The sequence below is a fragment of the Calypte anna genome, chromosome 1 (genome assembly GCF_003957555.1).
Source record: "Calypte anna isolate BGI_N300 chromosome 1, bCalAnn1_v1.p, whole genome shotgun sequence".
NCBI lineage: Eukaryota > Metazoa > Chordata > Aves > Apodiformes > Trochilidae > Calypte > Calypte anna.
In genome coordinates this window covers 35,508,330-35,616,958 of record NC_044244.1, presented here as the reverse complement: position 1 = coordinate 35,616,958, position 108,629 = coordinate 35,508,330, and the positions used below count along the sequence as shown (strand labels likewise).

The 108,629-nt window shown below is 40.8% G+C and overlaps 2 protein-coding genes across 2 annotated transcripts; both read right to left on the bottom strand.

Annotated features, from left to right (window-relative positions):
* Nucleotides 1–39,158: 39,158 nt before the first annotated feature.
* Nucleotides 39,159–56,839, bottom strand: GALNT8 (polypeptide N-acetylgalactosaminyltransferase 8). Its single transcript, XM_030469427.1, has 11 exons — nucleotides 56,638–56,839; nucleotides 53,045–53,333; nucleotides 50,426–50,592; nucleotides 49,168–49,351; nucleotides 47,891–48,088; nucleotides 45,055–45,169; nucleotides 43,277–43,462; nucleotides 41,761–41,898; nucleotides 40,824–40,919; nucleotides 40,090–40,257; nucleotides 39,159–39,299 (listed from the first exon to the last, which is right to left on the bottom strand). The coding sequence occupies exons 1-11, from the start codon at nucleotides 56,837–56,839 to the stop codon at nucleotides 39,159–39,161; spliced, it is 1,884 nt and encodes a 627-aa protein (XP_030325287.1).
* A 7,258-nt stretch (nucleotides 56,840–64,097) lies between these two features.
* On the bottom strand, nucleotides 64,098–83,305 carry NDUFA9 (NADH:ubiquinone oxidoreductase subunit A9). Its single transcript, XM_008504444.2, has 11 exons — nucleotides 83,199–83,305; nucleotides 79,086–79,256; nucleotides 78,202–78,299; nucleotides 77,919–78,010; nucleotides 75,593–75,734; nucleotides 74,380–74,482; nucleotides 73,542–73,609; nucleotides 73,325–73,401; nucleotides 68,920–69,015; nucleotides 66,873–66,939; nucleotides 64,098–64,377 (listed from the first exon to the last, which is right to left on the bottom strand). Exons 1-11 carry the CDS (start codon nucleotides 83,254–83,256, stop codon nucleotides 64,207–64,209), a joined length of 1,143 nt encoding a protein of 380 aa, XP_008502666.2. The 5' UTR covers nucleotides 83,257–83,305; the 3' UTR covers nucleotides 64,098–64,206.
* Between the last annotated feature and the right edge of the window lie 25,324 nt (nucleotides 83,306–108,629).

Below are 108,629 nucleotides of genomic sequence, written 5' to 3'. Positions count from 1 at the left end.
GACACACCCGCACCCCTGCGCGGAGGCTGGTACTCGCCCCCCGATGCAGCAGCCCCAGCTCAAGAGCGCCCAGTTTCGGGGGAGGGAGGGGCGGGTGGTACCCTCGGGAGGACCCCGCTGGCCAGGAGCTTCGCAGCTGCCCCCCCCAAGGGGTGGCACCGCCCCTGCCCGGCTTCTCCCCCCACTCCTGCACCGTGAAAATCTGCCCCTGCACCGACAGTCAAAAAAACCCTATAGGGGACTGCCCAGAACCGGGCAGTGCGTAGAGCTCAGCGCTGGGACCCGGGAGACCTCGGTGTTTTTCCTGTCCCTGCCGCAGGCTGTAGTTTGACCTTGAGCCAGTCAGTCCGTCCTGTGGTTCGCGGACCTCCATTTATAAATGTCATTGCCATGATGCAAGCACGACAGTGGCATCGGACCATTCCCAGATGGAAACAACCTGTCACAGGGTGAACAGTGCAACTGGAGGAAGACACAGGTAAATACCGTTTCTCTCCTCCCATTTGGATGGAGTTTGCCCGTTATCCCAGGTACCAAACAGGTGAGCTTGCTCAGTTTTTTGTTTACCACCACACAGTCAACCCTTGGTCTCCCTGGAATCCACAGGCAATCAGACTTCCAGTTCTCTTGCCTTTAGAAACCTGTGGCTTGCCCCATCTATGTCACCCTTGGCATCTGAAAGCATTGAAAAACTCTTGACCGTGTGATTTCTTCCTCCAAAAACGGGAATATCAGGTGAGGCTGCTTCCACCCATCCCAGGATGAAAGCCTGTTTTTCCCTAGAAAGCCCCTTGTCTGGGATAAATATTACTAACTAGGATTTATCATCGTAGTATCTGATGCTTTTGCTGACTGTGAGGCATATGCTCAGCTACACTCTCTCTTAGCAGCACAGACCTAGAAGAAGATATTCCCCTCTTCAGCCCTCCTCGTAATTCCTCTGTAACGAGCTGGCAGTATTCAGTTACTTCAAGCTCTGGATATTTTGACCAGCTGACTGTGGCTGCCTCGTTTGGCTTTGTCCTCAGGAAGAAAGTGAATATAATTTCAGTGTTGCTTAATCATTTTTCCTTTCTCACTCATTAGCATTGAAGATGGCTGTTGCAAAAGGAAGCACGTTTTTTCATTTATATGAAGATGGCTGTCACACAAGGAAGCATATTTTTCCTTCCTATTATACATAATTAGGGTATGGCAACCAGATGAAAAATGCTTTGCTGGAGAATATACCTTTTCTTGTATAAATATGAGTCAATGTTTACCTTTGTAATAGTAAAATGCTTCTTGCTGAGATTCCTTTTTTGATTATGACAATGAATTATTCATTCACAGGGTTATTTGAATCATAATTATGATTTGATGATTCACGTGGTTAACTATTGAGAAATCCTTAAAAACAGCATTTGGGAGGGATGGAAAAAAGCTCCTGATGTTTCTAAGAGGATACAGGACTTGTCTACATCACAATCACTGCTGTGATTGCGCTCATCCTGTACTGGGTTTAAATGGGCAAGCTTCAAGCAACATTAGCAGAGACAGCGTGGAGCTCTGCAGCGGTTTGCAGGATGGTTTTCCAGCCCACGCAGACATTTCATGCTGCCACAGCTCCAGTCTTCATTTTACCTGAGCCAGCAGTGTTAGAGATAGCTGAGGTGCCCCCACTGAGCTGCAGTCCCATCAGTCCATGGATACCCTGCTCACTTCCTACCCCAGTCCATCTGAGTAGGTGTCCAGGCTGCTGTAGACTGCCTGTGCTTGCTCCAGAAAGCCCTTAGGAAGTCACTCTGTTTCTCTCTGTGTACTTAACACTGTACCTCAGCCTTAGTACCAACCACATAAGCCTTTGCAACCTGCAACTACACTCTTTTTAGCACACAGCCTGTTCCCAAGCTGATCTGCACCAGGCTGCCTTGTGCAGCCACACCCCTCACTTCTATATTAAGAGGGATGCCAGCTGCCACTGTTCAGCCTCCGTGCAGAGCTTGCTGGGCCAGCATCTTGTGATGGTACACACTTTGCAAAACTGGAGAGAAATGGCAAGGGGGATCCAGAGATGTCGGGAAGAGGCAAGGGGTGAATCCTGAAGGAGCACTCCAGAAAGCCTCACTAGGTCTGAAGCACACCCATTTGTGGGGTTGCTTTCGCTCAAGGGCCTGGACACACTTGGTGGGTGATGATGGAAGATGGAGAAGTGCAATGTGTACCACAAGGGAATCTAACACTCGGTGAGAATACCTAATTTTTGCTTGTCTAGCTTAATCAGTATAGCATGGAATATTTGGGAGTCTTGAATTTGTGAGAGAAATGGCAAGGGAGGTCCAGAGATGTCCAGAAGGGGCAGGGGGTAAATCCTGAAGGAACACTCCAGAAAGCCACACTAGGTCTGAAGCCAACACCACAAGACCAATGTCACCTGAAGGTGCCATTAAGCTTCTTTTTGAGGTGGTGGCTGTGTTCACACCTCCAAGCTTGGATATGACACATTGCTATGGTTCAAGAGTTTAGAATGACCACATCCTCGTCCAGCCTATATCGTTTACTAATTCTAAGTTGCATAAAAAACCCTTCATAGATCCAGGGGGGAAAAGCATTGCTGACTCTAGCACAGCAGCACATCTGATTTGAGGCTCTCATCCTACTCCAGAAGCTGGAGGGCCATCACTCCCAGGGTTGTGCCCTGGCAGGCACTTGTCAATCTGCAGCATGGAAGTACAGCTTCAAGATGTCAAAGAGTTTCTTGGGTGTCCTGTGCACCCCTGAACATGGGTCAGCATTTGCTGCAGCTACCACAAAAGTGTGGCTGTGTAGCATTTTCTCAGGAAAGCCAAACTCAGGATAAGCACTCCAAAACTGAGACACCCCAAGTGGGTATCTAGATTTGTGTCTAGCACATGCGGATCTTCTTACCCACTTCTTGCTTTTCTTGGTCTCCCAGTAACTCAACCTTCTTCTGACCTTCCCAGTTCTCTCCTCCTTTGCTCCTGTGCTAGCTTTATCTTCTGCTTTCCGCATTCAGATACTTTTCCCAGTTATTGGGCATTTTCCTCCATGCCCCCACTAGTTGGTTGGTTTTTTTTTTTCACTTACTTGCAGGTCAGTGGTCCTCAGTATCAAAGTTAATATACTTTTCATATCTTTTTTGCAGAAGTCCTACTGGGACTGCATCCTGCCCAGTAAGCACTGAAGGTGGGGGCTAACTTCCCAACTCACTGAAAGGACACACAGGGCAACCAGGAGAACAGATGGACATGTTTGGCTTCTGTGACCTCTTGTAATACTCACCCATTTCAAATGAAGAGACTGGAAGAAAACCAAACAATACCTGTGGTAACTTTAGTTATCTGTGGACCTCTGAAATCATGCATCAACACCTTAACATGCAGCCTAGAAGGTGCAGCATAACCTCCCACAGGCTTGAGACCCTGAAGTAGAATTCATCTCCCAGGGAGATGAAATACTCCACATATAAAAAAAAAAAAGAAAAAATCCTCACAGTATAAAAAGAGCAATTGCCAGGCAAATTAGAAAAATGTAATAGCTGGCAGAGCATCCACAGTTAAAATGGTCATTTACATTTATGCACTGTACCTATTACAGCCAACTTCATACCTCTCTGCTTACTCAGAGGCATAAATCCATAAACGAACGTGCTAAACAGGATAGAAGCAGAATGATCTTATGCTCTGAAGTTGTCAGCCATGCTACTCATAAATTCTCCTGGCTTTCTATCCTACCAGAAACCAGGAACAAATCTACCTGTTAATTAACAGGCTTCCAGGCATCAGAGGATGATGGTATCAAATGTTAATGGCCAATCCTTCAGTGCCTTCAGCCTCAGTATCCTAGTCCAAGTGAATGCGTAGTTCTGAAACATTATTCTCTTCATCTGGCAGAATGCTGGGTGCACTTAATGCTTGGAAAGAGAAGTGACTTCACTGAATATGGGTAATGAAACATTTGCTTTCGTATTGGCCTTACACTGTAAGAAGGAAGAAAATATAAAAGGAATTTTCAATTTGTGTAACTTCAGATCTCAAAGCATCAGATGGCAACAGGATGAGTAAGGTTCAGACATCCAGCAATACCCATGTATCCAGTACACTTCAGTTTCCACTGCTGCCACAAAGGGCAGTGAGAAATCTTCCCACTTTTCCCAAGATAGAAACAACCATGGCTATTCTGATAGGAAAGCATCCATCCCACTTCACTTAGCTGCTCTCTACTTTCATTCTGCCATATAAAGTTCCCTTCTTTTCCCATTAGCTACACATATAAAGAAAAGCCAGCAAACTCAGAGCAGGTGTTTTAAGACAACATCAGCCATAGCACAGTGAATTCACGTGTGTGCACATACACAGATGTATTCACACATGCACACTTGAATCAGCTGCCTTTCTGTATCATTAAGATTGGAGTTATAATTTAATTTAAAAACCAGTGCATAGCTTCAAGTGCTTTCAAATTTAAAAAATACTGCACAGGATCTCTCTACACAATGCTTTGAATAATATGTTTGTGGCACCATTAACTGATGGAGAAGAATTACACTTGCACACTAAGCTGAAGATGAGAGTCTCATTCCCTCTATCCTGCAGGACTGCTCCTGGAGCACTGTCTTTTCTGTGCATGGAATGAGGATATGTTCTTGTACTGGCAAAAATATACCAATCTTTAACTAAAAAATATGTCACAATATTGGAGTAAAGAGAGAAGGCGAAGGCAAAGCAGGTTGTACCAGAAACTTTTATGCAGGCATTTCCCAGCTTTGAAGAACTTAGCTCTGTATATCTAAAATTCCTTTAATGCTGTGTTTGAGCTTTCAAAAAAAAAACAAAATTGAAAAGAAAATCTCCAAACTTTTATCCTACATGTTACTTTTAAACCTCTTTTAAACCTCTATTTCCAACCCCCTTAAGTATTTTCCATGTAAGCCTTTTTTTCTTTTTTTTTTTTTTATTATTTCTTAGATGCTTTTTATAGAGAGAACCCCTGTAAGTATTCCAAGGACTCCAGGGCTTATTTATTACTGGATAAAAAATATGCTAGCCTCCCAGATGGTCACAATTTCTAGGCACATAACACAGCCCTATGCTGTATGATCAAATGAGTGATTGGAGCAGAAGATAACAGTATGCAGACCCATCACCACAAAAAGGTGGAGGGTTTCACAGCTATTTGCTAGGCATCTTAGATATACTGAAGTGTACAAACACTATGTCCAGCTTCAGGTTCTACACTATCAAATGCAAGTCCTTTGAGATGCCTGTCCACCCCTCAGCTGAATTTTGTCCTCTCTTGGTTCCATTCAACTCCTTCTGCTCTTGCCCTCCATCATTCAGTTTCTATCCCTTAATTTCTATCCTGCAGTCCCTGTGCTGGTCCCAGATGTTTATCCTTACACCGTGTGCCTCCATTCCTGCCCATGTCTGTTCCTCCTTTTCCTATCTTCTACCCTCTCCAAGTCCTTTCCGTTCACTGTTCTTATCCTTCCTCATTCCCTAGTCCTAATCTATCTATGTTTGGCTCACTTTTCCAAATTCCAAGTATTTCAATAATAACCCTAACCCTAACCCTCTCCTATGCAAGAGAAGGGCATTATTTCCAAAAATTACAACCAGTTCTTTAAAATCCTACTGTGGCATTTGCTACATCTGCACTTGGGTAAAAGTGACATTTATTGCCCTCCTATTTCTTCCAAATGCACAGTGAATGAAGTGATTTTATGTAGTGGAACAGAGCGACCAGGTGCCTCTGATCATCAAGAAGTGGGTGTGAGCCGCTATCAACCCCACCTGTGCCCAGTCAGGGCAGGGCCCCTATGGAGCATGTGCAAGACCAAGGTCTATGCCCGCATTCTCCACCAGATGTAGCCGGAAAGGAGTCTCTTGTCCGGGATTGACGCGTTGATACGGTGATATAGACTCATAGGATGTGATCTGAGTCTATTGCCCACAGTGTGGAACTAGCAAAGATGGTCTGCTGCTATGGAAGCAACCAGCCACTCTCTCAGCTAGCTCTAGAATGAGCTGCCTCGGTGGGTGTGAGCCTCACTATTTATTGGCCCCATGGTCTTGCACATGCTCCATAGGGGCCATGCTCTGACTGGGCACAGGTGGGGTTGATAGCGGCTCACACCCACTTCTTGATGATCAGAGGCACCTGGTCGCTCTGTTCCACTACAATTTTAGCCTCCATAGAGAAGCCTTTGCTAGTTGTCCTGGCTAATATTACACGTTTCCAGTGGCACCTCTTAAGCTTTTAGAAACAGAAAATTTTATGGTAAACTTGTGCTGGCACACACATAATGCACTGGAGTTTGTATCACACAAACCACCAACGCTGTTCACTGCTGAGCTAGTATTGACAACGTGAGAATATGTAGCTATATGTTGGAAAAGCAAAATAAGTGGCATTACCTTGTAAAGGATGCTGTAGCTTTCTTTCATGTCCTCCTGTTAATGATCACCTTGGTGCCGTGTACTCAGCATAAGGGTGTGTGGAAGGAAAAAGAACCAGCTTCCTTGAAGTAATCCAATCTAGAATCCTTTCAATGCAAAAGTAGTAATAAAGAGAGCAAGAAAACCACACAGAGATGCAAATCTGATTGATAAAGGTTAATGGAGGCAATGAGAAATCTGAAAGTCTTCAGGCTATTAAGAAACTCCACAAATCTCTTTGGAGAGCACCAGCCTGGGTGTTGTAGCTGATAAGAGAGAGGCAACAAGAAGAACAGAAAAAAAAAAAAGGGATATTTGAAGTGGAGCTGTGGTATTGAGGTTCATCCTGCAAATGGAAAAGGACAGTCATGTCCATTGGCCTGGGATGAAGACCGCTGGGTCCCTGGGCACACGTGGCTGGGCTGGTTAGATGTTTCATGTGTGGCAATATGTCACCTCCTTTATTTTATGCCATCACTGATTAATATTGTTGAGAGAGAAAAATAAAGAAATATTTCAATGAGATTTGAATAGTTTTCATGTGAAGGGTACTCACTGTCCCCAGTGTAAGGCCCTGTCCCTTGTCCCCACACAAACATATCCACAGTGCTGTGAGGAGTATCTCATCTGCCCATAGAATCATAGAATCATAGAATTGGCTGGGTTGGAAGGGACCTCAGAGATCATCAAGTCCAACCCTTGAACCACCATACTCCATTCCATAAAACTCATTTGTTCCCCAAACACTACATCTGTCTGTCCTCATCTTATTGACTGACAATCCCTCTGTACATGTAAATACTGTGTTTCTCAGGCCTCCATCTGTCCTAACCACTAAGGCATCTTCACTGTCCACTCTTTGAGTGGAGGGTCTCTCTAAAGGCCATATTTCCATATTTCTCACTGGACCTTTCTAGGGTGAATGTAGGCAGTAAACTGACCAGTTGCACACAAGAGGGAAAGAAGAAGGAAATACTGCTCTCTGGAGGCAGAGGGAAAGAATCTGGCTTTTCTGCAACTTTTCACTGCTCTTTACAGGCATTCCTGTTCACCCTTGGAATTGTAATGATGAAACTTCTAAAGCTCATCTGGCCAAAACCAGGTTGTGTCACTACCTATGAAGCCCAAGCTGCCAGCATTGTGTTCCTTCTCTCATCTCAGGCTGTTTCTCTCTTCATTCAACTCCATACACTTCCACACCTGACACACACACCTCCCCACTTCTCTGATGTCCTGTCTGTGGGCATGGAGAGCCCTGGAGAAACAGCCCTTAGGTGGGCTGATTCTTACCCCATCCATCCTGCACAGGACCAGCAAGGTCTTGTTTAAACCAGTGCAGCTCCTCCCACCAAATGGAAATATCTGGTCCTGTCAGTGCAAAGAAATCCTCAGGGATTTTGGTAGTAAATCCCTAACAAATCTCTAAGGCAATGCATATTAAAGTCATATATCTGAGCAAATTTCATCAAGGATGGTAAAAAGCACATCATGGCATCAGAACAACCTCTCTGCCAAATATTCTGTCTCTATTCAAAAAGTAGTGGAGCTTTGCAGAAAAATGAGTGTAATAATTTTTGACAAGCAAAGCAAACATTTTCCATCAACTTTGTTTCAGAGGCAGCCAAATAATTTTTTTCCTTTATTTGTTTTAGCAGAAGCTTTCCAAATAAAAACAAGCAAATTAGCTCTGGGGTAGACAACCAAACACGAAAAAATGTGATTTGAACCTTCTTAAGATTAACAAGAAAGCTTCCAGCTACAGTGGAAAGGATTTCACCAGTCTCTCCTAAGATAACAGCAGTATCATCATTGTGATTGGACAAAATATTTCAGCACTTTTTTGCTGAATATAGACCAAATAGACACTAAGGCCAGATAAAAACCCGAGAGAGGAATCTGATATACAAAAAGCCAGTATACAGACTAATTCTGTTCACAAAATCTTCCAGCCCTTCCAGCTGTAAAGAATAGAAATAACTTCACCTCTTCTTGAGCACTGGAACAATCAGATGATGTCTGAACATGAAGTGCTAAGAAACAGATGCAAACATCAGCCTTGTAACCATAGTCCCCTCTTCTTCTGGATGGAAACTGCTGAAGATCAGTGAGGTGCCACAGAGAAGCTGAATTAAAAAGGGACACTAATAAGGTGAGGATGAAATGTCTGATAGGAGTTACCCATGAAAAATCATCTCCATTCACTCCTGGGCTTTCTGCAAACCACTGGAGGACCACAGGCTTTCAGTATGAATCAAATCTGAGGAAAATGGGAATGGGGTCTGTATGTAAAAAGGCAGAAAAGATGGAGTCTAATAGATAAATGATCCCATTGCTCAATGAGGCAGGGGATGTTGTGACAGAGGACAGGAAAAACACTGATGTATTCCTTGCTTTTTTAATTTTATTTTTGCATTAGTTTTTACCAGTAAAGTTAGACCTCAGGCCTCTGAGGACAGTCAACCTAATAGCAAAATCTGTGGGAGTGGAGCAGGATCTACAAGCAAGGAAGATGGAGTTAGTGAGCACTTAAGCCAAATAGACATAGACAAGTACAAGGGATCAGTCAGGATGCTTTTTATGGTGCTGATGGAGCGTGCCAGTGCCATTCAAAGACCAGTTTCTATCATCCTCAAAGGTCACGGTGACCAGGGGGAAGTCATGCATGAATTTATGAAAGGTAAATCATGTCTTATGAATTATATTTCCTTTTATGATTAAACGACTGGTTCACTGGAGGAGTAGAAAGCTGTGGATGTTGCCTACGTTTTCTTGTCAGCAATATAGTATTCCCTCATGTTTAAGTGTACATTGTATAGGAAACACCACTACTACGCTTTGCTTGCTTTATATACCACCACTGTGCTACAGCTTAATGAATCAAAAAATATGTGTTAAACAGGAATAGAAATAGATAGTTATACTGCAGGTATTTCTGATACAGATCCTCTAATTTTAGGATTTTTCAAGATTTGGAGCTTGGCAGAATCACAACTTTAAGCATTAGATGCAATTTAAAGCCTTGTGTGTTAATCTGGGAAGCAGATCTGGGATATCTTTTTATAAAACTTCCTAGAGAGTAAGCACAGAGTTCTATGGAAAGGATATATTTTCCATTTTTCTATCTATTTATTGCAGAGCTTCTCTACAGCACTGATACTTAATTATCTAACTGGGGTGTGATCAACCTGAGACATTCAGGAAAGGCTCCTCAAAAGGTGAGGAGAGTTTTGGAATCAGCAAAAAGCAAAAGGAAAAAAAAATGACCTCTCCCAGTCCTGGTGTCAAACTATAGATAGGTACTTTGGCACCTAGCACCAAATTAAACCAAGTATTTGAGCTCTGTGCACAGCTTGGGGCAATGAATCACGCTCTTTCCATGACATCTCTCCTATTAGAGCTGTCTTATCCACTTCTATCCACGAGTTTCCTAATGACTGCCAAACCAAGCTTCAGCTCTTGTGAGGAGGAGGAGGAGCAACAGCAGCACCACTCTGGCTTTAAAAAACCTGGAACAGACAAAAGCTGCCCACAAAAATAAAACAGGGACCTTCCTGAACCACCCTTCCGAGTGAGTTTAATGAGATACCCATACAGTTAACCTTGTTTGTCCTCGCTGGGTCACAGCTTGCTGTGCAGATGTCAACACCCAATGGATTATGATTGTAAGGAACAAATATTACACAATCTTGTGCTCACGAGAAGCCTTATATAGTAACTTAGGTACTGCTGCAGGGACAGGCACGGGAGCAACTTTCCCTTGGCTGCTGGAATCCCACTAACTGCTTTGGGATTGCTCAAAGGGAACCCATCACGTCAGTGGTTGTGGAGCGAGGCTCTGACTCTGCTGAGGGGTTTTCTGATGAGCAGTCTTGTAAAATGCTGTTGCAGCACAGGGGATGTGCCTATAAATGTGTCAAAGAAAATTCCTTAATTATAATGCTGATGCTTGCTTCTTTGGAAGGCAGGGGAAAGAAAGGAAGTAGAAGATCTTACTGCCTCTATTCTCTCTCCCAAGGCTTAATGGGTTTCAATTTTTTACTCTAATAACCGGAACTATAAAATTCTTTCACTTCTAAAAATATCAAGCAACTTTTTAATAACTTGTAATGAAGAGACTGTGGTTAAATAATGCAGTTCTTTTGCTCCAGTTCTGATACTTTTTTAATAGTGCTCATCTAAGTCACTGGAAGGAATGAATATTTTATTGTTTTCTATGAAAAATGCATAATGCCCCTCCCATAGCTTTTTAGTAAGATTTCAAACTCCAGTCACTGATGTTCAGAATGGAAATTCTTTCTGATTTTGTTCTCACTGGAGTCAGTTAAGCCCTGTGGGAAAATCCTTAAATTATTTGTTAAAAAATTAAGAGGAGCTTTAAATCTGACATGGAAGCTGGTTTCGAACTTGCACGATTAAGCTGCTGTCAGTTTTTAATTACACAGCCCTGAAAACCCCAGACATTTCAGTTTCTGCTTGTACACATCATCATATACTGACTCTTCCTAAAATTCTGGGTTGATTAGTCACTGATTTTTAGGAAGGAAGCTCTCATTACAAAAATATAGTCTGCTATCCCTTTTCTGTTATATCGTGCCTGTGCAATGGGCCACCCAAGCCCTGAGAGCTCAGCATTTGCAAACAAGTCTTCATCAGACTAACACTGTCAATGAAAAAAACATAACAGAACTGACAGGTCCATGTAATCAAAACTGTTGTTGACATCTTGACACTGGATGAAAATTAAGCAACCTCACTTGATTATACGAAAAGCGTAAGCATCACTGAAGCAGCCAAATTAACTGCCAGGAGTCTAAAAATAAAGTATTCCAGGCTTTAAAAAAAAAAAAAAAACAAACAAAGATTTTCTTATTTTCAGTAGTTTCTCAGGAGCAGATTCTCTAGGATTTTTCCCAAGGGAACCATTTCATGTAACGATATTGACCCTAATTCTGTCCCTTAGCCTTTTTCACATAAAAGATGTGTAACGTGAGGTTTGACTAAATGATTGGTAAATGAGGAATTCTAGACTTTAGAACTTCTGTAGAGAAGTTGCTATTAATATTTAAGAATCATAATTATAAAAAAACCAACCACCCACAGATTAGCTCAGGACAGAAATAGCATGAACAAGATTTCATTTTGTAAAGGATTTTGAGATGTCATCAGAGCCAGCTATTGGAATAGAGCCTGAAGGATCCAATCTATTTTCGTGAACTCAAAGTGACCAATAATTCTGCAAAGGCTGTAGGGACCATTGTAGCCCAGTAAAATGCTTGTTGTATGCTGCCCAAACAATGTTCAAGGAAGGTTAAACAAGAAAATGATCTCCTGAGCCCTCTGAGGAAGTTTCTTGAGCAGATTTGTTTTTCTATATCCAACCAGTGCCCTCTACCAAGCAGGAGTTCCCACATCCCAGGTGAACACTGAGGATCAGAATACCTTCCACTCCAGTGGGATTCCTTGAAAGATGGTTCTGCAAGGTAAAGCAAGTACATGTTCTGAAACAGGAGTCCTCCTCTTCCAGTCTTCTATGGACAATAACCTGAGATTCATTCCTCAGCCTGTATTATTAGAAGAACATCAGTGCTACTGAAAAGCCATTAAATGGATTTGAGTGTTCCTTCAATTACATGTAAGCCTATCCAGCTTAAACTGATAGATTCAGATATATCTATGGCCATACTTTATACTGCTATAAGGAGATGTCTCATCTGCTGTTTATTTCTGAGGTATGTGGAAAAATGCAGCTGGATCTAGCTGAGGCAGAACACTGAAGCATCAAAGCAGTATCAAGCTGCAGAGAATACCCCCATCTCATGTCAGGTGAATTCACCTGACCCCTTACACCCAACCAAATGACAACCTGAAGCAACACTGTTTGCCTCTCTTCCACTTTTTCTTATCTGCATCAGAATACAAGGGTGGAAATTGTGACTTGGTAGATGCATATGCAAGGGGTTCAGTGCCTTATCTATGCATTTATTTCTTCATTTATTTTCCCTGGCTGGTTCTAAGAAGAAAGAGAATTTGGCATTACTTCTTTGTAGGAACCACAAGGCTAGGCAACAAAGTCCTGTGTCTTTCTGCTTCTCCCCTTTTCCAGAGCCTGGCTCCCAGGGATGCTGCTGGGTGGAGCAGGCAGGGAGGTGTATGCAGTGCGTGCATCCCCACCTGACAAGTGTTCCTGAGTTTCACTCTTCCTCTGAAACTGGAACCTTGTGAGCAGGCAGCCAAGGGCCCTCCTTCCCTCCAGTCATCCCAGAAAAGAGGGGGAAATAAAGAGCTTTCTCCCCATAAAATCTTGGTGTCTGATACACACATATTCTATGGAAAAACTGTACACAGAAGAATCCCAGTCGGTCCTGCTAAAAATCTGATGTCCAGATCCTCACAAATAAAGAAAGATTTCCCACTTCATTGTTTGAACAAAGAGATATCTGATCCCCATTTTTTAATTCACAGGAAGACAAGTGAAGGAGGGTCCAGTACGTAATTCTTAAGTTTCTGAGCCCAGAGAGTTCCTGATTATCCCTGGATAAACATGCAGGAGTTTGACTGCTGCCATCAAGATTACTGTGAGGCAACATGAGGGTAACTGAGGTCCAGGAGACCCCTAGAGCAGTGGGGAAAACTTCTTAGTCCCCAGATAATACCCAGATGCAGAATTCAATCCTACATCAGAAGTGTATATGAATAGACTATGTCTTTTAACAGACTCAAATTTAAACAAAAAATATAAACTCAATAGTTATTTTAAGCCTGGCAGGGGTCTTTATGCCGAGGCCAGAGACAGCAATTCTTCCTTCCAAGGGTATTGTTACATGTAAAATTAATGAGAAGGTTACTGAAAACATAAACACTTCTGAAAGTCAGCATTTATATGCTCCAAAATCTTAGCAGTGGCTGTTCTCCACATAAAAGCAAAGGCACAGGCCAACGTTACAATTCAGATAAATGAGTGTGGAAGAAAAAGTAGGGATCATTATGAAATGCTTTTCTTTCTCTGCTGTTCCCAAGAGACTGCAATCAACTGCAGAAGCAGAATCACACCAGATAATTCCATAAGGATTTCCAAGCACTACATACTGTAAAAACATGTCATTGATTTCTTAGGAAGCACTCTGATGTCTTTGCAGGAAAAAAAAACAACAAAACACCCCACAGTACAACAAACAAACAAACAAAAAACAAACAAAAAATACACAAACAAACAAAACCAACCAACTCCTCCCAAAAGAACCAACAACAACAAAAAATAACCCCGTCATCAAAAAAAAAAAAAAAAATCCACCACACCAGAGACTTTATTTTTTCCTTCTATGCTTAATATAGAGGCACTACACTTGGTTTCAAGTTCTTACCCCAGACACAAAGAATGTTGCTTCCAGAGAAGGCTGAACTGATGTCTGAGCTCATTAGTACATTTCCACAAGGAACTGCTGTGTCTGTGTATTCTTGGTACATGCTGGAAAAAAAAAGAAGTCTGCTTTTTCAAAACAGGTTCTTGCCACTTGTCAGGAACACTTCAAGGTGCCTGACTTTAGACATTCAAAATCAATGCACCTCTGAATCATTAGTCCTTTTTTACAAAACCAAGATGCAGAAATCATCCCAACCTGACTGGCATTAAAAGGAACATTCTGGCAAGTACAAAGATCTTCTGATCAAGTTATAAAAGAGGTAAAACACTTTACCAGTAAAGTGACAGCAGGTGAATACCTCAGGCTTCATGTAAAACAAAAGGTGTATTGAGCCTCAATGCTTCAGATGAAAGAATCCTTTCATACTGGGGTAGTTTGGGAAGAAATTAAGTGAGTAGGCTTTTTCTCAGAGCATAAAGATCTCTATTAAGATTCAGTCAGGTCAGATTCAGTATTGAAAGGTTGCTGGAGTTGTCTGCAAGTCCTTATTTTTGAAGAGTCTTTTTAGCAATAATTATTCCACATTTCAGGAATGTTTTCCACCCAAACTTCTTCACTTCCCTTCAGAATTGCTGTCGGATACACCTTTACTGGGTTCATGAATGCAGGTAGTTATTAAACCCAAGTAACTGTAGGATTTGTTCAAATCTTTAGGTGTATGTATGTATGCATGTTTTCATGAACAGGTTTGGTTACAGGGCGGTGTCTATGACCTTGTCCAAAGGTCACAGAAATAAGTATCCTTGAAAATCTATGCAATAAAAGAGTTTTGAATCTTTTTAGATATGTTTTGCATAATATATCTGAAAATCTGACATTGGAAAGTGTTGCATTCACTATTCTGTTTTAATGGATTTCTTTCCTGCTTTAGTGATTCCAGACACTGGAGAGCAAATTGACCAATACACAGCAAGAACAATGGAGGGTGGAAGGCTTGCCTCAAAACAAGTGGTTCGGAGGCAGCCTGTAGAATAACATGGCTTCACATCTGCTTTTCACTGCAAAGTTTCAAATATTTATTACATGAGAAATCAGAACGAGATGGCTCTAGAGTATGAGATAATTTTGTTCTATAATTTACTCCCAGAAAACAGCTCTGTGGGCTTGAAATCAAAGCTTTAGAAGATGAGAAGTCATATTTTTGGTGCAGGGATATTCAGCACTATCTTTTAGCTAGCCCCATTGCTGTCTTCTCCAGACAAAATAAGGGAAACCAAATGTTTCCCTAACAAGCATATGGCTTTGGAAAATGCCAACTTTAGTGATGTCCCCCTTTTTGTAGATGAGGAAAAGGCCCAAGAAGCTCAGGGCCCGAGGACACAAAGCACTTGAGTGGCAGAGGGAACCCCAGAGCTGAGATTATCTTCTCCTCAGTCCAATTCTCTAATAAATCCCTATCTATGTGAGGCAATGTTCCATCATTCTTTTGTCACATAGAGGGCATCTCAGCTATTCCTGGATGCAGGATTCAGATAAGGGACCTTTAGCTACAGGGGCAGATAGATATTTTTGCCTTCAAAATGGATTTGGTTCAGAGATGTGCCTATCTCAAAAAGACTGTCCCTCTGACCCCTACCAAGCCCCATTCTCCTCCTCGATGTTTCCCAACTTGCAAGTGTCTTTCTGACAGTCAGAATGGTAAAATACTCTAAAACTACAGAAGTTTTTGCCATCCATTAATGCAATCAGAGGGAAGGTCAAGAAATCAGATAATAGGAGCAAGGTCTTGCCTTCAGGGAAAGGTGCAACTTTTTTCCCTGTGTGACAGAGGACACTTTCTCACATTTAAACCAGCATCCCTCAGAATTAATTCCCTTGAAATGAGCAGCCTCAGTGCTGAATCCAGCAAAAACAGGATCAGGCCCACAGGGTTTTTAAAGGACAAAGGCAACAATATATTCCAAGACTCAGCTCCCATTTCACAACAGCCGGATGGAAAGAAAGCAAAGCCTCTGAGTCTGCCACCACTTCTCAGAGCTTCAGAGACACTGAAGAGAGTGTGAGAGTACCAAGTATAGGTTTGTAATTTAATTTATGTTTATTTTGGTCCAAGGTTGAGGTCAATGCACAATGAGGAGGTTATCAGATGACTCATATTAGCCCGAGTGCTGTGCTGGGATAAAGTTAGTATTGTGCCTACTGGGAAGATGTACGATTGTCAGATGGCCAGGGTACAGCCTTATATAATCCATTTCTATTCCTGAAGTAATTTTCTTGACCAAATCTGAGGGGGAATGGAACATATTTTTGGAGTGATGTGGGAGAAGGAAATCTGGGCTTCACACATAGTGTGCTCAGCTGTGTTGACAAGGAAAGCTGACTCAATTGCATTATTAATGTTAATTACAAACTACTTCTTCTGTTTAATACTTATGGTGACAACAAGACATATACAACAATACCCAGATTTTTCTTCTACCTGGCAAAACTCAGATATACATTTCTAAGCAGCAATTCCTTGCTGTTTTGTAACAGCTTGTTTAGTAAAACAAGCACTGGAAGTAGTAAAACAAAGAGTAGGACAAAAAAAAGTTAAAGAACCCAGGGGTTTTGATTCATTTAAATCCAAAGCAAAACCTCTGTGTTTTCTTCCTGGAAACAGACTAGGACTCCGGGGTATCATGGGGGAGATGGAAAAATAAAAAGATGACCTAGAGACGATGTCAAGGTAATGTGAAACAAATGCCATATGAGAACATAAGCCTATAGGAAATCCACTTAAAATGTTGTAGCCATGATTATCCATCCTTTTAGATGAAGCATAAAAATCACCTAAAGAATAAATAGCAATTTCAGGGAGTCTTTTAAAAGTAGATTAATGTTCACAAGGAATCAATACCTGCAAATTCTACTTTTTTTCTTTCTTTCTTTCTTTTTTTTAATCAATTGACCAGAAAGTTGCTCTGATGCACTGTAGACAAGCTCATCCAACTGCACAGACTCTCTTTTTGCTACCAGGTATTATGCCAGACTCAGAGGAGCAAAAGATTGAAATCCACCTCCACAAACACATAGGAGCACAGAGGAACAACAGGAGTCAGGGAAACCCCAGAACCTGGGCACAGCCTCTGGAGCACCCTGACCTGATTCCCCCAGGGATGTCACTGGACAGTGCAGCACTGAACTGCTCTCTAATCTGTGCAAGCACATGGAAACTAATAACAAAGAGTATATGGCTCACCTGCTTTCAAGGCTTCTCAAAACCAACACCTGGAAAAACAAGAGGAGACCAAGGCCACAAGGAGAGTGCATCCATAGTGGAATGTTTATGTTTTCAGGAAAACCAGATAGATTTAGGGCTTTCAAAAGAGAGGAAAAAGTTTGAGCCGCTCACTTTCTATCCCTGACCAATTCTACATTTCTTGATCTCCACTCTGAGTCCTGATTATCCTAAGGGATCAGTGGAACAAAAGCTTTTTAATCCTTTTTGGAAGTATAGGTGCCAAATATAGATTTGGCTTAAACTATTAAAGTATAATATGCTAATTCATTTTAAAAGCAACAAACCAGTTAATCTTTATTTCTGCAGTTGTAGGCACATTCTCATCTTTAGTCGTGGATTCCTGCAGAGCCACTTCATGCTACCTAGTGTGGGATGAAGTCTTATCACAGATGACAGGGTGCAATTTTCAAGGGCTCTCATGTCACAGAAATTCCCTCTTTGGAGGTCTTTGAGATTCAGACAGGCAAAGCCATGACTGATGTGAGCTAGTGTTGGCTGGAAGCTTGCCCTTGCAGGGGGACAGACTAGAGATTTCCAGAGGCACCCTCCATTTAACACTTCTATGATTTTTCAAAAGCCTCTCACCATAACTCTGGTCTCATATAAGAAGTCATGGAATGGACCATTTAAATTCTGCAACTGCTCCACTTACCATCCTAATAACAAAAGTCCTTTTCTCCATGCATGGAATCAAATCTGCATGGACAAAAGAGTCCATGGGATGGTCTAAAGTCAAGGGTCTGATACCTTCCCATGCATTTGTTGTTAAAAGAGTCAGAGTCAGAAAAATTAGTGTGCATGTCAGCTTGAAAAAAAAAATAAAAAAGGTCTTTTTTTGCTAAGTTTCCTTGCCTCCAACTAAAAAACAAAAAAACCCCAAAAAACCTCAAAACACCACAAGTTAAAAAAAATGATATTTGAAAAGTCTCCTTGGTACATATATATAAACCAGATTATGTTTCTTTTCCATTACTTTCAGATCAAAGATCTTTATTTTTTAAGTAGGGAATCAAAGGGATCAGGTAGAGTAAATATTCCCTTCTCTCCAATTACATGTGCAAACACTTGAGTTTTCAGGCTGGGAAGACACGAATTAGTAGTTTTGCAGCAAAAGAAAAATCTGCATTTATATCTCCTTCTTCACATGGATTACTTTGCTCTTTCTCAATATTATTTTATTGTGATTATTATTATTTCTAACTGGAAATGGGCTGGCTGACATTGTCACATTCCCAGAAACCACTACCAGAGGCAGACTAAAGAGGAAAGAGGAGGATAATCCTGTCCTGTTGGAGCAGGTTTCATGGGATGCACTGCACTGGTCACCACTAAAGGGGGCATAAAGTCCCATCCTCACATATAGGACATACCTACATCCCCTCCCATGTGGTCACATGGATAATGCCTCATTATTTTCATTCCTGGTTCTACATTTCTATCTATAGTTCAGTATCTTACCTTTTACTTTCTGTTTTGTCTACTCCCTCATTTCGTCTTGTAGAAGGCAACTTCACATGGTTGATCAAAGCAAGTAATGTTGCAGGGGTTAGGAAATACACAGCCATTTTGTACTGAGAAGCTGTTATGGCCAGCCCAGAGGGCAATATATTGTGCTGTGTGGCAGTTGCCTAAAAACTGTTTCCTCATGTCCTAGGAGGCCAAGCCACAGCCTCTGCCAGAGCTCTACCACGGCGCTGGAACTCCACGTTAATGTCCCAAGCTGTTCATGCATTAACTTCTTCCAGGTTCTAAGTAACTTCCTAAGTACTCAATTATCCCAACTGAAATCCAGAAAGATTTAAGTTGGAAAGGACCTTTAGAAGTCTCTGTTCCAATCCGCTGCTAACAGTAGAATCAATTTCAAAAGTAGTCCTGTGTGCAGCTGAATTTTGATTTTTTTCCCAGAATGGAGATCCCAGGGAGCCTCTGGTTACCAGTTCCAGTGCTGCACCACTCCTGGGTAAGGATAGAGGTGGAAAGAGGGTCATTCTCTATGGTGAGGATTTCCTTTCCCATTGCTTGTTTCCTTTTCACTGTCCACCTCTGTGGAACCTGTCTGTCTTCTCTATAACTCCTCTCTCTTTTCTGGTAGAAAGGAAGAGCAATTAGATCTCCCACAAACCTTCTCTACTTGAGGCTGAACAAGCCCAGCACTCTCACCCTCTCCCAGAACACCATGTGCTCCAGCCTCCACTATTTTATGCTCTCCATTGGACTCATTTCAGTTGATACTTCTCTTGCACAGAAATGGCCAAAGCAACAGGACACAGCACTCCAGGGGTGTGAAACACTCCAGAAGTGTTCAGCTGGCTTTCCTCTTCCCTGCAGAGCTGCTTACAAGGCAGTCAGTCCCCAGCCTGTACAGGTACGTGGGGTCATTCCATCCCAGAGCTTCACATTTGTCTTTCTTGAGCTTAATGAGATTGTGGTTGACCCAATCCATCAGCTCACGAAAGTCTAAATTACGTTCATGGTTCACTAAGTTCCTGAGCTTAATGCAGGAAGGACTAGATGAAGTGTCATACCCACTATCATTAAGCATGTTAGACTGAACGTACTGTTCTATGATGTTTGTAAAAATGAAGCAAGTTGATACTCCAAGTCTATATTGCTCAAAGATCTGAGGAAAAAAACTGACTATATGATGCTCCACAGCTGTATCAACACTGGGAGAGAGTGTTCCAGTCTAAAGAATTCATTCAGATTTAAATCCCAGGCTCCTGTGGTCTCTCATACTCCTATTTTGATTTTTTTCTGCTTATGAGAAGTACACAACCAGTCATGTTTTGCTGCCACCAGTTCCATCAAAAATAGAAGTTTGATCATTAGGTCAGACCAACATTTTTGTAACAGCTGCCAATCTTGAATGAACTGTCCTAACCAAAGCAGAAAACCTTAAGACCAATGATTTATAGTAGGAAAGCTATTGTGAAATTTTATTCCTCAAAAGCCTGGAGCTCTCCCCATCTAGAAGAAGGGAACTGCACAAGTGTATGTTCACAGACTAATAGCTTCAAATTGAGCACTATCATTATGGTGATGGATTTTGATAATATGTTGATAATAATCTGCTAATGCTTTTTTTTTTTTTTTGCTTGTTTTTTTTAATGTTGGCTTCTGAACTTGTCAAAAACTACTGTTTAAGGCACAGATAAGATTATAGCCTTGTACACAAAGTCATGTATTCCACTGAGAGGCCTTCTGATTTATTTGGTAACTGAAATATGGTAAACCAGAAAGATTAAAGTGAAGATGATTCAATAAAACACAGATTTTTCAAGTTCATTCTAAATAGCATAGCTTTAGAAAAAGATAGGTCCAGCTTTCAGTCTGACATACTTTATATTAGTATAAACTGTATTTTACAATAATTGGGCCTGTCTACATTGATATTTTTAGTCTAGTTTCCCAAACTTAATAGGAGCATATGTGAAGCTACCATTTCTCCTAGATCTTGTGGCACCAACCACTTGCAGCCAGCTCCAACAAAATTTCTTATCTTTGAGATGAGAATGACACCCCAGGAGCACTGATTCTCCCACATGGGATAGGAGAGGTTTCTGTAAGGCTATGAACAGCATCTGAACAAAATCAGCCTTAGAAACTCTCATCCACTCCTTCCTGGGGGTTCTCATGCCAACATGTTTGTAACAGGTCATAAAATATGGCCTCAGGGCAGGACCCATGTTAAAAATATCCAAGAGTTGCTGAGAATTTGCTCAAGTGCCACCTGATTTCTCTCAGGCAGATGCCCTTATGTCTCTAGCAGCCACCACTGTCCAATTTCAACAGAACCCATGAGAAAGGTATAAATCTCTGATGTAGCAAGTTTCCACATTTCCCACAGAAGAACACAGATGAATCTTTACATAATTTCTTCTTAAATGCATCCATAGGAAAGAAGTTTTGGTCAAGGTCAGTGCTCAGATTATCCCGGTGTGTTGGGGGGGGTGTTTGTATGTGTGTTCTTTAGAAAAATGTGAGGTTTTCATGGTTAGACAAGTGGCTACTCAGCATGTAAAGCAACACAGAACCTGCATTTCCATCTGTATTTAAGAAATTCAGTAAAGGTCTGTCCTGCTGTGTGGCCACATTTTAACCTGCTGTGAGCTTGTGAAAGTTCTCTGCTAGTATTTTGAAAGATAGGGAGGCAGAGCTGGGGCTAAATCCCTGGCTGCCTATTTCACTCCGTGGACCTGGATTTAGTCAGTGGATGAATAAGACACAGAACTGAGGGCTAGGGGGAAGGTACAACCAAACTATTTAGAAAACAGAATTATTTTTCAGGTTAATTATGTAGCATTCCTAACCCTAGTTCTCAAAGTTCTCAAAAAGTACTTGCAAGGAGTGTGTAAGAGTTGCATTTCTCGACCTGAGAAGCCCTAACACCTTGTCTCAAAGGGAAAGACTAAGTGAAATCCCCTTCCACATCCATTAGACATGGATTTCTAAGTTGTAGGAATGATTCTTGAAGCACACAGATAATTTAATTTTTATATGGTAGTAAGCTCATGTTTTTTCATCTAAAGAATTGTGTAAGAGGAGGAGGGGGAAAAGAAAATGCAAACTGTAAATCAACAAGTCACTTCAATTTAAAATTGTCCAAGTGAGAGCTGGAAAATTTGAACAAACAAACAAAAATGCAAAAAACCACTGAAAACCCCATGAAACTTCAGGGAAATAAATCAAGACACTTCTTCATAAAAAGACAAGCAAGCAAACAAACAACAAACCACAAAACAAACCCAAAAAAACACAAACCCATAAAAGCAATTTGTCCATTAATAAATTCTGGAATTTATCTGGAATTTCTGGAGCAAGTGCATTGTTGGTATCTATAGTAAACCATAGTGCTTATAGAGTAAGGAGATTTGTCAGCAAGCTCAGCCAGGTGTTCTAAACCACAGGGATAAAAAAGCACTTGAACACTGAGCACTTGAACACCCATCTGATCCAAAATCTGAAGATAAAGCAGCAGCTGAGGCAGAGCAGTCCCAGGGTGCTTTGAAGTTATTACACAGGAGAACAAACAGCTAGGGAGAAAAGAAAAATCTCTGAAATCAAAAGGATGGCTGGTGAGCTCCTCCTGCTCTTCACCTAACTGTTTTCCCTGGGAGGATGCTGCTGGGCTTTGTGAGATGCCTGTCCCGGCCTCAGGGTGGCACAGAAGGGACAGAAACTCCATCTCCTGGGTCAGGTTCACCTCTCCATTCCCCAAAGCCAGGTCCTTGGGGTTGTCACCTGGCTGGGTGGTACACACTATTAACCTGAGCTGGCCCTACCACTGGGGCACAGACCTAGCACCAGCAAAAGCACCAACCGAGGCAGGAGAACAAACCAGCTTCTCAACTTGCACTGTGAGAACTCATAACTAGCTGAGGAAGAGGAATTCACTGGGAAGGGGAATTTTTATCAGTTTCAGATCTTTGGGACAAGTTAGGTTTTGCTCTTATGAAGAAGGGTATTGCTTCTGACAGGTGCTTTGGCATCCAGTAGGAGCCTCTATGTGCAGAGTTTAAGACAAAAAGTGGGTTCACAGAGCCCAGTTTCCTCTCTCAGGCAGCACCAGTCAAGAATGCTATTGAAACATGTCATATTTCAAGCCTACATCAGGTCCTGCCCACAGTTGTTTGGGCATCAGGATGTTTCACAGGTGAAAACATGCAAAAGCTGTCTGCATTGTAGTTAAAAATATCTTCAGGCTCTGTTTAAGCTGTTCAGAGCTCTGGATGACTACCAACCACTGCAAACACAGATGTGGATTGTTTGGTACCTAACTCCTTGGTTTCCCAGCAATCACAGTAACCACCCCATTACTCAGTACATCACAGGAATTTGATTTAAATTAAACTATTTCAAAGATGAATGTAAGCAGGGTGGTACCTTCCTGTAAGAGCACACCCTGAGAGGCAGATCACTGTGCAGCTCACTATGCCATCCAGAGACACACCTGGGCAAGAGCCAGCAGCTTCATTAAGAAAATCACTCCCTACTTCCATGGGAGTTAAGGTAGGAAGAGATTTCTTGAGGTCATCTAGGTCAGTTACCTAGGCCATAACTTTGAAGTTAGAAGGGACTTTAAAGATCATCTAGTTCCAAGCCCCCTGCATGTTCAGGGACACCTTTCACTAGACCAGGTTGCTCAAGGTTCCATCCAACCTGGCCTTGAAGAGTTTAGTTCAAGTTAGATCAGGTTGCTTAAAACTTACTAGTCCTGAAACTCTCCAGGAGTGGATATTGCACTGCCTCTTGGAGCCTTGCCAACATCAAATCACTTGCATGGTGAATTTTTTTTTTCTCCATCATGTCAGAGAAGATACAGGAGTCATCATCAGAAATCTGAAATTGCAGCCTCAGAACTTTTTACTTCCCACACCAGATTTGCACTAGAGTTATGCACAGCCACATACCGGGGCAGAAATCTAAAATTAGTCCTATCTCTGATTTTAAGACCCTCTCCTGCTTCAAGTGTCTAAAATACACAAGTTTCTGCCTGAAGACAGCATTCTAGGATTTGCATATAAAAAAAAATTTGAAAAACAAAATAATCAAAACTTCCTGGTCACAATACACACATAAGAGAGAAAGTGAAGTTGCACATATAGTTCCTTTTACTGACTACCTCTTGACATCCAGTTCAGACCAAATAAAATTCCATCAGCTGCACTTGGCTATTAAGATAGACATGTTGCAATATTTCTAGTTTCCTGTAATTTAAAAGTCACGAGTAAAAAAATTATCAGAATTGATACATTTTTGTTTCAACTCTGTATAATGCTGACAATAGTCTCAGGAGATGAGGTTTTGCACATTTCTAAGCAAGGAATACAAGTATTTACACTGCAAACCTAGATTGCAGGGAACTGTCAATTTCCCTCTCCAGCCTTCAGATCCAGAAGGTTAGGGGTTCCTCTAGCAAGAAGAAACAGGAAAATACATGTCTGATTTCAACTGATTGTTAAGACAACAACAAAGTTCCCCCAGTCAGGTCTGCCTGCTTGTCTATTAAATAAGACTGGGGTGTGTATGGTTTTACCACAGCTGCAGCCTAGGCATATTCACCTGCCATTTCTGCTGGTTGTTATTGACAGAAATTGTATCAGTGGTATTTATTTTCATCCCATAAACCTGTGAGATGGCTGCCTTACTCATTTTAAGCTTGATTTTTAAAGGTTCCTTTCCTCTCTGCAAGGTCCATTTGCACCCTGAAAATGTACCTGCACGCTGCATCCTGATTGCAGAGCTGCAAAGGCTCCTGCAGGCAGACACCTGGTGCAATAGTTCAGCAATCGTGGCTGTGAATAGAAATTCTGGTTTTACTGATAGCCTTGGGAAAGTCACCGTGGTTCCTTGGTTTGAATGGGAACCCTGTTTTTGAAGCTTATTTCCTGGTCATACCCACTTCCTGTGCTTTGAGTCATGTCGTGGGTCAGTCTGATGAAGGGTGAACATGATTCTTTGCAGATAAAACTTAATCCACCTGCTGCCAAGGCTGCCTTTAGTCCTCTTATTCCCAGCAAGCCCTTCCTTATTTGTGAGTATGAGGTCATGTAGAGCACCTCTCCTCAGCATGTCCTCTACTGCTTGGGTCAGGGAGTCATCATCTGTGCTGTCCAGGACCCTCCTGGATTACTTACGTCCTGCTGTGTTACCCTTTCAGCAAATATTGGGGTGGTTGAAGTCTTCCATGAATACCAGGACCTGGAAACATGAAGCTGCTCCTAAGTCTCTACAGAGCACCTCACCCACATGCTCTTCCTGGTCAGGTGGTCTGTAGCAAATGCCCACTACCATGTCACCCATATCTGTCCCTTCCTTAATCCTTACCAATAAGGTCTCAGTTGGCTCCTCATCCATCCCCAGGCACTCCAGCTGCTCTCTCTTATAAAGGACAAGTCCTGGTATTCCCTGAAAGAGTTCATATCCCTCCATTGTAACACCCTAGTCATGGAAGCAATCCCACCATGTCCCCATGATCCTACTGAGGTCATAGACCTGGCACTGCACACACATCTCTAACCCATAATGTTTATTCTCTATGCTGACTGCACTGGTGCACAGGCACTTCAGAGAGGAACCCTAAAATGCTCATTTCCCTGAAAAGGGTCTGTTTTCCCTACCCCCTCAGTAGTGTCTTCTTGGAACTTCCTTGCTTAAATTAAAATGTTGCAGGTGACACCACTTGAGTCCTGATTTGTTAATTTTTCTTCCCTTTTGTTCACATCTGCCCAGCCCCTTTGCCCATCAGCCCTTTTCATCACTCTCTCACAGGGATACTGTTAACTTTCACTCCCACATAGTTCCTAATTTTCACCAAATCAGCCATCCTGATGGCAAAGATGCTTTTCTCCTTCTTAGTGAGATGGATCTCAACTCACCAAAGCAGATGTTAATCCTCAGACAGGGTCCTATGGTTGAAATAAAAATCTTGCCACTGATACCAGCTCTGCAACTGGTTGTTGACACACAGCACCCTCATCTTCCCCTCACCAGCAGGACCTGGGCACCCATAACCCTGGTTATCTCTCTCTCTCTCCCATCCTCTCTGATGCTGTACAGCCAGCTGATTTCCTCCCATCATTCCTTGACTTGGTAACACAGCTCTTGAACAACAACAATGTCTTTTTCAGGACAGAAGGCTCTCTTGTCCAGCCTCTGAAAAGCAGCAGGCATTCCCTGCATTCTGGGACTTGCAGGGCTGTGTTCACCTTCCAAACCTCCACCTGCACAGAGGGTTTTGCCCTTCCAGGAACAGCTGCTCCACCACTTGCTGGGCAAAGTGCCATGTGGCCCATCACCACCATATTTGTTTAAACTGATCTGAAATCAGTTTAAACAAATTATCTCAGAGGTCTGAAATCAGACCTCTATTCTGCATCTTCCTGAGAAAGCTGATGTCTGTTGGCTGAGCTCTAGACCTGGTTATCTTACAGATCTCTCCCTGACCCTATCTGAAAGGGTGCTTGACCCTCCCTAGTCAGAGGGCGTCTACAGCAAAGTTTCAGGCAGCCTGGAGTCAAGGGCAGCTGACCAAGCTTGTTAAAAGCTGCTAGAACTTCTCACAGAAGAGGCCATCATTAAGTGCCTGCAGAATAGTTTGATACAGTGAAATTTGTTTTCTGCTGGAAAACTCTTCTACTAACACACATCATCAACCATTGATATAATGTGCAACCTGAGAACAGCTTTTTGAGGATTTTTGATGGGTATTGTTTCATATGCCTGATAATATCAATTTTAAATATGTCAAGAGCAGAAGGAAATCACTCAGGGAAGAAAAAGGTAGATCTCTGAGTTAAGCAAGAATTTAGGCAACCCAAAACTTCTATAGATGCAAAGCTGCAAGACCTGTTTTCTGAATGTTTTATTAAGTCTTACAGATATTTAAGTGTTTTGGTTTTGTGGTTACTTCTCCTGTACCCTGGGTTAGTGCAGTGGTGTTTTGGAAGTAGGGGGCCACAGGGGTGGCTCCTGTGAGAAGCTGCTTGAAGCACTTCACCACAGACATCCCACTCAAGGCTGCTCATTCAGCTGTGCAGGGTCCATCTGAGACCTTTTCACCACTGCCCTCCCATGGCAGAGGCAGCTGACCCCCCCAGCAAGGGGAGCGGGTGGCAGGAGTGTAGTGTGTGGTTGTGTTAATAATGAGGAAAAAATAAAATATATCTTTTTTAAACTAAAACTTTTATGCAAAGTGAAGTCCCTAGGGAGCAGATTTCATCACTGCAGCCTGTCATTCAAAATTCCTCTGCTGGAAGATATTGTTTTGAGTGGAGTTTTTTTTCTATTTTATTTCATAATCAAACATTTCAGTCCTAATCCTTACCCATCTCTGAAGTGTCCCCTATGCTTCGTAGAACAAATTTTCTGTACCATGAAGAACTGATCCAAAACGTCCTAGTGCTCCTGCTGTGGAGAGCTGCCAGTAAGCAATCAGGAAAGCCTCAAGATAGGCCACAAAGTCTGCCCTGCAGCCATGGACCACAGGAGCCAGAGCCTTGCAAGAGACTGCAAGAGCTCCAAGCCTGGGGCCAAGGTGGTAGCAGAGCCAAATTTCATTTATGTTTTTGCAGAAGTTTTCTGAAAGCAGTGTGCCACCACACTCTGTATTTTCAAATCCAGCATTTTCCTATGAAGAAATGGTTCCTTAGAAAACATTAAGGTAGCTTTCCTCTTGCTATTTATTCCACAGAGGAAGGTCAGCCTTCCACCCCTCAAGAAACTCAAGCTACACTAGCACAGGACTGACTGAGAGGAATGCTGCAGGCTCAAGTATTCAAATGGGCAAAAACTAATTTTGCAAAAATCAATAATTCCTTCTAAGATTTCTCAGCCCCATTGACAATCAATTGTAATGTCCTTGCCTGTGGACTCTGTAGGCATTAAATTCAACCTAGCAAAAACAAACTCTCCTTATACTCCCAAACTGGCTCAGGTAGATGCTAATTCATACACCCTTCAACCTCCCTTCCTCTATAACCTTATTTTCAAAGCTGATGGCTACCCAGTATTCCCACTTTAAATGAAGCCCACGTTTTTCTTTCTCTTTCTCTTCTTTAAGTACTTACATATCTTTTTAGCTTTTTTTTTTAGCTTTTTTTTTTTTTGGCAGTGCATAAAATATTGTTTCTTTAGGTGTGGAGGGTGAGGGGATCTGGCTGCTTTGTGGTTTGGGTTGGGTTGTTTTCTCAATGCTAAAAAATACATGGGGTTCAAACCAGAAAGTGTCACTTCTAGAAGGACTGCTTGTTTGTCTGTGATAATGAAGAGCTATACCATCAGCATGTTAAACAGGCTTCTTCAGAAAGACTGGAAAATCAATCCAAAAATTACGTGGACTAGAGGACTAGAATTACAGAGAAGAGATTAAATAAATTAAGTATAGGAACGCTTATTTAGAGATCAATAACAATTTTGCCTCAGTAATATGTGTTCATGGGCTGGAAAAAAATGAAGAAGAGGGACTCCATTTGCGACCTGATTGCAGTGTGACCACAAGGCATTTATAGGATGAAACTAGGAGAGTAGTTGAGAAAATTCTTGAAGCCATCAAGAGAGGTATTTCCAGCAAACTGTCAAATGCAAATTACTTTGCCCTAGGTATTGTTAGTCTTTCCAATACTGTGTTTATGAATCTAATCCCAGTGTTTGCAAAGGGCTAATTATAAATCTAACATGTGCAGAACAAACACGAGTTAGGATGATCCAGGAAGTATATCATGTGAAAAGAAACTAAAAAAAAAAATGCTCTACTTTATTTAGCCTAACAAGATGAAGTTGAAAAGAGAGTATGATTGCTTCTTTATTTTCCCAGGAGGGAAAATACAAAGGAGGAGGATCTTCTAAGCTAAAAGACAATATTGGCACAAGAACATATGGTCTGTTTATTTATATTCACCAAGAAGGATGTGGGCTGAAAATCTGGGAGAAATTTCTAATGAACAGACCTATGAAGTTCTGGAAAAGCCTTCCAGCACTGGGAGAAACAGAAAAAGCTTTACCAGTTCTTAAACTGCAGGATTTAAGAGACCAGTTGCAATACTGGGAGTAGAGATATGATGAATAAAGATGTAGAGCCCTTTTATTCCTGCTCAGACTCCTGGTCCTCAACACTGAAGTTTTAAGATGAGGATGAAATGGGAAGTGGGAACAGGAGAGGAGAGAGGGGGAGATGCAATAGCAAGTGCTTTAACTTTCCAAAAGTTATGCTCTGAACACATCCAATGTTTCTCAGATTTTCTCTTCTAAATACTTTTATTCATTAAGGTAAAATGAGTGAGAAAATATGGAACAACTTATATTTCTTAATGTATTATTGTTAATAACATGGGCCACGTGTACATTTTCATAAGAGCATAGCTGAGGAAAAAAACCAGACTGCTAGAGGACAAGTAAACAAATTGCAAACACTTGAGAACAGAAAATTTAAGAAAACCTGCAACAAGAAATCTCAAAAATAATCTGATATGCTTTTTCCATACACTCCTAAAACTACAAATATCACTCTGCTATCTAACAGTGGACTGAAAATAGGAAAAGTGGTAGGACAGCCTTTAAGCAGACTCTAGAGCAGTTGATGCCATCTTTGTCTGTTTCCATCTGGGTTTTTTGTCTTTTACGCATTTCCTCTTTGTGGAGTTGGCTTTTTGGAGTTTTTCTCTTTTGGTCTTCTCTTGATGCAAAGCAATTTGGAACAGGGAAAGATGTCAAAACTCATATGGAGGAAGAGAGGATCATGCAACTAGAGTAGATGAATATAGGCCTGCAGGCTGCATAGACTCTGTGTGTGTGAGAAGTTACCCTAAACACTATTACTGGTAACTACTATAGAGCAGAGCTGGGAGGGTTTTCTGGATTATGTTGATCAGTGAAGGTTCAGTGATTTTTTTCCTGTTACAACAGAGCTTCTTGAGGTGACAGAACCACCAGAGATAATCAAATGTAAACCAGGCTCTTTGCCAGAACTGCTACAGTTCGATTGAAGACCTAGTGGGAAACAAATGAAATCTCAGTCTCCAAATGAAATCTTCAGTCTCCAGCATAGATTAACATGGTTCTGCCTAATGTGCAAATCTCTTATATTGTGTGTGACACTCAGCATTCCACAGGTACAGCACTTTGAACTTGAAAAGCAAGAAATTATGTACACTACCACTAGTCTCAATCAACTAAGAATATGCACATATTGTGTAAGCATGTAGTAGACAAACAGATCCCAGGTCAGCATAATATTGATATTATATAACCAGAATCCTGTTTAAGATTGTTTGAGAGTGGAATATCAGAGAGGCAACACAAATATAATAGGGCATTGTTTCCAAAAGTAGTTTCCTTGCTTGAACATGAAGAGTTATGTCTTTGGCTATAGAACACAGACTTCACTCTTTGTATGACCTTAAATAACCCAAAGGACTGAGAAGCAATAGCATTCAAGAAGCAGTAGGAACTCCACAGGAGGAACAAAGACCATGGTTATTGTAGAGAGGCTGCCAAGGCTTGTCCAGCCCTCAGACTGTTACTCTCCTCACTCTTCAATCTGAGCATCAGTGATTGCAGCTTGAGCTGGGTGCCTATGAAGAGTGATCCTGTTATACCTGTGCCTTTTAAGGCCCTACAGTCTGACCACATGCTTGCTCACATGTTGTGCACATGACTGTTCATCTTCCATGATGTCCATCTTTCCCTTCTGATTGATTCTACACTCCTTTATCTGAAGGTGCCCATTCAGCATCTGTCCCTTTTGTCAGGACAATTTCTCTTCAGTCTCCTCTACTTACTTCTCATGAGGATAATCCTTCACTAGGTTTCATCCAATCCATTTTATTATTGCATAAGATCATTTTGAGTAATTATCTCATTGTTTCAAATATCTTGTTTCAATATGCAGTAGACTTTCAAGGTGGTGAAGTAAAAGTTTAACAAAGGTTCCATCACAGGAGTTCAGCTCAAGTTTAATTAGAATTGCAGCCTAAGGCCTTATCACTCCATCTACTCATGATAAATCAAATTTCTTATGTAAGTTTTCAGTTTGCCCAGTTCTTAAACATTTGCAATATTAATTCTAATATTCTTTAATCTGTCTATTAATCCAAATATTCCTATAGTCAACCTATTTCTATGTCCAACAAAGAGGAATTAGAAGGCCCTGTACAGTTACTGAACTACAGTCTTAAAATCATAGACTCATAGAATAGTCAGGGTTGGAAGGGACCTTCAAGACCATCTAGTTCCAACCCTCCTGCCATGGGGGATGGTTGGAGGTCCTTCACTTGCCCTATTCCTTAATAAACTCTCCCCACCATGAGATATATTCTTGCAATATATTCTGTTTGGTGTATAACTTTGTGCTTACACTGTAATATCATTCATGCTCATGCTTACTCTGTTACTCTAGCAAGTCAAAATATGATCAGTAAATGATACAAAAAATGCTAATAGTCTAATATAATCTCTGTTACAGTGAATGAGCATGTCAGAGCTGTCATTACCTTCTTGCCTGAGTAGCCAGAAAAGTGCAATTTATATGTCGTTGAAATTTCATGCCATTCCATCCTAGCATAATAAAAATTGTCAAAGTTTTCAAACTAAGTAAAACTCATTACAGCCCTCCAAGCCCTGCTTTCCCATTTTTATACATCTACATTTTTGAGCATATATTTTACCATTACAGATATATATATATATTCCCATATTTATATAATAGCAACAGGAGATTAGAGCTCATGTCATCTTCAGCAGCTAGAAATAGCTTTTTACATTCTCACAGAATTATTTGTTTTCATTTTTAATGTATCTAAGAGCTTCATGAATAATTATCTTGAAAAGAGAATGAGGTAAAGAACTATAGGATTAAGAGAGAGATAAGCAGTCCACTTGAAAAAAAATAATCTTAAAGGTATTTGTCTAGATGCTGGTTGCTGAATGCAGTAGCTAAAATATTTAACAATAAGCTCAATGCTGCCATGGAAGCTGGTGTGACTAATTATTTAAAAAGCCTCATTAGGAATAGATTTTTGCTAAAAACTCAAATATGGTACTTTTGTCTCAACAGTAGGATAGGATACGCAGTTATACCTAGTATTGAACTAAGGAGTAATTTATCATAAAATATAATATTATTTGTTAGATTAATCCTACTTGAGGCAGCAGAACTGGAATCCTAGCGAGGAATGAGTACCATTCCCTGCATGCACATGCACACACACAGTTTTTTGTGAAACTTTTTACTGTTATTTTCTTTTGGAGACAGGAAAGCAGGGAAGGGAGGTGAGTGTACTCATGCAGCTCCTGATGGGCTGTTCCAAATCAGAAGCCTCCAAAGGTGCACGCATGAAACTAACTCCTACTACAACGTTAAACTAACACCTGATATTTTCTCCCTGACAGGTTGCTGCTACTGCTGGCCTGTCTTTATGAGATTTATGCTTTAATTCTATTATTTCCAAATACAAGGTCTGTCATGTTATTTTAACAACGAACTCCACACTGCACAGGCTCTGTCAGTAACATCACTGGGATGACACGACACAAGAAAAAGTTCATATCAAGAAGGTTCTTTCATTGGTATCTTTTTCCTCCTCATGCTTGGCATGGAGAGAACATATTTTATTGGTCTGAAAATGATGTAGCACTTTCTGGGTAACCTGGGTCTGTTCTGTTCCAGAGCAGACTCCCCTGTGGGACCAGCAGAGCAATCCTACAGCCAGGGCAGACCATGACCTCTCTGCAGCATTAAATAATCGCTGCCTATTAAGCAAGCAGTATCAACAATAACCAAGTCCTGATGTACCTAGCCTATCAAAATAAAGATTTTTCATGCAGTCAAGGGACAGCATTTGTTAAATAGGCTTCTGCCAACAGCTTCTGCCTTTTCTATGGCAATCTTTTTGTGTTTATGCTTTCACCTCTATCTTGCACCATTCTTTTTTTTGCACTTGGAGAGACCTCATAACCCAAAACTACATAGATAGGGCCATTCTCCATTCCAAATCGCACCCACTGCTCAGTTTCACTTAACACATACCTTGATGCAGACTTCTGGCTGCCAGCTAACTACCTTTCCCCTTCCAGTCCCTCTGGTTTTGCTCATTCCTCCAGTGAGACCTAATGCAATGTTGTTGATCATCCTCTTCTGATGTGCTCACCTTGAGCAGCAGCACAGTTTATAATATATGCTTTTAAGAATTAACATTTCTCATTGAAACATACAATATCGTAGCAGGGTATACATACAAATGCAATCTGTCATATTTGTACCAACTAGATGTTGTGAGGGATTCTTCTTTACAGTGAAAAATATTGGCTTATGCTTCTGATATGTTTAAAATTCTGGACAATTTGACACAGTCCTTGAAATGCTGCTCATTAGAAAAGCTCAGTCAGCCACTTTTACAATTTCCATATAGGAAGGAAATAGAGGAACACTAGGAGAAAGATATTTTTTGTGCCCATTTGTTTATCTTCATCTTTATAATGTTTCAAAAAGAGTAGGAGGATTTCTTTATGAAGGATCAAATGACAAAAGAATTGAAGGTAGATGTTGATTTGTGCCCTGCATCTCAGAGCACTATTTGCTGCCCTGGTTGGAGTATCCAGTAAAACAGTGGTTTAACTGGTAGGACATTGTCTGATAAAGACTGAAAGATGGGATGCTGGGGACAATGGAAGACAAAGGCAAGCAATGAATGCAAACTGGCTTCATTTCTTTCATGCCATGCTGTTAGGTAGCCAAAGAAGCCTCTTCAAACCAATGCTTCAGCCCTGCACAGTATTTTCTTTAAGAAATGTGAACTTGACTCTCTTCTACTCACCTCACAGATCATTTTGCTAATGTACTGTGCTCTTGGGACTTGCAGACAAACTGGGAAAAAATGTGACTGTCACACCACAGGATCTCAGTATTACACACCTGGGATAATGAAGGGGAGTAGCCAAGTAGCACATCTGCTTCTACTATTCCTCATGTTCAAGAATGCATACTATGAGGCTGTGATGTGTAAAACATAGCAAACTAAGCGGATTCTTCTTCAAGGACATCATAACAGACCGAGGCATCCTTTTTTCAGAATAATTTGAAGTCAGTATCTTCCCTAAGGGGGAAGGAAAAAAATGCTGCTGTTCAGTAACCTCACAGTTCCCTTGGGTCTTTGCAGTCTTCCATGAGAGCAAACAAAATCCCCGACTTTATAATTCCATTGCAACACCCCTGTCTGATGATAATGGCTTGAGTTAGTCACAGCAAGCCAAGCCTCCTTCAGAAAGTCTGCCAATTTACAGTGTCTGAATCATGGTTGCTACAAAATTGTATCTCTTCTCAAAAAAAATCAAAAGCAAATTCAAAGCAAAGAGATGGATTTGGTGACTCATTTTATCTAGATAACATCTTTTCATATTTGTCACACAATCACCAGTTTCCATACTGTACATGATCATAAATTTATTTGAATTTCCAGCATCAGGGAACTGTAAATTATTCCTCTAGTAGTTTACTTTTGTCTATGATTACCAGGTAAATAGTAGTAATGAACATTTATATTACCTTTATTTCCTTTAACTTCCAACTGTAGCTGCCAGCATATGGCAAATGACCTGGGGCAAATCTTATTTCCTTGTTCTGGAGAGCCCTGCCTTCTATTGCACTCCCTTGTTAGGCTTTAAAGACCACCCAACGATGGATTGAAAATAATTTAATGTTTTAGGAACCAATATTTTCATTCCAAAACACTATTGTTTTAGACGAACAATGCTAAATTAAGACTATTACATGTTCACCTGCACATACAAGCAGAACTCAGCACACTTACAATTTTAAAGCAGATTTAAGGTACGCAAGGAAGATACTGTGAAGTATAGTGTAAAAGAGAAAGTCACAGCATTTTTGACCACATAAAGTAGGAGACAATTCATTCCTCAAGGACAGGGACAGAAAACATCTCAGTGCAGTGCAAGATCTCAAAACCAGGCTAGAAACCCTAGAAACAACCCTAGAAACACATGCTGAAATTTCCCATCTTAGCTTATTCCCCAGCAGTTATGTGTTTGCCACCATCATCTTGTTCTCAGGCTTTTTTCCTTGCAAGCCAAGGGATACTATCAACTGAGGGGTGTTAACCACAGATGTTTAATAAACAGAGGTTACTTGAGCTTTAATCTGTTCTGCAGGTTCTCCTAAAAGGAGCTCACGCCATCAGGGAGAAAATCAACCCTCATAATGCTTTTCTAAGTCACAACCAGAAGAATTTTTCTGTCTCCTAAAGAGTAATACGCCCTGTCACAGTGTGACATAGGCAACAAACTGTGAATCTAATTAAGTGTGTAATTATACAGCAGATTGCAGCACAGTATGCTATTACTTAAATCAACAGACTTGCCTGCCAGAAGCATGGCAGTCCCAGAAGCATGGCACTCAGTGCTGGCTGAGCTGAACACATTGGGGCCCATTTCCACTGGGGGTGAAGAATGAGCCAGGCTCAGTTCATAGGGTGTGATGGCACCTGCACACATCCAACAAAAATGCTGGAAGTCACACAGAAATTTCAAGTCTAAAAGAGGTGCAGAAGCAGACGTAGCAGCCCCGTGGTCTGGCAGCTCTCACACAGAGTTCCTTGCATCATAGGTTTGTACATGTTTGTCTGTCTTGGAGGAGGGCTGTCAGCACAGAGCTGTAATGCTGCATCTCTTTTCCTTGAAATAGGGTGAACTGACAATAACCTTTTCAAAACTATGTAAGATGAGGATTTCCCTTTTATCAAACTATGCTTCCCCAAAAAAGTAGTACTTTTGGGATGGGTGCCATTACACCATGCTGTTCCAAGACTTCACCACGGACACTCTCAGAAATAACCTTTACAGTGAGAATCTACTCAAAACTGACCTACATTTGCATTACTCTTTTGAACCACTGTAACAGGAATACTCATGGCTGTGATGGTACTGAATTCAGAGCTCTGTCCATTTACCACAGTAGGGCTCAAGTAAATTTGGTTTTGCTTCAAAGCTACTGCTGTTATCACTGTTGCTTTAGGCACTTATCAATAGATGGCCCATTTTGGGGGGAAAACTCACACACTGAAAGGTACCATTTTGTCTTGTCTGGGAGGGGACATTGGGAGGAGTAGGGACTGCAAGTAAATTCACAGTGCACAGATGGAAAAACATGCTCAGAATTAACAGCAAGTCACCTAAAAATCAGCAAAATCAGCCTGGAATCTAATCTGAGATTACAAACGTGATTGATAAGTCCTCAGGCACAAGGGACAGGACTCTGGGCTACCCTGTGTGATTGATGGACTCTCCATCTCATTGGCAATCTTTAGGCTTGCATGGTTTACTGAGGGTTTCTGCATGACTGGCTCCAAGTAGTTTTACCCTTTGGTCAATGCTAGCAATTAATTGTCACACAGGTGGATGTCCTCACCTCACCCGGATCTCTCAGCAGAAAGAAAAACTCAGGCTCCCAGTCTGCTGAAGATCTCATAAAAGCAGACATCCACAGGTTACTTTAAAAAGGAAAAAAAAATATTAAAACACACTGTGCTGGAAGATGTGGAGGAAAACAGGTATATATAGCTTTAAGAGGGTGAATAGAGCCCAGAAATATCAACTCAAACCATAGAACAAAGGGAGATACTTGTGTCTTGTGGGGGAATGGAAAAATGGTGCTGTGACAGGGACATGCCTAGTGACAAAGAGAGGAAACCAATAGTAACTCATCTAACTTTCTAAAAATTATCTTTCTGCCAAAATTTTCTATATCTAATAATCTACTCTTGCTTTTTACAGAAGACAGATAACAGTTAAATAATAATTTGTTGAAAGGTGATCACTGATCCTGACTGGATTGCTCTCAATGCAAGCAGAGGGCCGTACCCTACTGGTATCACATACACTTAGTGCTTCAAAAGGGCTGATTTCCTAAGGGGGGGAGGGGCAAATGAGAAGGTGAATGTAATGGGAAATGTCAGGAAAAAAAAAAAAGGTTAATTAATGCAAAGGGAGTTTTTATTATCCACCACACATGGTTTGGTCAGAAGTAAGCAAATCCCCCTGTGACAGGCTAAATTCTGTTCTCTGATTTGGTTTCCCTTGAAGAGACAGACAATTAATACTGCTTCAAACAGTTTCTGTCTCCAGACTGGCTCTTCTACCCACCACCAGACATTAAAGAAAAAACAAAACCACCTTTTCCCTCTTCTAATTCTTCCCTCCAAGGTGGATTCCTGTTGCACGTGCAGTAGAAGTCAAGCTCACTCAAGCACAAAACCAAGGAGGAAAGCTTTCATTTTTCTGTAGCATGCTGCGTGGTTTGCCTTCACAGTAGTGTGTGCCTTGGTCATTTTGTTTGTATTTGCTCTGAGTTAATCTGTCCCATTCCTTTGCAGCTGCACACTCATTAAAAACTCCTGCTTATTATGTTATTATTTACTACTTGCTTTCAGCACAGGGCACTGCACTACTCTCCGGGCATTTTGCAGGAGCTGAGGTGATTTTCCACATTTCTGAAAGTTTGGGTAATGACTGGCTTTTGGGTCAAGAAGAGATTCCAGCCTTGGTGCTGTGCTGCAGTCGTAGCTGCCTTCTTCTGCCATAGAACACCAGCAGAGTCCTCCTTCTACTCCAGACTTGCTGAGGAATCCTGCATCAGTTCCTTCCTCATGCTGTGAATGCCTGAGTTCAAAAGTATCACTACTGAGAGCAATGTGTTACTACTAAAGCAGCAAAAATACTGAGCTGTTATTTATGTCTCATCAAGCATCACCAGAAAGCACTAGTCTGAAAATTGAGTTCATCTCCCATATCTTTCCTACTATCTTTCCTCACTATGAAATTAGCTAGACAGTAACATTTGTGGAGAGACAATTTAGGAAATTAAAACAACTCATACTTGAGATAAATCAAATATATTTGATGCCTTTTGTTTCAGTGTTGACTCTGTGCATAACCTGAGGCCATACATTAAGAACTAGACAATCTAGACTTTCTGGAACATGTAGATGTTTTCCCAAACTCTAGATTGAAAACAAGATTAGTCAAATGTCCACTACATTTTGATTCTATTGAAGTAGCATATTAAGATGCAAAGATGATTACCCAAACACTTTTTATTCATCACCATCATCATCAGTAGGATAAATTATTATTATTTTAGTTGTATTGGCAAAATTCCCACTGTCATTTTTTGTGCTTGCCAAAATACTAATACTTTGGATTTAGTAAGACACCCTGCTGAAGATACAGAAAACCACCAGAACACATATTCCTCTTTCTTTGGTATTTTTGGCTTTGACCCAGGACACAGGAATAAAAGTTGATTTCAGTAGTTTAAATGTGGTGGTTTTGAGAATCCGTTTTCAGGACAGAAAAATACACAACCTAAAGACCAAAGACTGTCTCACAAGCAGAGCTTGTTCAATTCTAGTCCTGAATATCAGAGTCGAATTGTTCACATTAAGTTTACAGAGAAATTAGAATTAAGAAAAACAAACAAATAAAAAAACAGAAAACCCCAACCACAAACAAAACCAACCAACCAAATAAACCCTGCAAAAAACCCCAATTCATATGGGGTTGCATTACAACAAATTAAACGTGAATAAGCTTTCTAGTCAGGTAAAATTATTTGTTACCCTTTTGATAACAAAATTACTTCAGGCTAAAGATCTGCATAGTTTAAATAAGTTTATTTTACAGGAGTTCCCTCTGACAAATTAGCACAGGTCCTGTGCTGAGGTTACTCTAATTAGGACAGCCAGTTCTGCCTGACCATGTTACTATGATAACTCAGACCAGGTCTAACTCAAAGTTGCCTTCCCTTAGCAGCTCATGCCAGATTTTACTCAGTTTCTTCCATAGCCATATGCTGTTCCATTGGCTTTCTATCAATCACTTTGTGAAAACCACTGAGCTGAATGTCCTTGTTTCCAAGGGGACTTTAGCAGGCTAACACAAGCCAGCTTCACACAGGCAAACATAAAATGGCTTTATTGTGTCACACTGCGGAATCTAATAAACTTCACTGAACTGCCCAGGTAATTTACAGGGACAGAAAAAGGATGTATTTCATTTCATCCACTACCATGAGCACATCTTGACATGAAGTTTTGCTTTATCTGTATGAGAAATATGGTCCAATTCAGGCTAAGATAAACTCTGTGTACAAGAGGAAGTCAGGCTCACTTCTATGTCTTCTGATTTTTCATATTTAACCAAAGTGCCAAAGTTAAAGACCTTGCACTGGTCTTTCATTAATGAGCACAGATAGGCACTTCCAATGGGCACCAGAGGGAACTCAGGTGGGTTGCAACAATTTTAGCTGCTTCTCTCCAGTGATAATAAATGATAACCCCTCTCCTAATTGAGGAAAACCAGGAAGGGTAATGTTCCAAGAACACAATGAAATGAACTTACATCTTTGTGCAAGTAGCTCATAGCTCCTGTCATAGCCATTACATTGTAAAATCCTGTGTAAGCACTCCTGAAGTAATCACCTTCAGTGCTGCTTTATGAAGGTAGCAGTTTTCAAGGAAAAATGTCCTCTAGTTAATGCTTTCATTTCCCTGTCTTCTGCTCCAGGTCTTTTTATTTTCCCCAGTCCTTAACCGTGTGTTGGATATTCCACCTTTGTCCTGTGCAGGTCCGTACTATAAGTTTGTATGAAGCTGCATTGTTTGCTTCAATTTCAAGGCATCTTTTAGTGCTCCTGTTGATTACAGCTGATCCCTAACAAAAGGAAAGGATATATGAAAGAAACTGAGTGTTTATAAATTTAGTTTGCCTCAATAAATGCATCTGAAAAACACGAGTAGGTCATAGACGTGCAAGAAAAATGTTGTGCGTTCCTCAGGCTGGTGAAGAATATCCCCCCAAGGTATACTAAATTATATTCAGAGGTTTATTTTGTCTGTTTTGTTGAAGGTGGTGGAGAGGAGTGGTGTTGTTTGTTTATTGTGGGGTGTTTGGGGTTGTTTTCACAGTTCAGAAAAATAGTGTAGTAAATTTTAATAATCCATCCTGTCCTGAAAGAAGAGAGCTCATAACAGGTCTTATCTTGGAGCCAATATTTCAGTACAAGTTACTGGAAATGGTGTGGAGTGTGATTAAGTCAACTCATCATGCTGGAAGTGAGGATTTTCATAAAGGGTTGGGCTCCAGAACAAACAGTCCCTTAGCCAGTTCCTTCAGGTAGCCAGTTGTTTCACAACGATAAAGCTCAATGAGCACAAAGAGCTGAAGGTTTACTCTTAAGGTGTGTCTAAATCTTCCAGAAACATGCCTGCAAATTAGTTTCTCAGTTTTGACAATTGCTTAATATCTGGTAGCTCAACCAGCTTCAGCTGTTTGACCATCCCCTTGTTTTTAACATCAGGTACAGGCTCCATCAGCTTCATCATAGCTCGCAGTTGCACCCACAAGTCTTGAAATTTATTCAGAAGCCAACTGCTTTTCAAGGAAAAGCAGCTAAGGATTCATTAGAATGAGAAAGCTTATTGAAATGTGGGAATCTACCTACCTGCTTAAAATCCCAGTGCAAGTTCAGGCCTTTATTGACAGCTGTGTCACATTGCTCTAAAACTGGCAGGTCCCCCTTCCCAGGGTCTGTTAAGCATCTATCAACTGTGTTTCTTCGGGCATGCAAGCCTCCAACATACATTTCTCCAGTGCTGTGATAAAAGATGTGCTGAAAGGAAGGTGACACCACTCTCAGTGAATTAAGATACTAGGGAAATTTCATCTGCAGATGATATCAGAGAGTTGAAAAACTGATATTGAGAGGTATCAGCTGTAGAGCACCGGCATTCTCTGATCTCTCAGCAGTCAAACCAGACTCTGTGCAACATTTTTCTGCTTCCCAATGAAAAAAGCAAGATGCTTGCAATTGAACAGTAACATTTAGCTTTCTACAGATAGAACAAGCAGTGAGGTGTAAGGAAGAGCTCCACCTCTCTTCCTGTTCATACCACTGATACTCCGTTATTCAACAAGATCAATCAGTATTAACACGAGGTCTCACAAATTTTTGGCAAGGCTAAACCAAAAGCCTTAGTTTAACACATGTAGGTCTCCAGAGGAACCTGCTCTGTTGCTAGCTCCGTTGGGGTGCAGAATGTAATGAAATATTAATATTTCCCTTTAGACAGCACAGAGATAATAGTTTTGAAGTGCCTGTTTCATGGCTCTTGGAAGCTTGAAAGGAATGGTTAGATACAGATCATATGTGAAGATGTGATCAGTTGTTTGCATTACCTGTGGTGAGTATTTATGGCAGGAATACATAATGGGTGTGTTTCCAGGGACAGGGCCTTGATCAATACAGATGTCTTCTTTCAGTGTGTTTATCATCTGTAGAATGAAACAGAAAAACTGCCATGAAGAACAGCAATCCTCTTTTCAGTTCCTCACTGCTAATTTTAGAAACTGCCCAGAGAGCAAGACCAGTTTACTTAGACCTCTGCATGAAATCCTGAACTGAAAGATACAACATGGCTTTAGAAATCTTGGATTACCTTGGTAGAAATGATCCATCACAGGAAAAATCAAAAGCAAATCTGCAGTCTTTCAAAGACTCATTGACACCATGCCATGTAGCACTGTGAAAGAAGTCACCAGGAAGCTCCAGCCAGATGAGTGTCACTGCCCAGCTCCAGCAAGGTATGCAAGCTTGGGTCTAGAAAATGCCCACCTATATTTAAGAAGCCACTGCAGCCCGAGAGATTGGGTCTGTCTTGCACAATCAGTGGCCAGGTTTCCATCATATTATATGCTATCTTGATTCGTGTCACAGAATGTCAGGGGTTGGAAGGGACCTTTTGAAGATCATCAAGTCCCTGCATGCTTTTCAAATTATTCTGATAATCATCAGAGAAAAAAAATCTACAGAATCCATTGAAAAATTCAGGGTCTTAAAAAAAGATATGAATTCATTCTCACTGGTCAACAGGTGACTTTTGCATGCAGTAAAAAAATGAATGTTAAGCACTTTCCCAAACTATTGTGCTCCCATCAGTACACTCACAATAACCACAATAACATCCTGAGAGTAACACAAAAAAGACTGTAGAAAGTCATGGAAAAAGTAATTTTAATGTATATTTAAGTATACCATAATCAGCAAAACTGTGTCCACAACAGTTCTGAGCTAATAATTTGTGCCATTATTCAAATAAACAAACTCAATACTTACTGTTCCATAGCCAACAATGTTGGGAAGATATATTAAATTAGGATAAATGTTTTTTATGTACCAGTCAAAGCCTTTACAGTTCAGTTTTTTCCTTAGCTCTATTCTGGAAGAAATATTTCCATAGTCTATTCCAGGATTCTGTAAGAAAACATATTTATTTTAATAACGTTAAGGTGGTCTGATAAACTAGAGAAAGTATAGACTTATTTATCCATATTATAGATTTACAACTTAAAAAAATAAATTTAAAAGGTGATTAAAAAAAAACAAACTAGAATTTCACAACACATTTGCCTAGAAGCACCCATAAACTACTGAAAAACTAACACGTTATGACTTTGTAAATATAAAGTACATCAAGGTTAAATATGGCTAAGAAGTAAGTTTCCTGCTGACTAAAAGCCTATCTCAAAGTGAAAAATAAGACAGAGCTTGATAACAAGCTTAGTTTGATCCTCATCTGATATGATAGCAGTAAGATTCAAACTACTGTTTGCAGTACTATGAACTTTTTATGCAAAGTGGAACAGCTCCAGCAGAAAGCAGCCCAACAGGAGTGTACAAACTGTCTTTAAACAGTTCTGTAAAATGCAGTCTGTAACCTGAATAAGTTAGGTTATTTAGTTGTATATTCAGAGAAGAAGGGTCATTAAAGATGAACAAGTTTTACTCAAGTTTCATTTAGTGCTAAAACTTATGTTATACTTATGTTTCTACCAATGGCTTAGTTTTTAATGACTAGCATATTCAGATGAAAAATTGAATATCTATTCACAAAAATTCAAGGAAGTGGGAGGCTATTCCTCCTTTGTTAACGCTCCGTAAATCCACTCAAGTCCAGGTTGGGAAAATCAGTTAGAGGGGTTTTTTTATTCACTGAAGTTATCAATATTCAAAAGACTTGGTCTTGACACTTCCAGTATCTTCAACAGTTTGTGCTACAGCCAAGTTAAAACCATATTCAGATGTATTGACATTGAAGGAGAGTTCTCAATTTCATGGTGTTACCATTTTTCAATCTTCCAAGGATGCTTTTCCCTTTTGATGCTTTTTTCCTTCTAGGAAAAAAAAGCCAGAACTTCGACCCGCACAGAGAGCTTGCTTAATAAAAGTCATTGGGTATGTGATGAAAAGTAATTGGATTCTCTATTGAAAGTTCATTTTTGCTTATTTAAAAAATATCGAGGGGCACCCAGATCACTAGAGACATGCTTTTGCATGCATAATTATGAATACTGCATATAAAGTATTTTCCACTTTCCCTAAAAATGTTAAAACACATGTTAAACAATTTAATTTTATATTCTTTAAGCTAGGCATCAACTCATGGTCTGACCCTAGGAGGATGTTGCCTTTTGGATGCCATTCATATCAAGAATTTCTAACTTAACAATATTAATGCATCAATTTTTTTTCCCCAATGGCTCTTACAACCACACTACTCCCCTTTTTGTGTGACTGCACACTCTTACTTGACCACATTTACAGTCTGGATTCCAATCTGAAACACAGTCACCTCAATTGGCAGATTCCATGCAAAGTAGACCATGTACTTGTATTCATCCATCCACACTTCAGCTACCCGCAAGGCATTGCGTTTCACTGCAGTGCTGAGGTCCAGCAGGTAAGGCTTGTGAGCTCTTTCCAAATGAGCAATTCTTGAACAGGGCAACACTTCAACTCTCCCACCACATTGCCAGGCCTAGGTGAAGAAGAATGAATTTGAAATACAATTGTTTATTCATTTAAACTCATCGTATTTTTTGTTCAAGTGCTCGCATTCCTTCTCCACCCACTCCCTTGCCTGGTGATACACGTTCCCTAACCTAGACATCTCTGGCTGCTTTTTCTTCACGTTTCTCCTAATTACTGCTGCATTTCTTCTTTGTACAAAGCATACTATTCAGTTATGGAAAAAAATCCCAACAAACAAACAAAACAAAAAAAACACTGGACTTGTTTGATATGGCTTGTTTGGACCCATGTATATTGTCCTTGTTATCTTTTATGTGCTTGCTAATAGGTAGCACAAAAAAAAAAAAAGACAAAGCTGTAAGAACATGGCAACCTGCCTATACCAATGGTCCATCTAGCCTAGTATTCTGTGTTCTGCATGACTGCAAACTTATTCCTGGAGAAGCTTAAGAACAGTACAAGTCCATATGTTACTTCTCTCAGTCCCCAGTTATCTTCAGGTCAGGGGACATTCCACAAATTTCTGTGGAATTCACTTTTGTTTACTAATTCTGAGTAGGTTTTTCTTCCATAACTGTTCAGTCTCTGCAGAGAAACAAGATAAACCAGGTGCCTCGAGTTGCCAAAGAGTGGGTGTGTGTCCCACCTTTATTGGCCCCCTGGTAATAGGGGGCCTGCCCTAACCAGGCACAGGTGGACTCACACCCACTCTCTGGCAACTCGAGGCACCTGGTTTATCTTGTTTCTCTACAAGTCTCTCCACAAAGGACTGCAAATTTTCAAGACCCACAATACCCTTTGGAAGGAGCCCTGCTCCTGGTCTGTTGATCAGTTCTGCTACTGGAAGAATATCTCCTCCTCATGTTCATTTTGAAACATGTTACTGACTTTCAACCCCTCTCATTTCATATGTACAGAGAAAGAAACTAATCAAACCTATTTTTCCTAGACATTTAAGTCTTGCTCACAGGTTTACAATTCTCATGCCCTAACCATCTTTTCTTTATAAAGATAAGCATTATATTTTTTCTTCTTCTTCTCATATTCTCCTAGAATACCCCCAACCATCACTACTTTTAAAAAATAATAATCAAAAAGATTTTTCGTAGCTCCCACATGTTCTCTAATAATTAAAGACACTCCAGATAAAAGTATTCGGGGGGGGGGAAAGACATCCAATGTTGAAGAATGCATTATTTTCTAGGGAAGAGAGACCTATTTCTGGTTTTGATTTGTTTGTTGTTTGTTCGGGTTTTTTTCTAGTGCATAATTTCATTTAAATTGATCTTATCTTATTCTTCCACTGAGCCAAGAGACATATAACTTAACTTCTGCAGAGAACCACATCTTCTAAAATCCAGTATTTCCTACTGGGTTTTTGTATCAGGATTCAAAATCCTTAAGAAACATCCCAAAAGCTTGATAAGGAGCCTTCAACACTTCTGGAAATCTATCACCTGCCTTTGGTACTCAAAGGAAAACAGAATTGTTCTGAAATATTAACACATGCATTTTTGATAATAATCAATGGCCTGAATGCTTTCCAAAAAATCACATTCTATTTTTATCTTTCAGAAAAAGATTTTATAATAGGCTTACTCTCAGGCCAAGTTCCACATTTTCTCCTCCATATATGTGCATTCCACCATCCAGTACACCAATCTCACCCAGAAATTTCCTATCTGCAGCAAGAATCCCCATTATAGATGGGCTCCTGGAGAACCAAACAAAATTAGAAAGAAGGAATAATGAAGGAAATGAAGTCAAGTCAATTAGCCATCACTCACACCCTGAACTTCCAGAAGGATTCTCGTTGTATCCAAGAAAGAGTAACAGTTTCAATTCAGCTAAAATTCAGGGCAACATATGGATCAACATTAAAGAGCCCAGAAGACAGCAAATAAATTTGATCAATAATAACAACTGATAAACAATGATCAAGTCTGTTCTAGTCTTCTTTAAAGAATCAGATCTATTTTGAAAGGAGATGTAACAACAATTTTCACATATTTAAAACAAGAAGATATCAGATTCAACTGCAGCAAGGGAGTGTTAGGTTGGAGATGGTGAAGTTTTACCCAGGACAGAGAAAATTCAAACACTGAAATCCACTGCCAGTGGGGATTGTGGAATCACTGCCAGTTGAGATTTTCAAAGAGAGAGGAAATTATTGCCTGGCAAGGCCAATTCCACTGTAGATGGATTCACCCTCGAGGCAACTTAAAGGAGATTTGATGCTGTTTGACCATTCTCTATGGTCAAATTCTCTATGGACCATTCATTTCCATTCTCTGTGACCAAATCTGCTTCTATTTTCTGAGCCTAAGAGTTCCGAACAACCTCCATGAAACATTCTTTAACCTACTTGCTTTAATTCCATTCTCCTGCCCAAACAATTAATGTTCATTATATAAAGTTTTAAACACATATAGGTACTGATTTCACCCACAGTTCTTTCGAGGTGTCTGTGCAGCTTTATCTCCAGTGCTTTGCTACCAGCTGTGGTAGTATACAAATTATGAAATGTGCCACCTCATCTGACCAACACAGTACATTACTTTTTAATCTTTTCACAGTGCCTTTCCTCCTGCACAGAAAAATATAAAGATCTTTATATAAATAAGCAAGGTGGCTTAAGCTTGGCTGGCAGCCACCAGGTGCCCACAAAGCCACTCTTATCCCCCTTCCAATCAAAATGGGGGAAGATAAACTAATGGGTAGGACAGGGAGGTTCATCAGCAGTTGTCATCACCAGCAAAATAGGCTCAATTTGGGGGAATACTGGGGTAACTTCTTGCCAATTAGAAATAAAGTAGGATATTTAGAGACAAAAGCAAAACTTGAAAGATGTTCCCACCATCACCCCTTCCTTCCAGGTTCAACTTTATTCCTGACTCTTCTACCTCTTTTTCCTGCTTTGAGCAGAACATTGGGATGGAAAATGAGAGGTCTAGTCAGTTCATAACACTTTGTCTACGTCACTCTTTCCTCCTCACAGTTTCATTGCTCCAATGTAGGGTCTTCCCATGGGATACAATCCTTCATGAGCTACTCCAACCTGAGTCCTTGCTATGGATTGAAGCTCTTCCAGAACTGCTCCAGAATAGGTCCTTTTTCACAGGGTACAATTCTCCAGGAGAACACTGTTCCAGCATGGGCCCCACACGGGCTGCAGTTCTTGCCAGAAAACATGTTCCTGCCTGAGCATTTCTCCACAGGCTGAAAATGCTGACAGAATCCTGCTCTGGAGTGGGCTCTCCACAGCTTGCTTTTTCCTTCAGTGCACACCCATCTGCTTTGGTGTGGGTTCCTCCACAGCCTGCTGTGTGGATATACCATGGCCCTCCATGGGCTGCAGAAGGACAATCTGCTTTACCATGACTTTTTGCACAGGCTGTAAGGGAATCTCTGCTCCAGCACCTGGAGCACCTCCTACATCTCCTTCTTCACCGGCTTCAGTGTCTGCAGGGCTTTTCTCTCATATTTCTTCCCCACTTCTTTCACTCACAGCTGTTGCACAGCTTTTTTCAGCCTGTCTTACGTACATTATTGCAGTGGCATCACCAGCACTGTGGATTGGTTCTGCTTTGTTCAGCACCATGTCCATTCCGGAGTCAGCTGGAACAGGCTGTGTTGGACACGGGGGCAGAGCCTCACCTCTCAGAATCCACCCCTGAAGCCTCCCCCACTACCAAAGCCTTGCCACGTAAATCCAACATAAGATAGGACTAGAAAAATTTGATGCCTTATCTCTTGTTAGGTTGTGGTTTTTTTAATATTGCTTGCTTGATGGCTGTTAAACACTAAAGGACAGTCAAAAACATCTGACATCCTTGTTGAGCAAGTTAAAAATATTTTTATAGGATCAGCACAGATGGCTGCTGGTATCACAGTACATAAACTAATCTGAGCAGTTAAAGCAACAGGAACAGAAGCAAATACATTGGTTCCTACGATACACAAATGGTAAGAGTTGCAAAAGGCCACCCAAAATTACAGTAATCACGCATCACTCCAACAGCTCCAAAGAAAGAACAAGGCAAATAATATCCACATGAGTCTTCATGGCTCAGACACACAATTGTGCAGCAAAGTTGTGAGATCCATTCCATACCTCACATGGAGTGAGGGGCCACAGTTCATCTTGTACAGTCAATAAATATTACTACCACCCTCTTAGCTACAGAACATAAGGCAGAATAATCAGTGACTCAGGGTGACAATCAGACAGCAAAGAGCCGATTCTGTAATACAACCTTGCAACTGGTGTACTGAGATTTTCAGGGCTGCTGAAGAAGTCACATTTTCAAACCAATTATCTAGATATAATGTGCTTCACAGCTATGAGACACCACTCATGAAACACCTTCCCTCTGCTAGCTCTCTGTTGGATATCATATACTTTGGCTCACTCCCAAATGCTACTCATACTTACTGGACTGGAGCTGTTTCATCTTTAAGATTATACCATTCCACTGGTAAAGGTTCATAAAGGCACCAGAGTGCCCAGTCAAATCCATCTGCAGCCACTGAATACTGAACAAGCTCAAAGTCATCAAAACGAATGTTGTCAAACACTGGTGTTATTATAACAGTCCGGTCTTCTTTTATTCGAGACAAAATGGGTTCAGCCCTGCAAAAGTTAACAGAGTCTATTCAGCTTGAAAAAAATGTGGAAATCTAATGAACAATACTAAACTTTACCACTCGTTTCTAAAACTTGGTGAGCTTTTTTTTTAAGTTATTTACTTCGGCCTCTACAAGAAGTTACATGCCAGTCTAGGAGTGCTAGTAGCCTGAATTATTAATGCCAGGGCTCAGTTCTCCCTTCTATTCCATAGCTTGGCTGTCACTAATCATACTAACCACCGCTTTCACACTTCACTTGCTGGGCTTATAGCTATCTGGGTCTGTTCTCTGTAGGCTTCAGGGAGTCTTCCCTATCTGCATGAAAAGACAAGAAGGAAGGGAAAAGGAAGGGAAGATGATCCTAAGAGGTGCTGTAAGCCCCGAGGTTAATCATTCACACTCCTTCCCCTGTGTTTGGATGGCACAGCTGCTGTATGAGGGGAAAGGTGTGACCCATCAATAAATAAACACCCACAATGGAAGAAGGTTCAGAAACAGTGTGCAAGGACAGTGGGCTCATAAAGCTCAGAGAACATAGGGAGTGACCACAGCTATTGCAAAGGAAGCTGAACTTATTCCAAGACCAAAGAGACTGAACGGTGGCTTTTGTGGTAGATAAATGGTGGGATCTGTTGAGTGGGGCAACTGGTTATGTATACAGCCTTCCTAAAATAATCAATAGAAAGTATTATCCTCCTAAGCCAGCCAGACCAACATGGGAGAAGCACAACATACTTATAAAAGGTCAAAGTTGCTGGCATGCAGCTAAATAATATGCATTATTCTTATATTTTTTCACTGCATGAAGTCTCTCTTTCCTGTAAGTGTAATAAATATACAGAAAAAGCAGGCATTCCTCTCTTCCTCTTCACTAAGCAACTTACTGTGTGTCCTATCTGCTTTGCTGTTTATTTCAAACAATTGTTTCCCTTTTCGTCTCAGAAACAAATGACTTGGTGGCTGTTAATTAACACACAGCAGGCCAGAAATCATATATGGCCCATCAGACCCTGCTAAATAATTATACTCCTTGTCTGCATCCCTCTCCCCACTTCAGAAACCTCCCAGTTTACATCACCTTACCATGCCACGTTCACTTCAATATGGGCATCCAAAATTGCAACAACATCTGCTGTGGATGCCTCCCAGCCAGAAATCCGGGCTTGTGTTAAGCCTTTTCTTTCCTCATGCCTGACAATCTTCAGCAGCCCAGGATGCTTTGCATTGAAATTTTTCATGTGTGTTTCCAAAGGTCCTTTCAGATCATCTAAAAGCAGCCCCCACATTTTATTGATTATATAAAAAAATACAAAATAAAAAAAATTAAAAGAATCAATATCAATCAAGATTAAGAAATGAAAAAGAACATGTAGGTAAAGGCTTTCTAGATTCTCCCAGTTCCAAACCAAAACCAGTTTTGTTCTTTGCAATAGAACAGTTAGAATTACTCAACTGTTCATGAGTTCAAGAGGCTTATTTTTAAAGCCAATTTCCATTGCAGGAGCTCAATTCAGTACCTTAATTTCATTTATATAGAGTGCTATTGTATAGCTTCTAAATTGTACATAAATACATCAGAATATGGAAATTTTAGACATGCCATAGCAGCAACCAATTAGCTGTCTCTAGTGCAGTAACTTCTGTGTGTATCTTCTATCATGTGCAAAGAGAAAATAAGCAAACCCTGAAAACATGAACTGCTCCTATAGAAGCTGTAGGCATGCCAACTTCTTCCCTAAGGAATAAACTGTGTCAGAGAACAGGATTACAAAGTTTGGATCTCTTAGCAACATTTTGGAAATTCAATTAAACTCCTGCTCCACTCAAACCAATGCGCTTTTCTAGCAGCTATCAAGCCTTAGAAAAATGAGGAATCAGACATATATCATCAAGCAAGGGGGGAAAAGAAAAAAAGCTCCCTAGGATCAGGGGCATGATTATTTCTTACAGATTTTACAGTGTTTCATTCAGCTCAATTTTAAAAGCAACAGTGCACCCACTGCTTCCCTTAGGAGCATTTTGCCCAAGTCAAGACATCATTCTTCAAGGAGTTATTTCAGATACCTACAAAAGTCGTTTTCTTCACATACTCATAAGTAGGTTCTGTGCTCTTCCACATCAATTTTTAACCTTTTAAAATACTTGCAGGACATCATCCTGTTCCTCACTAGCTGTCTTCTTTTCAGAGTACTAAATGATTCGTTATGTTGGGTCCTGTGTTTTTTTCCTGTACTTAATTTACTTCCTAATTTTGAGTGGTGTACTCTGTATTCACCCAACAGTCATTTAACACAATGGCAGCATAAATTAGCAAGATTCCCATCTTCTCTGGGTCACTTACCATTTGAACTGCAATCATCAATCAGGATGATTTCTTTCAATAAATGAGGTGGTGTTCTGTTAATTATACTGGTAATTGCACGTAAGATGATTGACAGTGCTTCATTCATAAAGATAAGCACAACACTGAGTGTTGGAAGGTCTTTTGGATATGTTTTCATCCTACAGCTGAAGAACAGAACAACAACAACTTTAGCAAAATTTCTAAAGAAAGTCAGAGAGCAAAGCAGCTGCAGGAAGGCATAATTACAATGCTGGGTTTAGAATATATAGCAAAAATCAGCATAAGAGAGAAAAGGAACTCCCAAATCCAAGCTTCATAATGAATTTGTGCTGCATTATGTACATATATAAATCATTTGGGTAAAGTTAAAAATTATTTATATGAAGAAAATAAGAACAAATAGCTACTGATTCTCCATCCAAAATGCTCATAAAATATTGAAACTAAAGAATGCAGTTGACTCAGCCAAGCGTTATTAGTTTACAAGGAAGTGGGACATGTGAGTGAAAGTTGGCTTTTTGCATTTATAGAAGGAGATTACAATAGCTAAACTTGACAGCAGACAAAAGAAAATCAGACAATAATCCCCTTATATGTGCACTCAAGAACAACTTAGATAGGTCTAGCTATCCTTAACTGACATGGGAGAAGGATTTCCTTGAACAAGGAAACTCTTCAGAAATTCTGGAAAGAGCTTAAAAAATTATCCAGACCCTTTTTTTCTAAGTATATATTTGTCAGCTCTGCCAATAAGCATCTTGGCCACTGGGCAGATGGTGATGACTGGGTCCTCTTCTCAGTGCTAAGCACTAACTCCCTTGGGTGCAGACAAGAGCACCCGTAGCTGGATTCTCAGGCTTATCCTCCCTTTGGAAAGAGGGTCATGAAAGCAGCACTGAGCCTGCCTGAGTTCTGGAGGCACACAAAGGAGCTCATAGACCTCTACAGTGGCAACTGTGCATGAGTAGAATGTATCTTCATTGAGATTTCTCCATTAGCTTTGTTAGCCATTAGTGCAGGGGTGGATATCTGCAAAAGGCAGTCTCTGCAAATTCATCACTCAGCCCTGGTGAGGCCACACCTCGAGTACTGTGTCCAGTTCTGGGCCCCCCAGTTCAGGAAGGATATCGAGGTCCTGGAGCAGGTCCAAAGGAGGGCAACCAGGCTGGTAAAGGGACTCGAGCACAGACCCTATGAGGAGAGGCTGAGAGAGCTGGGGCTGTTCAGCCTGGAGAAGAGGAGGCTCAGGGGAGACCTCATCACTCTCTACAACTCCCTGAAAGGAGGGTGTAACCGGGTGGACGTTGGTCTCTTTTGCCAGACGACTTTCAACAAGACAAGAGGGCACGGTCTTAAGTTGTGCCAGGGGAAATTTAGGTTAGATATTAGAAAGAATTTCTTTATGGAGAGGGTGATCAGGCATTGGAATGGGCTGCCCAGGGAAGTAGTGGATTCTCCATCCCTGGAGATATTTAAAAAGAGACTGGATGTGGCACTCAGTGCCATGGTCTAGCAACCGCAAAAGGGTTGGACTCGATGATCTCTGAGGTCCTTCCAACCCAGCCAATTATGATTCTATGATTCTATGATCTTTTTAGCAAAACAGAATAGTACCAGGCACTGCAGCTATATTTTGGGATCACACAGACTAATCATGCACTTGCTCCAGTCAGCTCTGCAGGGGCTGCTCCAAAGAGTTTTCTACAACGTGATCCCCCAGCAGAGCAAAGATCCCTCAGCTCAGGGCTGCCTGAGGAGGATCTGTGACTGGCTCACCACTTTGTCCCTCACAACTTCACACCTGAGCTCTTCAAGATATGCTCCACAGGAAGCCCCCTGAAACACCATGTGGAAACTACTACACAGAACTCACACTGGGTCAAGCACTACGAACAGAGAAATGCATGCAAACTGTCCTTATATGCCAGCGTTAAGCTCTGACCCAAGACCCAGAGGACACCCAGCATCAAGGGGAACATACTACTGTCTGCCCTAGATACAGCTAGCTACATGCAAGGAAGTACAGAGAGGAACCAGTTGCATGAGCTGCTCTTTGGGTCTTAGAGGGTGCTGGCAGCAAGACAACTCCCCTTTTCCCTATGTGACCCTGCTAATTTACACTCAGGTAGCAATTCACTCTGTCCCCCACATCCTTTTCTGAAATGCTCCATCAGAATTAGTACAAGTGACAATAGGTACAAAAGTGTAGGCTTGCAGTATATCTGTGACAATCTTCTATGTTCACACCAGCTGACTGCTGCAAAGCTTATTATTGTGCAAGAATTTGTGTATCTTATTGTAATACACAGAAATAAAATATGCTTGCTACTTGTTCCTAATAAGGTTTTAAATGGTTCCTAGAAGTCCTATATCAACTACAATGTTAACATCATACTCTTTTTCCTAAGTGTCTTCTCTCTGCACTGACTCCTTTCCACAGTCCTTAAAGTATTACAAGTATGAGCAAAATTTGGAAGAAAATTGTAGGAAAAAAACCGTAAACACCACAAACCAAAATCTGTTAATAGATTATTTTAACTTCGTCAAAAGCAATAGAAATCTCTTTCCCTTCAATTTTCTGTCTCCTTGTGAATGTAGAGAGGGCATGTACTGCACCTGGGAGATCTGGTGTCTTTGATAGGTCGATCCAGAGGTAGATGATCACTGAGATAAACATTATACCCATATTTTACGAACAGATTCTGCGCAACAGTTTGCTCCTCTTCACTTAAATCCGTACCCCAGCGTTTGAACAAAACCGAGTGTGGGTACAACAAGCGGTGTACAATCTTCTTTTCCTTCTTTGCATTGTCAGCTTTCTGCAATGCAGTCTTGGAGTTATCTTGCAGCTTCAAATCATGGTGTATTTTTTTTATATTTTCATGGAATACATCCACTGATTTTGCTAATTGAAAATAAAATAGTATTGATTTTAATAGCAAGTGAGAAAACTCTACGTCATCATAATTAAGCCAAGTTCTCCTTATGAAACTGCAGATCAAGAGACACATGAAGTTACAGCTAAACTGATATTCAAATGAGAGCAGCATCTGACCATCCCTCCTACAGAGGGACAGCATTTTAAAAAATACCATATTTCACAACACTCAACTCTCAATTGCACAAACACAGAGCAAGGGACACTGCGCTGGCATCCCTAGAGAAATCTGGGAGTAAAGGCAAAACACAAATTGTCATGCTTGAGTTACATTAATAAGGATCCACAATGGGATTCTTATCTAAGTCATGTTGTTCAGATTATATTTATCTTGAAGGTAAAGGCAATAAATGACCCTTGTGCCATGTATTTTAACACACTTACTAGAATCTTTCACTTCTGCTCAGAAAGACTTGAAGAGAATGAACCCTGATCTCTCCAGGATTTATTAGGTACAATCATATTGTGCCATAAAGAAAGGGCACAGATAGCATAAGGAAGGGGGATTTAGGGCACGTTGCTCATAAAGATAAATACAATAAATGAGTTTCAGGCTTGGATAGTCTAGACATTCTAAGTTGTTTTTCCTGTTCTACCAAGTAGACATCTAGCTCTAATATGAGAAGATGTGGACAACATGACAGTCCAAGCAATGCCAGCCAGCAGGGTTCTGGCATCAGAACAACATCAATAAAGTGGAAAATAAAGAAGTCCAAAGGAAATAGAGGTGGATTTTTTCAGGCCCTTTTCTGATGACTCGATTGGTCACACTTTCCAACAGCTCAACATGCAACAGATGCCCAAAACCATGGTCAAAAATCAAACAGCCCACTGTGAGAAAGAAAAAGACTGTTCTAAATTAATACTGCCCATATACAAGCACATCTGCTGGAATGTTCTGTCTTGGGATGAGAGAGAAACAGTGCTGCCAGCAGATTTCATCCAACACTGCTTGGGAACACAGTCCAATCAAGCAAACGATGTAAAGTTCATCAATGCCTTTTCCCCATATCAGCTCAATTGTGTCTGTGCTCAAAGTACATGAAGGAAAGAGACAGAGTGAGTCACAGTTCCCCTGGGTGCTCACCCACACAGCAGAGGCTGAGGAAATGTGGCATTTCCAATTTCTCACAAAAAATAGCTTTTTAGGGCAAACAAAATAATTACAAGAATAATAGCTGCCTAAGATCAGTACACTGCTACAATCACCTGAAAATTGCTTAATACTTCTAAAAGAGTCCAGGGTCAGGAGCTGTCTAACATGCAAAAAAAAAACAAACCCCAAAACAACGCTGACTGTAGAAAGCCTTTACTGTTTTGTAGGCAAATACAGAACCTATAACTTTTTTTTTTTTTCAGTATTACAAGAAGGGGAAAAAAAAAACAGTCAAAACTGTGCAACATTATTGCTACTATCTATTTATCTATCCTTTAGGAAATCTAGATACCCAATCCTCAAAAAGTCAAGCAGCATGACATTCTACTTACAGAGGTTATTAATGTTCCAGTCCAACTTGTCCAGTCTCTGAAGGATGCTACTTTCTTGGTTGAGAGCTCGAGAATTAAGTTCCAAGTAATCGAGACTTCCCTTCCTTTGATTTTGTAGTAAGTGCACAATAAGACACACTAAACTTGCATTCATGATTAAAAGTGCAACTGTATGCAGGTTCCTCCAGCGTGCCATTGTAAGCTTAAAGAAACTCAGCGTTCTGCTGCTGGTTAGTTTTCCTGTGGTTCTGGGTCAACACCGAGTCTTCCTTCCTAATGCACTATTTCAAACTGACTGAGAGCTAAGACTGCTTGGATGAAGTAATTAGTAGAGTCTAATGAGTCATAGAACTGATAGTGATAAGGTGAAGCTTGCAGGTTACTTTTCACTTGCACCCTTATATATGTGTCTGTCCAAGTTATCAGTGTCAGAGAAAGGAAGCTGCTCTCACTGTAATGCATGCCCTGGGGTCTAATGAGTCACATGAACTGAGTGAGCTCTTGGGGTGATGCTCTAGGAAGTTGGGTGGATGTCAGAAAGCCTGTACAGAGCACGTGTGCACACAAAGGCAGCTGGAATAAACCACAAGGCACCTCTGAGTTTCCTGGTGTCTTCGTTCAGCCTGTATCCGAGGCTGAACTGAAGCAGTTTTCTCTCTCGCCTGATGACCCCTCCCCAGCTGAGAAGGGGAATAAAGTCTGGTTGGGTTGAAATACAAACAGATTCAATGAAATAAAAAAAAACCCTAATACTAGCATCAACAGAAAGCTCCAAAGATTTTACTTAGCCTAATCCTCAGGAATAGCAGGCCAAGAGTAAGGAGCCCTAGGAAATATAACTCCCCACCCTCAGAACACTTCCTACTTCCTGACCATGAGGCAGGTGGTGTGGGATACCCTGGCTGAGCAGCTTGGGTTGGCTTCTGACTAAAGTTCCCATCTGACTTGGGGCTACTAATGGACAGGTTTAAGATTTAGCTTGACAAGGTGCTGGGCCATTGCATCGAAACAGTGTTCCTACCTAGAAAGGTTGGACCAGAAGATCCTTGAGGTCGCTTCCAACCTGGCATTCTCTGACATTCTCCATGCTTTGTGTTCATGGCTTCTTCCTTCAGCTCCCTGCTACAGAAACTAAACTAACAGTTATGCCAGTTTAGCTATTTTTAAGTATTACTTTAAATACATGTCAGTGTATAGTCTATTTTTCCCCCTCTGGAAAAGACATAAAACTTAAGCCTGATTCATATGAATAGAGAAGAACCAAGGCTCAAGAATCAGTCATACATGCCAAGATGCCTCTACTATGTAAATTGTTGATAGAAATGAAAAGCAAAGGAGGGAATCTAGATGGGCAGGGAAACCACAACAAGATAAGGGCAGGGAGAGATCACTCACCTGTTATCATCATGGAAAAAACAGACTCAACCCAGGGAAATTAATTTAATTTATTACCAATCAAATTTGAGTAGGGTAATGAGAAATAAAACCTAGAGCTCAAACTTCTCCCACCCCTCCCTTATTCCCAGCCTCAGGTTCACTCCTGGTTTTCCTCCACCTCCTCCCTCCAAGAGGTGCAGGGGGACGGGGAATGGGGATTGCAGTCAGTCCATCACTCTCTGCCGATTCTTTCTCCCCTGGGAAAAGACTCCTCGCCCTCTTTCCCTGCTGTAACTCCCTCTGGAGTCCCCCTCACTGGAGACAGTACTCCCCAAACTTCTCCAGTGTGGGGTTTTCCCAAAGGCTGCAGTTCTTCATGAACTGCTCCAGCGTGGATCCCTCCCACATGTTGGAGGGAACAAACGGCTCCAGTACGGGGGTCCCAAGTCCAGCCAGCAAACCAGCTCCAGCGTGGGGATTCCCATGGGGTCACAAACTACTTTGGTCTCACCCACTTGCTCTGGCATGAGGTTCTCCACATGCTGCAGATGGGTATTTGCTCCACCATGGATCTCCACGGGCTGCAGGGAGACAGCCTTTCTCAACATGGTCTTCACCACGGGCTGCAGGGCAATCTCTGCTCCAACACCTGGAGCACTTCTTCCTCTTCCTCCTTCACTGACCTGGAGAGTTGTTGTCTGCAGAGTTGTTGCTCTCGCATATTTTCACTCCTCTCTCCAGCTGCTGTTGACCACCAGTTCTCACCCCTTGTTAACTACATCACCCGAGAGGCACTACTCACCCTTGCTCATGGGCTCAGCTTTGGCCAGTGGCAGGTCCATCCCGCACCTGGCTCCGTTGGACATGGAGGAAGTTTCTAGCACCTCTTGACAGAAGGTGTCAGCCCCCTGCTACCAAAACCTTGCCATGAAGACCCAATACAGTGTGCTTCCAACAAATTTGTCCTTTACATTACTTTCAAGGCTTAAGAACAACCCCTCAGCTGGTCTTTCATGGTAACATAGAGGAAACTCCACACGCAAAACACTGCACCTTCTTCTCCTCAATGACACAGGCCAAGCCAGAAAATTAGATGACTTATACTGCATTAAAGACACAAAGGATCATGAAAGGATCATTTGAAAGGATCATATTATTATATGCAAGGGAACAGTTTGTTTTGGTTGGGTTTTTGACAGCTCCAACAACACAAAACACACAACAACATGTGCCAAGAGGTTGCTTGATTCACACATTAAAAATCTGACCTTCAAATGAAAAGGAATATGGTAAGTAATCTGTTTTGGTTTTTTTCCTGATGCATGAAAGAAAGTGTGCTTGCCTGTGCTAAGATACTTTTGCTTCTTTTAGACCTTCAGAAACTCTTCTTGGGGTTTATTTGTTTGCTTGTTTTTTTGGGGGGGAGAGGGAAGAGCAGAGAAGCAGAAATAAGAGGATGAAACTCAGTATCAGGTTGTTTAAAAAAAAATAAATTGAATTCTGCTTTCTTTGTGAACGTCTAAGAGAAAAGTATTTTCATAAAACATATAGACTAAACTTTTGTTGAAATTTTATGTGAATCCAGCAAAGAGAAAAATAAAGGATCTCTGGAGAGAAACATGAATACAAAGAAAAAAATGACAGAAAGGGATTTGTCTTGGGAAAGAAAAAACTAATCTAGCAGGAACATATCAGATTGCATTGTGAAATCCAGTAAACAGTGTAACAGAAATGAACAATGGCAATAAAATTACCCAGGGTGAAATGCTGGGAAGAAAAGGTGGGGCAGATAAGCATTCGCACGCCACACAGCAAGTCAGTTGGCTGTAAACTCTGTTCAGATCACAGCTGAGATGTTATGGTATTATTCAACAGTTCATTTTAGAGCCATTAAAAATAAAATAAAATAAAAGGAAAAAGAGAACTGGAGGGAGCAAAGAACACCTTGTACTGTACATGTCACGGTTATACCTTAAGTGGTGTACTACACACAGTAAACACATTGATAGTACAAACATAGTACAACAGTATTTAAATACTATATATTTTAAAATATTATAAAATACTCAATGTTTGGTTAAAAGTACCAACAAAGTACATCTTTGGTTATAGTAACATTTTCTGCATGGTTTGGGTATTCTGAAGTGAACAGGAGAGAGAACATAAGCATGCCTACAAGAGCTGTACCACTCCACTCACTTTCAGGACCAAAAAATGATCCCTCACAGGTCTTGTGGTACCACTGTGATACACAGAAGAGAGGGGAAACTATTTCCAAGATGCAGAATTTCTGGGGCTGCTAGTATGATTGCTCAGCACCCTCCACAGATAACAAGGAAACACTAAGCAGACATCCCATAGTAGCTGAATTCAGTGGCACTTTTGCCAAACTCTACAGTTCTTACCCTCTGTGATAGAAACTAAGGACTGACAGAGAAGGCTTCTAGGGACAACAGTCACCTGCCAGTACAAGGACAGTGCATTGGAACAGGAGTAAAAAGAGATGGTCCACATCAGGGAATCCTGCATTAAGTCAGAAGGGATGTTGTAAATCACTGTTTACATTCCTATTGGTTCTGGAAATGCTTGAACTCAAGAGGCTGCAGGAATCTTAACTCTGGAGTAAAAATCATGAATTGGCATTAGGGGCCATTGCCATAAACAGAGTGATGCCCCTCTTCACTATCCCAAGACAGGCTTCCAACTTTTCCCCTGAGAACCAGTTGTGTGTACACCATGCACTACAATCTTCAGAGATGTTCACCATATTTCTTTCCACAAAGTGCCCTCTCACTTGATGTCTGATGATTTTCCACCTGAAAACACACTGTGCTTTAATTTTTTCCTGAACAATGTGTTTCTATGCTTCCCTGTTCCCGTTTGTAGCATCTTCAATGTCCATTCACTTTTCTTCACAGGCTTTGAACAAACTTCAACATTTAGAAACACCTACAAGAATCTCTAACACACTACCTGACTCCTCTTGCAAATTCTATTTCATTCAGACAAGTCTGATGGGTTCCTTCTCTTTGAATCACTACAGTAAGGAAGTGCACACTGTTGCCACCACTGTTACTTGGTTTGTAGCCCTGAAGGTTCTGCAGCTGCAGTAAAATCATGTTTAACTGTTCTGCAAAAGCCATCTCCTTCCTTCCTTCCTTCCTCTCCTTCCTTCCTTCCTTCCTCCCTTCCTCCCTCCCTTCCTCCCTCCCTTCCTTCCTCCCTCCCTTCCTCCCTCCCTTCCTCCCTCCCTTCCCCTCCTTCCTTCCTTCCCCTTCTTCCTTCCTTCACTGTGTTTTCTTATACTGCACCAAGAAGACTGAAGTATTAAAAAAAATCCTGTTATATGTACACACAAAACAAGAATCATTGAAGAGAAGCATTTAAAGCCTTTTTAATCAGTTTTATCAGTTGACTGGATAAATGTTGGCCCAAAAAAGTTATGGAAGAAGTGGAAAACCTAGAAAAGTATTTTCTAAGCAGCAGTTCCAGCTACTGGTCAATTTAATTCTAACCAAGACTGAAGCAATACAGAAAGTAAATCCATGCACACATATTGCTATGCATGTTTTTCAAACTGGGCACTCTATGCCCTGCTCCAAATCAAAATCCCTTGGGATCCAGATAAGATTTCCCAGTGGCAATGAAAAAGGCAACTTCCAACACAATCAAACCAGCTTTGCTGATTAACATTAAAACACTCTCTAAGATCTTGGAAGTAGCTCATCTGTGATTTATTGTTGCTGATTTATATACAAGCCACAACAGAAATGTGTCAAAACAGGCCTAAGAAAGCACAAAAGGAGAGGACAAATAGTCACTGAAATCCAGAACTAGTTTTATTCAGAATTTTCTCCAAAAAGTCTCATTTGTTTACTACAAAAAATTTGATGCTATCAGGTTTGCAAGCTTTTCCAGGAAAGGCATTTAGGGTGAGTCCCAGGCTGTAACCAGCCATTAAAATGCTAGAGAGAAGCCATAGCAGCACACTGTCACTCTATTCTCAGCTGTGCCACCAGCTTTCCTTTGCCATTTCATCAGCATCTTTCACTTTCTGCCTCCATACCTCAAAGAGGCTGCAGTAACACTATCATGAACTACTTTAAATAACACTTTAACACTTTGAATCACTTTAAATATAGCAATCCTATGATTTCCTAATCTGAGGTAATGTTTATCCATAAGTATCACTTAATGCAGGGAGAAAGGAAGAAGACAGCAGAGAGGTAACTACAGAGTAATTACTGCCAGTGTGAATGCTCTTCTCTGTCATTAACCATCTGCCCTTTAAACAACTCAAGGTTTTATGGCTTTCCAAGAAAGTCAAAGAAAAATTAAGAGATAAGGAGAAAACAGCAGACAGCAATTCTTAACTCTATGCAAATCACCTGTTCCAACTTGCAGCAATATACCATGAACAGTGTAATTTAAGTGTTATTGTATTTTAACATAAATATGCACATAACTAGCAGTAAGTCCAAACTAGAGTCCTACCTGCTCAGAATACACATAGTTTTTGAAGAAATGTAAGTTCCAAACCGTCCTCTCCATATCCTTAGATAAAGATACTATTCCACCCCCAAAAGCTGTTCCTAAAATGCAAGTATCCTTTAGTTCTACTTGCAGGGGGATCTCAAAAAACAAAGTGGGTTAAGTTTTCTGCTTTTCCTATCTCTATCTCACTCCTCCATACCTACACCTCATTTCATACTGAAAAAAAACCCACTAGCAGTTACCTTTCCAATATAGGATAAAGGCTATCAATATTTCCTGCACAACATCCAAATACACAACCTCCATATAAACGAGAGGTGCTCTCATTTATATGAAGAGTATTACCATCAGAACAATCTATTACAATATTCTCCTACTCATTTTAATTTCTCTTCACATCTGGCAAAATTTACCAGTGCCACAAGGCAGTATATTAGCCAAGTTGACAAGAATAAATGGAAGTGTCCCTTTTTCCTTTCAGGGTAGCTGAGTGCCAAAAGTGGGAAGTGAAGTTTTAGTGACACCTTTTTTTCTCCTTAGCCCCAAGAAAATGCATATACTTTCCATCAGACTGCCCAAGGTTGGGTGGGGCACTTATACATCACTAAAAACAGGCACACATTCACAGATACATATACCATGACTACCTGTATGATTGTCTTCACCAGCTCTTCAGCCCCTACCTGGTCTTTAACCATCTGACTTCAAAGTGCACAGGCATAGCTACACAAATAATTCATCTGGTTCATAAACAGATGCTCTCAAGACCCTCTAGAGCAGGCTATAGCCTGGTCTATAGACCAGGTGGTCTATAGATTAGATTATTAGATTATGTCCTAAGAAAGGACCAAAGAAGGTTCCCTTTCAACCAATGTCATGTATTATTATGCCACTGTACCTAAACTGAGATATGTTTTTGAACCTGACCTGAAAATCCCTTTCTGGACAGCCCTCTGGCAAGGAATAGAGAGGAGAAACAGCAAAGCCTGAGGAGGAGAAAGGCTGCAAAAAGTAGACACCCAGCACTCTTAAGACCCTTGCCACTTTCTGCTCCACCAGTGACCTCTTGTGGGGAGGGCGGAAAACAACAGCGCCCTTTTTCCGTAACACACAAGCACAAAGGCAGTGAAACATGAGAATCGTAGAGCTTCGAGTCCACACGTTTAAAGGACCTTTAGTAATTTGCAAATTGCTGAAAACTAATACAAGCTGAGAAACGAGGCATAGGATAAGAAGGAAGGTCCTCTCACTGGTAAAGAGGTAGGGATAAAAATCACTGATGGAACTGAGCTATAATAATTTTGTTGTCCACATTACAGAATAAGTGCCTTTTTTTCAACAGTCAAACCCACTGAAGAAATTGCTATGGAAGGATAAATAAAAAAAAAAAAATCACATTGAAGGTTCTACAAGGTAGGAAGCAGAAGCAGTATGGAAGGCAAAGGATTGTGGAAAACTAAATTTACAGCAGCAGTAACAGAGCACTAAAGGGATACTCTGCTGCAGCAGTACTCCTATGGGATGTGAAGCAGGCCACCTAAAGCAAACTCTCCGTGGGTATTCTTCACCTGTACGTTGTCCATTTAATGGTTAGCTGAATTAAGATCCTGTAGGAGTGGGGACTGTGGAGCAACTGAAGCCACTGGAAAAGAAAGCTGTGCTTTGAATAGGAAAAAAAAAAAAAGGATCCCTGTATTATGGCAAGCATTTCCAAAATTGGCACCTAACATTACAGCATCACTTTTGATAGTTTTTTTCCACCTCATTTTGCCACCAGACAATGTAAACTGCTTGCTGACCATGCAGGATTATCATGATAATTGCTTATCTCTGAACTTAATGAGCACTTGTGAAACAGTTGGGAAAAACTGCCATTTTCACAGTAGGGTGTAAATAATATTTTTAAAAAATTAAAAAAAAATAATCAAGATTAGGGACACATTTATCACATAAGCACTAATGAGGCTACTTAGCATCCTACAGAAAAAAGCTTGCAGTCAGAAATATAATAGAAGTTAAGGATCAAATTACTAACATCAAGCACTTCACTTCCAGTTTTCTTCTAGCTTTTGAATGTTTGGATTGGGAGATTTATTTTAAAACAACTGAACTTCCATTATCAAAAGAAAAGTAAACAATCCTTGAGAGCCAAATTGAATACACAGTAGGCAGAATCAAGAATTCCTATTATCACAAGAGCCTATCTCTTACTAACAGAGTAAACATTAGCAGCAGTAGGTTTTATGTGGAAGCTGTTGTAACACTAAATCCTGGAGTTTCACAGGAGTTTGACAAAAATACAGACCTTCTGATCTTTGGCTCTAGCAATCAGTTTGATTTCATCGAGAAACTTGTGTGCCTTCCCTACCCTTGACCTTTTTGTTCTTTTCAATTCATCTATTCTCTTCTTCACTCTCCTTTATCATCACCCAGTCTGCCCCATTTTCCATTTCAGATTTCCCCTCCATTAGGCTTCTACCTTTGATATCCATTTGTTCAACTTGCCAAAGTTCCTTCCCTCCAACTTCACACTGAACAAAGTCTAGTAAAAAGCTTGGAGATGAAAACACGAAATGTTCTATCATTCATTTTTCCCTTCTCAGACTCAGTTTAAAACCAGTTTCCTCACCAATCTCAACTCATGCTAGTTAATGTGATTTGACACCCAGAACTAGCAGCTCACTCCTTGATTCAAATTTCTTCAGTCACTGAATTCAGCACTTGGATTCAGGCAGGGATCTTCCTCGGAACTTAAACCAATTAAAAATATTTAATCCTGAAGCAAAGCTTATGTCTCTTACTGAAGAAAGACTATGTCCCATCACAAAAAAAGCTCTGAGCATCTAAAAATAATTGATTTTCTCATTTAAAAATGGAAGAAATTACACATTTCCTCCACCTAATTATCACAAGGTATCAAATGATACGCAGTAACATATTTACATGAGTGACTGATGCTCCTTGACCTTAGATACAGCTTGTGCCATTTTAGTTGGCATTTATTTAACAGTTGTGCTAGGGGCAGAAAACAGAACTCAGAAGACTCAACAACTTAAAATGGGGCTTCATCTGTTACCTCATAATCTGAATAGGTGGCAGCACTGCCAATCCCTATTTTAAAGAATATGTTCTAGGCAACACAGTCCTGAACTGCAACATTCTTCAAATCACTTCAGCACTTGACTAAAGCTCAGTGATAGACTTGCTTCGAGAGCCAAGGGAGAAACTGGTGTTAAAACACATTCCCTCTAGTCCCAACCTTTAAAACATTTCAGTGCTCATGAGCTAAACAATGACTTTTATGACCCTTTAAAGAGAAAAATTGCATTTCAATGACAGCCTTCCATAATTGAAAAGACGACACTAGTGAAATGTAATTTATATAACTCATGTATTTTACTCAGTATGTACACAGTTCTCCAGACAAATTGGGTGATAACAAGGCAGTTTAAGAATCACTAAGTAACCACCTTATCAGCTGTTACATGGGATATGTCTTAGCTGGCTTTGCTTCCTCAAGCTCAGCATCCAACCAGCGGAATCTGCGGTGGCGGCGCAGAACTTCAATTGCCTTTTGTTCTAGTGATGCTGGCTGAATACCCAGGTCTTGAAAACCAGGAAGGTCAGGATGTGTCATGTCTGTTATGTGAAACTTTAAAAAGAAGGGAAAAAAGAAATTAAAATAGAATTAACATTATTACACTCCAATGAAGTAATTCCCATTCTAAAAAGTATTGCATGCTCATACCTGACGTCACCTTATTTTACAAATTTTTGCAAATTGCAGATAAAAAGTGAAAATCCATAGTACTAGAAACATGTCTCAAATTTTTTATAGATGCCAGAATTGGGAGATTCTACTACAGTTTGTTAAGGTTTTGCTAAGTCTGTTTCCCCCAAGAAAGAACTTCTCAATACCATACACAGTTGCAACTTGTAGTAGATTTGAAAATGTATCCAAACAGGAATGTGAACTCTGTGTGTCAGTCCCAGTTCCTTGACTGATTTTGGCTCAGCGATTTTCCCAGGGGGAGGAAAAGATGAAATGTGGCCCTGAAGAACTATGGTGTAACTATACAAGGTACTGAGTACCCAGCGTACATCAACAGGAGATGCAGAAGTTCTGCATCTGGCAAAAAGTCCTTCAGGCTTTGGATTTAGATTCAGGAATAAAGAGCAGTGAGAGACAGAGAAAGCGCCTTCATTCTCTCTTCATCACTTAAACATTATCAGGAAGATTACTGCATTGCAACCACAAAATTAAGCCCAACTTGTAAGGGCATATTTGAACTGCAAGTACATACATTCTACTTCATCAAGAAAACGTGTGTTGAATTATCCCCTCCAGTAGGCTGTTTTTCTCTAATGGTTTAGAACAGAGTCCAGTACAGGACAAACATTTAATTCTGTTACCATACCTGCAATACATGTGATCTATATGTTAGAAAATGGGAATTTCTCTTGTTACAACTCTGAGAGGTCTTTAAGTCAACCATATCTATTTTGTGGAGATTACTTAAGGATGAACAGCTGGGAAAGAGGAACACACACAAAGAAGTGACGTGGACAAACTGGTCTCTTACACTTCCAATGCTATAATTGAACTGTGGCTGCTTTAGTGATTCGGTGCAGGCCTATTTTATAAAATACAACTCTATCAGCTACAAAGGCAGATAGAAGTAAGGTTTCCAGGGGATGCTATATCTACATCCTGAGTAAATACAGCCAAGAGAACTATAACATGAATTCACTCTAGTATTGGAGACAAGTCAGTAGCTGGGGGGGGCACGAAATCAGGTCCTACACAAGATGATGAATAAGCTTCCCTTATTTCTTACACATAAGGTACACAGTTTTGCACAATAACTTCCAAACAGAACAGAAAACTGGCTCACAGATGGAAAAATGTAACTACAGAAATTCATTGATTACAGTTATTCATTAATCAGCTTTAAGCAGAGGACCCAGTTCTCCGAAATTAATGGTAGGAATCTATCTCAATTTTGGGACAATCAGGACAAAATTGGCTATTAACAATGTGTCATAACAATAAGAATTAAAATTCCAACTCTGCAAAATTGTTGGGAGAGTGTCTGAAACCTTCAGTGGGTAGCAAGCTCAGTGACTGTCAAAGTACAGGACTATTTTTGCGAACCTAGACATATGCCAACAGTTTTGACATTAATATTTGCTAAATCCTACTACTTCACTTGTAGTTGCTTTTTCAAGTTACTTCTCCACCTCCACTTGAACAATCTGAGAAGCTAAGAATAAACATGAAGTTCATAAGAAATAACATGTTCATAAGAAATCTCTCTAACGTTAAGCAAGAATTTGTGCTGTATCCAGTACTGTCAGCTCAACTTGCCTTATTAAAAATGCCATTATCTGGATAGTATAAGGGATTTAAATGCATCTAGAAATAGATTAACTCAGTTACCTAAAAGTAAGGAGCACCCCCTGCCATATCATAGCTGCACATTGCACATCTAACCTCAACTTTGGCTTTGCTCTTTTCACTAGCATGTGTTTTTGGGGAGAGGGGCATGGGCACAGTGAAGCCTGTAGCCTTGACCACGTTTAACACACAGAAGGTGGGACCCTTTCTCTGCTCTCGTCATACTACTTCTTGCTGTACAATTCTCTCACTGACTGCCTCAATCACTTTCTTAAAAATATTTAGAGAAATACATTAACTAGTCTGCCTTCACCAGTGCCAGTGGAAAGGCCAGATGACAATGATGCCTTTTAAAAAAAAAATGTATTTCTGTTAGCTTCTCTCCCTTACTAAGCTATTGTAAGATCACACCAGAGTAATCCCCAAAATACTTTGACAGTGTATCCTCTTTGCAATGTTACATCTCTGAACAAATAAGAGTGAGACTGCAGAACAATAGCTGCAGCATTGTGTGGCAGGAACCACAGCCATTTTTGAGGAAGGTTAAAGATAAATACTTCATAAAAATTTAAGTTTTTGTAGTAACCAAACAGCCTGAAAGCAAATCTTTATAATCAGAATCTCACTAAAACACTACATTGTGATATATGCACATTTCAGTACCCCCTGAATGAAAAAGTACACGTGGAAGTTACAAATACACAATGAAACATTTCCCAAGGAGAATTTGTATCTTGTGTTAAACTTACCCGGTCCACTTTGTCTCGTGTTAACCATGGTTCAAACGGATTCATCTCAAAGAATCTTGCAATTAAACTGTAATCAGAAAGAGTATTGCAAAAGATGCACAGAAGAAAATGGTAATTCACACTTAGTAGACAGTGAGCAAGAGCTGTTCTTCCAAGCTATGAATTCATTAAAGCAGCGAACAGGCTAGCAAGCAAGTTTTTAGCTGTGTTTCTGATAACTGTTTGCTGCTGAATTATTTTATTGTCTATTCTTTTACTTTGGAAGGGAAAGGAGAAGCAGGTACTAGAAGGTAAACTGGTCAGTGGGTGGGGAATCCCTAAGTCTCCCTATCTAATGCCCCACACACCAGAGGGTCTTGCCCCTGCCTTTCCTCCTAACTCCATTCCCTACTAGTGTAGGCAGCAATCCAATTAGTCACAAAGTTTGATTCAATGCCTCCATGAGAAAACATGCTTGCTGACAACTAAATTATTTAACAGCCATGCAAACAAGATGATGGCATCTGGAGCAAGCTGCAACTATAAAAAGGATAAGGATTAGTCTATGTGCAGTTTCTAGAAATGAAGTTTCCATTGAAAGAAAGACAATCAAACAGCTCTTGCTCAGTGTCTCGGGACCAGCAGTACTGAAGGCAGAATCTCTTACTGCAGGACTCATCTGGCAGAACAGGGTGTTACTAAGTTACTGCACATAAACAGAACTATACTTATCTGCCTTTCAGATCCACTTTTTTATTAAAATACCACTTATTTTAGCCCATAAAGAAAAAAACCTGCGACATAAACTGCGGCAAATGTGAGTAAAACTAAGAAGCACTTGCACAGGTACTTCTTAGCAAGCTGCTCCATGACAGCTGAGTCATGTTAACCTGATGCACCTGGACAGTCAATTTGGAAAAAGCTAGAGCAGTTTAATGCTGTTCTAGTATTACTTATCATCCATCACATGAACTCAACCTTAGGTCCTATTAGCAGATTGGTAGGAGGGCACTAAATAATGTGACTTCTTTAGCTTATTAATTTGTGTTGTACTAAAACTGAGGAGGACCAGCACTCCAAACATTAACACATTATCAAGCATGCTGAGGGCAGCTTCTAAAATGGCTTTACTGTTTGAGGTAGCTTTTCAAAAGGATGTCAGAGGATGCTTTAAGGATTAAATCCAGCATTATACTGCACTTTTTCATGCACCATTACTCTAAAGCAAGTCAGCTCACACTGCTCTCAAGGGCCAAAACATGCAGCTGCAGAAGCAGCTCACTGCATGCAAACCCTTCACAGTCCATTCACCACAGTCAACTACAGTGCTGCTACATCCTTCTCTTATTACTTCCCCATTTATAACTATCTTCTAAAAAATGCTACTGTCCTCACATAGCAGACAAAGAAATGTTTGATCACAACCACACTGCTCAAATTCCCAGGCCAATGTCTCAATACAAATTTACCTTCAACACTGACTCACATCAATACGAAGGACTAAATTAGCAAGTCAATCAATGCCCATATCCTCCCTTACACCAACTCTTCTTTCAGTGTGGCAGTCCCAGCTCACAGACTGGAAGGACAACTGACAGTACTAAGCTGCCGAAAAAAAATCTGTCACGGCCTAGAGCAGCAACATACACACAGATTTTCCCTGGGGTACTATTAGAAATTTGTTTACTTAGCTACTGATGGTCTCTGCTGACAATTTTTTGCTACTCTTTGACTCAGCAAAGCCGTTCGATGACTCTGGAATTTTATTGTTGTTACGTTTTATTATATTTTTATATATATATATATTACAATATATATTTATATATTGTATTATATTTACATTAAGTTCATTTACATGTACACCTTTCATATATTAGCTCAAACTCAACCCCACACCTGAGCAGAAGACTCAAAACTAGCTAATGGGTACCTAGAAGCCAGCTTCTTCCCATGGAGTTACCATGTTAAGGAACAACTATCAATACTAAGTCACCAATGCAGCAGTTATTTATGATTCTGTGCAGCCTAGCAGATCCCAAGTTCTCAGTGAAGAAAAGTTCCCACTTACTGGTAGAGGGGGCGAGGAAGTGGATAGGGAATAAAGGTTCGAAATGAAACTGCATAGATGTATTCCACCATGTCGTAAAGGAGGTACCTGTTAGGTCTGAAAGAAAGAGCAACAAACATTACAGGTAAGGTAGGTATACCTACATATTGGCAGAAAGCCTTCCACCTTCCAAGCCTACCAAGGGCTTGTTTTCTTCAATCTAAATCATTTGCCAGACTTGTTACGTTCTTCACATAAGGTTTCAGCTCTCCAGACTCTACTGTTTGAAATAGAGAGAGATTAAGTTAGAAAAACATCATCTGACACCAGTAGTTGTAACAGTGTAGGATCACAAACTGCAAGATTGTTTGTGCACTGCCTTGGGTGCTGGTGTCCAGGTACTGGCAGAGAGGACTGCAGGCACAGCCTATGTGGAGAGGTCAGGGCTGCCCTGTGCTGGTGCCGACAGACCCACCACAGAGCCCCTCAGACAAGATGGGGGCACCTCTGGGAAAACACATTTAAGGAAGGGCAAAAGTGTCCCATCAGCAGAGAGGAGTGAGGAAAAAAGTGTCAGAAACAGTCCTATGAGAACCATGCTGAGAGCAGGAGGTGGTGCTCCAGGCACTTGAGCAGCCCCCCAGAGCTCAAGGGAGAGCATTTTTTTTTAATCCTGAATGACTGCAGCCCATGGAAGGGTCCATGATGGAGCAGAGGAACAGAACTGTTTCTGTTTGTAAGAGGGAATAAAAGGCAGAAGGGAGCTGATATGGACTGATGCTATAATGATGCCATTGCTCATCCTCCTGTGCCACCACACTCGGGGAGAATGGGTGGAGGAGCTGGGACTGAAGGAGTAAAGTTAAGCCTGGGAAAAGGGTAGAGAAGAAAAAGTGGTTTATTCCTTTCATCTTTATTTCATGCAAGTCAAATCTATTTTGATTGACAGTAAATTAAATTAAGTCAAATCTGTTTGGCCTCAGAGAGTAATTGGAAAGCAAACTCCCAGTCTTTATCTCAACCTACAAGCTTTTTGTACTGTCCTCTCCCCTCATCTTGTTGAAGAGGGGCTGTGAGCAACTGGATGAGAACCTGGCTGCTGGCCAAGGTCACCCCCCAGAACCATACTGAATAAAGCTTATCCTGTAAAGCACACCTTTAATGTGCCTCCTCCATACAATAACTACTTACTCAAATTCTAAATGCAAGATTTTCAGTGCTGGGACAGGACTGGATTTATACAGTCTGCCTGTCAACTGGACATAGAAGGAAGCCAGAAAGAGTATGGTAAAATTAAGAAGAATTTTTTAACAAGACATCCCATCCTTGGTAGCAAATGGCTGCAAGGAAATTGATTCACTTGCCTTTGCTCAACTAAGAACATACTGTTCTCTTCCAAAAGCAAGAGGAAGAAACAAAGATAAATTCCCCCAAAAGAATGCATTCCCCCTCTCAAGGTGGAGGGAAGGAAGCAGGCAGTCTCCTGCACACCTGCAGTAGTTTAAGAGAAACACACCACTGGGAGTTCCCATTCCTTTCTTTGCCTCAGCATTTTAATACTCTATAGCTAGATGGCTCAGACTGAAATTTATCTGCCTTAGTTTTTAAGGCAACTTGCTGGTATTCCACGTGTTCTGAAAAAACTCCATGACAACAGACAAGACACTGATGTGTCACTTTGCTGTTCCAGCCTTCAAAATTCCAACCTGCTGATCATGATCAAAGAAGCAATGAACGCACCAAATGTGGGTGTCTCAGTGAGACCTCAGTGACATGACAATCATCTTGAGGCTTCCCAGGTAGGGGCCTCATAAAAATAAGACTCTGGGTTTTTTTACATCTTTAATCTCCTCTTTTGTGTTTGTTTTTTAATAGGACTTACTGAATTACTGTTGCAATCGAAACGCTCACAAAAATGAAACCATGTTAGAGTAAGAATAAATATGAAAAAATTCATAAGTAAAAAAAAAACAAGACTTTGATAAAAATAACATTAATTTCAGTTTGATAAACCCAATACTCTTGAAGATATCAAGGTCTGAGGTTGCATGCATGAAAACTGAGCCTTCTAAAGACATGTTCCTCAGAAAGAACTGCAATGGTAATAACCGCAAACAAAATCTGTTGATAGAGGGAAGAAAAAAAGACAGTACCTCAAATTACTAGTGGTTTAGCTTGTGAAGGCAAATTAGGGCAAAACATTCAATTAGATATACTTAGAGGTAGGTCAGCATACTCAAGAGAATTTGTAAGAATTCAACACTTGAAACTCCTTATCAACTTCATCCAGGTGGCTGGATTACAGAACCTAAGAGATCAGCATTTATGAAGTTACAAAGGACTACCATTATAACTAAATATTTTCTCCTGTTAATTGAATTTACAAGAGAAACACAGCAAAAAGTTGTAATGCCCAAATTACTCAGATGGAAAAAACAAAACAAAACAAAGCCCAAACCTTTGCTTTCATTAATTATTAACATTTTTTAAAATCAGTTTTTGCTCTTATACTTTTAACATCCTCATGCCTATCCAAGGTAGTATAAGACAAATTCACTTTTATTCTGATATGTGAGAACCATGGTAAAAATGTACACTATAACTTCAAAATATGCAATAGCTGATAAATCCTGTTTGTTCCTTTACAAGTTACCAAACAATAACAACACAACTTCACCCAGAGCAAAATCACATTGAAGTGTCATTACTTCAACCACAATACAAGCAGATTGAAAGGTTTAGAGAGCAATAGCACTCAAGACACAAGATTTAACAAGTAGGTGAAGCAAAACCAAGGCCATGGGGGAAAAAGGGAACAGATTAATAAACCAAATCTCTGATCATTCAGAAATAGCAATGACACAACTAGCTGTTGTAGTTTAAACTCTATGCCACCACAAAATAGGGAGAAAACAAAACAAAACAAAAAACAGAACTCACAGGAATGGAATGTTCTTTCATAAATTTAAACCTTTTAAACTCAAAATGGTAAATCTTTAAACAAAATTAAAAAAACAGCATCTCATGCAGCTTTAAGCAAGGGTTACATGGCAAAGTTCCTTTGCTTTTTCCAATAGTGATTTGGATCTTAGGTTTAGACCATCATTTACTTCAGGTCTTTTCAGTTATTCAGTTAATGCCTGAAACTGTATTACTTACAGTAAGAGCCTGGCATTCTCACTTGTATTCCTGTATCTCAAACCTGGGCACTGAACTCCTGGCCTTCTGTAAATCGCCAAAACCTGAGACTTTAAAAGTGTAGGAACATATTCAAAGTTTAGCCAACTGCCCTTCCATTTGGCTGCAGTGTCCTATTTAGTGTGCAATTCTCAATTGCCCCTGTAGTTGGAGCAATTGCTTCTGATGAGAAAGCGATGAACCTAAAACCGGGCAGCTCTCCTTTTGTGGCAGCTTCACATTTTGCTGTTTTGCAGTGGTTATGTGCATCTCAAACTTAAATATCCATTCTCTTTGATAAAGAAATGAGTTTTAAAGTCTAGAATCTGTTTCTCTTTGTTCTTCAGTGTGACTGGATCATCCCAGGGACTTGAAAACAACTTCAAGTAAGTTACTTAATAACCTTATTGTTGCTGCTAGTAGTCCTCTCAGACCACTGTCAGCTTCTTTCTCATATTTTGCTAGGTTTTGAGCCTGTGCTCTGCAGCATGATCCAAAAGAAGCCCGTTTGCTGCCTTTTCCAGAACATCAGCATACAGCACACCTAGCCTAGCTCCAGGATACAATCTTCCTCAACAGCTCAGTTACAGTACTGAAGCAAGTGACTTCACATCAGTGATGATCTCTGCCCTATGAGAATAAAGAGCTGTCACTGCAACAGCATCACAAAACGAACGTGGAAAAAGAACACAGTCTCACATGAGCCTTCTGCAAAATCCACATACTTTGCACATTTTCAGTGTGTAAGGGGAGAAGACAGAGATATGCATAAATCAGACAAAATAAGTGCTGTTCACCAGGCTTTGTATCTTGACTAATTAGCGATTCTTTATCAAAACATGAACCCTTGGCATGTGCCATGTTTTTTATTCTTAATGCTAACAACCTTTTCTGACTCGGAGCTTTTATATGCAAAATATTCCACTGTCTCTATCCACTCTAATTCCAGGTGGCCTCCACACAGCTTTAGTAAAATTTTCTGCAAATCTCTGTTGCCTAGTCTGTCTCCCAAGACTGCTTCTTTCTCTGTGTGCACATACATAACATTAAATGCAATGGGGCCCAAACTAGGATTTTCAGAGTACTCACAAGAACAGCTTGAGTCATTTTTCCTCCCAAAAAGGAGGTGGAATTTATTGCAGCTCAAACTGTGTGCATGGATGGAGAAATTAAATGTACTGTGCAGCATGCCAAAAAATGACACCAAAAAGAAGTACTTCATTTAATTAGAATCAGAAAAGTAACCTACCCAGCCAAGGCGTATGTTTGTCCTTTAGCATTAGGATCCTTAATTGCATTAATAATTGCCTTTGCTACATCAACCACCTGTGAAAAAACAAATTCAGAAAATGACCAAAAGAACACAGAATACAGTCCTCTTTCAGGAGTGATTTACTGAGGGAAAACAAAACACACACATACACACACACATGATTTGGGATCATCTTGTTTTGTTGAAAACTTACATATACTGGTTGCTTCACTGTCTTCTTGCCCAGAGCAATAAGAGGCACACCACCAAACCAGCGCATGTCTGACAGAAAGAATAAATAAATAAAAGAATAAATAAAATAATAAATAATAAAAATAATAAATAATAAAATCTATTAATACTTACATTAAACAACTATGCAAACCATTCTGCACTACACTGAGTGTGAGTCTTGTCTAAAAACTGACTTACCTTGAAATAAAAGAAATAAAATTGGGAAGAACTTTCATTCAATTCTTGTAGTGCCATTCTCAATGTCCTTTTGTTTTTCTTATTAACGACCATGACAAGACTGTCATGCTGGTTACTTGGAGTGGTTCAGAGGTATCTCAGTTCCACTCTATCCTACCTAGCAATTTTGCTGGATTCATTTTGCAGATTCATTACTATTGCTTATGAGCCCAGAACAACTCAGTTCCACTTTTACATTTGATCATTACCAATTTGAAAAACTTACTTTCAGGTCAAACTACTTTGAAGGTTAAGATGACCAGACCTTAACTCAGAGCAATTTTAATTAAAAAAACAAAACAAAACACTACTACCCATCCCTCCTCAAAGACTAAAAACTAAAAAAAAAAAAAAGCCCAAACAAAAAACCCACAACAAACACTGAAGTCTAATTAGATTCAGAAAGAATTCAGTCACGAGAGGAAAATTTCTTATGTTTCCCACTGCACACCTTCAGCTAACAAAATACAGAACATTTCTGATAAAAAAAATACATACCTCTGCTTTTCAAAAGCAAATTTCATTTTGCCTCAGACAGGTATACAAACCATACAGGGTTTTATTATTTCAGGAGTACATACTTGCATAATGATTGAGAAATCGGTCCTCTCTCCCAAACATCTCAGCCGGCTTCAAAATGATAGCATTTGGAAATTCTTCCCTCACTACTTTCTCTCCAACAGCCTATCATTGCAATAAAATTAACATATTCATTAGATCCATTCTGAAGAGAAGGGGATGCCTTTTCAAAACCTAATGCATCCCGACTACAGCACTGAAAGAAAGGACACCATCAGTAGCACAAAAATTACTTATATTTGAGCCATGTTTGAGATGTTATGGCAAGACAAAGGTCTCACAGAATGTGCTAGAAATCCTATAACGTAGATGATGTCTTCTATTTGAGATACGATACAGTGTCTCTAGTGAAATAACAAAAGTTAAAGTGACAAAGTTCTAAAAAGAAGGAAGCCTATCCTAAGTACTTCTCTTGCTTATGTCAGATCAGATCTTGGAAGAAAACAGGTTTACATAACTCCTAATACATTATCAGAACACTCCCAGAACTGCTCACAGTAAAAATTTCAGTGGCAGCTACTTTTCACATGGGACTGGCCAGCACAATAAGGTCTAACTATCCTATATACTTGTTACACATTGAAAGCTACTGAATTTTAACCCTGTTTTTTAAAAAAAAAATTATACTAAAGAAAAGGCAGACTATAGCAAGCTCAAAACAAAAATAGCTGAAACTTGGACAATAGATACATTAAAAAGAGAAAATCACTAATAGAAAATTATGCCTCCTAATAAGGGAAAAAATAACATGATACTAAAAATCACACTTTTAAAAATTATTTTTTTGTACAAGAGCAGGTAACAATACCATTTAAAGGGCCTGTAATCCTGATACTCATCTGTCTTTGCAGCATTCATTTTGGCATCAACTAATTACTTCACAAGGTCATTCCAGCCTTAGATGTTAGGCCTGATATCAGATTACAAACATCAAACCAGCTCCTTAGATGCAAAGATATTCAAGGACAGAAGAAAAAAGGAATTTCAAGGAATACAAGATCTATTTCCCTTCCAAGCACAATAAGTACTGCTAGCTCCAATAAGTACAGTAACTCAAAAATTCCTCAGCTGCAGACAACATTCCATAGTAAATTCAAACACCGATTTCTTTCAGAAAGACTGAGTTGGGGGAAAAAACCCAAAAAACACACAAAAAACCCAAACACCAAAAAAGGAGGCTCCCAGAAAATACATTGAAAAGGATTCCAGACTTACTTTATTCCTGAGGTATTTGGAAGGACTCTTCATGCTAGCATTCAGGTGAGAAATATGAACGAATGTTTTCACACCAGCTTCCCTAGCTATCTGTGCAATGCTTTTAGGAATATTTACAAATTCATCTTCAAATGAGAAGTTTCTAAAACAAGGCAAAATACAAATATTAGTTTAAAGACAATCAGTAGCGGGTGCCCACCAACCAAACAGCAACCATTACTTCTTATTGAATACCTGCTATTTGCTAGAAACAAAGTTTTCTTTTTGCAAGAGACTCTTCATGCAACAAAAACAAGAACAAAGTGCAGTGCAACAATTACAGCTTTAGCATTGTGTTTTTTCACCTGTTAAGATTAAACCAGTATTAAAAAATGATCTTGCCCACTTGTCTGTGACAAATAGAAAACTCTTCCAAAGTGAAAACAGATTATTTATTTTTTTTTTAAAGAAGTGCTGTTGCATCTTGAAATCCGAGCAAAGCTGTCTTTTTAGAACACCTGTTCAATATTTGACTTGATTCATCCAATTACACTACAAAAGAGCTCAAAAATTCTGAGCAGCTTAAGTTAGGGCAGATGTTAGACATTGAGAAAATGGAGAAAATACACACAGGTGCTTATGGAAAAAGAAAATTTTACATTGACCAAGCAGTCAGAATAATTCCATAGCAGCTGTAAGGGACTTGAAGAAGCATACAGAAAGAACAACTCCACTCAGTTTATGGCATTCAAGGGGCCTAAATAAGGGGGTTCAACTGTAAGCTAGTCTGGCATCTGATCAAGAACAATACAGAAGCTCCGTTTCCAAGCAGAACTGACAGTATAGGCTGGCAACAATCCCAAAATTCTTTCCAACTATCCCAAGACTGCAAGAAAAAGAACTGGCTTCTCTGTGTCTTTATATTGTCCTTGTAAGCACCCAGCTCCATCTTTTCCACTTGCATTGGGTAACAAACATCTTGTCCAAATGCCTCTCTCTGTCCTTATCTACTCCCACAGCTCTTTGGATCCCACTGGAGTCTGAAGAAAGCCTTAAAAATAAAAAGTTATTTTTGACCCTTCAACAACTAATCTGATCCTGGGAACCATCACTCCTGTTCTACTCACAAAAATAGATTTTAGAAACACACAAGAATGAACAACATCCCTCCTGTAACTATGGAGTTTTCAAACAACATAGTATACACAGATGAGACACTAAACTAATACTAGACAAGGAAGAAAGTAATTAATGGCAGCCTTTGCTTTTTAACTGATCTTGAATTATAATCTTACTTTTTTTTTTCCCCTGCCTAAATTTTTTGTAGACCTCAGGGTGCTTACAGCAGTTAACCTGCCCTTGTTTTACAGACTGTAAAATTTTATCTTAGGGTGCCAGCACCACCAATGATACCAACATGTATAAAATACACAAGAACATTTGTGCAATATGGTGGTAAGTTTGGAAATTCAACATGTACCAAGGTTCCTCTGCTTTTGAATCTGTTAAAACTGATGGGAGTGACGTGGTTTGGGGGTTTCAGCTAGAATAAAACTGTTTGGTGTTGTTGTAACCATCCTTTATCTACATCATACTTTCCAGATGACTCCATAAATTTTAAAGGTGAACATACAAAAGAAATGCATACCTAAGAGATAGAAGAGTCTAAATTCTCCTTGGGCCAACTGTACAGACTTGCTTTTCTACCCTTCCTCCCACATGACAGAGAAATTTCTTCTGTTTTGACATCAATAATGGTTTGAATTCTTATATTCATAACTTAGAAACATCACAAAACAATCCTGACAAATTTGTTGGTACATTTTTACCTATAGCCCACATAGGATAAATACAAAAGCAACTGAAAACTTTGTTTTTAGATGCACAAAACTAATGTTAATTCAGGTTTGGTGGATTTTCCTCAATTCAACTATGTTACAGGTGTCAAAAGTATAACAAGAAGCTGAGACTATCAGAAAAAGAAAGTACCAATACAAACTTGAATGCAAGATCAAGCTGTCCCTGAGAAGTTACGTACTGTATCTGACTAGACAAGAAACAGTCAAAATAGTATGTCTGTTGGCCAGCATTCATTTTAGGAAAAAAGAAGTTGTTCAATTTGAGATTGCTAATTCAATTCTATTAATACAATTTGACTACTAACTCTAAAATTTGAACCCCAAGTTGCTGTTCCCAAAAGAAAAAAGAGCAAAGGTATTAGATTTGTAAACACAGAGAAGCCAATATCTACATCTGTTGCTGCCTGCTACAATAGGCAAAATTACATACTGTATAAAGGCAAATCACACAACTAACGTGGTTTTTTAAGGAAAATAAGGAAAATTACTTTGTTTCCCATTCCTTTCCAACAAGATTAATGACCACATTGCTGTGTTCCAGGGCTCTTCGGATGGAGTCTTTGTCCTTACAGTCCCACTCCTGCAACCAGAGCATCAAATGGGAAAAAGATGAGATAATGTGTAAATAGGCATTATCAAAGAAAGCTCTTTCACACCATTTCCATTTAGAGGCTAAACAATAGCCAGAGTTCTGACTTTGAGAATGATTAACAGACTTCCTTGTATAGCAATGGTATTGTATTTGATCTAAAGCCAAAGCAAAAGACTTACTAAGAAGAGAAGTTGCCCCAGGTCACCCATGGGCCGCAGATACATGAGGTCATACTGATCACAGCGATAGGGGATGATCACTTGAGATCCAATGCGACCTTAGAGTTCAAAAAAAAGAGCTCTATTTATCTCAAACTACCCAAAACTTGAAGCAGATGAACTTCTTTCCTTTCTTCCCTGGTGTTAAAGCACTACAAATACACTCGGATATCTCTAATAGTTATCTGCAAAGCTAAAAGTGGCATAGAAGTTTTTGAGCCTACTTAATTAAAATTCTTAAGCAGAGACACACTTGAATATTTGGGTTGTAAGACAAAAGCTTCTTAACAAACTTCACTCCAAAAAGAGAAAAAAAAAAACCTACACTGTATGCTACAAATGTAGCACAGTATCTATAAATGTATTATATCTAAGAATATTTGCATTTTTTTTAAAGTCACATGGCAAGGAGAAAGAAAAAAAATACCCAAGTGCTATTTTCTTAAATTCCAAGTCAAAAGGGCAATTCTCAAGAATTACAATCAATTTCCTGCAAACATTTTACGAAAATGTCCTAATAAGGCCAAAACCAGAAGAATTTAATACATGCTGTACCTCTCCTACAATCTGCATTTTACAGACTGGAAAAACAGTACTTGAAGGAGAACGACTTATTTTAATGACTTTCTCCATGTTCAAAAGCTTCTAAATTTCCTAGATTAAACCAGCTCTTACTAACTGTCACATCTTGGCACTTCAATAGAACCAAACACTAAGAAAGCATCACACAAAACACTTTTATGACCCAAAATGCCAAAGGTTTCTAGATTATCCTGCAACCTGTGGAAAAAACAGTTTTGTTCAACTTTTTTTTTAAAAAAATCAGTACTCTTGGGGAACTTTACCTAAACGGTTGACAACGTATCGTCCTAGGAAACCTGTGGCCCCAAAGACAGTGGCCACGATGCCACTAACAGAGGATCTTCCACTTCTTCCACGAGGGACCACTGCATGATGAACTTGGCGGTGCTGCTGCAACACGGATGGTGCTGCAGCTAACACAGAGGTGCCAGGCCCTGCAAGACAAAATGGGAGACAGCTTGTGATGTAAGCTCAAAGTCAGCTGTGTCGAACCGTAGCTAAATTTTCCTCATTATGGATCCATTCCTCATTCTCCTCATTATTTTCCTCATTATGGATCCATTTTCTCTAACCTCCCTCAGGAAAATTTCCCATGTTGAGACTCCCGTCAGGCTGTTCCAGAGACATCTGGATAGGTCAGAGGACAGCAGGCTTGAAAAAGCTCTTGATAAAAGTCAAACACAAAACTAAGACATGAAAGGAGCAGACTAGGGTTATCAGTTCCTAAACAGCAAACAAAGCTTAACAGGTCAGCATTAGTAATTGACATATAACAGAAAGCACCAAGTTTGCACAGATGAAAAATACAACAGGAAGGTCCCATCCTGCTCCCAGGTCTGGGAACTGCAGGACAAAGATCTCAGAATCATTCCAGGTGCAGTTACCCAGATTTTTTACCTCAATCTAAGAATAACAGGTCCAAATGTAGGAAGCAGCAGCAATCCTCCTGTGTAAATAGCTCGGGAGTGACAGGCAAAGAAGAGACACAAAGAGCCAGATCATTTGGGTATTGACAAGAACTGACAAGGCAGCTCCAACAGGGAGTTTGCAAAGAACACTTATCCTCTCCAAACAAGTTAGCAATAAACAAGAAATAAACTGCTTTTAAAAGACTTTTTAAATTAGTAGTGTTTAGTAATACGTGTCCATGTTCACAAAAAGAAAGGAATAGGTGAAATACAGAGTGCATAAGCACACTGCATACATCTGGCTGTTGACAAAAGCAAACTAAGAATTGTCATTGGAAAATAAGCCTGAGGATCTAACAGAAATCCAGTAATAGACCTTCCAACTTTCAGTAAGTCGTGGCCATAAGCATTTTCTGGATAAGAGTAAACAAGTTTAATCTTACCTATAAACTATACCCCCACTGGCTGATAAAAACAGGACAAAATAAGGCATTACCTACACAGACTTCAAGTATGTATATGACTTCCTCAAGAGCAACCCTCCTAAAAAACAGGTCAAAGCTCGGGCACAGTTACACTGGGCATGGTACCTGCCTGAAACTGGGAGATGTGCAGGGCCTCTCCATTTACTGAAGCAGAGACCTCAAGACTAAATATGAGAAAGCAGGAAAACACTCCCTGTGGTAAGAACCCTTTAAAAACAAACAAACAAAAGGAAACAAACAAACAAAAGGAAACAAACAAACAAAAGGAAACAAACAAACAAAAGGAAACAAACAAACAAAAGGAAACAAACAAAAAAAGGAAACAAACAAAAAAAAGGAAACAAACAAAAAAAAGGAAACAAACAAAAAAAAGGAACAAAAAAAGGAAACAAACAAAAAGGAAACAAACAAAAAAAGGAAACAAACAAAAAAAGGAAACAAACAAAAAAAGGAAACAAACAAAAAAAGGAAACAAACAAAAAAAGGAAACAAACAAAAAAAAGGAAACAAACAAAAAAAAGGAAACAAACAAAAAAGGAAACAAACAAAAAAAGGAAACAAACAAAAAAAGGAAACAAACAAAAAAAAGGAAACAAACAAAAAAAAGGAAAAAAAAAAAAAAAAGAAACAAACAAAAAAAGCCCAACCAAACAAATAAACACAAAAAAACCAAGCCAAACCACACACATACACAAAAAACCCCACACCAGTTGTCAAAGGCATGCTGAAGTTTAACAGAAGTACCTCCTACTCTGGCATTCAATTGATGTCTAAAAACCTGACGTGCAGTTTCAAGAGTGACATAATGCATCATGTTAAACTTTGACATATGTTAAACTGAAATTTTAAGAACGTGCTGATCCCTCACTGCCATATTCACTCCTTATCTTCACTCTGCCTTATCCAGCATTGATCTCTAAAATCCTTGTGTATACTTCTGAGGAATTAGTGAAGGTGAAAACAGCAATTTCAATTGATTTCCAATACAGCACATCTTAAAACACTTTACCAAGCTATCCTTACAGTGGTTTCTGACCAAGACAACACATCTACAGCCCACAGCTTAGGCTTTCACATTCAAAATTCTCAGAGAGCACAGTTGCTCTTCTCTTCATTCTTTTTAATGACCACAAAAGAACAAATTTGCAAATTAAATAATATATATAGAATGCTCCATACAGAATAAAGCCTCTAGCTGTATAATGGGTACCAGGAAGGTGGAAAATAACCAAGCCCAGTAGAAGCCTCAACGTAAAGGATAATACTGAGACACAAAGTTGGATGAAATTACCTTCATTCTTCTAATGCTCCAATAACTGAAGATTTCTTATTTAATTTTTCAGAAAAATCAGACTCACAGAAAAATTACTAGACTCATTATAGGCAGAATTCCTTCAAGCATGCAAAAAAGCTACATAGTATACTGAGACAGTGAAAGACAAAGCCTGATTTACAATACTTCTCAGTACTTTCTTAACACACACTTCTCTTTCTAAACATTTGTTAAACAAAACCAAAACATAAAATTAATATTTACAGAATTAACTCTATCTCTGTTACTTGTAGATAAGAATACATTTCAGTCCATACAATATAAAACCTGAAAAAAAATCAAGGTTGTGAACAAGACTGTGAACACCTGACAAAAAAAAAACCAAAAAAAAGCTATTACACAGATCAACCTCTGTAAGAAAGCCATGGAAGTTAATCAGAAAAAAAATTGCACACATTTTTCAACTACTTTGTGGCTTTTTGCTGTTATTTCTGCAAAAAAATACTGGTGACAGGCTCTTCATGCTATCACTGTCATATCAAAGTAACACCCTATTATTCTTTTGTTGTCTCCCACCTTTGTGTATACACCTGTTGTTGCCTGCCTTACACTGTAAGGTTTTTAGTGATATACATCTTTTCTTATTCCATAACTGTACAAAATCTGCCATAGATTATCACCATCTATGCCTACGTGACCAATCACCACTACAATAATTTTCTTAAAAGTTGAGATTTCAGGGTATCCATGAGACACAAAGACAGCAGGCTAGAAAGACTCACACTGATTCACAACCAGTACAGGACATTCCAGATGGTGTGGAGCCCCATCAAAACACAACATTTAGTAACTTAGGACAGCCAGACACCTTCCACAGCCCACATCAGTATCTCCATACTGAGCAGTACTGTTGAAAGCTCTGCATGAGGCAGATTTGCACAGGGATTCTTTCCCAGAATGCAGGATTTCATTTTTTCACCAACCAGAATCTACCTGTCACTGGAGGTTTTCTTTTACAGTCTCCATTTGAAGCAGTTTATGAACACAGGTTTGAAATAAAGCCAGTATCTACAGTAAACCAATACAATCCATTGTTGAAATGACACATGGGCCCAATTACAAGTGTGTCAAATTCCTCCCTCAGTTCTGTCAATCAACAAAATCTGTTTGTGATCTCCGACTTTATTTAACACAGGAGTCCATGCCGAATCAATGTAACTAAAAATAAGCTGTGTTATGACCACAGAAGCTGACACACAAGCTGTAAATATAATTTCGGCATCTGAGCCTGCTTATAGACTGTGACTAAAATGTCACGGTCACCTAAGAAACCATAAAAGAATGCAATGTATGTTTTAGCTTACAGGGCAGCATTTCATTTGGTAAGATTTTGATAGTCCCGGGACAGACAACCTCCTGCCCAGGATACCCTGCACACAAACCCCAGTTGCCTGAGGGGAGGGAAGGCAGAAAAATCACCATGACTGCCGCAAATATGCATTTTAGTCAGCAGCCTCTCAGGCGGTGCCAGGGGAGCTCCCTCACCCAGCTCTACCCCCGAGGTCGCCGCAGGGAAAGAAGCAAGGCCCAAGGGGAGGCGGAGGCCGCAGCACCGTGCTGACTGGGGCAGTGAACGTAACAGCAGCCTGGCTTCCCGGGAGGGGAGAAGCGGGGCCCCGACCCCGGCCCTTCGGCGAGCGTGACACTCACCTGCCCTTGGCAGCAAGAGGCCGCGGGGAGCCCGGGAGCGGAGCGCCACAGCCGCCATCTTGCCGTTACCCAGCAACCCTCGCGGCGGACGGGGCGCGGAGAGGGACAAACCTTTTCCCCCCTACCTTCCCCACCACCACTTCGCCGCCTGCGCCGCCGCCCCGGTGGGCGGGAAGTGCGCGTGCGCAGAGCCGCCTTCCGCACGCGCCCGTTCCCCCTCCCCCTCGGGGCGGAGTGGGCGGGGCAGCGGCACGTGCGGCTTCCCCCCCAGCCCCACGCGCACCGGCGGCCGTTGGGCCCCGCCCAAACCGCCTCTGAGGGGCGGGCGGGACGGGGACGGGACTGGGGCTTTCCCGTGAGGGCTCGGGCTCGGGTTCGGTTCGGGGTCCTGCTGGAGGTTCTGCAGCACTGCCGAGCTCCCGCCGGATTGTAACCCCTGGCGACGGAGCCCACCGTGATGGTGGGCGGGGCCCGTGGGCGACGGGGAGGTGACCCTCCGCGTGGGAGGGTGTTACGCACAGCTGGGGCCCGGGTGGGGGAAAGGCGCGTGTGGCCGCGTCTGACGCAGCTCCGCAGGGCGGGGTGGGGGTTCAGAGGCGCCCACCAAGGGGGTTTCAAAGGGAGGGTGGCGTCTGACGCTTGAAGGTGGGTTGTGGAAACCTCGAGCTTAAATACTTTAAATCTGGCTCTGAGCGGTCATAGAGTCATAGAATCATAGAATTGGCTGGGTTGGAAGGGACCTCAGAGATCATCGAGTCCAACCCTTGAACCACCGTTGAGGTTACCAGACCATGGCACTGAGTGCCACATCCAGTCTCTTTTTAAATATCTCCAGGGATGGAGAATCCACTACTTCCCTGGGCAGCCCATTCCAATGCTGGATCACTCTCTCCGTAAAGAAATTCTTTCTAATATCCAACCTAAACTTCCCCTGGCACAACTTAAGACCGTGCCCTCTGGTCAGTGAGTCTGCTTCGGAATGGCTGTGTAGGGGAAAGGAGCCAAGCCCAGCAATTAAATGACAGTAACTTTGGCCCCTGCTCAGCTGGACTGATTGAAAACGGTTTTAGTAGCTCATTCCTCACACCTTGAATTACCTATTACATTAGCCTTAAATGGGGATTAAACAATTTTATGATGACAGACGTGCAGCCACTCTAAAATTCCTGACTCCCTTTGTCATCCTAGGTCTTCAGCATTTCACCGAGACTTTCCCCTCAGCGAGTGCTGCTGTGAAAGTTGCATCACGACAGCACACAGGGCACTCTAAATCTGCCACTTGCACTATTATAGCCTTGTTTTTCCCACGGGTTCCCATTGCTTTTTAGTCCGCATTGAATACAAATGGCTGGGGTTTTTTTTTGTAACCTGGCTTACACCACTGTAGCCAGAGCTCATATTCACCAAAACGTTTTTTTAAAACATGAGTTCAGTAAAAGGCAGAATAGTCAGGGAATATTTCTGGCACTTTGGACAGCTTCAAAAATACTTTGTTTTAACTCAGTTTCTGTTCTGATGCAAATCCAAATGGCCCTTCTGCCAGAGATGTGGCATCGCAGGTGAGTTGGAATTTGGGGCAAAAAAAAAATCCAGCTGCTCTATGAGCTCTGGCCATCTCCAGTTCTTAGCCACAAAACACTTTTTTTTTGTTTTTTCCTTTGACCTGTAAGTCAGGTGCACACCAAACTAAACTTGACCATCTCTTTTTGCAGGCAGCTGAGAACCACAGAAGCAGGTCCCCTCCACCTCCCACTCCAAAATCATAGAAATCATAGAATTGGCTGGGTTGGAAAGGACCTCAGAGATCATCAAGTCCAACCCTTGAACCACCGTTGCGGTTGCTAGACCATGGCACTGAGTGCCACATCCAGTCTCTTTTTAAATATCTCCAGGGATGGAGAATCCACCACTTCCCTGGGCAGCCCATTCCAATGTCTGATCACCCTCTCCATAAAGAAATTCTTTCTAATGTCCAACCTAAACCTCCCCTGGCACAACTTAAGACCGTGCCCTCTTGTCTTGCTGAAAGTTGTCTGGGAGAAGAGACCAACCCCCCCCTGGCTACACCCTCCTTTCAGGGAGTTGTAGAGAGTGATGAGGTCTCCTCTGAGCCTCCTCTTTTCCAGGCTGAAATACCTGCCCACCCCTGCTCTCTCCACCTTTGTCACGCCTGATGGTCTCACCACAGATTTTCTTAGTGGCCCAGCCTGCCTCACTTGGTTTTGGGAAATCCAGTTTGTGCTCTTGTGCTTAGATAGGAAAAAATCTGTATCTGTAGGCAATGAGGGCTCATGGGAAGCAGTGGGAATTTACCCATTGGGTACTTTGCTTCATTTTAGAACTGGCAAACAGGTACGTGAAAGTGATGGTCCAGTTCCCGCATCTCACATGCACATCTTGTTCTTCCTGCTGTGGAGACTTGACCCTTCATTGTTTTCTACAGTGACACAAATGTCTGTGGAAAATCATAAACTTGGAGGAGGAAGAGAAGGACTGATGATGCCTAAGGCAATGGAGTAAGAATCGGAAGATGTGTCTTCAGCCTTGGAGACCCCTTGATCTCAGAGCTTCAGAGCTCTTTAGTTTCCATTCTCCCTTTTTAAAAAAGAATATTTTCCTCTTTCAGCAGTGCTGTTGCAAGCATAAGATGGGCTGGTTTGCCAGAGATTCTTATGTCTTATGGTGATGTAATTATTAAAAAGAAGTAAGGTAATGGGCAGATCCAACTTGTTACAGCTCTAATTTCAAGTTAACTCAGTTAAATGTGCAATTTCCAGGGAGCTGAGTTTGGTTTTAAAACCAATTTGGAACATCATATTGCTGATTAAGAACTCTCTAACTATTTGAATCCCTGGGAAGTTAGAGCCAAATACCTAAGAGCAGCACCTAAAATATGTGAGGATTTACTAAGAGTCCCCTGTTCAGTGTTTCTGGCATCTTAGAGCTGGGAAACAGCAGGTTAGTTGCAAATGGTGACTTTAAGGCCTGGCAGGTATGAATGGTGTGCCTCAGTTTCCACAGAACCCTGCACCCTTGGTCTCCTTGTGGCTTTAGTGTTGTGACTGATGTCATTCTGCTTTCTGGCTGGAGCAAGATAAGTAGGAGACCAAAGTGCCAGTCTGGTGAGGACAACCAAACATCTTAGTTATAAAACATCATCTGAAACCTCTTGGGGCCCTACAAACACACCAGTGCTGCTGAGGTAGGGAAGCCCGTTTGAGTCTTCAGATTATTCAGTGTATATAAGGGGTAAATAAGAACATGAGGCAATGCCTGGAGACCCCATTTGCTTTCTGATTTTGCCATCCTTTGACTTCACCTGGATTTTTCAGCAGTCTAAGAAACCTCTCTAAGCTGTTCACTTAAGAGACTTCCCCTTCCCATAGTCTCCTTTGTCCCCCAGTGTGGCTTTTTTCAACAGATGTGTGAAGAACAACAGGCAGATACTCTCCTTCTTCTGAAACCTCCTCCTTCCTTTCCTGCTGGGTTTCTCTGCCAAGGTGTCTTGGTGCCTGAGGCCAGCAGTCAGGAGGGGTGCAGGATGGGAGGCAGGACGTACTTCTGCTGTGTGCATGCTATGTTGCATCTGCTTCATGCTGTCTTGCATCTGTTTCATTTGCTAACTCCCTGAAAAGTGTTCGATTTGTAGGATGTTATGCACTTTCCCCAAAGTGTTAACATCTCATGCTGCAATTAAGGCACTCCATGAATCAGAGTGAAAGCCATTTCTGAGTGCAAGAAAACGGACATGTGCTGCAGAGATCTTTGCATGATAGGTTGTTTCCTGTGACACTGCTTAGGAGTTTGCCTTAGATAAAGCTAGACTGGATACTGTAGATGGCAGAAGGGGACCACAGCATTGCCAGGGGACCAAGCACAGGGTTAGCAGTCAGGAGACCAAGGGTGTGTCACCAATTTTTCTGCTGGGCTGCTCCATGACATGCAGAAGTCATGTCACATTCTCACATCTCAGCTTCACCATCCCTAAAGTGGAATAAGGATGCCTGCTTCGTGAAACACTTTGTCACGGTTTAACACTGGCCCGGCAATTAAACCGAGTAACAGACGCTCTCTATTAAATAATCTCTCTCTCCTCCTTGATAAAGAAAGGAGAGAGAATAAGGGAGAGAGATTTATGGGTTGGAAACTAAACTACACAACTTTAATGAAACAGTAATGATAAATAGGAAAAAATTACTAAATATATACAAATATACAGGAAAATGGATACCACATTCCTCCCCCTTTTTCCCCCAATAACTCTCACGTCACCACCGAGGCTGCAGGGAAGCCCTGGGAAAGTCCAAGCTGGACTCCTGGAGTCGGCAGCAGTCGGGAGCTGGAGGCAGGAACACACAGAATCAGGCTGGCATGGATCAGGACCACAGGCAGACGAACAGACGGAATCCTTCCAGGATGCCGGGTGAAGGAAGGGAAGCAGGAAAGGCAGGAAGGGCAGGCAGCTGGAAACTGGAAGCAGGAAATCAGGAAATCTGGCTTGGCCCTCGTGATCCCTCAGATTTATCCTGAGTGTGACGTATATGGGATGGAATACTCTGTTTGGTCAATTCTGGCATCTATCTTGTCTGTTCCTCCCCAAAGGAGGTGGGACCTCTTTCTTCCTTCTGGAGGGTAAAAGTTTTCCTCAGAACTGAGCAGTGTCCTTGGCTCTGCACACCAGTCTCTAGCAGTAACTATAAACATCAAGTGTTATCAGTCCTAGAAGCACACACTGTCTGAGAAACTTGCTGTTAATTTCAGCAAGTGCAACTACTTACAAGAGACCTTACTTACAAGAGACCTTACTTACAAGACTTACTTTTGCTAAAAGCAAAAGTACAAGACACAAAAACACCTTTATCCTGGCCCAAACCAGGACACATTTAAAAATATCCTAATGAAAAGCATCGTATTAGAATAAAGTATTGCTGTTATTGGTTAACTTTTATTTCCTATAAGTAGCATGTTTTAGGTTAATATCCTAACTTTCAACTTCTATTTATATGGAATTGCAACTTTTGTAACACCTGTTTTGTATTTCTTTTAAAATTGTTTCTTAGTAGTGTGATGCTGTTTCCTTTATCCATGGAAGAGTGGTATCTCAGATTATCCCAGCTTCCCCACAAATTGTATTTTGTATTGGAACAAAGCAATCAGACGCCTCTGATTACCGAGAAGTGGGTGTGAGCTGGTATCAAATCCACCTGTGCCCAATTAGGGCAGGCCCCCTATTGAGCATGTGCAAGACCAGGGGGCCAGTAAAAGGTGAAACTCACAGATACAGACTAGCTCACTGTTGGGCTAGTCACGAGAGAGGCTGGTAGCTCTTTGAGCACTGTATTACCTTCATTGCACCACTAGTGCTCCTTGCCTCCAAGGTGAGGCTCTCGTGGCACAGCTGGTTAAGACCCAGCACTGCAATGCCAAAAGCCCCAGGTTCGAGACTCCACAGAGAGTGCCACATCCAGTCTCTTTTTAAATATCTCCAGGGGCGGAGAATCCACCACTTCCCTGGGCAGCCCATTCCAATGCCTGATCACCCTCTCCATAAAGAAATTCTTTCTAATGTCCAACCTAAACCTCCCCCGGCACAACTTGAGAGGCACCTCTTGTCTTGCTGAGAGTTGCCTGGGAAAAGAGACCAACCCCCACATGGCTACAACCTCCTTTCAGGGAGTTGTAGAGAGTGATGAGGTCTCCTCTGAGCCTCCTCTTCTCCAGGCTGAACAGCCCCAGCTCCCTCAGCTTCTCCTCATAGGGCCTGTGCTCGAGTCCCTTCACCAGCCTGGTTGCCCTCCTTTGGACCCGCTCCAGTACCTCAATCTCCTTCCTGAACTGAGGGGCCCAGAACTGGACACACTACTCGAGGTGTGGCCTCACCAGGGCTGAGTACAGGGGCAGAATCACTTCCCTGGACCTGCTGGCCACGCTGTTCCTGATACAGGCCAGGATGCCATTGGCCTTCTTGGCCACCTGGGCACACTGCTGGATCATGTTCAGCTTAAAGGAACACTCTCTACTACCAAATACCAACTGTTTGTACATGTGCAACACAACTTTGGATTATTCTCACTGCTTAATTCCAGAATGTTCCCTTGAATGTAGGAATGTCACTACTGCTTGCATACAATACTTACTGCTACTTTGCAGTGAGGAATTTGTTATCTAAATAAGGGAAAGCAAATTTCTTCAGTGTCTGGTACTGTGAATTTGATAAGCATATGGAGATCACTGAGAATTCCTCAGCTGATGTATACATGTTTTCTTATCAGCCAAGGTAAACCATTGCATAGTTTTTCAGACCATATTCCTCAGTGCTTAACAACGTTATCCTTGGCACAAGCCAGGAGCATCTAAGCTAAGATTTAGTGTGTAAATGCAAACCAAGTAATTCCGAGTTAAAGCTAGACCTGAATAAGTCCACACAAGCTCTTTCAGACTGCTCAGCAAATGTACTCTGATTTCTTACCAGAGAAACTAAGGGTTCATTTCCTGAACATGAGGGCTTGTTTGTCCCAGGGTAGTGGTTCTAGAAGCATGTGCAATTCAGTCTGCATTCTCTGTCTGGCAACCACATATCCAAAACTTTGAACATTCCTTTCTGTTTTATTTTGTCACAATACACCTCTCTCTCTTCAAATTCATGAAAACACATACCCGGAGTAGGGCAGAAGGTTTGGGTTTTGTTTAACTTCCAAACACTGGTATAAATATTGATAGGAAAAACTGCAAATCTTTGTATCGTGGATTGCTTGCAATGGCTTTAGAGAGAACTAAGCACTGGAAAACCCAGTCTCTGAGTAAGATTAAAGAACAGGAAAAGAAGGAAAAAGAGAGGAAGAAGAGGTAGAAAGAAGGAGAGGCCATGGACAAATACATTTTTTTGACTGAATAATCTCTGGTACTTCTACTTGCAATACAGGTACCTTTCACAAATGACAGAAATGACAGTGAAATTTGGAAGGAGCTTGTCTGAAAAAGATAGGAGAAAGGAGACTACTCTTTGCAAAGGAGTCATTGTAAGAGGAGAGATGAGAAAATAAATCGGAATATAGTGAAGGAATTTTGCAATTTTTTTATCCTATGTCCACTGGTGCATGCCAGGGTAAGTAAGAAATCGAGAACATTCAAATAGGCAGGTACACATATAAATCCATATTCTATGATAGAAACTTAAGGAAGACAGTAATTTTTTGTGGCAGAGCCACAGCATGGAAGGTATCTAGTTGAGAAGACACAGATGGCTAATGAAGTGAATACTAAACATACTGACTGTTCCAGATAGTGAAAATAGGTCTTTAAGTGCAATGAGAGGGTTCCAAACACTGCCTAATGCCAGTCAGAAAAGTTTAAAGGTTTTGGACAATAAGAAGTGGCACAGCTGTAAGCTGCTTCATATTTCTACTGTGGCTGTGGAAGTACTGTCTAGATAAGAGTGCCACTGGCAAAATGGCTTATCTTGAATTCTAGCAGGCTAAATCAAGTCCCTGCCATTCTGTTGTTGCCGAACTGAGCTAGAAATACAGAAATAAGCTCATGCCAAGCATACCTGTAGCTATGCATACTATTTTGAAGTCTACCAAAAACTATACCTGCATCAGTACTAAGTGTAGAAGATTTTCTTCAGATGCAAACCATTCTTATGCCAAAGCCATTTTTAGGTGTTCATGGGGGAATGAAATTCAGCAAGTAGTGCTGTATGCTGAAATGGAAGAAGAAGTAGACATGGGACATACCGATAAACTGTGTTCCCACCTTTTCCCCACTACTTGCTACACTGTTAATAGTGTACAGAATTTTTCATATAGTATTTCTGCAGATGGTGACTTGTGAGCAAGACTAGGCAAAAGGACTCTTTGTTTCAAGTCTCCAAACAGATTCAAAAAGTGAAAAATATTTTGAGATACCTGTCCATAAATCTCTTCTGCCCTTCTCCTGTGACTTCTCCTCCTGTGAATGTGTGTCTACTTCATTCTGTGGAAAAATATACAGTTGGAGTAGTTGTCTGACTTCTGTAAAAAATGAAAACCCAGAGGGGTAATGAGTCTGTGATTTTAATCTAACCTGAACTTAGAAGCATCCTTAGTAATAAGACTGGAATGGAGCCTCTCAGACAGCAGTAGACATCACTCATGGGGTAGTGGCAGAAGTCCTCAGCAGAAAAAAACAGGGAAAAAAAAAAAGGAGAAAAAAAAAGGGGAGAAAAAAGAAAAACAAAATGAAAAAATGGAAAAAAGAAAGAAAAAAAAAGAAAGGAAAAAAAAGAAGAAAAAAAAAAGACAAGCTTTAGTGGCATAATTGCAAAACCACCTTTATTCATATTGGTGTTCACGTAGTTATGCCACTAGAGGAGCTATTTGCTGCCATTGAGAATATGCTTCTGAAAACAATATACATAATGATTCTTTTATAGTCTCCAAAACCAATCAGAATTTCATCTGGCTCCCACACACAACTTCTTGACATGGAAAGAGCCTTTGTGTCCAAGGGACAAAGTGTGGATAAAAAATCATTCTGCATTCCCATTTTGTTTTATTCCTGAGACTGTTCGGGAATCAAATCCACTGAAAATCTTGAGCTGGTATCAAAAAGACTCAGCACTGGGATGCACTGATAAGCCTGAGGGTGATGGAAATTCAAGGCAAGCACCTGCTGAAGTGCAGAACTTGAAACAGTGCAGTGGATCACCAGGAGGATTCAGTGTCTGTGGGGATCACATTGATCTGGTTGTTAGATCCAGAGCTGAGCCACCAGATACTTGATGATGGAAACTACTCCACATCCAAAAGAGCCAAAGGGCACAGAGAGTGAGGCCACTACTTGAAGGTAAGTAGGAGTTAAAAGAGATTTCTTTTTGTGTTGACAGACTCTCTACCCAGACTCTCTAACCAGTTGACAGACTCTCTCACTGCAATGGTACATAAAGAGATTAATGAAAAGTCAGATGATCCTGACCCATGTTTTGCTTTTTCTGGAAAACTTAAATCGTGAATCTGTTGGACTGGGTACCTATAATGATAAAAATAATCCACTAGCAAAAATTATTCATGTCAATATGAAAGACACTAAATATGAAGAGAGTCCACCTTCAAGAAGACTGTTTTATAAAGAAATAAACAAGTCTTCCAATAGTAGAGTTTTACTAGAATAGAAGGGTAAGACAACAAAAGAAAGAAAAATGCCATCACAAAAAACATTTTGGCCAAGATGAATTTGCAAATAATTTAAGCAAAGAGATACTAATTTATGCAAATAACATGGTTTCAGTCATGGTGGTATCAGTTATGGAGATAATGGAAGATGAGCCAAATGACTCAAATATAGCTTGTATTGAGCTAAAAACTTGTTACTGAAGCACTCTAAGGCTGTAGTTTCAGACTTAATAGACTCCTGTATGAAAAACTTACACAACACAGTAGGCAAGCTCTTGACTAATTCAGGTTTTCCTTCAGTGAAGCTTTTCACCCTTGTCAGCACTAAGGCTGCAAAAATTGTTCAAGCAGTGTTGACTCATTTGTGTTCTACCTTGATAGCGAAAAACTTGGAGGAGATAATTTCTAGCATCTGCCTCTGTGAAGACAGGTTCAGGAAGAGATGCAAAGGCTCAGAATTGAAGTTTGCAGCAACAAGGATTGGAACATTGCTGAAAGAAAAAGCAGAAGCAGAAGCAATGGGTAAGCACATGTTAAGCAAGTGTTTACCCTCTGTCATGAAAACCAAAACCAATGCAGCTGATGCTCAAAATCACAACCAAGAAGGGAAGGGGAAACTGAAGATCACTGAAGAGCATACTCTGGAGTTCAGAAATTTGGGATATAGCCAAAATGTTACCAGAATCATGGGACTGATTGTGATTGCATTGTTGCCTGGAGATTATCATCTAATCTAGCAGAAGAATGCCAGCAAGAAGGCAACAGAAGGTAGCAATGTTAGCAAAGCAGTTCTTACTCCCTTTCGTTTTTTATTACAGAAGTCCCAGGGTCACACCTTCCTAACATTTTCAGAGAGAAGTCAGGATCCATCAAAAGAAGCTGAAGAACCACATTTGCAGAAGTCAGATACTGAAAGACAGAAGCCTGAAAATGACATGACCAGTGCTATGTTAGTGCTTGTACAGAAATTAAGAAACAAAAATAGAAGAGTCTTTTTTTTCCTGTTGTTTGCAAAGTAGAAGGGCACCCTGGAAATCCAATTGTTAATGAAACAAACAAAAATACTGGCTAAAACACTATGGGACGTGTTGGCCTTTCAGACACTGAGCAATCTTGTGAAGAGACCATATCTGGACTGACTAAAATGCTTACTGATCAACTCGATCTAAGCAGAGGAGACTGCAGCAGCACACAATTTATTGGCAAGATACAGCAAGATCCAGTGCTAAAGCTGTGTCTTAGAATAGTTAAATACAGCAACACTGAGTCACTTCTGGCAGAGCCAAAAGCATGGGAACTCCTGACTTCATGGCTGGATCCAGAAAAGGTACTGAAACAGGACACAGGGTTGTAGTGGTGAATCACCAGTAGCAATGAAGAGGGAATACAAAATATGAGAAATTTTACAAGCAATGCTACAATACAAGAAGCCTGGTGAGGCTGTAGCCAGCTCAGAATCACAGAATTACCTTGGTTGGAAAGGGCCTTCAAGATCATCGAGTCAAACTATCCAGCTCTGTTCAGCTGCCAGCCATGTCCTTACCAACAGAACAATACCATGGCTTGGCTTCACAAATGAAGATTTCAAAAGGGCCCTCTCCAGGCTTGCTGCAAGGGTGCTGATGGCTGACGAGGCTGATGTGGGACAGGCAGAGTGGTTGCAAAAGGCCCAGCAGAAAGTCTTCTGTGAGGGGACAGCCAAGGCACGATGCTTTCTGTGCTGTCTTTTCTCTTCAAGACTGATTCTACTGTGTTCTCAAAGGAGGCAGCAGCATTATGGCTGCTGTCTCCATGTCTCCCGACTGGAGGCCAGAGGGGACCACTGATGGCAGTCAGTATGGCCAAAGCTGAGGGATTGTTCCAGGGAGCCCTTGTATCTCCTCTTTGAGGCTCCTCTGTTGCGGCAGCCGGTAGCAAGTTCACCACAGAGCACAGTCTTGGGGAGGTGGTGATTCTCCATCCTGGAGACGTGCCCTGCCCAGAGTAGCTGTGTCCTCAGTAGCATGGCCTCCATACTGGTGACCCCTGCCTGTTCAAGGACAGTGACATTGGTCACACAGTCAGTCCAGTGGGTGTTCAGGATTGTACGGAGGCAGCACCAATGGAAGCGTTTGAGGAGTTGCAGGTGGTGGCGGTAGATGACCCATGGTTCAGACCCATATAAAAGAGTAGATAGTACAATGACTCTGATCTTTGTACTGATCTTTGTACTTTTCGTCAGGTGTTTATTGCTCCAGACTCTTTTATGAAGTTTTCTGAATGCACTGTATGTCTTTGTGAATCTGTTGTCTATCTTTTTGTCCATCTTGGCATCTGAGGAAATAATGCATCCCAGAGAGCTGAACTGCTGGACTGACTTAAGCTCTGATTTGCCTATGCTGATGTGGGGATGAGGGAAGTCTTCCTGTGGGGCAGGCTCTTAGAGAACTTCTGTCTTCTTCAAGCTGACTTCCAGCCCAAAAAGATCTGCAGCCTCTGCAAAGCAGAATGTTATGCACTGCAGAGCTGCTTCTGTGTGAGCAATGAGGGCATCAGCAGCAGCAAAAAGTAACTCTGGGACACAATGACTTAGTGTCTTGGTGTGGGTCTTCAGTGGCCTTAGGTTGAATAGGCTCCCATCAGTACCATATCAGATGTAAATGCCAATTTCTTCATCAAGGTCTGCTGTGTCCCTTTGGAGTATCGTGCTAAAGAAGATTGTGAATAGAGTGGGTGTGAGAACACAGCCTTGTTTCACACCACTGATTATTGGGAAGGATTCAAAGAGTGCATTACCATACCTGATGTGGCCCTGCTGATCCTCATGTAGCAGGATGATCATTTTGAGGAACTTGGGGGGGGGGGGGGGGGCATCTGGGCCATCAAAACACAGGATGGTGATGCCAGCCAAGCAAGTAGCAGAACTCCATCATCTCAGACTTTTTTATACATGAGGGATTTGTAGGAGCCAATATTCATTGTACTTCTCTTGCTTGGCAGACATATGAATTAAAAAACATGCAAAATAGCTAGGGAAATCTGTCTGAAAAAAAAAAATCCAAACCATCAGTCACAAAAACTACTGTTCACCTGCTTCCCTGAAGAAAATTTTACATGTTCTTCTTGGCTGCCTCCACTGCAGGGTTCCTGTCCTATCTGACTATCTGTCCTTGGGAGGAGTTTGGCCCAGTGCAGAGGAACCTAAGCTCTTTACCTCGAGTTTTCACTGTGCTTGGAGTCCAGGCCAGGAGGCCCTGAGTTGTTACCAGGTTTGTTAAATTCCCTGAAGTTTGATTCTCTCTCCAGGGCTGCAGAAAACCAGTCTGTCATTCATTTACTCCATCCAGCTCTTGTCCACCAGCAAGTGCTATGGGTTTATCACGCTTCAAAATTTTCTCAATAATCACTTGAAAGTATTTGTGGGTTTGAGACTGATATCTAATCAATCAAGTTTTTGTCATTGGGAACAATGACACGAGACAATGACACGAGAAAATCACATCTAGGGAGAGCATATTGTGACACCAATTTAGAGACTGAAGGTTGAAAGTAATTTTATGTAATGTGGAAAATAGAGAAAATAGTATATTATTGAAATTTTCAGATAATGCCAAGTAGAAAAAGACAAAAATTACCACTGAAGGCATAGAATATGAACTCCCCAAATTAATTACTAACATCAGGAGAGATTGCATACAGTATTGGGAGAGACAGAAGAATATAATATTTAGAATATAATTTATAATATCAGGAAAGATGTAATTTAGAAAAATTCAAAGCAGCTGTAAAAAAAACCCTAAAACACAAATAGACAGTGGAAAACAGAAGCCAGGAAAACACCTCCAAAGCAGGCCAAAGAGTAACAGTGAAGATCAAGTTAGATGTGCTTTAAATCCACTGTTATTCAGAGGCAGAGACTATAGGCAGAGACTATGTTTAGACCTGACTTAACAAAGTGCAGGAGTACCATAGTCCTCAGTTGTACACCCCCATAAGATTGGTCCTTGACCTTAAAGCTAGTCTCAGAAATACTTTAGCAAAAAATACTGAAATAATGGAGCAAACGTAGAAGACAGAAAATTGCCAATCAAAAATCACAGAAGATGTGATTTTTAAATAATTAAATATATATATATATGGGTCACAGGATTTCATGGGAACAGGCATATAACATGATGTCTGCTTGTGCAAGAGAGCTGTAAATATTAAATCAAAGAGGGAATTTATTTAGAAATGTACTCGAAGGCATAACTAAAATATCAGAAGTAAATACCAGTAATTAATCACTGGCCTTCATCAGAATTTTTTACTTCATAGTACTCCATAGCTGAGACTGGCCAGTCATTTGTGTTACTTCATGAATGCTTACATAGCATTAACAGCATTTTCACCCATATTTGTTTGTCTTTGCACTACTGTTAAAACTGGAATGACTGTTGGGTTTAGTAAAAGAAATTATTCTTTGCACCCTAAAGGACTCCTGTGAGAGAGCTAGGACCACAGTGGTCATACAGCTTGAGTCTTGGATGAGCTGTGCTTCCCCAGAGGGCTCAGCTCCCTGCCTCGGCAGATTTTGCCAATCCAGTATTTCTCAGCAGAAAACTGGCATGGATTATGCCAGCAGTCATGCTGTATTTTCCACTCCTTAAAGCCTTCAGTAAGGATCCTGCACAATGAATTCAATAAATTATTTTGTCCAACACAGTTTCTCTGTGTTTAATCTGGTAAAGTCCACCATCAGACCCTTTCCATGTGTTTGTAAGATACAGTGATAGAAAGAAAGAAGTATCACACAGCAGAATTCCTTTCGTAGTGAAAAGGAAAAATTTCATGGAGAACAGCACTCTGCACAGCTGGAGGACCACACAAATCAACTTAAGTTGCCAGAGTATAGCAGTGATCTCATTTCAGTGCATGATGTAGTTAAAACTGGGAGGTCTAATTAAGGCTTGCTTTGGATGGAGAAATAGCACCAAGAGCAGGGAGAAGTGGAAGGTTTGGTTTACTTGGTGCCTATCACCTTAAAAAAGCCAGGAGACAGACTTCTCATATTGTAGGCTACTTCCTTTGGAACAATCATCATCTGTTTCCTTCCAAATGGAGTAAGAGTTGTCAAGAGCCCATGGGAACATCCAATTGGAGTCGTTAAAAAAGAAACAGAACAATCACAAAATGAGCATTGGAGGGAAAGGGAACCAAGCTAATCGTTCTGTCTGGTAACTGGACATCTAACTCCCACATATAAGTATGAGTAGGTCCACTACAGGAGTCCATAGGTCTCATGTGAAGCAAACACAGACTTCCCTATTGCTGCCCTCAGCTGATGCAAGGTCTTTCATGAAGTGATACTGTGCTTGGACCTGTGCTTATGGCAGGAGCTGCTGATTGTGCCACTGAAAGAAAGGAAAAAATTGTTTTTAAGGAAAACATCTAAACCAAAATTCTTGCTTCTGGACTCTGAGGAAATAAAAGTCTCTGAAATGGGATGCTGCCAACAGTACACCAGGTGGGATGCAGTATTTCTGTCACCTCTGTCTACACACATTTTAAAGTTCCTTCCAAGGGTCTGGAGTTTGGATTGTTTGCCTCTTATCAGGTGGAGAAGGAATTTTCCTCAATGCCTCTATTATCCTCTTGCAAATAGATAGGTAGGTAACACAGCTGTCAAAAGCAGCCAAGGCACATAAAAGAAACAATGTCTAACAACTAGCAAGAACTGAAAAACTGATTGTCAATATCTGCATATGTGATTTTTTTTTTATCTGTTCTTGTTACATTCTCATCACTTGAATACCTCCCCATCTAGTTGCCTGTTTTTTTATTTCCAGCTAATCTCAGATTCTATTCATCATTCATTATTAGTACAATTATATGTCGATACAAGCCAACAAGAGGAATATAAGTGTCTACTAATGTCAGTGAATCAAGACTCTTGTTGCTCAGACTGCCTTTTGGCATGTAAGTTGGGGAAGAGTGGGAGGGTGCCTGTTAACTTACTCTGTTGCAAAAATGTGTTCAGCTGTATCACCATCAGGCTGTATCTCTAGAGCTGGCTGGTGGTCTCCAGGTGAAACCTCAACCACTCGACACCAAAGCTATTTCCCAGGACAAGCAGTCAGTTTAATTTTGCATTGTAAAATAGTATGAATTGCTAAACACTTTCAGCCAGATTTTCAGATGAGGTATAAATCAGCTAGTAGGCTGTTACTGTGAGTGCTAGGGGATTTATTTGTGTGCCTTCAGTTGGAGCAGCAGCAAACTTGAATTTGAAAATCCCAGCTGAGCTCTGTCCATGGCAGTGGTGCTTTAAACACATCAATCTATGTCGCTGTCCTCAATCAGCCAGAAGACTCCTTTGTAACACAAATGATTTCCAGGATTTGCTTTCCCACTGAGGATACTATTTCAGATTATATTTCCCCAAGTATGTTAGTATGCATTTTCCAAGCTGAATCCTGTTTTATTTTCAGCCCACATTTCAAATGCCTGTGTGTTATTTCTCTGTCATCTTTCATTTGCAGTTCTTCATCTCATATGTATATTTTCTTAAACTTTAGTTTGTATATAAATGGATTTAAAACATTACTGCACACCTTCCCAAGTTTAGCATGTTCTTGGCTAGCACTCCTTTCTGTTTGCAGGCACAGAATCAAAGAAGATAAATTTACAGGAGACCTGAAGAGGTCTCTTGGTCTATCTTCCTTCTCCATCATAGCATCAGCAATGAATTGTTCCTAGGAAACACTTTCCTGGTCTCTGCTGAAAAGTCTCCAAAATTAAAAATTCCATTATTTCTCTAGGTAATCTGTTCAGTCCAGTTTTATTACTAATAATAGCTTTACTAATAGAAAATGTGTTGCAGTGTTTAGTTTAACTTTCCCCTAAAAAACTTGGAATGGCTGCACAATCACTGCTTTGGTCCAGTTTTCACCTCAGTGTCTTCTTTTAGATTGACCTTAAATCCATCCCCCTCTTAAAGATATGCTTTTGAGTCATTTTAAGTGAGGGTGAAAGAAAGGAGTATTACCCATTCCTGTCTCAGTATTACATTTTGTTTTCCAAGTTTAGCTTGTGAGTGGTCCATAACAGAAGAGGATTTCTGAAGAAATCTCAAGGCAACCCTTTGACTTGACACTTTAAAAAAATTTAGTGTCACAGCAATTACAATAGCTAATAGCCACACAAAGACATCTGAGAAAACCTGGTACACAAAAGACACCATGAGAGCAGATTCTAAGAAATCTCAGTTGTATTTGGCAGTGGAGTTGTTGTAGGTCAATTCTGGGATTTTTATTTTTAAGCAGCGGTTCCCTGCCAGTGGAGGGAGTCAGGCTGACGGGCACAGTGACTTCAGCCTCCAGCCCTCTGGACCAAAAACCTTTCAGAAAAGAGAGTGGGCTTTACATTCATCTGCCTGTTCCTCCAGACCCCTCAGTGGGGAGCACACATGGACTAATAAATTCATTATTATTGCCTGCATGCCCTTTCCTTCCCGGTCTTCTGACCCCAGAAGGCTGTGAAGAACGAAAAATACTTTGTGTCTGCAGCCATTGGTCACCGAGCACGTTCCCGCAACCATCTTTTTGCTTAATGTGACTCACTGAATAGCCATTGGTTGGTAGCAACTTCTGGTAACTATGGGCCTCAATTGGATCTCATCCAGTCTCTCACAGACCAATTCAGCACTCAGAGAGACAGAGAAATCTTTCCGTCGACTTTAAAAAGCATTAGCTTGGGCTGTCTCCATAGACTTCACCTTCTATCACAATATTCTGAGCCTCTCCGGCTGTTCTTTTAACCTTTTGCAGTCTGTCATTTAGCCACGAGTGATGCTAAAGACTACCTCTAAAAATGCCTTGGAAACCATGTCTTAATTTTGCCTCAATCCATACGTATTTGACACTGGTGTGCTGCTGAAGGCAGTCAGACCCCAGACAGGACAGAAGCTCCTAGAAGCATTACATTAGCACAGGTCAAAGCTGACCCCTGGAGGTCTAATGAATGATGGCACAACAGTGTGCTGGGGTTACAGATGTGATAGGTCTTTAAAGAGAGATTCTACTGCCTTAAACCAGGTCTCTTACCAGTTTAGATGACAAAAAGCTTTTTAGGAGCTCACAAACAGGGAACCAGGGTTGGCAGTGACCCAGCCAAGGGCAGGACACTATTAGCGCTCATTCTCTTACTGTGGTCAAGCTCTGCTTAACCTGATCACCCCTTTCTCTGTTTTAACCACTTCCAAATCCCTTTCTTTTTTTGTCAAGGACAGTAGAAAAGACAGTGGGAAACTGTATCCCAGAATGACAAATGTCTGCCTGCGTTCAGTTTCTCTTCTGCTGTTTCTCCTTTCTCATTTTCTCTTTCTGTTTACTCCCTTTTCTTACTTTATTACTTTTGAGCCACTCTTTCTCCCTACCTTCTCTGCTTACTTTCTTTCACCCATATCTCTTTTGACTCCCATCTGCACTATTCTGCCTATTTATTTGGCTGTTTTTCATAACCTATTTATTAATAAGTTATTATTTCAACTGCAGTAGCACCAATGGGCCTGAGCTGAGACTGTGTTCCCATTGCACAATTTAAAAACATAGCAATAGACAGCCACCATCCTGAAGAGTCTGTAGTCTGGGCAAGAAAAGAGAAGCAAATCACTTTCCCAAAGTCCTACAGCAGGTCAGAACTTAGCACTGAAGTCTTTCATCTTGGTCTTCTGAGTCTCAGCCTAGTCCTTGTCTATTGTATCAGTTACTTTTCTTCCTTCCTTTGAAGACAATTTGTTCCTGGCAATCTTGATCAGCCCATGAGGGATTAACTCTGGGAATTGTAGGCAGAGTTTTTACCAGATTGTTATATGGATATTGTTTTCTCCACACCTTTTCCTAGAGCTTTATCCCCAGATTTGAGATATCTCCATGGATTTGTGTATAAAAATGCTCTGTTGTGTCTGCTTTTGCTCCAAAGCCTTGACACACTTGGTGCACTGTATGGGCAAGGCTGAGCTTGTCCTCAAAGCCAAACTTGTCCTCTGCTTTTCAAGCATCCTCCTAAACTTTTATCACTTTTGGGAGAAGGAGAGTCTGAATGCTTAAGGTGTGTCATAGCTCCTTTATGTAAGACTTGGGACACAGGGATAAGGAGGAACAACAGAGTCTTTATTATTTATATACCTTGTGTTCAGTTTTCTTAACCATGGAGTAGACACTCCTAGTCCTGTTTACAACCAGTCTTGTGGACAGAAAGTCACTGATCCCGGCTTCCTTAACCCTGTTCCTCACCTCTTAGTACAGCTATAGCACCAGCCATTCCCCCACTTATTACAGCAACTGGGAAAACTCAGGAATTAACTCATTTCTAGGATAAATGGGTTCAGAGATGTGTTTCCTTTTGCGAATGAGGGATGAAATTATCGTCTTAACTTCTTTCACTTTGCCACTTTTGAAACCTCAACTTTTGTGGAAACTCTGCAGGGGCGCTTCCAAAAAGCTCATATGTGAAATAACGAGGGAGGTCCAAGCAGAAAAGCACCTTTACAAGAATAATCCTGAGAGAGTTTCCCCACTCCCTCCTCCTTTTCCTGAATATCCTCCCCACTGCATTTAAGCATTGGTATTATCACTTCAACAGTCACCAGGTAAAAATGCTTGTATTTTCAGTCATTTTAACAAGTCTTTAAATGGTCCTTTTTCCAGCCCTGTGGGGAGAAAGCTGGATTTATAATAAGTAACATTTTCAAAGTCATTCTGGGCCATATTAGCATCTAAGAAAGCAAAACAAAGAAAAAACCAAACCCAGCACACAAGCCTATTTGTGTGGCAAACAGAAGGCATAAAATTAAGAATCTCCGTGGATGGTTTCCTCTGCACAGAAAATCCTGATCTTGAAGACATTTTGACAAGCCAAATGCCGGGGTTGTATGATTATAGGTGCTGCTGTCACTAGATTTATTCTGTGGGCCTCTTCAGAGATTATCTCCAGTTCCGTGGTTTTATATTCTGATGCAGGGTGCGTTTTGTATTTCGATTGCGTATGTGTTGGAGATATTCATTAGGCCTTCAGAGGGATATTCCATAGCTGTAAGCCTTTTAAATCACATACAATGTGTTTCTTATTTCCCTATGGCATTCTGCTTGCATCTGCTTGGTATGTGGAACGTCCAGGCCAGCCGCATTTCAGTGGACCGTTTGTCTCCCAGTGATGGAGCACGTGGCTGATAATACAGGGACATGTAAGCATTCATGGTGCTTTTCTTTTGAGAGCACGTGCCTAGTATTTAACACAGTCAATACTTTTAGGGACAAAAACAAGACAGAATTGTCCTCTGTACCCAAGAAGAAGGGAAAATATTGGAGCGTTTGTGCTCGCGGAAACTTTGCTTTTAAGGTTCATAGAAAATAGGCTCAAAATTCCTCCTCCTAAGGCAACGATGAAGATTCACAAAGAATGTTGATTACGTTTGCTAGTTTATTTGCTAGTAAAAACCCTGGATGTGTCTCAGTGGCTACAGAACCAGTGCATTCCTGCTTCACAATGAAATAGTTTACCGAGGGCTGCAGCAGGCAAGGAGGATGAATCCTGAGGAGGGAAATGCAGAGAGAATATCTGTGTGAGAAATCCTTCTGTTCTTCCTTTTCTTCTTGTCTGCACTGTTTGCAAAGGAGCAAGGAGAAAAGCCTAAGACATGGGCTGGGATTCCTTAGATTCCTCAAACACCATGCAGCTGCCTAAATGCCCTTGCCTCTACCAAGTATTTTCCCACAGGTCACTAAGCATCTGAACATCTGCTGCTGGATACATGTACTTCACTCCCTTCCCCGACCAGGGTGAGTGCACTGAACCCTTGTTAAGCTCTATTACTCTCCACAGGAGCTTTCCTTGTAGTTCAGCTGCAGAGTTGAGTCTAATCCATGTTTTCAGAGCACACTTCCTAGGTGAGGCTCCACACACAGAGGCCAGAAAAGGAGTCTCTTTCCTTGCCTCATGCTGGGCACTTGGATGAACTAGTAAACATCCAGGGTCGGATCTCTCTTCAGCCCAAGTGTGCGTGTGTATTCATAGCTCCAAAGCAGATGGTGAATACTCAGGTCAACAACTTCAATAGAAAAGACTGTGACAGCCACCCTTGCATGGATGACTCTGTGCTTAGATGTTCATCTTAAAGGTGGTGATCATACATAGCATAGAGAGCAGGGACTGAACCTGGCATAGGTTTCTTCTCTTATAGAAGGCTGTGTCTTGCAAGCAAGAGCTTTCTTGGCTCAAACAAAGCTCCAAGAGAGAATTCATGGCTGGAAAGGACAAACAGGGATTGATGCTCTCCTGTAGAAGACTAATGCTTATGTTCTAATGTAGAACATTACTCTATCTCTCATTTATTGGTGACTGCATAGGTGCCTTGTGTTTTGAGAAGCAGTGTCTTGGTAAGCCTGACTCTCCGCATATTTTATTTTTCTGGGTGCCTTTTTTATCAAGGATCCTGAACTCCATTGAACACTTTGGGTACCTAAAAGCTGTGAATCCTTTCATGGATCTCGAGTGGAAACCTTCCTCACAGGACTGGGTAGACCTGCTATAAGAACTCCACAGAGTTACTGGGACAACTGTTCTCACTGCCTTCCTTTTTCAGCAGTTCCCAGTTCTGTGTAAGGGGGATGTTGGGTGTATATTCTACTGTTTCCAAAAAGAAGACATTTAGTAGGACAAACACTCTGCTACGTTAAGCCATAATGCTGCATCAAAATTGTGAGTCAGTTCATATTTCCTAAGGAACTGCCATGGTTTCAGTCTTTTTGCTGTTTATTAATGTTATTCAAAGATTAAAAAAAAACAAACCACCAACCCAATATCATGCTTTTGAATTGGGAAGACTGCAGCGCTTTAGTAACTTAGAATCTTAACGAGACATAACTGTACCCATTTTGTTTCCCCACTTAAAATTTTGCACGGCATGACGGAGCAGGAGGCACCATCAAATGGGCTCAGTATCCCCTTTCACAAATAAAGCGTGTACAAAGTGTGTCAGCATTTCAACTGGGGCCCTTCTCCTGAAGGCCGTTAATTAGTGCAGAACGCAGACTTCAGTTCTTTTGCCAGGGTAGATGAAAATGATTTTGGAAGACAGCCCAGACAGAGGAATTTGTCATAGGTTAGAACTGTTCCAACTCTAAGAACCAAGTGTACAGCTTATGCAAATCACTTTGCTGAACACAGATTCTGTGTTAATTTTTTTAAGGCTTTTTCTTTGACTAGCAACAAGAGCTCTCACTTGCCAGATCTTGTCTGGAATCAAAAAGAAGTGATTCCTTCTCTGAACCCCCCAAAAAAGAGAAATGTTTCTAGTCTAAAACATGTCGAGAAAGAGCTGGGATGTAAGAATAAGGCAAATGTTCATAGGAAGTAGGAATGGAAAAGCCTGATGACATCACCGCTCCATCTGCCCAGGGCCGTCAGATCCGTCAGTACAATGTGCTCTACAGTACATTGAAGATGAGGCTAGAAGAAGCACTGAGCAGTGTCTCAGACTGCACTGAAGAAATGGCTCAACAAATTGAATGTCAGACCATTTTCCTCATAACTGGCAGGTGCCGTCACCATCCCTTCTAATAGACCTATTCATGGCTCATGAATCTGAATGCAGGTACATCTGGCATCTGTTTTACATTATTAATGCTGGATTTTGTCACCCGTTATCAAGTTTTTTTGGTGCTTTCAAGTTCACCAAAGCAACATTCAAAATAGTGACAAAATTAACAAGAAGGGATTGTGAATTGCCCGGTTTCACATGTTAAGTTTTCCAAGTTTGGGTACATGCTTACGTCGGAGATGAGACTCAGCTCCAAAAGTAGGACCTCATACACCTTGTTCAACCATACAATCTTTGTGCCTCCTTTTAGAAGTTCCTGAAAATGCCTCAAAATAGCAATACTCTGCCAGGACTCAAAATCACCAGTACAGAGCATCAGGGAGACTTGTACTGTGATCATTTGTGGTAGAATGTTTCTGCTCGTTGTATTTATATGACAGATTAAATCAGAGTTGATTGACTTTGTCACCCCAGAGTACAAAACCTCACTAGAAGAGTTTTGGTGTTTCCATTGTACCACCTTAAAAACTCCTTTTAAAACTTCAGGGAGAATAGTATCATTTTGAATCCACACAAAACCTAAATCACTATCCTTGGTAAATCTGCAGATTCAGATTACTTATTGTCCCCACAGTATAACAGTTGTTTGTATTTAGGGTTTAATGTATGAGCCACCTATCATAAGGATTTAAATATCTCTTAATTTAGTACAAGCCATAAATTAAAGGGTTAATATATCTAGTAAAATGCTTTCAAGCATTTCAATTGTCAAAGCTTTGACAATTCCATACAAGTTACAGATAATTGTGCTGGTTTTAGCTAGGGTAAACCCAAACCCAACACAATACTCTTGTACACTTTTCTTTTTTTTTTTTTTAATATTTATTTTCCTAAAAATAAGAGGGATATGACACAAACATAGATGAGATGCTTTTCATATTCTTCTATTTTCTCATTGCCTACAAGCTTATGAATCTAGTTTTTATAGTAATATCTAGACCTAATCACTACAATAATTTGCAGTTGCAAGGTTATATTTTAGATTGAAAATGTTAAATAAAGAGGACCCTTCTTTGTCACTGTGATTCCCTGTTCCCACAGTTCTTATTCAAATCTTGCTCTGAAGTCTAGAGATAAAGAATTGGTCTATATTGCCACTGGATGATGCCTTTTTTCTGCTCCAGATCTTACAGAAGCAGGAGGAAAATGCTTTCATCTTTCATTACTATTATTTTTCATCTCAGTCTTTTTCTGTCTTCTTCATTTAAATTCGGTGGCCTCCCAGGCAGATGAAATTTGTTTACACAAGACCTAGACAAGAGGACTCAAGTCACCTTGGCTCCTGGTGTGGCTACTGTGATCAATTGCATCATAGAATGTTTTGGAAGGGATGTTTGAAAGTCATCTATTCCAGGGAGGAGAGACATTTTCAACTGTACCAGGTTGCTCAAAGCCCCATCCAACCTGCCTTTGAGTGTTTCCAGGGATGGGGCATCTACCATCTTCTTTGGGCAACCTGGGCCAGTGTTTCAGGACCCTCATCATTAAAAAAAAAATTCTTCCCTATATCTACTCTGAATCTACCTTATTTTTGTTTTGAACCATTAGCCCTTGTCCTGTCACAAAATACCTTCACTAATCTTCTTAGTCTCCACACCAAACTGCACAGAAGTCTCTTTTTTTTTAAATCTTCTTCACTCAGGAATGCTTCAGACACAGTTCCCTGTCTCTAAACACCAGGCTCTGCATTTGGTGCCCCAGCATTATGGGCCAAAGCTGCAGGGAGGCCTGGAGGGGTTAAAAACTAAACCTAACCAAGGTGTATCTGAAAAAAAAGAAAAAAAAAAAAAAAAAAAAAATGTGGGTCTAACTGGGAATACTTGATAATTTTATAGGTGGCTGCAATTACAAAAATCCCATCAGACAGTGCCAGCGCTTCCCTCAATGAAAAATATTAAACTTAATTCAAAATAGCAGGCACTGAGCGTTCATCAAAGAGAAACTGGATAAAATCTTTAGACTCTGCAATCTGTCTGATTCAGTAGAGGCCGCAAAGTGATGACACTGGTGTGTATAATGCCAGGGTAAATACAAAATAGCTACATTCTCCTGCTTAAAAAATTAAATAATTTCAGAAGTACATTTTCTTCTTGGCTCTTTTTAAAGCAATTTCTTTTTTTTTAATCCATAGCTCTTTTTTTTTTTCCTTTTTTTTTTCTTTTTCCAGGAGAGTGCTAAGTTTGGTGAAAGGAGAAGACAGATCCAGCTTTGAAAAACAGATACTGCAGCTGAAAGTTGGATTGTCACCACAAGCAGTATGCCATAAACACATCAAGGCTTAAGCAAAAAATCATGGTTTGAGGTTAAACCTTTGAGTTAACCATGGTCAGAAAATATGTTTTTAAAGCTGATACCTTTACACTAGATGCTGATTACTATTCAAAGCTCTACTAAGTAAGAGCACTTAACCATTGCAGGGTTGTTGTTTGCTTATTTATTTTTCTCAAGTCCAACACCATCAAAATTTCATAAATACCATTTTTGTACTCTTGTGAAAGTAGTGGGAGGAGAAAGAACTTTATTCAAATTTAGCCACAGATGGGGTTTAAAGGAACATTGTCGTAGTTTCTCTGCTTCCCATAGTGTTTTCTACCAGGACAGGAGGGTTAAGTATTTCCTTCTTTCCTGCTTCATCCTTCACAGATATGCAGACATCTGAAGCAAAACCTTCCATAAGAAGCACTGACACCAAATTTTGTCTTGAGATCCTATTAGAACTTGCCTCATCCCTTCCTGCTTTAGGCCATTTCAGCTGATTGAACTTACTGGCTTTTCAGAAGAAGAAAACGTGGTAGTGACTGCTGCTGAAGACTGAAAAAAGTAATAATAAAAAAAAATAGACAATTTTGTGCCTTTTGCAAAGGAAACATGTTGGTCAGAGAGCAAGCTGCATTCCCAGTAGGATCTTTGAAGCTGACACAAAGCACTTCTAGGAATTATGCATGTTTCTTTCGATGGCAATTCAATGAGTTTCTCTTTCTTTCCACCACCTGCCCCAATCTTAAGCTTCAGTTCAACAGAGTGGCTGAGAACAGCCACTGACATCCTTCCCCAGACATATAGTTGTAAAAAAAACCAACCCAAAACCCTGAAACCTGATTGTATCTGTCACTTATACCAACTCTTGGGGGCTGCAAAGGCTGCAAACAATCCTCCCCCCTCCTGTGCCAGGGCCACGCAGCCATTCTTGCTCTCCCTGTTGTTTCCAGTGGTGGTGTCCCCAGCATCTCCTGCATGGACCACAGAGAGACAGGGAGCAAAACCCAGCCCAAGCCATCATCTGCTTGCAAATCACTTGAGCAAATAAACAAGGAGGAGATGGTATTTTTTATACCCATTTTGCTATCAGAAAGGGAAGAAGACCCGGGCACAGTGGCACTGGAGGCACCCAGAAAGCCTCAGGCAGAGCTAGGAGCTGACCCCAGAACTTGCAGGGCCCAGATGGGTCTATTGGTCTGTGACCAAAGGAGTCATTGGTCTCTTCCAGAATGGCTCCTGCCTCTCCAGTGTATGGCTGCTTCACCCTGTTAGCACTGCCTGGAGCCCCAGTCCTGCTGGGTAGACAGCTCTGTGGGATATCCTGCCACAGAATCACACACCAGCCAGGGCTGTAGGGGACTTTACAGATCATCCAGTTCCAACTGCCCTGCATGGGCAGGG

Bases quoted from the DNA above. Each gene is read 5' to 3' on its own strand.
- GALNT8 (XM_030469427.1), bottom strand. From the start codon at position 56,839: ATGTTGAGAAAGGCTGTCTCCCTGCAGCCCGTGGAGATCCATGGTGGA. The intron at 40,920-41,760 runs GTAAGTATTGAG...TTCATTCTACAG, and splicing joins ACATTGTTGGCTATGGAACA to ATGATAAACACACTGAAAGA. The intron at 39,300-40,089 runs GTAGGTAGATTC...TCCTTTTGTTAG, and splicing joins TGCACTGGGATTTTAAGCAG to GGATCAGCTGTAATCAACAG.
- NDUFA9 (XM_008504444.2), bottom strand. From the start codon at position 83,256: ATGGCGGCTGTGGCGCTCCGCTCCCGGGCTCCCCGCGGCCTCTTGCTG. The intron at 74,483-75,592 runs GTAAGTCTGGAA...TTGCAATGATAG, and splicing joins CCAAATACCTCAGGAATAAA to GCTGTTGGAGAGAAAGTAGT. The intron at 73,402-73,541 runs GTAAGTTTTCAA...GTTTTTTCACAG, and splicing joins CAGTGAAGCAACCAGTATAT to GTGGTTGATGTAGCAAAGGC.